Raw genomic sequence first — 127,971 nt, forward strand, 5'->3', positions numbered from 1 at the left:
ACAGTACTGTATACAGGTCTGGAGGCCTCATTTCAAGAAGGATGTAGAGCTGCTGGAACGAGTACAGAGAAGGGCAACAAGATTAGTGAATGGAACAAAGGGGTGTTCTTACGAAGAAAGGCTTAAGTTTTGCAAATTACAGTGTCTGGAGACTAGGCACCAGCGAGGTGATCTGATAGAGGTGTATAAAGCCTTGAATGGTTTAAGCATGCTCAATGCTGATGGGATTCTTCCTCTAGCTCAGAAAAATCACCTGAGAGGGCATAAATTCAAATTGAGGAAAGACAGATGTAGGATAGACGTGCGGAAATTTGCCTTTAGCCAGCGGGTGGTTGGTTGGTGGAACAGACTTCCATCCCTTGTGGTGGAGGTTGATAGCCTAAATAAGTTTAAGGCTCAGCTGGACAGATTTTTTGAACGAACAGAGGGGTGAAGTGGAAGTGGGGTTTTTTTTTTTTTTTGGCTGATGCTGCATAAGCTTGCTTTCTTGCATCAAATGCCTCTACTAATGCTAAAAGAACCTTGCGAACTAGAGAAATGATGAAGGAAACAATACCGATACAACAACGGAAACAAAACGGTACAGAGGGACTTTATTCAAAAATGGCAATATAGCACTGGTTGCCATGATACAGATGCACCACTGCCAAAGATGGAACAAAGGGAAGAGGTGGTCCTCAGTAGGAGATATCGCCACCCCTAATGTCGATGCAGGCTTTGCACTGCCTGTCCATACTTACAAAAATGTTGTTGATAAGTTCTTGCGGTAACATCGTCCATTTCTCTGTCTGTGCCATCTTCAGCTGGTGAACATTTTCTGGTTGGTTTGGATGTGCCGCTAGGCGTCTCTCCAGACCCTCCCATATGTGTTCGATGGGATTTAGATCGCTAGAACGGGCAGGCCAATCCCTACGAACAATGTCCTCACTTTCCAAAAGCACATCAACGGCTGTAGCGCGATGAAGTGTGGGGTTTTCATCCAAAAACACGAACTCGAAGGCAATGGTACCTCGGAACAGACGCGTATGGGAAGGATTAGCTGAGTACAATAGGGTGCACCGGTTGCAGTACCGCCTTCCAGTATCTGGAGTTGTGTACGTCCATCCAAGATAATGCCTCCCCAAACGAGTATAGGTAACAGTATCAAATCTACGTGTTGGACACGTTTTGCAGTTCCCGCAAATGCTAAGTTTTAAATTATATTTAGCCGCTTTATTGACTTAATTGTTAGATAAATTATTTTCTATAAGTAGGTTATAGACCGAGTTAAGTTCCGTGGTTTATATTGAATTTAGATAGCGCGATTTGGGAAGTAAATAATACCTCGTGTCCGAAAACTTACCGTTTGTAACTTGCCGCCATCGTTATACGATACAACGGGTGCACCGAACAAGATAGTGTAAAGTTTAACGGAAAAGTAGATTGCAAGTATAGTAGGATCAATTAATCAGTTAAATTTATTAATTTTTATTAAATTTCATTGTCAATTGAATTGTACTTTTTTAACTAAATAAATATAGCGACCTAGTTTTTACAAACGTAAAATCATAAATTAATACATAATGGGATAATACATAATGGGGCATATATAGTGTTAAAACTGCATTGGGATATAAGTTTAGGGTTATATTTTGTACTGGACTTTTATTGAACTTGAGTAGAAATCATGACTCAGACGAGAGCAGCAAAGCAAAAGGCTCAAACTAATGGAAGTGCTGTGGCTCAGGGGAGTGGGTTTCCTCTGAATCTCAGTCTACTGAAATGCACGGCTTGTTTGATATTTGTGGCACAATCAGGAACGGGACATGATATTGCCAAGGGGAATGGCTTTCTGTGTTCGAGATATAAGAAGTGTGAGGAAATCAGACGCCAATTCAGCATAGTATGGGCTTATATGAGAGCTTGAAGGAAAGAGTGGATGCCTTCGAAGGATTTAAATTGAGGGGCCCATCAAGCTTTCAGCTGCCCACATCAATGCCAGAGCTTGCACTTGAACATCACGCAACACAGCGGCAGTAACCAAGGCAAAATGTGCTGGTCCCAAAGGAACTAGTTGTTGTAGGTGACTGTATTGTCAGGGAAACGGGGAACAGCAAAAAGGATAGGTGGAATAGGACCACGATATGTCTGCCAGGAGAAAAAGGTTGACGACGTTGTAGACCAGATATCATCTTTTAAGGGCAAAAAGGGTGATACTGTTGTACATGTTGGCACTAATGATATTAAGAGTAGGAGACCGGCGGAATTACTTAACAAGTACAAGCAATGCTGAAAAAAATCCGTGAATTAGGGTTGAATATGAAAGTGTCGGCAATTCTGCCCAGACACGACAGGAGGGAGTATATGATAAGAGCCTTGTCGATCAAATCGGCCCTGGAGAGATTGTGCAAGGCTCAAGAGGTAGAATTTTTTTCAGCCTAGTCTGTGCTTGTTAACAGGAGAGACTGCTTCTACAGGGATGGGATACACTTAAATAGAAAGGGTGCAAGAATATTTGTTGATGCTATCGATGCAGAGTTAGGTGGCCGGAAAACTGCTAGCTTGGGGATGGGGGGATATACGGACTATTAACAGTAGCCGCTGGCAGAGGTAAAAGAGATTCTTGCACTACTTCTATTGAAATGCAATTGAGCAGCAGCTTGGTAAGCAAGGCAATGGGAATTTCCAGGACCTGCTGGGAGTCATAGTGGAACAAGTAAATACATGGGCTGTGTTAGAGTAACCAAGAGTAGAAACAGGTGCACGTATTCTTGCATGTACACTAATGCTAGGAGTATAGTTAATAAATTCGATGAGCTTGAAGTGCTAGTCAAGACATCAAAGGCAGATATTATTGGAATATCAGTGATGTGGTGTCACGCAGACATTAGCAGTGCAGAATTGGAATTGGGAGGGGGGGGTACAATGTGTAGAGACAGGACAGGAAGGGAGGAGGGGTTATGCTCTTAGTTAAGAAACACATAAAATCTAAGGAAGTGTATCCAATTGATGTTGGTGGACACTGCAATGTAATATCTTACTACTCTGTGATTGATACTACTGTACTCGCTGTATAGTTTTCCGTTAAACCTTACATTAACTATTTTGGGATACACGTTGTATTGTATAACAAAGGCGGTAGTTACGAACGGCAAATCTACGGCCACGAGGTATTAATTACTTTCAAAATCGCGCTATCTAAATTCAAAATAAACCACGGAGCTTGACTAGGTCTATGAGCTATAAATAGAAAAAAAAATTTAATCTAACAATGAAGTCAATAAACCTGCTGAATATAATTAAAAATTTGGCGTTCGCGGGAGATGAAAAACTTGTCCAACACTTGGACTAGAGACCTTAGCCACAGGGTACTCTGTGGTTTCAATTATGTATAACGCTTCCATTTTGCGTCATGTTGCTGAAGGTTGAATGAATAATTGAAATAAAGAATGAAAAGCCTATTTCTAAAAAATAGAGAAAATTGATGAACTGCTTGTGGTTTCAATTGTTACCGCTTTAAATTATTATTATTAGCCATATGGTGCAAGGAAGCCTGTGGCTTATGCTGCACCAGCCAAAAAAAAATTTCTCAGTAACCCCGAGAGAGAGAGTCAGAAGTAGAAGGGAATCACCAAGAAAGAGAAGAATTTTAGTACTGTTCCGTAGTCCAATTTATCTCAGTAAATGACGAACCGGCGGGTACGCTTGCTATCATACAAATATTTAAGTATAGCTAATGCAATGACCGTGAGGTGTCCTGGAGATGCTAATTTTTTATTTTGTTTGTTAGATTTGTGTGGAAGTGAACGTTGGCGTGTGATAAATGTGTTTTTACACTCGTTTTTGTCACCAGTGTTTTGCTTTCTTTGTAAGTTTATATCCGTGACACAGTGGCAATAATATGTTAAAAATATAAATGGGAAATACGAATTGCCTAATTTTGTTGCAGAATAAAAATCCGAAATTTGTTAATAATATGAAATAGATTGCTACAACTGATCAAATAGCAAATACTGTATTAGTACTTGCACAATGGTAAAAAGATGCAAACTTATATGGTGTTAAAAAAAAAAAAAAAAAACCTTATCCACTTCATTTACCAATTTTTTTCCAATAAGCTGGCCAGTCCTCTACCTTCAAACTACTGTTAATAACACATTAATTGATAAGGTGATGATTTTGAACACAGTGTGACCAGTGCTAGAAACATTGGCATTAGTGGTTCTGAAATTGCAAAACTTCTGGGATTTTTGACATACAGCTATGTATTGGGATTGGCCAAGTGATATCCAACCAGTGGTGATCCTGTGGTTGGAAACAGCTTATTGATAAAAGAGGCAAATGGAGTGTGACAAGACATGCAGAACAGATGACTACAGTCAAATAACCTGTACAACAAAGAAGCATATCCAAATGCACAATTTGTACCTTGTCATGGTTGGGGTATTGTAGCTGAGAGCTGAGCTGGGTTCCACCCCTGTTGGCAGTAAACAAGAAGGTATGGCTATGGTGTACTCTGGAATGCCAACATGACAGTGAGTTGGAAAGGTGTTGCCTAGTCTGACATCATTTACCCCAGGGGCTCACATCTGTGAGTATGGGCTTGGTACACCCAGGGTCCTGAACTGGATATCATCATTCTTCTCTTTCTTGGTGATTCCCTTCCACTTCTGACTCTTGTTTTCTCTCTCTTACACTCAGGGTAGTTCAGAATTTTTTTTTTTTGGCTGGTGCAGCATAAGCCTCAGGCTTCCTTGCACCATATGGCTAATAATAATCATCATCTCATTTCCTACTTGATGGGAATATAATATTGTGAAAAAAGCAAGAGTCTGGTGGTGTAATGATCCCAGGAGCATTTTTGTGGTGCTAAATTGCCCCCCCACTGGTAACAGTGGAGCGCCATTTGGATACCACATGTCTGGAAATTGTTTCTAACCAGGTGCATCCCTTCATGGCTTCAGTGAAACCCTCTGTGAATAGGTTTTGCTACATTACAAGGCATAATTATACAGCTGGTATCACCAGATCTCATTCTAGTTGAGCACCTGTCAATTGAGTTGGAATGAGCTCTTCACAGTAGAGGGCCTCAACCATCCAGTTTGCAACAACTGTGAAAACCAATTAAGTTAACATGGACCAGCATCCTGTGGCATGCTTTGACACTTCACTAAATCTGTGCCATGATTTTTTATTTTTATGAAAACCCCAAACACGAATATCAAAACCTATAGTACTTAGTACCGTGCATGGGTTGAAGGAGAAGTATGGGGGGGATGCCGGAAACTTTGCTCTAGAGACTAAACATGGGTTTCACCACTTCAGGCCTCCAATAAGCAAAGTGGTGGTATTTCACCGGTTGATGAAAGTCATCTACCACCTATGATGAATCCAGGGCTGTTTTGATGGTTACATGGGAACCTGCTCACTAGAGTAGGTCTGCATAATAAAGTGCCCACTCGGTGTATATTAATAAGTGTATAAAGAAAACAGCAAGAGAGGTAATGCAACCTTTAGCTATGATATTGAGAGCATCTTTGAATTTATTTTAAGTTTATAGAGATTAAAGTTTAGATATGCTCACACTCAGTCTTCTGGCCATTACAATTTGGCCTCTGTCAAACTCACTTAAGTCCGCTGCCTTTCCCATCTGAAGAACAAGAGTAACACTGATTAATGGAGCTCAGTATATCAGATGTTTTTATACTGTGCCCTGACCTGCGCCGTAGTTCACCTGCAGTTGCTTCGATTTGCATAACGACTCACTGATCATGGTGTTTTGGCTCATCAGTGTATGTGCTGATTTGTCGGTTCAAATTTAATAAGTGTCCTAATATCCCCAAGCTACACCTCAACTACCCACTCATGATTGTGGTTAGTTTAGAGGAGGATTTGGTTTGAGTCCCATTATAAACTGGAGAAATTTCTAAAGGCATCTTCAATCATGGCTTTAGTTAGCCAGACAAGTGGGGGAAGTAGGTGTTTTATCTCTGTGGGTTATTCAGGACTTTTTGGCGCACACATGCAGATCAGCCTGTGAATGAACACTACCTGTTCGTACAACATAATACACAATTGTGCAACATAGTTTAGGTCACTGATGCACCTAAATAGTAGTAGTAGTAGTGGCATGTGATACAAGAAAGCAAGTGTATGAGCTTATGCAGCTTCAGCCAAAAAAAATCACACCATTCCTTCCAAATGTCTGTTCAATTCCTCCTTAAATTTATTTAACTTATCAACTTCCACAACAACAGATGGAAGTTTGTTCCAGCAATTAACCACCTGCTGGCTAAAGGCAAATTTCTGCACATCTATTCTACATCTGTCTTTTCTTAATTTGAATTTATGATCCCTTAGGTTTGTAATCTGAACAAGTGGAAGAATCCCATCAGAATTCAGCATGCTCAACAAATTCAAGGCCTTATACACCTCAATCAGATCACCATGCAGGTGCCTAGTCTCCAGCCACTGCAGTTTGCAGAACTTAAGCCTCTCTTGGTAAGAGGATCCCTTCATTCCCCTCACCAATCTTGTTGCCCTTCTCTGTACACGCTCAAGCAAATCTACATCCTTCCTAAAATGAGGCCTCCAGACCTGTATGCAGTACTCAAGGCGTGGCCTGACCATTGCCTTATACAGAGGGACAATCACCTCCTTCTCCCTGCTAGCAAAATTCCTATATATCATTGACAAAACCACATGACCTGCCCTGGCAGCCTGTCTGCATTGCTCAGAAAACTTCATATCTGACTGCACAATTACTCCCAGATCTTTTTCATTTTCTACAACATTAAGCGTAGTACCACAGAGTTGGTACGTTTCTCTGGGGTTACTTCTACCCATATGCAGTACTTTGCATTTGTCAAGGTTAAACTTCAGTTGCCACTTCTTAGTCCATCTGCCCAAATTATCTAGATCCTGTTGCAGTAGCACACTGCCATTACTGTCATTAACAACCCTGCCAACCTTTGTATCATCTGCAAACTTCGACATTAAGCCTGATATACCTTCATCAATATCATTGATAAATATACAAAACAACAGTGGACCGAACCCTGTGGGTCTCCACTAATAACATTAGTCCAAGAAGAGCAGCACCCATTGATTACCACCCTCTGTCTTCTCCCACTTAACCATCCTTTTATCCATTGTAGCAACTTACCCTTAATACCATTCTACTCCAATTTGTACAATAGTCTTCCATACGCAACAGTGTCAAAACCTTTCCTGAAATCCAAATATATGATATCAAAATTATTTTTTGCATCCAGTTCCTTTATAATCACATCATAATATCCTATCAAATTTGTCAGACAAGACTATCCCTTAACAAACCCATGCTGTGTCTGAATTATTGCTGCAGTCTTGTCTAGATGATCCTGCAATGCATCTTTAACCAGTGACTCCATTATTTTACCTGGAACAGAAGTTAAACTAACTGATTTGTAATTACTCGTGTCCCCCTTTGTGAATTGGGGATACATTTGCACATCTCCAGTCCGTGGGAACCTTCCCTGAGGCCAAGGATGCTCTCATAATTATGTCTAAGGGTTTGCTTAGTTGCTTTGCCGCCTCCTTTAATATAACTGGATAGATACCATCCACCCCAGGTGCTTTTCTTATCTTTAACTTCAACAATTTCTCCTCCACTTTGCTTTCAGTTATTACAAAATCATTAAGTATCCTGCTACAATTTGATAACCTGCCATTTTCAAACCTTAATAATTCCTCATGCGTGAATGTAGATACAAAATACTCATTCAGTTTGTTTGCTACCTGCGCAGGATCATCAACACTCGAACCATCGATGTCAAGTGGACCAATCGAATTCATCCCCTTTTAGAGTTTATATAAGTAAAGAAATCCTTGCTGTTTTTCTTAGCATCTTTTGCCAAGGATTTCTCGTAATCTGCCTTCGTCTGCCTAACCTCCTTTGTGACCTGATTACAGACTAGCTTATATCTGCCATAGGCTTCTGAGTCGCTTGAAAATTTATATGCATCCCATGCATTTTTCTTCTCCGTTATGAGTCTCATAAGCCGACCGGGCTAGCCGAGTGGGTAAAGTACCTGCCCGGCAACCCAAAGGTCGCGGGTTCGATTCCCGCCTCGGGCTTGGATCAAAGTACTGCAAAAACCTTGGGAGGTGCAATATGGCCACAGAAGCCGATGCGCCAACAACTACCAAATCAAAAAAAAAAAAAAAAAAATGAGTCTCATTAGTTCATTAGATAACCATTTAGGCCTAAACCTTGAACAATATTTCTTAATAGGTATGAAACTTTTAGTAGCATCCACTATTAATTCCTTGAATGCTTCCCACTTAGAATTTACTGTTGGTAACATCATCAGTTGATTCCACTATACTATACGCCGACCGGGCTAGCCGAGTGGGTAAAAGTACCTGCCCGGCAACCCAAAGGTCGCGGGTTCGATTCCCGCCTCGGGCTTGGATCAAAGTACTGCAAAAACCTTGGGAGGTGCAATATGGCCACAGAAGCCGATGCGCCATCAACTACCAAATCAAAAAAAATCAAAATCACGATTCCACTATACAGAATTTAAAAACTGTTGGAGACCACTGTATTCACCTTTACGGAAGCAAAAACACTTTCCTTTACCCCTGATGGTAATTAAATCTTTAAGTAAATCCCACATCAGTACACTGTGATCACTGCCACCTAATGGTTCCTTTATCTGCAAATTCTTAATACACAAATGATCACTGCTGATAACCAGATCAAGAGTATTACTTTCTCTGGTTGCCTCTCGAACATGCTGCTGCAGAAAACAATCATCCAATAAATCCACAAAAGTCTGACTAGTGTGTGAGTGACCAACCCACAAGTTCCAGTCAATATCTGGGAAGTTAAAATCCCCCATTATAAGACATTCCGATTTACTAGCCCACTCTATTTCTCTGTACGATTGTTCATTGTACTCATTCGAGTCATTAGGCCTATAACACACTCCTACTCTTATTTTTGCTTTCGCAGTGCTTATGTCACACCAAACTGACTCAACAGTGCACTGTTCATCTATATCAACTGGATGCACTTCTTTGATTTTATGTTTTTCTTAATCTACAACCAACAACTTAATTATCTACAAAAGCAACTTATTCCACAAATTAACAACAACAGCCCGGTTAAAAAAAAAATCCTGCAATCCAGTCTAAATGGCTTTCCCTGTAATTTGAATTTATGGCTTCTTATTCTGAAATCATTTATAATGAAAAATTTCACCTTCATTTCACTTTACTATTCTCTCTTGGAGGCTTGTATTCCTCAATCAGGGGCCCCCTGTGAGATGCCCGATTTGCATACTCTGTAGCCCAGTATTCAAAGACTTCCTCATATGTGCCCTTTTGCAGAACTCAAGTGGATTGTTCATATTGGGTCTCTTCCAAGAGGAACTTTGTCTTATTTTAGGTATCGTCTCCATACTTGGATACAGTATTTCAAGTGCAGTCTTATAATTGCTTTATACAGATAGGGATTAGATTCCCTTCATCCCTACAAGCGAATATTCGATAAATCATTAATACGGCACCATGGACCCTCCTTACCACCTTGGAGAACTTTTTATCCATCTTTATTAACTCCCAAATCCCGATCCTTCTCTACTGTTTTTAATTTTGCAAAGAAAAACAGCAAAGAGTTCTTTACTTATGTAAACTCTAGATTGAAGGGGATGAATCAGATTGGTCCATTTGATATCGATGGTTCATCTGTTGATGATCCTGCTCAGGTAGCTAACAAACTAAATGAATATTTTGCATCGACATTCACACATGAGGAGGTATTCAGGGAGGGGAATGCCAGAGGTGTATTCAACTCTGGCAGTAAGCTAGGTAGTCTTGTAATAACTGAGAGTAAAGTGGAGGGGAAATTGTTGAAGATAAACACAAGAAAGGCACCTGGGGTGGATGGGATCTATCCAGTTATATTAAAGGAGGCAGCAAAGGAAGTAAGCAAACCCTTAGCCATAATTATGAGAGCTCTGGATTCAGGGGAGGTACACATAGACTGGAGATGTGCAAATGTGACCTCAATTCACAAAGGAGGATCAAAGGCTCACACAAGCAATTATAGACCTTTGAGTTTAACTTCTGTTCCAGGAAAATTAATGGAGGCACTGGTTAAAGAAGCACTGCAGGATCATCTAGACAAGACTTCAGTTATAGCTCGGACACAACATGGTTTTGTTAAGGGAAAGTCTTGCCTGACCAATTTGATTGGATACTATGATGCAGTCACAAAAGAACTGGATGCAGGGAATAACTTTGATATTATATATTTGGATCTTAGAAAGGCTTTTGATACTGTTGCACATGGAAGACTGCTGCACAAATTGGAGCAGTGTGGCATTGGAGGCAAATTGCTGCTATGGATAAAGGGATGGTTGAGTGGCAGAAGACAGAGTGGTAATTAATGGACACTGCTCATCGTGGACTAATGTTATTAGTGGAGGCCCTCAAGGTTCAGTGTTGGGTCCATTATTGTTTTCTGTATTTATAAATGATATTGATGATGGTATATCAAGCTTAATGTCCAAGTTTGCAGACGATATAAAGGTTGGCAGTGTTGTTAAGGACACTACTGACGCTATGCTGCTGCTGCAACAGGATCAGGAAAAGTTGAGCAGATAGGCTGAGTGGTGGCAAATGAAGTTTAACGTTGACAAATGTAAAGTACTACATATGGGAAACAGCAACTCCAGAGCAACGTATCAACTCTGTGGTACTACACTAACAGTGGTAAAGAATGAAAGGACCTGGGGGTTAATTGTGCAGGCAGATATGAAGTTCTCTGAGCAGTGCAGATGGGCTGCAAGAGTAGCTCATGGTGTCTTGTCAATGATATACAGGAATTTTTCTAGCAGGGATAAGGAGGTGATTATTCCCTTGTATAAGGCAATGATCAGGCCACACCTTGAGTACTGTATACAGGTCTGGAGGCCTCATTTCAAGAAGGATGTAGAGCTGCTGGAATGAGTACAGAGAAGGGCAACAAGATTAGTGAATGGAACAAAGGATTGTTCTTACAAAGAAAGGCTTAAGTTTTGCAAATTACAGTGTCTGGAGACTAGGCACCAGCGAGGTGATCTGATAGAGGTGTATAAAGCCTTGAATGGTTTGAGCATGCTCAATGCCAATGGGATTCCTCCTCCTCTTGCTCAGAATAATCACCTGAGAGGGCATTAATTCAGATTGAGGAAAGACAGATGTAGGATAGATGTGTGGAAATTTGCCTTTAGCCAGCGTGTAGTTGGTTGGTGGATCAGACTTCCATCCCTTGTTGTGGAAGTTGATAGCCTAAATAAATTTAAGGCTCAGCTGGACAGGTATTTCGAACGAACGGAAGGGTGAAATGGAAGTGGTTTTTTTTTTTTTTTTTTTTGGCTGATGCTGCATAAGCTAGCTTTCTTGCATCATATGCCTCTACTAATGCTAATATGACTCCACCAAGTGTATAAGTTATTTTGGGGTTGCTGTTACTCAAGTATAAGACTTTGTATTAAAACATGGCTGTCACTTTTTCTGATCATCCATGAAACCTGTTCAAGTCATTCTGAAGTGGTGCTGCTTAGTACCTGATCATTAATCACTCATCCAATCTTCACATCATCTGCAAAATTTGACATCCTGCTCTTTGTCCCTTCTCAATATCTTTTATTAAAATCAGCGACAACAGTGGTCCCAGAACTGTCCCAAACCATCGGAAAATATATGATTAAACATCATATATTACTCATTTATGGGAGGTAATTTTAATTTTAAAATACAGTACAGTAATTTTAATTTTTCACTAGTAATATGCCAAGAATATTGTAAATAAATTAAACAAATACAAGGTTTGATTATGTCAACAATGCTGATATAGTAGGACTAATGGAAATGTGCCATTCAGAGTTTGGGGATGAATTTGTTTATAATAAATATGGACATACCACAAGTATCCACCACTATATCAAACTGATATTGAGAAGAGAAAGAGCGAGTCCACACTGCAGCTTTTAGAATACGGAAAGTTAATATAGCTATGGCATTTTGAATGTATTGGTCAAAAAAGTAACCCATTATACTGGCTGTTTCAAGTTAAAAACAAGACCCATTTTGCTGTAGTTCTACCTTCAGTCATTTAATTGGGGAAGACAAAAAACGTTAAATATGAAGCCTTGAGCAATGATTTTATTAAGAAAATCATTGTTTAGGTTCTTTATTTTTCTTTATTGATCCCACATTTACTCAGATGATTTTTCTTTAACGTATAGATTACAATCCAAGCAGAACTAAATAATACAAACCATGGCAGAACTTCTTAAGTGATCATAGATGCTAATTATCAAGTACAGTCAAAAAGTATATAGGAAGTCTCTGCCAAGAAATATGCTTACAGAGTACAAGCATATATGTATTTGCAAACGCAATACTTTATTGAATATAGGGATGGGATACATTTAAATAGAAGGGGAGAAAGAATATTTGCTAATGCTATCAAGGCAGTGTTAGGAGGGTTAAAAAACTGCAACTTGGGGGATGATGCACAGACTAATAGTTTACTAGAACTGCAGGCAGAGGTGAAAGTTATCTTTGCATTGCTTCTGTTAGAATATGCAGCAGCAGCCTGAAAAGCAAGTTGGAGATTGCAAACCCTGCTGTGGGTTATTATGGAACAATAAATACATGGGCTGTTTTAGGGTGACTAAGAGTAAGAACAGGTGCATGTGTACTTGCATGTACACTAATGCTAGGAGCATAGTTGATGAATTTGAAGTACTGATTAAGTCATCATTGTAGAGATATTGGAGATGTGATGTCATTCAAAAGAGATAAGGGATGCAGAATTTGAATATGGGAAGTACAGTTTGTACAAAAAAGGAGAAACAAGACAGAAGTGAGGGTTATGCTCTTAGTTAAGAAGCACTTAAGATCTAAGACTGTGCATCCAGATGACATGGGTGACCAGTGCAGTGTGGATGAATCTGTTATGACATAAGCACTAGAAAAACAAAAATGAGAAAAAGAGTGTATTATAGACCTAATGACTGTGATGAATATAATGAGTAACTCTACAAACATATAGAGTGGCCCAATAAATCAGAATGTCTTACAATGAGGGATTTTAAATTTCCAGATATTGACTGGAACTTGTAGGTTGGTCTCTCACACACCAGCAAGGCTTTTGTGGATCTATTGGATATCTCTTTTCTACAGTATGTTAGAGAGGCAACAAGAAGCAATACTCTTGATCTGATTATCAGCAGCAATTCTTAATGCATTAAGAATCTGCTGGTAAAAGACCTACTGATGCAGTGATCACAGTGTACTGACGTGGGATTTGCCTAAAGGCATAACTACCGTCAAGGGTGACGCGAAGGGTTTTTACTTTTGTAAGGGTGATTACAATGGTTGCATGCAGTTTTTAAATTCTATGCAGTGAGACCAATTGATGACGTTACCAACAGCAAATTCTAAATAGGAAGCATTCGGGAAAGTAATTGTAGAAGCTAACACCCTTTTGTACCGCTTAAGAAAACCGATCAAGCTTAGACCTAAAAATAGATGTCAGATGAACTAATGGTAGAGAAGAAAAATGCATGGGATGCATATAAATTATAAGAAGATACAGGAGCCTACAGTCAATATAAACTAGTTTGCAATCAAGCCACAAAGGTGGTTAAGTGCTAAGACAGATTATGAGAAGTCTCTGGCAAAGAATGGAAAGAAAAACAGCAAAGACTTCTTTACTTATATTACCAGTAAAAGGAAGGGGGTTGAATAATATTTGTCCACTTGGTGTCGATGATTTACCTGTTTGATGATCGTGCTCAGGTTGCTGACAAACTGAATAGGTATTTTGCATTCATACACAAGGAATTCTTTATAGAAGGGAATGCCAGAAGTTTATCAAACTAACAAGGAGCTAAATGATTTTTTTTATAACTGAATGGAAAGTGGAAGAGAAGTTGTTGGAGTAAAACAAAAAAGGTTCCTGGGGTGGATGAGATCTATCCACTTATATATCCAGTCACTGGTTAAAGAAGTAATGCAGAACATACAGTAGTCATAGAATGGATTTGTTAAGGGACATTCTTTCTGACCAATCTGATTGAATACTACGATGCAGTAACAAAGGAACTGTATGACAGAAATAATTTTGATATCAAATACTTGGATTTCAGGAAAACTTGTTAAATTGTACAATTTGGGGCAGTGTGGCATTAAGGAGAAATTGCTGCTGTAGACAAAGGGATGGTTGAGTGGGAGAAGATAATGGTTATCAGTGGACACTGCTTTTCGGGGACTAATGTTATTTATGGAGTCCCACTGGGTTCCATGCTAGGACCATTGTTGTTTTCTATATTTATTGATATTGATGAAGGTATATTAGATATCTAAGTTTGCAACGATACAAAAGTTGAAAGGTGGTTAATGACAGTAATGAAGGTAAGCAACCTGGGGTAACTGTACAGTCAGATAAGAAGCTTTCTGAGCAATGTGGACAGGACATTATCTTCTTGTGTTGTTTGATCAATGATATACAGGAACTTTGCTAGCAGGAATAAGAAGGTGATTATCCCATTTTACAAGGTAATGATTAGGCCACATCTTGAGTACTGCATACAGGTCCGGAGTCCTCATTTTAGGAAGGAAGTAGATCTGCTGGATCAAGTACAGAGAAGGCCACAGAGATTGGTGAGTGGAACAAAGGGTTGGTGTTACCAAAAAAGGCTTAAGTTCTGCAAATTGCAGCACCTGGAGAGTAGGCACCTGCGAGGCGATCTGATTGAGCTGTTTAAGTTTTTGAATGGTTTGAGCAAGCTCAATGCTAATGCTCCTGCTCAGACTACACACATGAGGGGGCAAAAATTCAAATTGAAGAAGGGTGGATGCAGGATATATATATAGAAGTGTGCCTTCAGCCACACTTCCACATATCAGTGGGTTGTTGATTGTTGGACCATACTTCCATCTTTTGTTGTTGTTGAAGTGGGAAGTTTGAATAAATTCACAGAATCACTAGACAAACTATTGGAGGGGATGGACAGGTGAACTGAAGTTTTTTTTTTTTTGGCTGATGCTTTATAAGTTTGTTTTCTTGCATCTTTTGCCACCACTAATACTAAACTTTTTATATATTTAAAAGTATTTGGTGAAAACTGGTCAAATGTTGTGTAGAATCAATGTTGCCAATACTAATGAGGATGAGGTTACCTCAGAGCAATGCAAATGGGGGGGGGGGTTGATTGTATGCACTGCACCAGGGGCCCCCCAGTCAAGGGAGCTATCAAAGTCTCATAAATAAACAAGGTCCCTTACCCCCAGGGGCTCACATCTGGTGAGTATGGGCTTGGCACACCCAGGGTCCTGAGCTGGATATCACCATTCTTATCTTTCTTGGTGATTCCCTTCTCTCTCTCTCTCTCTCTGGGTAAATTCAAAAATTTTTTTTTTGCCTGGTTCAGCATAAGCCTCAGGCTTCCTTGTACCATATGGCTAATAATAATAATCCTTTTTGCATCCGGCTTGTCAAGTACTTTTGCACAGCTCCATACTTAATTGGTTGATAGTGCCACCCTGGTACTTAAAATATCAATGTATTGTGAATACCAGCTGTTAAATGCATTCACATTCAATATTTAGATTTTTAATTAATTGTCAGTAAACATTAAATAATAGCTGAAAGGTATATTTGAAATCAGTAGATATAAATCCAAGTTATATTGGATTTATATCGTTTTGCAGGGGGTATGTCTTTCCACATTCTCTCCAATGTCAAGGTTTGCTGAAGTATAGCTTCTTAAATGTTTATATCCACTGGTAAGAAGAAAATTAATTAACTTCTACTCTAAAACTCACTGATGTGTTATTTCCTCCAAGAAAAAAAAGTGTTTCTTCCATGCACAACTTTTATAGAAATCAAAATTTAAATGTTTCAGTTTCTAGACAAAATAACTTATCTTTACTGATAATAATCCCCAATTTCTGATTTTTTTTTGGTATGAGCATATCACAAATATTGTATTAATTTTCTTTTCAACAGTTTTTAACAATACAAATCACAAATCTTCCCCTCTGTGAAATATTGATCTCACATTTGAGGATTTTTTCCTAAAATTGGTAGATTGCATTTGTTTTGTAAAGATGGATTTCCTTTCTAGAGAGGAGGTGCAAGGGACTTTTCTGTAGAGGCCTTGAGCAAAATTGCAAACTAGGGAGAGAGAATCATTAGAAAGTTACGGGTTACCTGCACCCTTCTCAAGAATACTTGTGCCGCTGGTGAAAGAATGGGATTTGTTACCACAGAATCTTATAGACACCATTATATCAAGCATGGTTCACCACTGTCAGGCCTGTTTAGCCATTGGAGAGGAATATACACCATACTGATGTCATGTGATCATATTTTCTAGCATCTTGTTTCAACTTCTGTAATGTGACCTTTTTGGTATTTCTGACACGACCTCTATAAATGTCCCTTATATCTGTTGGAAGTTTCTTGCTGTTGCCTCATTTCATTGTTATTCTATGGTACACCACCATACCAAATTTTGTCCCATTTCATCACAAGATACACGAGTTACATCACGTTTTTAATGTGTTCTGTTAATTTTTTTGAGCAGTGTAGATTACTAAAAACACCTATTATGAGATTATAAAGAAAAAAAACTGCAAATGCAAAAATGAGTTTTTAAATTGGAGGCAAGTAATTCTCCACATAACATGTTATAACTTATGAAGTTATCATGTGGCCTTTTAACAACTTGTGCTTTAACACATCATTTACTGAAGTGCTAAAACATCAAAGTCTCTTTCCTCATTTATAAACATGTCATGTTCTACCTAGTATATAAAGTTACTCTGGTTACTGTTTTCCAAATATAGAATCCTATGCAATGCCATACCTAGAATTTTTGAGCCACTATGTAATGACCACCAGAGTTAAGGTCAGTGTATGTACACTTTTGTCGTTTTTGCATAGTCTTCCCCCTGCTCCAGGGACATGCAAAGGGGGATGCATTGGATGTGCCGCACCATGGCCCCCGATCTAGGAGGCCCCAACTTGAGTGAGCCATCAAAGTCTCAACATAAATAAATGAGGCCCCTTAACCTCTTTTGCATCTGGGGCCCCCAAGTACCTTTTCACTGCCCTGCTTCCCTCCCCATAACTGTTTTTATTAACATGAAATGTTAATGCTCATTTGTAAAACATTATTTATAATATAAATTTTAAGTAATATTCAACAAATATAAACTATAGAAAAACAGTTAAAAAGTTGGCACATTAAAAATAAGAAATTTAATACTTACCAGTATGATTTTTACATCCACTAATATGATTGTTTACAGTATGATTGTAAACATTGTTTACCAATATGTTTACAGCCAATTTTTATGTGTAGATTTTGAAAATGATTCTTAAAATTTCGCATCACACCACAATTTCTACACATACAAGTTTTTGTGTTTGCCCATAATATATATATTTATATAACTTAGTACAAGATCAGTGTCATAAGTAGATATGACACCGATCTGTTGTATTACTGGCAAATAATAATGTTTGCATGTGCTCATATATGGCAGTTATGTTGGGGAGAGTTAACATGTTCAACCTTGTCTGTATAACTCCTACCTCTCTTTCAGTAATGGAAAGACAGTTGTGTATGTGTACTTTATCTGTGTATCTATTGCATAGATATTGTGTTTCTTATGTGTTTTCTTAGCTTTTTAAAAAACTATATTTTTATAGAACTCTAAAAATAAACTATAGAAATCAAAATTTAAATGTTTCATTTTCTAGAAAAAATAACTTATCTTTACTGATAATAATCCCCAATTTCTGATTTTTTTTTTTGGTATGAGCATATCACAAATATTGTATTGTACAGTCAGTCAGATAAGAAGTTTTCTGAGCAACGTTGATAAGACACCATCTTCTTGTGTTGTTTGATCAATGATATACAGGAACTTTGCTAGCAGGGATAAGAAGGTGATTATCCCATTTTACAAGGCAATGATAGACCAGATCTTGAGTACTGCATACAGGTACGGAGTCTTCATTGACTCTACATACGTGCTGTATTACTTGCACCACAAATTTGAGGATGTGGCTTAACTGGAAAAATGTAAAATTATGCATTTTGCTGCTCTTATGATGGTGTGGCAAGGACTGCAAAACCAAATTGATGAGTGGTAATGTGGTTGCATATATGATGATGAGTATAATCCAGAAACAAAAAAGAATGAATAGTGGCAGACTGAAAATTCACCATGCCCAAAGAAAATATGAATGAACAAATCATTCATCACCTTAGTAATTAATATTCATTTCAGGGTTTTTTTTTTTTTTTTTTTGATCAGTGGAGTGGTGCAAAGAGAGTTCATGCCCCAAGGTAAAATGTTAACCAAATTTTTTGCCAAGGAATCCTTGAATGGCTGTGGAAAAGGGTTCTGTACATTCTACCTGAAAAGTCAAAAAATTGGATTTTGCATCATGAAAATGCACACTGCCACTGTGTAATGTGTTTTACAGAGTTTTTAGCCTCCAGAAACATTCCACTGCTCCCACACTATTCCCTGGATCTGTTGCCATTTGACTTTTTTTCTTTTTTTCCTAAAGATCAAGAATCACCTGAAAGGACATCACTTTGGGACAGTCGACAACATCTAGAGCAGTGTAATCGATGCACTGAAGGATATCACAGAAGAAGGCTTCCAGCACTGTTTCCAGGAATGGAAGGAGCATTGGTAGTGATGTGTAACTTCCCAAAGAAGCTGCTTTAAAAAAGAGAATCTTCAGTTGTAGAAAACCTCGTATAATATGTTGGTGCAGTATGGTCACGTGGCCTAAGATGCTGATGTGCTGTAAAACCAACATTGGCAACTCTGTAATTGTAAGAAAGATGATACCACTTTCCTATAACATATATCATCACACACACAAGGACTTAGGCCTAATGTGGGTTGAGAGGCTCACATTTCAGTATTACATTACCAGAACCAAGACCTGTGCTGCAATGTATATTGTACATCATCATCATCACTCTCCTAACACCTACTTCTACCTGCACTTCCTGAGCAATAAGCTCATCTGCACTTTATTCCTCTATCCTATCAATTTTAATCTTTTGATTCTTAGTCATATCCTCTGTATGATAAATCAAACAATGAGGATATGTTACTGCCCCTACCTCGAAGAGGCAGATCTCCACTATCTAGACTCAATTAAACTTTAAACTTCAAAGGCAAACTTCTATAAATTGTGATTCTTGTTCCAGCCAAATAATTAAAAATTCTAAACATTAAAATTCATCAATATATTTTTGAAATTTATACTTTTTACAATATTTTCATTTTATACAACTATAAACTCTAAAATAAATGTAAAACTCTAAACAGTAAAATTCATCAATATATTTTTGTATTTAATACTTTTTTCGTTTTCTTTTTATACAACTATAAAATCAATAAATTCCAATTCCAACTAAATCTCAACTCCATAAAACACTATTTACATATATACAAATTTTTACAATTGTCTAATCCTGCTTGCTTCTGTAGCAAACTCAGCAAAAGCTTCATTCCATTCTCTATTCTTAAACAAGTCACTCCAGGGGTATGAGTTGGAGCCAGTCTGCCTAATTAACATATTCCTTGGTATATCATATCTTACACACTGCTGTAAAATATGCTCTGTATCTTTTACCATCCCACAAATACACATTGAATTTTCTTCTACACCAAGCTCTACCAGTCTTTTCTTTAACCCATGTCCAGTTATTAACACTGTTTGGAACATTCCTAGACCAGACCAAGATGAAATCTCTTTCATAGTTTTCATAGGTAACATGCCCCTTAGCAGAACCACTCCATTTTTCCTGCCCTATACAGTCTATACCTTGCTGTAACCTTTTCTTTTCTACCTTTAAATCGTGTCTTCCATACTCTCTTCCCTCTTCTCTACAAGATTTTATTCCCATAAGTTCTATTCTCTTATTATTCTTAATCGCATATTCCATTGTCCTTTTTTAAGTATAATCAGATCCACTGGTTCCTTTTCTTTAATAACTTGCAGAACATCATTTGAAATGGTTCTGCAGGACTGCATCACCCCCCCCACCAGAAGGGTAAATCTCTGTGCTGAAATAAGACTTCTTTTAACGTGGCTATTAGTCACTCTATTTCCCCAAGCCCTACATGCATATGTCACAATCGGTAGAAATATTTATTTATAGAGGAGGTCTAAGGACTTGCCTTTCACTCCCCATTCTACCCTTGTGACTTTCCTAATTTTTAAATAAATCATCTTCACTTTTTCTTTATCTCGTCGATAGCATATGCCCCCCCCCCCAAGGGGGCATATGCTATCGACGTACCAAATATTTTTGCAGTCGGCCTTATTCTTTCACTGAGCTTCCCTTTGAGCAGAACTATGTGAGTTTTATTTCATCGATATCTCCATTTTATGGACTTCAGCCCATTTCTCCACTTGTCCCATAGCCCTCTTAATTCTTTCCTCCAATTTCTAAACTTTCTCACCACCATTATTAACAACTCATCAGCATATTCTACCGGTTCACATCCTGCCCATTCCTTAAACTCATCCAATACAATATTCCAACTATAGTGACCTATGATTGAACCTTGTGGAGCACTTCTTGTTACTTCCTGAGTAACTTTCCCATATTTCATTACAATTGTAACTTTCTTATCTTTAAAATAATCTTTTAAAATTCCATAGAACTGCCCAGTACACTTCATTTTTCTCATTCTTGCTAGAAAGGTCAGCCACCACATATGATCAAATGCCCCCTTAAAGTCAAAAAATACACACTGGACATAATTTTCTGAAGTCTCTTGTACATATGACACCATTTTAACACAGCATCTTTAGTGGATCTGCCCCTCCAAAAGCCAAACTGCCTAGGGCTGCTCATTCCACTACTTTCATAATATCCCTCCAATATATTCATCAACACTCTTTCAAAAACATTTTCAATAACTGGCAGTAATGCCACTGGTCTATATGATCCAGGATCCGGCCTCGCTTTTTCTCTATTCTTTTATAATATTTTAATGTATGCTTCCTTCCAACAACTAGGAAAGATTTGCTCATTTAAGCACACATTATATAACTACCAATTCCTTTCCAAATTTCAAACCAAACTTCTTTCCTATTGTATTGCTACACTTCTGGTAGCAATCCATCTCTGTCTGTTGCTTTCTTTATCTTAACTTTCTCCAATTCTATCTTCACTTCTTCCTCTGTAATTAATCTTTCAATTTCCTTCCCCACATATTCATCATTTAATTTCCTAATTTGTTTTCTACTATCCAAACTTATTTGATTTATAGGAAACAATGAAGAGAGCAAACCCTGCATGGAGGACTCCCAGTCCCTTGTACTCTGATTTATTATTTTAAAAGTACTATAAACTTGATAAACTTTCATTCTGTCAAATAATAATTTTTATGGTAATCCCCATATGTTCTTATTCATTTCCTCTTTTACTTAGTTTCGCCATGTTTCTCTCTTCTCTTTTTGAATTCTACCAACATATTCCCATCTTATTTGTTGGTATTGCCTCTTTAAATCCTCCATTTTTTCACTTATTCCTCTTCTCCGTACCCTCTGGAAATTCCTCCTAGCCCTGTTCACTCCTCATTTCTGCTAATATCCCATTCCACCAAGGAACAACTCTTTTTAAATTTGTGCTCCTCCTCATAGACTTGCAGCAACTTTCATATATAATACTATTTTCTCACCCTTTTCTCCAGCCAGGCTGCTATCTATTTCTTGTCTGTTATCTCTAAGTCTTTTTGTAATCTCTTCTTCAAAACACTGCCAGCTTGCAGAACTCCCTGCAAACCTCATTTCAAACCCTGTATTACATTCTACCTCTCATCTCTTATCTTGAAATTGATACATATATTGATCACTGGTAATCCAGTCCTCCAACACCATATCTTATTCCCTAAGGCTTCTGTAGTTAATGTTAAATCTATATTAGATTCTCCTTGTATAGTACTGAAGGTAGAGGGCTGGCCCAGCTCATTTACAATGTTAAGTCTCTGACTTATCAACATTTCCTCTACTTGATTTCCTCTAGTATCAGTCTCGTGACTTCCCCAAGTTGTTGAACTTGCATTTGAATCAATACCAATTACAATTTTCTTTCCTTGTAATACATCTACCACTTTTTCAATATAGTTTAAATAAGGCTGCAGTTCATGGAACTGGCTGTATACACTTACCATATATACACTACCAATCTCAGGCAAGATCTCAGCACAGACCCCATGAGCAAAACACAACTCATCAATTTGTGTTACCACAGTCTGCATTTTTTACTGACAGCAGCCTGACTGTTTACTCTGAACTGCACAATTTTATCAGTTATTTTATAACCTTTAACAAGGTTTCCAACCCTGTATGGCTCCTGAAGGAGGACATCATAGGCTTTTTCGTCCATTCGATGACAACTGCAATGCAACATTATAGGATCTTTGCCCATTCACTTGTAGTACCTTTTAGCTTTTTCATTTCTATTTCTCTCCTATCCATAATGTAATCTAGTCCTATATCGTTCATAATACTTCTTATATTCACTGCATTCCTTGCTTCTAATTGAATGGCAAAAATCCCTATTTTTTTGCTTACAATTAATACATATAGCACTTTCATTTTTATTTTTACAATCTTTAAAAACATCTCCCTGTTCTCCACAATGTCCACACATGGTCTTCCCCTTACATTGATAAGCCACATGTCCATAAGATAAACATTTAAAACATTTTGGAATGAGAACAATATCCTTCACCCAAAATGAGGTCCACTGGCAATAGACTCTTCCTTTATTTATTAATATATCTCTAAACTTCTTCAAATTACTTGAAGAAATAGACTTTCTTTAAGGGTTAAAAAGAAATTGCTTTCTTTTTAACCCTTTCCAAACTATATCCACGATCAAACAAATTTCTATCCCAAAGTTCTTGCATAAACTGTTCCTTCTGTAATATCCTTATTCACATCATATACTATTATCGTTAGACCAGGTTTCTTTGGAACTTCAACTTTAAGACCAGACCCTTCCAACCTCTTATTATTCTGCAATTCACATAGATCACTCATAGAATCAACATCAGCCAATATTTCTCTATCTCTAATTTTTCTTGTTCTCTTTACTTTAACTTTCTTAATTAAAGGTCTTATATCCTCATTCAGCACTGCTTCAACTTGTTCACTTGTAGTATATTTATCTGTATTTGCCTTAATGAAGGCCACTATAGTTTCACCTCCCTTTTTAACTTCCTTCACCTTTTCTCTTCCCTTCTCTAGTACAGAAGCATAACTTTCAAATTGTTGTTCTTGATCCTGAGTTAATTGTCTACAATCTTTTACTCTAGACATGATTACTCGATTTTCCACAAAGAGTATAATTTCTGTATCTTCCAATGTATCCCACATTGAAAGAATCTTGTTCATGGCAGCTCTAGTTTATTTGCATCACAAAATAGAAATTTTTAGAGCCTAGTCCATACTTGTCTTATTTCCAAAAACTCCTCCCAAATATCTTTTCATATACCCATATGTTCACTATCTCCATTATCTATCTCTTCATCTTCTACTCTTACCCTTTTCTGTGCCCTTCTTTTCTTATTCTCTTCTCCACTTTCCCCTTTTTCTTCACTTTCTATTCCCTATAATCAACCAACTGCTGTCTTTAACTGTTCTTAAAACCTCTTCTCTTCCAATTCTTTGTCATCCATCACCAGCAGATTCTCCTCAGATGAGGACTCCTCACTCCTATGAGCCATAACTCAAACAATAATATTTTAATACTAAGCAATCAAATTTAGCAATCTAAATACTTAACTAGCTGAATTCGCTTTGGGACTGGAAATGCTGCTATCCCAAAAAACAAACACTGATCATTAAATTCCTAAGCACCAGGTGCGTATATAGTAATTATTACTAGACCACACCTACAAAAAATAATACAATAAAACTTCTAAAATTATACCAAAACACTGAAATTCACAACAGTCCAGACAATTGCAACTTGTCTACTATACTCAAAATGTTTATTCACATGCACTTATAGTGTCCACTTATCCTTATAATTCTCACTGTCCAAATCTAGTTCCGACTCCACTTTGCCGACCAGGACTTGCCTGGCTGCCCATCCCAGGCCACATGGAGTTGGGAATCTTGGCAATTGTACCTGACTGCTTCCTTGTAATTTTCTGCGCTAAAAACAGTAAAAAATATACAATAGTCCTTGTATATCTCTCACTAATAGTAGCTCACAAGAATTGCAATCAAATATACACTTTCCCTGGGTCAATGTATATTGTACACCAAGAGCCTCGGCACCTCTGTAGCCGGATGGGAAGGAGCAGCAGTGCGTAGCACACGCTTCTTGATTAGACCCGGGTTCGAGCCAGTTACCACCAAATATGGAGGTTGCGGAAAGGTCAGGGAATGACCACCGCATATTCCCGGAGCAATATGGCCTTAGTTGCTAATGCTCCTAAAAACCAAAGTAACAAACAAACCAAGAGCCCCAGCTGATTATTCAGTATGTGAAACACTGCCATTATCCCATACTATTTGATGCCTCTGGTCCACAGCAGTAGTTAGCTGCGAATATTTTAACAATGGACTTGCAATTTTTTAACAATGGGGTCACAGTTTTAATATTGCAAATAAAAAATAACATGAAATATTCCCCATATCACAAATAACATAAAACCTATCACAAAGCATTCTCTCGAATATAAAAAAACAAATTATTCTAGAAAACGTCCACAAAAATCACAGATTATATGAAAAAAAATATTACACAAATATTCAATGACTTTGGGAAGTGGTGTTGTGCCCACCACTTCCCAGGTAATTTGGTTTCTTTAAAAAAAACAAACAAAAGCATTGGGCTGAAATTCTGTTCTGTAACCGAACTTCCTCAGTTTGAATTTGTATCTCTTCTTGTGTGTAGTTTGAGCAATAGGAAAAATCTCATCAGCATTGAGCTTCTCAATCCATTCATAGCCTTAAATACCTCAATCCTTCAGGTGCCGTTGCGCCGTAAAACCAACAACAACAACAGATCACCTCATAGGTGCCTAGTCTCCAGATGCTGCAATTTGAGAACTGAAGCCTTTTCTTTGTAAGGGCTCCTTTGTTCCCCTCACCAATGAATTTCACTGAATTTGAAGATAAAATCTTTAGATAAAACTGGACATGATTTTCGCTTTAAAAAAAAAAAAAAAAAAAAGAATGAAAGCATATAGAACAAGCTGGAATTCTGAAATTTCAGTGAATTCGTGGATAATTTCATAGTTATTTTATTTTTCTTCAAAAAAAAAAAAAAGCATTGCGCTTAGCAGACTGGAATTCTATAATTTCACTGAATTGGAGATGCTCTGAAAGTTACTGTTGTTTTTAATTTTGTTTTAATTGGTATATATTTTTCACAACATTTTATTTATTTTCTTTTTTTTTTCAGGAGTTAACAAATTTCTTAGCTGTCCAAATACAAAAAACTAGCAGTAATGTTTGTCATATTTCATCATTGAAGAAAGCAACTAGCAAGTATATCCATTTGAATAATTGTTTATTTACTAGAAATTAAATTGTGAATTGTTTATTTTCCACCATATTGTTTTCACTTTTGAATCCTCCCATACCACTCCTACTTTACACATTTATTTGAACTTTTCATAACTAGTCTTATCAAAAATCATGCTGTGGATTCTAAGAAGTGATCATTGTAAAATGAATTAATAATATTAAAAATTTTAATTAAGATGTTTTTTCTTATTTCATTAATGAATTACAAGTCTTATAAATAAAACTGTAGTTAAGAAAGTCAAAGTCCTTCTTTTATGGTAGAAGAAGGGTTTATGGTAGAAGTATACTTCATGAGAATGACTTTCATAATTACTTTTGTTTAAAACTATAGTTATGAAAAATTTTCTTTAGTGTTTCAAATTAAGGACTAAAGAAAGTTTGAAATTCTAAATTAAAAGATTGGCTTTGGTTAATTGTTTTTCCACTAGAGTTAGTATCTACCATAAGTGCCTTAGTATTGTACCCTGAAATGAATACTTCTTGCTTGAGTTGGGGTAGTATCAACCACTTTTGTTTGCAGAAATTTAACTCACATTTGCTTATTTTTATTACTTTTATTTTTTTATGAAAACCCTAAACATGAAAGGTATCAAAACCTATAGTACTTAGTACCGTGCATGGGTTGAAGGAGAAGTATAGCGGGCGGGGGGGGGGGGGGGTGCCGGAAACTTTGCTCTAGAGATTAAACATGGTTTCACCACTTCAAGCCTCCAATAAGCAAAGTGGTGGTATGCCATTGATTTTTAAATTTATGAATGAGATTAAAGTTATCCATTTATAATTTTAAAAATCAGCAAGAAATTAGCATTAATAGGGGCAAATGATGCAAGAAAGCAAGCTTATGCAACATCAGCCAAAAAAAAAAAACTAAAAAAAAAAAAAAAAACAGACACCTCCCATTGCACCTATTCATTCCCTCAATAATTTTTCTAGTTCTTCCTTGAATTTATTTAAGCAATCAACTTCCACAACAGATGGAAGTTTGTTCCACTTTGTTCCAGCAATCCATCACCTGCTAACTAAAAGGCAAACTTCTGCACATCTATCTTTAACTGGCCTTTCTCACTTTGAATTTGTAATCCCCCTTCATGTGTGGGGAGATTACAAATTCTATTCCATTTTCCTCTTAGTTATTACAAAATCATTTGGCTCTCTGTTAGAGTTTGATAAACTTCTGGTTATCTCCTTCCTTAACGAATTCCTCATTTGTGAATATAGAAGGCAAATAGTCATTCCGTTTGTCAGCAACCTGAGCAGGATCATCACCAGTCGAACCATCGATATCAAGTGGACCAATCTGATTCATCCCCTTACTAAGGAGTTCAAGAGTAAGGAGTTCAGCACCGAAACCTGAAGTTCACTACTAATAACATTACTTCATATTACTATTAATATTACTTTCACTACTAATAACATAATATAACTATTACTTTCATTACTAATAACATAATATCACTATTACTTTCATTACTAATAACATTAGTCCAAGAAGAGCAGTGCCCATTGATAACTGCTCACTGCATTTTCCTACTAAATCATCCCTTTATCCATTGCAGTATCTTTTCACTATGCCACACTGCTCAAATTTGTAAAGCTGTCTTTTATGTTTGTTTGTTGTTTGGTTTTTAGGAGCATTAGCAACTAAGGCCATATTGCTCCAGTAATATGCATTTCCTGACCTTTCCGCATCCTTTGTATTTGGTGGTGACGGGCTCGAACCCCAGTCTAATCAAGAATTTGAGATATTGCTCAAAACATCAAAGGCAGATATTGTTGGGATATCAGAGACGTGGTGTCACACCGATATAAGGAATGCAGAACTGGAATTTGGGGAGTACAACGTCTACAGAAAGGACAGACAGGATAGGAAGGGAGGAGGGGTTATGCTATTAGTTAAGAAACACATAAAAACCAAGGAAGTGAAGCCAGTCGACATCGCTGGACAGTGCAGTGTTGAGTCAGTTTGGTGTGACATAAGCATTGGGAGATCAAAATTGAGAGTAGGAGTGTGCTATAGGCCTAATGACTCTCATGAGTATAATAAGAAACTGTACAGGGAAGTAGAGTGGGCCAGTAAATCAGAGAGTCTTATAATGGGAGATTTTAATTTCCCAGATATTGACTGGAATTTGGGGGCTGGGCACTCACACTAGCAAGGGTTTTCTGGATTTATTGGATGATTGTTTTCTACATCAGCATGTTCGGGAGGCAACCAGAGGGAGGAATACTCTTGATTTGATTATCAGCAGTGATTCTTCATGCATTAAGAATCTGCAGATAAATGAACCACTAGGTGGCAGTGATCACAGTGTGCTGAAGTGGGATTTACTAAAAGAGGTAACTACCATTAGGGGTAAAGGGAAGGGTTATTGCTTTCGTAAAGGCGACTACGATGGACTGAGACAGTATTTAAATATTATACAGTGGGACCAACTGATGATGTTACCAACAGCAATTGCAAAATGGGAAGCATCCAAAGAACTTATCTTGGAAGCTACTAGGCTTTACATACCAACTAAGAAATATTGTTTTCAAGGTTTAGGCCTAAATGGATGTCAGATGAACTAATGAGGCATATGGCAGAGAAGAAACATGCATGGGATACATACAAATTAACACATGACACAGAAGCCTATGATAGATACAAGTTGATCTGTAACCAAGTTACAAAGGAGGTTAGGCAGGCGAAGGCAGATTACGAGAAATCCTTGGCAAGGGATGCAAAGAAAAACAGCAAAGAGTTCTTTACTTATGTAAACTCTAGAAGGAAGGGGATGAATCAGATTGGTCCACTTGATATTGATGGGTCAACTGTTGATGATCCTGCTCAGGTAGCTAACAAACTAAATGAATATTTTGCATTGACATTCAACATGAGGAGTTATTTAGCAAGGGGAATGCCAGAGGTGTATTCAACTCTAGCAGTAAGCTAGAGAATCTTGTAATAACTGAGAGTAATGTGGAGGAGAAATTGTTGAAGATAAACACAAGAAAGGCACCTGGGGTGGATGGGATCTATCTAGTTATATTAAAGGAGGCAGCAGAGGAAGTAAGCAAACCCTTAGCCATAATTATGAGAGCTTCCTTGGACTCGGGGGAGGTGCCCACAGACTGGAGATGAGCAAATGTGACCCCAATTCACAAAGGAGGATCAAAGGCTGACACAAGTAATTATAGACCTGTGAGTTTAACTTCTGTTCCCGGAAAATTAATGGAGGCACTAGTTAAAGAAGCACTGCAGGATCATTTAGACAAGACTTCAGTTATAGCTCGGACACAGGATGGTTTTGTTAAGGGGAAGTCTTGCCTGACGAACTTTATTGGATACTATGATGCAGTCACAAAGTAACTGGATGCAGGGAATAACTTTGATATTATATACTTGGATCTTAGAAAGGCTTTTGATACTGTTGCACATGGAAGACTGCTGCTCAAATTGGAGCAGTGTGACATTGGAGGCAAATTGCTGCTGTGGATAAAGGGGTGGCTGAGGGGGAGAAGACAGAGTGGTAATCAATGGACACTGCTCGTGGACTAATGTTATTAGTGGAGTCCCTCAGGGCTCAGTGTTGGGTCCATTATTGTTTTCTGTATTTATAAATGATATTGATGATGGTATATCGAGCTTAATGTCGAAGTTTGCAGATGATACAAAGGTAGGCAGGGTTGTCAAGGACACTACTGACACTATGCTGCTGCAACAGGATCTGGAAAGGTTGAGCAGATGGGCTGAGAGGTGGCAAATAAAGTTTAACATTGACAAATGTAAAGTACTACACATGGGAAACAGCAACCCCAGAGCAACATATCAACTCTGTGGTACTACACTGACAGTGGTAGAGAATGAAAGGGACCTGGGGCTGGTTGTGCAGGCAGATATGAAGTTCTCTGAGCAGTGCAGACGGGCTGCAAGAGTAGCTCATGGTGTATTGTCAATGATATATAGGAATTTTTCTAGCAGGGATAAGGAGGTGATTATTCTCTTGTATAAGGCAATGGTCAGGCCACACCTAGAGTACTGTATACAGGTCTGGAGGCCTCATTTCAAGAAGGATGTAGAGCTGCTGGAACGAGTACAGAGAAGGGCAACAAGATTAGTGAATGGAACAAAGGGGTGCTCTTACGAAGAAAGGCTTAAGTTTTGCAAATAACAGTGTCTGTAGACTAGGCACCAGCGAGATGATCTAATAGAGGTGTATAAAGCCTTGAATGGTTTGGGCATGCTCAATGCTGATGAGATTCTTCCTCTTGCTCAGAATAATCACCTGAGAGGGCATAAATTCAAATTGAGGAAAGACAGATGTAGGATAGACGTGCGGAAATTTGCCTTTAGCCAGCGGGTGGTTGGTTGGTGGAACAGACTTCCATCCCTTGTCGTGGAAGTTGATAGCCTAAATAAGTTTAAGGCTCAGCTGGACAGGTATTTCGAATGAACAGAGGGGTGAAGTGGAAGTGGTTTTTTTTTTTTTTTTGTTTTGGCTGATGCCGCATAAGCTTGCTTTCTTGCATCAAATGCCTCTACTAATGCTAATGCTAAAGAAGCTGTGCTACGCACTGCTGCTCCTTTCCACCTGGCTACAGAGGCGCCAATCTTTTATGTGCAACAGTATTAAAATCTTTCCTGAAATCTAAGTATATGATGTAAAAATTATTTTTTTCATCCATGTTCTGTGTTATTGTGTCACAGTTTCAGTTAGATTGATCAGACAAGATTGTCCCTTAATAAAACCATTCTGTGATTGCTATATTGCTGCATTCCTGTCTTGATTAGCATTTTTCAATGCCAGTCTACAGACTGGGCCAGTGTGGTCCATGGGTCAGTGGAAAGTAGTACTCTTGTCCTTTAAAGCATAACGAAGAAAAGCCTTGTGATTGTTTACTCTTTTCCCATTTCTTGCCATTTGTGCCTTGCAAACTTGTCTTGCTCTATTTGTCTGTAGAACTGTTCATTATACTAATCACAGTCATTTGGTTTATAACACACTTCTACTCTCAATTTTTATTTTTCCAGTGCTTATGTCACACCAGACTGACTCAATTTTGCTTTGGCTAGTCCACTGACTGGTGTACTTCCTTAGATTCTATGTCCTTCTTTCTAAATTAAGAGCATAATTCCTCGACCCCCCCCCCGTCCTATCTGTATGATATAGCAGATTCGTTCGTTGACTGGTTAGTTGACTCGTTCGTTAGCGTCGCAGTCAGCTCTTGGATAATCACATTTTTCTTGTGTTTTTTGGACATCCCCCCCCCTTTCAAAAATGTGTGTTACAGTTCTATGAATATATAATGAGTTTTGGGGTTTGCATGCTGTTCGTTATTTTCTAATTGCCTTTTCTGCCCATTATGTCTACTCGTATAACTGTTGTTATAACAGTAGCCATGATAGTTTTTTTTTTTTTATGAAAACGCCAAACACGAGAGATATTAGAACCTATAGTACTTAGTACCGTGCATGAGTTGGAGGTTGAGAAGACAAAAGAAGATATTTGTTGACATTAGACTTGAACTTCTGTTCAATCTAATGATTACAGTCTAGTGACATTACAGTCTAATGTCACTAGACTGTAATTTTCAGGAAATATGTATGAAGGAAGGTTGTTCCAGAAACAGCAGTGGAATGAATAAACGAGGAAGATGAAAAGTTGGTTCTGTGAGTTTGAAGTTGGACAATAAATGGATGTTGGCTGGTGATGGCAGGTGTTCAGACTGCTTTGAAAGAAAGACCGGGAATTATAGAAGCCAATTCAGAAGAACAGTGCCCATGAAAGTATCTGTAGAAAAGGCATGCAGCAGAAACAGTACATCTATGAGCCAGAGAGAGTGGAGAGACTCTGTTAGAGATAAGTCATTAATTAACCTAACTGCCTTCTTCTGAATGGAAGAAAAGTAATGCCCAGAGCGAAAGAGAAAACCAAGTTTTTTAGATGTAGAGGAAGCAATATTTGTAATGTGCTTGTGCCAAGAGAGATTAGAAGTCAGGGTAATCCCCAAAAGAGATATATCATCTTGCCTAGAAATCGGAGTATCACCAAAGATAAGCATAGGAGCAGAAGAATCCTTTTTGCGAGATATAAGACGGGACTGTGTTTTATTAAGATAGAAATTGGCTAAGTTGTCTTTGCTCCACTGGAGAATTACCTGGAGATCAGCATTTAAGGAATTGGTAGCGAATATTCGAGATGTTGAAGCTGATTGAGCAGGTCAAGGTCCAGTTTTCTCAAACTGGTAAGTGGAATGCAATGTGCTATTATCAGCAAAACTATAGATAAGAATTCCGGTCAATGGAAGAAAGTCATTAACATACAAGAGGAAAAGAGTGAGGGAAAGAACTGAAAATTGGAGGACACTAACATTAGTAGAGAAGTTAAAAGACTGGGAGCCATCTACCATAACCCTCAGTGAGTGATCAGAGAGAAAACTGGATAACCAGTTACAAAAAACAGTTGGTAAACCATAAGATGGAAGCTTGTTTAAAAGATCTTTATGCCAAACACGATCGAAAGACTTTGAGATGTCAAGAGCAACTGCTTGCTTTTCACCAAACTTTTACATCAAATTTGTCTATAAATGGGTAATATAAGCCAGAATATTACCAGTGAATCGACTCTGACGGAATCCATACTGATGATCATTGATCAGATGGAAGGTTCCTAGGTAGTTTAAGAGTTGGCTGTTAATTGATTTCTCGATTACTTTAGAAAGCATAAAAGTCATTGCAATGAAATGATAATTAGACAAGAGGGATTTGTCACTCTTTTTAGAAACTGGCTGGATATGAGCAAGTTTCCAAGCAAAAGGAAAAAATCCTTTGGAATAAGAAAGTGAAAAAAGATGGCAAAGAACACGAGTAAGTTCAGGAGCACAGGTTTTGAGAACAAATGGAGAAATATCATCAGGACCTGGAGCTTTCTTAGCATCAAGGGTCGTCAAAATCCTTCTGACATCCTTTTGACGGAAGACCCCATGAGGCATTGAATGGAGTGTGTTGGGAATGGTGGGAGGTGTTTTAGCAAAATCATTAATACATGAGTTGAAAGAAAAATGGGATGCTAGCAGGTCAGCTTTATCCTTGGCAGAAGTGACAACAAAACCATCTGGTTGTAACAGAGGAGGGAACAGAGATGGGCAAAAGTTGCAGCCAATATCATTTGCCAAGAGACCAGAAAGCTCAGCTACCATTCAGGCAAGAAGCAAGTTTTCTGCTCTTAGCCTGTTCAAATCTAGTTTGGACTGATTATAATAACTTCTTTACAATTTTTTCCAGCTTTGGTGTAGACGGAATATGAAACTGGAGAATTGGAAACAAGCCAATTACGATATGCAACATTCTTCTCTTGAACAACCTTAGAATAATTTCACTGACACAATGTGAGAAAACATTGACATCAGAAGTTTTGAAACAGTAATCCGACCAAGGAAAAGAAGAAAAGAAATCTCACAGGTCATCCCATTTTGCATTATTGTAATGCCAAACAACATGATGTTGGGAATAACCATGAGTTAAGGCTCCATTGGAGAAGAGACAAACACCAAGTTGTGATCTGAGGTGCCTAAAGGACCACTCACTTCGACCGTGTACTTAGAAGGGTTGTTTGTGAGAAAAAGATCAAGCATGTTGGATGCATGGTTAGGATTGTCCGGTATGCTTGTAGGTAAATGAACAATCTGTGCAAGGTCATCGGTAATTGCAAAAGCCTCAGCATCTCGACCAGCTGAGTCTGTGTGACTAGAAAATGGAAGCCAGCTGGAGCTGTGAACATTAAAATCACTAAGGAAAATTACCTCACTGTTAGGAAAGTTGGACTGGAGAGAGTCAAGTTGCAAGGAGAGGAAGTCAAATGAGTTCCAAGTGATTAGTGGAGTTGGGAGAACAGTAGAGACAACAGATGAATTTGCCAGAATGAGATTGAGAGATTTTAAGCCAGAGAAGATCGAAAAGAGGAGAATCCAAATTACCAAGTCTCTGATAGGGAATATTGGAACGGACATATGCACAAGTCCCACCTTTGAGGTGAAAGGAATCATACAGCGAATAATTTGGGCAACTGAGATGAGCAGTGGTTGAATCAACCAGTAACTGAGATTCTGTCAGAAGAAGCATATGAGGTTTGGCAGACTGTAAGTGGAAATGGACATCATTGAAGTTAAAATTATTTATTTCTAATCAACCCCTTCTCATAAGGGGTAGGTGATAGTGGCAGTTGGTATTTGGACATTCGCAAGTAATCAAGGGACTCTTGACTACTTTTTTTATGGTTAATTTGATTTTCTTACTGTTGGCTTATGCGATGCATAATATTATATTTATATTAGCTTGTGCCATCCATTGACCTCTTAACTTCTTCTTTGAAAATACTATTTTAACTGGTATGAAAAAGCTTCAGTTTTGGAGGGAAACTTATTAAGCTGCCAGTTTGTGAACAGAAATTGTGTTAATTCTTATATTTGATTAAAATGGTTTAAATATTTAAATAGTGTGTGTGTATACAGTTAGTCCTCATTTTGCGCCAATCTGATTTGCACTGATTCTCAATAGCACTGGTCACTAACCACAAGGCCATTTTTATTTATTTATTTTTGCAATTTTTTTATAAATTGAAAATTTAAAATTGTCAGGTCAGACAAAATTTATCTGCATCGTACTGTACTATGTATCAAACACTGTTCATGTGATCAAGAACAATCTGAACTAATCAGTAATTAGCGTGTCCGTATCATAGCCAATCAGAGATGGGAAAGGTTCCCGCCCTCAAAGTAGCCACTCATTGATGTGGGTGGTAAAAGTCCATGTGGTAAAACATTCAGTTGGTGGTTGTTTACGCCATTTACGCGTGTTGGAAATTTATTATACTAACATTTTTTATTAATTGTGCTATTCATAAATTAAATAATAATTAATAATAGTGATAGCCGTGTGCAGTTTTTGCCAATTGTGTTATAAATTTTTTAATTTAATAGAATAAAGAGATGCCATGTCTGGTAAAAGAAGTTCAACGAATCCTAGTGCAAATGAAAGTGTGAAAAAGGCTTATTGATTTATCACATTGGAAAATATGATGGAGGTTATTCAAAGGATGGAAGCTGGTGAAAGCCACCCTAATGTATGTAGGCCTATGAATATGCCTCCATTGACTATTACTACAATTATAAAGAATGCTGATAAAATAAAACAATTGATGCAAAGTGCTACACAAGTAGCACTTACTCTGAAAGGGAAAGTCTCGTCTGACAAATTCGATTGGATACTATGATGTGGTTACAAAGAAACTGGATGCAAAAAATAATTTTGATATCATATACTTGGATTTCAGGAAAGCTTTTGACACTGTTGCGTATGGAAGGCTACTGTACAGATTGGAGCAGTCTGGTATTTAAGGTAAGTTGCTACAATAGATAAAAGGGTGGGTTGAATGGGATAAGATAGAGTGGTAATCAATGTACACTGCTCTTTGTGGACTAATGTTATTAGTGGAGTCCCCCAGGTTTGGTGTTGGGCCCACTGTTGTTTTGTATATTTGTCAGTGATACTGATAAAGGTATATCATGCTTAATGTCAAAGTTTGCAGATGATACAAAGGTTGGCAGGGCTGTTAATGACAGTAATGGCAGTGTGCTATGCAACAGGATCTAAAAAATTTGGGCAGATGGGCTGAGAAGTTTAACATTGACAAATGCAAAGTACTGCATATGGGTAAGTAACCCCAGAGAAACATACCAACTGTGTGTTACTACACTTAGGGTGGTAGAAAATGAAAAAGATCTGGGAATAATTGTGCATTCAGATACGAAATTTAATTTACTGAGCAATGCTGAGAGGCTACCAGAGCAGATCATGGGATAGGGAAATGGGTGTGATTATTCCTTTGTATAAGGTGATGGTCAGGCCATGCCTTGAGTACTGTGCACAGGTCTGGAGGCCTCATTTTAGGAAGGATGTAGAGTTGCTTGAGCGAATACAGAGAAGGGCAACAAGATTGGTGAGGGCAACGAAAGGGTGGTCTTACCAAGAATGGTTTTTAAGTTCTGAAAATTGTCAACGTCTGGAGACTAGGCATCTGCCAGGTAATCTGATTGAGGTGTATAAGGCCTTTAATGGGTTGAGCAGGCTTAGTTCTGATGAGATTTTTACTCTTGCTCAGATTACCAACCTGAGCGGGCATAAATTCAAATTGAGGAAAGACAGTTGTAGAATACATGTGCGGAAATTTCCCTTTAGCCAGCAGGTGGTTGATTGCTGGAACAAGCTTCCATCTGTCGTTGTGAAAGTTGATAGCTGAAATAAATTCAAGGAGGAACTGGACAAATGTTTAGAGGTAATGATGGGTGAAAGGACAAATGTTTAGGGGGAATGATGTGTGAAATGTTTTTTTTTTGGCTGATGCTACATAAATTTGCTTTCTTCCATCACAAGCCTCTACTACTACTACTACTACAAGTTAGTTACAGCAAAAGTAAACTTTTAGAAAAAAGGAGAAATTGCTGACACTTCAGGTCAATGATTTGAACCAAAAAACATTCCCTTGACCCAACTGCAATAACTGAAAAGGCTAAGGCAATTTTTGAAGACTTAAAGAAGAAAGGAGGGAGTGCAATGAAATATTTTTGGCTAGCAAGGACTAGTTCATGAGATTTAAAGCAAGAGCCAAATGCAGAAGTTTGAAAATTACCGACAAGGCAGTAGATGCTGAGGTGGCTGCCGCATTCCCTGCAGAGTTTCAGGCCACAGTAGAGGAGGAGGGTGAATATCCTTCAGATCTCATATTCAATGTTGATGAAATGGGCCTTTATTGGAAAAAGTTGCCCTCAAGAACCTTCATTGCCCATGAAGAAAAGTCAGCTCCTGGGTTCAAAGCATCAAAAGACAGGCTGACACTTTTGTTGGGAGCAAATATGTCAGGCAATTTAAAATTGAAGCCATTGGTGTACCACTCAGAAACACCACGTGTTATGAAAGACTTAAAGCCACGTTGCCTGTGTACTGGAAGTCAAACAAGAAGGCTTTGGTGACACAGGATGTCTTCTTGGATTGGTACACCAACTATTTTAGCCCCGCTGTTCTCAAATTCTGCAATGACAAAACTTTACCAACCAAGACTATTCTTCTTTTGGACAATACCCCTGGACATTCTACAAATCTGGGTGAAGTCAGAATGCCTCTTAATGATAAATGTTGTCTACATGGCCCCCTAATACGACATCAGTTTTGCGACCTGTGGACCAGGGAGTAATAGCCATCCTTAAAACTTATTACCTACGGCAAATATTTACAGAAATGGTAAAAGCTTTAGACATGTCTAACGTTACCATAAGAGAATATTGGCAGTCATTTGATGTCTTAAAGGGCATCAATCACATTAATACAGCCTGTCAAGAAGTGACTGTCAATTGTCTAAATGGAGTGTGGCGTAAACTTTTCCCAGATTTCATGCATGACTTCAGAGGATTTAAGCCACAATGAAACGTTGTAGAAGACATCAACAGGCTGGCACAAGAGGCAGGGTTAGAAGAAGTCTGCTAGGACAGCTTGTGGGTTCTGGCAGTGATATATAGAAATTCTACCAGTAGATAAAGAGGTGATTATTCCTTTATATAAAGGAAAGGTTGAATACTGTATGCAAGCTTGACGACTCAATTTTAGGAAAATTATAACCTTGTTGAAGATTGTACACAGAAGAGTGACAAGATTGGCTAAGGGCTGAAAGGGGTATTCTTATCACGAGAGATTCGAGTTCTGTTAGTTATGGTTCACCTCAGTATGGACACCCTGCAGATGCCTGTTTGAAAATCAGGCATCTGCAGGGTGTCCATACTGAGGTGTTGAAGGTATGTGACATACAAAAGTGGACATAAGTTTTAAATTAAGAAGGGATGATCGTAGAATACAAGTCTAAAAATTTTCCTTTAGTTTAAAGAGTGATTGATTGTTGAAATGAAGTGCTAACTACTCCTACTGGACATTTATGTAAATTAAAAGGATTGGTGGACAAATGCTTGAAAGAAATAGGTAAATGAAGGAAGGTCACATTAGTCGCATTTATTTTGTTTTCTTTGGATTATACTGTATCATGTACCATTTTGCCAGTACTAATACTAATATATATATATAAACCCTGGGGGGGCTCACATCCGGTGAGTATGGGCTTGGCACACCAAGGGTCCTGAGCTGGATATCATCATTCTTCTCTTTCTTGGTGATTCCCTTCTACTTCTCTCTCTCTCAGGGTAACTAGGGAATTTTATTTTTTATAAGCCTCAGGCTTCCTTGCACCGTATAGCTAATAATAATAATATCCAAAATTAATATGAAACTTTTTTCTACCTTCATTTTTTGCATCATTCATTACATAAATATTAAATTTTCTTACAGGTTCCGCAATGGCATTGCATACTAAATGTCGAAATGCACCATATCCATATGGCATTAATATCAAGCGTTTGGCAGTGCCGAATGAGTATGTTTCATGGTCAGTGGAATGGCCACAGTATGATCCACCATTATTCACTCTGACATATTCAGATCCAAAACCATGGGTTGATCCAGATATAGGGTAAGTCTTATTATATTTTTCTCCGTTTATATGATATTTAATATGTTTTATGTATAAAATCATTTTATTTTTAAACACAAATATATCTAATTTTGATTTCAGTTGCCATGAGACTCAAGCTTAGTTACAGACCATATTAGCGCTGGTATATGTGTTAACAGTACACAATTCTGGTTTTCTTAAATGACGCTGATGGAGGGCTATTGGTTATTACATCAAAATTTGTAGATGACATGAACATTGAGAGATAATTAATGATGGGTGCTCCTTTAGAATGACTTGGATGATCAGATAGGGCTCACATCTGGTGAGTATGGGCTTGGCACACCCAGGGTCCTAGCTGGATATTATCATTCTTCTCTTTCTTGGTGATTTCCTTCTCTCTCTCTCTCTCTCTCTCTCTCTCTCTCTCTCTCTCTCTCTCTCTCTCTCTCTCTCTCTCTCTCTCTCTCTCTCTGTTTCTCAGGGTAACTTGGGGAATTTTATTTGGCTGCTATGCTGCTAGCATAGGCCTCGGGCTTCCTTGCACCATATGGCTAATAATAATAATAATAAGAGGAAGTTATGTTTTAATGCCACAAAAAATGCCATTTATGCTACTGAAATAAGTTCTGAATAACTTATACACTTGCAGATGTTGGTGGAAGAAAGGGCTTTTGAGTTATAATCCATACTGAAACGAAATTCTTGATACAGTGCAGAAACAGTAGTGAGGAGGACCCATGATGTCCCATCAGTGATTTATTCAACAGCTGCTTGCAGAAATAGGAAAGTTTTAATTCTACTGTATAAAGCAATTTTGAGACAAACCATAGTTGTAATACTGTGCATGGCAGCTATACCTAAAAATAAATTTTAAAAAAAATCTGTACCAGGAGCATAATGTGTCCTGCTGCTAGCATATTTAATGTGTTTTACATTTAAGAGTCATTGGAAGGCATTAAAAATGTTTTAATTTTCAAATATTAATAAATTTCATGCAGAATATAACAATGTTTTTATTTTATTAATAATAATTACATATCAGTTACTGAAAGTATTGGTCTGTGATGACTAAAGTAGGATATATAATTTTTACATTTTTTTTTTTTTTTTTATTTAAACCCCAAACACAAGAGGTATTAGAACCTATAGTACTTAGTACCATGCTTGGGTGGAGGTTGAGAAGACGAAAGAAGATATTTGTTGACAGATTTGAACTTCTGTAGACTGTAATTTTCAGAAAATACGAAGGAAGGTTGTTCCATAAAACGGCAGTTGAATAAATAAATGAGGAAGATGAAAAGTTGGTTCTGTGAGTTTGAAGTTGGACAGTAAATGGATGTTGGCTGGTGGCGGCATGCGTTCGGACTGTTTTGAAAGAGAGAGCGGGAATTACAGAAGCCAATTCAGAAGAACAGTGCCCATGGAAGTATCTGTAGAAGAGGCATGCAGCAGAAACAGTACGTCTATGAGACAGCGAGTGGAGAGATTCTGTTAGAGATGAATCATTAATTAACCTAACTGCTCTCTTCTGAATGGAATCAATGGAACCTCTTCTGAATGGAATCAATGGAACCTCTTCTGAATGGAATCAATGGAACCTCTTCTGAATGGAATCAATGGAACCTCTTCTGAATGGAACCAAAACCTCTCTCAGAAGCCTGAGAGAGGTTTTGGGGGCACCACCCCAGATGTGGGAACAATATTCCATGGCAGGGTGGATTTGCGATTTATACAGAGTGAGCAGCTGTTTGCAAGAAAAGTAACGCCGAGAGCGAAAGCGAAAACCAAGTTTTTTAGATGCAGAGGAAGCAATATTTGTAATGTGCGTGTGCCAAGAGAAATTAGAAGTCGGGGTAATCCCCAAAAGAGATATATCATTTTGCCTAGAAATCGGAGTGTCACTAAAGATAAGCATAGGAGCAGAAGAATCCTTTTTGCGAGATATAAGGCAAGACTGAGTTTTAGAAGGGTTGAAATCAACGAATTTGTCTTTGCCCCACTGGAGAATTACTTGAAGATCGGCGTTTAAGGAATTGGTAGCAGATTTTCGAGAAATTGAAGCTGATTGAGCAGGACAAGTTTTCTCAAAATGGAAAGTGGAATGCAATGTGCTATCATCGGCAAAACTATGGATAGGATTTCCAGTCAATGGAAGAAGGACATTAATATACAAGAGGAAAAGAGTGGGGGAAAGAACTGAACCTTGGAGGACACCTGCATTAGTGGAGAAGTTAGAAGACAGAGAGCTATCTACCATCACCCTCAGTGAGCGATCAGAGAGAAAACTGGATAACCAATTACTAAAAACAGTTGGCAAACCATAAGATGGAAGCTTGTTTAGAAGACCTTTATGCCAAACACAATCGAAAGCCTTTGAGCTGTCAAGAGCAACCACTTGTGTTTCACCAAACCTTTCCATTGAATTAGTCCATAAATGGGTAACATAAGCCAGAATATCACCAGTGGATCGACACTGATGGAATCCATACTGGCGATCATTGATCATACGGAAGGTTTCTAGGTGGTTTAAGAGTTGGCGGTTAATTGATTTCTCCATTACTTTAGAAAGAGTAGAAGTAATTGCAATGGGACGATAATTGGATGGGAGGGATTTGTCACCCATTTTAGGAACTGGCTGGATATGAGCAAATTTCCAAGCAGAAGGAAAAACACCTTTGGAATAAGAAAGTGAAAAAAGGCAGCAAAGAATTGGAGTAAGTTCAGGAGCACAGGTTTTGAGAACAAGTGGAGAAATACCATCGGGACCTGGAGCTTTCTTAGCATCAAGATTCATCAAAATCCTTCTGACATCCTTTTGACGGAAGACCACAGGAAGCATTGCATGGAGCGTGTTGGGAATGGTGGGATGTGTTTTACCAAGATCATTAATACATGAGTTGGAAGAAAAATGGGATGCTAGCAGGTCAGCTTTATCCTTGGCTTAAGTGACAACAGAACCATCTGGTTTGGAAAGAGGTGGGAGCAGAGATGGGCGAAAGCTGTGGCCAATAGCTTTGGCAAGAGACCAGAATGCTCCGCTACCATTAGGGCAAGAAGCACATTTTATACCCTTAGCCTGTTCAAACTCTAGTTTGGACTGATTAATAACTGCTTTACAATTGTTGCGAGCTTTGGTGTAGGCAGAAAATGAAACTGAAGAATTAGAAACAAGCCAATTACGATATGCAGCATTCTTCTCTTGAACAGCCTTAGCACATTTATTGGAAAACCAAGATTTAGATAAAGGACGAGATTTTAAAGTGGAGTGGGGATAAAGGATTCCATTCCTGCAAGAATAATTTCACTGACACGATCTGAGCAAACGTTGACATCAGAAGTTTTTAAACAGTAATCCGACCAAGGAAAAGAAGAAAAGAAGTCTCGCAGGTCATCCCATTTTGGAATCTTGTAATGCCAAACAACATGAGGTTGGGAATAGCCATGAGATAAAGGTTCCATTGGAGAAGAGACAATCACCAAGTTGTGATCTGAAGTGCCTAAAGGACCTCTCACTTTGACCGTGTACTTAGAAGGGTTGTTTGTGAGAAAAAGATCAAGCGTATTGGCTCTATGATTAGGATTGTCCGGTATTCTTGTAGGTAAATGAACAATCTATGCAAGGTCATTAGTAATTGCAAACGCCTCAGCATCTCGACCAGCTGGGTCGGTGTGACTAGAAAACGGAAGCCAGCTGGAGTTGTGAACATTAAAATCACCAAGGAAAATTACCTCACTGTTAGGAAAGTTGGACTGGAGAAAGTCAAGTTGCAAAGAGAGGAAGTCAAAGAGCTCCAAGTGATTAGTGGAGTTGGGAAAACGGTAGAGACAACAGATGAATTTGACACAATGAGATAGAAAGATTTTAAGCCAGAGAAGATCAAAGAGAGGAGATTCCAAATTATCAAGTCTCCGACAGGGAATATCGGAACAGACATATGCACATTTACCACCTTTGAGATGGAAGGAATCATATAGCGAATAATTTGGGCAACTGAGATGAGCAATAGTTGAATCAACCGATAACTGAGTTTCTGTCAGAAAAAGTACATGGGGTTTGGCAGACTGCAAGTGGAAATGGACATCATTGAGATTAGAAATGAGACCACATATATATTTGTGAAATGAACTAGGAAGTGTTTGGGAGGTTTAGATCTTTTCGCAGATAAGCTTACTCTGTTAGTTTGACAATTCGTAGTGTATTCAATAGTGAGAAAAAGTGGGGGGACATGCTGTATGAAGTAATGAAATTTTTGGATACGATGTACACATGGTAAGAATATACCCAGATCCTTGACATAATGTGGCCTCGACAATGCCACCGCATACACACTAGTCGGACTCTCTCCAGTCACTATCTAGCAGGGTAGAGGTAGCAATATTGTACACTAGCTGAACCGGAAGCTTCCTAAAGAGTTACTAATAGGTTCGGTCCGGTGTACTAACTAGCGGCCGGCCTGCGAATACTGTTTTAGAGCTGTACCCTCGAAATGTAACGAAGGTTGGATCTCACCATGTGGTGGTATTGCACCGGTTGATGAGAGTCTTCTGCCACCTAGTATTAGTACATTATGATCCCTGTCACCCGGTGGTTCCTTTATCTGTAGATTCTTAATGCACGAAGAATCACTACTGATAATCAGATCAAGAGTATTACTCCCTGTGGTTGTCTCTCAAACATGTTTCTGTTCAAGAGGCAACCAGAAGTCCACAATCCACAAAAGTCTTGCTAGTGTGCTAGTGACCAACCCACAAGTTCAAGTCAATATCTGGAAAGTTAAAATCTCCCATTATAAGACATTCTGATTTACTGGCCCACCCTATTTCTCTGCACAATTGCTCATTATACTCATCAGATTCATTAGGCCTATGACACACACACACACACACACACACACACACACACACACACACACACACACACACACACACACACACACACACACACACACACACACACACACACACACCTACTCTCATTTTTCCTTTCCCAGTGCTTATTTCACACCAAACAGAGTCAACACTGCATTATCCACCAACATCAATTATTGGATGCACTTCCTTAGATTTTGTGTTTCTTAACTAACAGCATAACCTCCTCCTACCTTCCTATCCTGTCTACCCTTCCTATGCACATTGTACTCCCCAAATTCCAACTCTGCACTGCCTATATCTGTGTGACACCACGTCTTTGATATCCCAACAATATCTGCCTTTGATGTCTTGACTAGCACTTCAAGCTCATCAAATTTATTAACTATACTCCTAGCATTGGTGTACATGCAAGTATACATGCACCTGTTCCTGAGCCGACTGGGCTAGCCGGGTGGGTAAAGTGCCTGCCTGGCAACCCAAAGGTCGCGGTTTCGATTCCTGCCTCGGGCTAGGATCAAAGTACTGCAAAAACCTTGGGAGGTGCATTATGGCCACGGAAGCCTATGCGCCAACAACTACCAAAAAAAAACCTGTTCCTGATCCTAGCCACTATAACACAGCCCATGTATTTACTTGTTCCACTATGACTCCCAGCGGTCCTGGAAATCTCCATTACCTTGCTTTCCAGATTTCTGTCCATTTTAATAGAAGCACTGCAAGAATCACTTTTGCCTCTGCCTGTGACCACTGTTAACTGTTAACCTTTTAGTCTGTGTATCCCCCCCTTGCTAGCAGTTTTCCAACCCACCTAACACTGCCTCGATAGCATCACCAAATATTCTTGCACCCTTTCCATTTAAGTGTATCCCATCCCTGTAGAAGCAGTCTCTCCTGTCAATAAGCACAGACCAGGCTGAAAAAAATTCTACCCCTTGAGCCTTGCACAATCTTTCCACGGCCGAATTGATTGACAAGGCTCTCATCATATACTCCCTCCTATCATATCTGGGCAGAATTGCAGACACTTTCACATTCAATCCTAACTCGTGACTTTTTTTCACATTGACCTGTACTTGTTGAGTAAATCTGCAGATCTCTTACTCTTAATGTCATTAGTTCCAATGCGTACAACAATATCACCTTTTGTGCCCTGAAAAGATGATATCTGCTCTACAAAATCAACAACTTTTGCCCCTGGCAGACATATCGTGGTGCTGTTCCACCTATTCTTCTTACATAGTATATTCCCCGTCTCCCTGACAATAGAGTCACCAACAATAACTAGTACCTTTGGGACCAGCGCATTCTGCCTTGGAGATTGCCTCTGTGTTGCCTGGTGCACAGGAATGAGCTCTGTCCTTGAGCTGGGCAGCTGAGAGCCTGATGGGCCCCTCATATTAATTTCTTCGAGGGCATTTACCCTACACCTCAAGCTCTCATAGATGCCCATCAGAATGCTGAGTTGGCGCCTAATTTCTTGACAGTCCAAACACCTAGCACACACACAAAGCATCCTCCTTGGCTAGATCATGGTGGAAAGGTTGGCAAACATTTCACATTTCACACATTTTTTGAGACTGTGATGCTTTGGAGAATCGCCCCCTTTGTTTCTCCCCCAAACCACAGCACTCTCGCTAGTCTGTGATCTTTGGTTCGCAGCTCTAGTCTGGGTCATGATTTCCGTTTAAATACAATTTAATTAACAATGAAATTTAATAAGATTAATAATATTTTTGATTAATTGATAATACTAAATAAGCTAACAGATTCCTAATACAGTGCTTCGTATTATGCTATCTGGTTTAACTCTATACCTTACACTATCTGGTTTAACTCTATACCTTACACTATCTGTTCGATCTATATATATATATATATACGTCAAGTTATTTCTTATTGACTACAATATGGCGGCTAGTCAAACAATATTGGCGCCAACACCGGGAGTCTTAACTTCCAAAAATTGCTGGTTAAATTCAAAATAAGAAGCTAACGAATGCTACTAAACCTATTTAATATCTCCGTAAAACACAATGTACTATGTTAAATAATGAAGAATACGTTAAAAATTAAAAAAATAAAATCTAAGGAAGTGTATCCAATTGATGTTGGTGGACACTGCAATGTAATATCTTACTACTCTGTGATTGATACTACTGTACTCGCTATATAGTTTTCCGTTAAACCTTACATTAACTATTTTGGGATACACGTTGTATTGTATAACAAAGGCGGTAATTACGAACGGCAAATCTACGGCCACGAGGTATTAATTACTTTCAAAATCGCGCTATCTAAATTCAAAATAAACCACGGAGCTTGACTAGGTCTATAAGCTATAAATAGAAAAAAAAATTTAATCTAACAATGAAGTCAATAAACCTGCTGAATATAATTAAAAATTTGGCGTTCGCGGGAGATGAAAAACTTGTCCAACACTTGGACTAGAGACCTTAGCCACAGGGTACTCTGTGGTTTCAATTATGTATAACGCTTCCATTTTGCGTCATGTTGCTGAAGGTTGAATGAATAATTGAAATAAAGAATGAAAAGCCTATTTCTAAAAAATAGAGAAAATTGATGAACTGCTTGTGGTTTCAATTGTTACCGCTTTAAATTATTATTATTAGCCATATGATGCAAGGAAGCCTGAGGCTTATGCTGCACCAGCCAAAAAAAAATTTCTGAATTACCCCAAAAGAGAGAGAGAGAGGGAGAAAGAGAAATAGAAAGGAATCACCAAGAAAGAGAAGAATGATGATATCCACCTCAAGACCCTGGGTGTGCCAAGACCATACTCACCAGATGTGAGTCCCTGGGGTTATTAGTGGTAGTAGAGACATCCTTCTTCCCATAGTGAATGTGGGAGAAAGGAATGAAGCAGAATGGATCTTTGAAACAATTTAAGCAATGAGGAGGATATGACAATAGGCTGCCAGTCTTTTAATAATTTAGGATATTTATGTCAAGATGGAGGAACAATGTTTTTAGTAAGACATCTGTTAAATTGGAAGATTAATAATTCTAAAATGTAAGTGCTGGAAAGTTTAATAACAAAGTTAGGAATGTTATCAGACCCTGTGGAATTAGAGAGGGGAAATTATTAATGGTGGTTTTGAGGTTGGAAGTATTAAAGGAGAAATGAGATAATAGATTCTCACAGAAGGGTTAGAGGGTAAAACAGAAAAATTAGGAAGAGATGAAGGGTCATCAAACCTGACTACGTGTTCAAGCCATGCAAAGAGGTCAGGAGGAGAGGCATAATCAGTCCTAGAGGAAAAAATCTTTTTACTGGAGGAGAGGCAGGATGCCAAGAATTTAGAAATTTTTGCTTTTTTGAGAGAGACAAAAATTGCACGAGCCTCAGTATAGAGATAATAGTTAAGGCAGTAGGGGATTTTTTATTTTGCCATTAAGCATTTTTGCTTAAAAGAAAAGGCAGCACTCAGTTATGTATAACAAGTGAATATAGACATATTTATTATATGTAATGCCCATGAAATACTAGAGGAGGCTTTGTTAAGCTTTTATCAGATCCAGACACTGCTGCAGTGGGGGGACAATTTTAATTGCATAATTTGGCTTTTATTTATACGTTTCTCCTAAAATTTTAAGCAAATAAAACATTCTCTGCCTAAATGATATTTATCAAATATAGCAAAATTATTGATATTTTTTCTCTTTGGCAGGGAGGAGAGTGAATTGAAAGATTTGTTGTTATTCACACATTGCATCACATGATAATTACATGCAATGATATGCTGATAACATGTATTTCATTTCCTTGGCCATCACTTCCTTGTGACGTCACATTCTTCCAAAGTTCCGTTGTGTGTCCCAATTTTGAGATTTAAAAATAATACTGAAAATAAGCACAAGTGAGAATTATAATACATCCTCTAATTATTAATTATAATACATCCTTATTTTTGTAAACTTTAATTAAAGTGGGATCATATTTTACAGATATTGTGGAAAAACCTAAGAATCTTTATGACATATCTATTTTGGCAAAGACATGCAAGTGTTCTTCATGTGATTTCCTTCTCACATAACTATTTCATTGGCATTTTACAAAGCATAAATCCATACTATATAATAGTAAGTGTTATAGTTAAAATATTATCAAATATTTGTGCCAAAATTGAATTCGAATAAATTAATATGAGGTAACCTTAAATCAGTTTACCTGAATTCATTATACCAAACATAAATACTGAGAGAGAGAGGTTACTGTAGATTATTTAAGAATTAAAGTGATGATACATTAGTGAGTTACTATATGTAACTAACCATAAAAAGACAGCATTCATCATGAATTTATCCTGTAACTCACAGATGGAATAATTTTTGGAAAGCATAGTGAGTTAAAGGGAGACCAATCAGATTGCTGAGTGTTTGTTACTTCACCCATGCATGCTTATAGGTGATAGAGGTTGTTAGAAGGAAGGTTTTCCAATGTTTATGTACACTCAAACCATATGTTGTGGTTTTTGGCCTTTACAGTGCAGATCAGTACTAAATTGACAAAAAGGATTGACAAATATAATTCATTATAATTCCAGAAAGCTCTTTGTCTTTCTCAGGGGAAAGACAGGTTTTAATGTTTTGATATGGAAACTGTTTTTAATACACTTATAGTAGGAGAGGTTTGGATAGGAGCACTAGTGATGAAGAAAAAGATTATTGTGTGCATTCTTAACCTCTCTCTCCTGCAAATTCAAGAAGTACACCATGCGAATAACTCATTAACCTTTGAAATAGTTTTTTTTTTGCCAAGGTGAGCTGTAACTTCCACTGGTATTAAAATGCCAGTCATATCAATTCAATTCAATTCCACTGGTATTGAATTGATATGCTAAGCGAACTTGGCATTCATATGTAAGAAATTACAGTGTAATACAAGTTAGACTTTATAACTAGAATTTTTAATTGGATTTAATATGTTCATTTAGGGATGTTGGATTTAATCCCAAGTGGAATAGTGTAGATGGAAATATCAACAGATGCAGTCATATAGGAGAATATGTAATAATGGATTGCTATCCTTTGAATCCTGAAGGAAGGACAGGATTAAAAGGTCGTGGTCGACTAGGACGCTGGGGACCCAATCATGCAGCTGATCCAATAGTCACCAGGTATGTTTTAATATTCTGTTGGATTGGTATTCTGAGTCTGTAGTGCATAAACTTTACAGAATAGGGGTGAATGCAAAAAATATTAATATGAACTTGTGTCCAAGGGAAAATAAATTTTTCATGTCTAGAAAATGCTGCAGACTGTAAAATTCCAAGTATGTCATTAGTAGTACAGGCATCCCTCAATAAATTTGTCTTTGATTAGTTCTGTGGAGGGTACATGTTAAGTTAAAAGAAAAATATCAAGGATTATTTTCCCACCAACACTATGTTATAAATAGGTAATTTGTTCCTGAACATCCAGAATGACCATATTTTTATATTACTATATTTAAATTTTCCTGCAGTTTTAGGATTTAGCCCTGAATATTTATTAAGTATTACTCTATTTTAAGCAGTTATGGCACTATAAATGTTAAAATTAGAATTATTAAATGTATTAAATGAAATAACTAAAATGCAAGGTTACTTTCAGTTGAAGTTTTTTGTTATGTGAAAAATTTTTCAGATGAACCCTTTGGACTCGTTTCTGGAGTTTTCAGCATCTTTTTAAAGGTCTGTGGGGCTACATCTTTCTTGGGAAAATTTGTCCATCAGGAATTGATTGGAATCCTTTCTTTGTTTTTACAGTTTACAGCTTCTTACTATTTTTTTTAATGAAAATCTCAAACAGGAAATGTGTTAGACCTATAGTTCATAGTACTTCATGAATTGAAAGCTGAGAGGACAGAAAGTACTTGTTGACATTAGATGTGAATGGTTTTTTAGAAAACAAGTAGAATAGATAACTGAGGAAGCAGAAAATTTAGTTCTGTGAGATTGTAGTTGGACAGTGAATGGATTGAGGCATGCCTTAGACTGGTTTGGAAGAAAGTAGAGGAATTCCAGATTCAAGTTCAGAAGTTTCTAGAGATACTTCCAAGTACCCTTGGAAGTATCTCTAGAAAGGCTTGAAGCAAAAACTGCAACTATGAGACAGAGAGTGGAGAAACTTTGAAAGAGATGGGTCATTAATTAACCTGACTTTTCTCTTTTGAATGAAATGAAGAAGTTTGAGGGGTTTTGGGGGCACCACCCCGGATGTGGTAACAATATTCCATGGTAGGGCATATTTGAAATTTCTGCGAAGTAATTGGTTATTTAAAAGAAAAAGGTGAGAACAAAAGAGAAAACCCAGTTTTTATTGCAGAGGAAGATATATTTGCAATGTGCTTATGCCAGGAGAGAGAGATTAGAATTCAAGGTAACCCTGGTAGTGATATGTGATCTTGTTTAGAAATCTGAGTGTCACTGAAGATGAACATAGGAGCAGGAGGCTCTTTTTTTGCAAGAAATAAGACTGGACTGAGTCTTAGAGAGATTGAAGTTAACTAAGTTTTCTTTGCCCCATTGGAGAATTACCTGAAAGTCTGCATATTCTACAAGTAGAGGCTGTTTATACAGGGCAAGGTTTCTCAAACTGCAGGTGGAATGAAGTTTGTTTCCAGACCTGTGTGCAGTACTCAAGATATGGTCTAACCATTGCATTATACAACAGGATACTCACCTCCTTATCCCTGCTGGAAAATTCCTGTATATCTTTGACAAAACCTCATGAGGTTGAACTGAAATGCTAGGAGTTTAGTAAATAAATTTGATGAATTTGAGGTATTGCTCAAAACATCAAAGGCAGATATTGTTGGGATATCAGAGACGTGGTGTCACACAGATATAAGGAATGCAGAACTGGAATTTGGGGAGTATAACATATACAGAAAGGATAGACAGGATGGGAAGGGAGGAGGGGTTATGCTATTAGTTAAGAAACACATAAAATCCAAGGAAGTGAAGCCAGTCGACATCGATGGACAGAGCAGTGTCGAGTCAGTGTGGTGTGACATAAGCATAGGTAAATCAAAATTGAGAGTAGGAGTGTGCTCTAGGCTTAATGACTCTGATGAGTATAATAAGATACTGTACAGGGAAATAGAATGGGCCAGTAAATCAGAGAGTCTTATAATGGGGGATTTTAATTTCCCAGATATTGACTGGAATTTGTGGGTTGGTCACTCACACACTAGCAAGGCTTTTGTGGATTTATTGGATGATTATTTTCTACACCAGCATGTTCGGGAGGCAACTAGAGGGAGTAATACTCTTGATCTGATTATCAGTAGTGATCCTTCATGCATTAAGAATCTGCAGATAAAGGAACCACTAGGTGGCAGTGATCACAGCGTGCTGAAGTGGGATTTACTCAAGGAGGTAACTACAATCAGAGGTAAAGGGAACGGTTTTTGCTTTCGTAAAGGCGACTATGATGGTCTGAGACAGTATTTAAATTCTATACAGTGGGACCAACTGATGATGTTACCAACAGCAAATTCAAAATGGGAAGCATTCAAGGAACTAATCTTGGAAGCTACCAGGCTTTACATACCAACCAAGAAATATTGTTCAAGGTTCAGGCCTAAATGGTTGTCAGATGAACTAATGAGACATATGGCAGAGAAGAAAAATGCATGGGATACATACAAATTAATGGGTGACACGGAAGCCTATGATAGATATAAGTTGATCTGTAACCAAGTCACAAAGGAGATTAGGCAGGCAAAGGCAGATTATGAGAAATCCTTGGCAAAGGATGCAAAGAAAAACAGAAAAGAGTTCTTTACCTATTTAAACTCAAGAAGGAAAGGGATGAATCAGATTGGTCCACTGGATATTGATAGTTCAACAGTTGAGGATCCTGCTCAGGTGGCTAACAATCTAAACAAGTATTTTGCATCTACATTCACACATGAGGAGTTATTCAGGAAGGGGAATGTCGTAGGTGAAGTAAACATTGGCAATGAGCTAGATGATTTTCTAATAACTGAGAGGAAAGTGGAGGAGAAATTGTTGAGGATAAACATAAAAAAGGAACCCGGAGTGGATGGGATCTATCCAGTTATATTAAAGGAGGCAGCAAAGGAAGTAAGCAAACCCCTAGCCATAATTATGAGAGCTTCTTTGGACTCAGGGGAGGTACCCATAGACTGGAGATGTGCAAATGTAACCCCAATTCACAAAGGAGGATCAAAGGCTGACACAAGTAATTATAGACCTGTTAGTTTAACTTCGGTTCCAGGAAAATTAATGGAGGCACTGGTTAAAGAAGCACTGCAGGATCATCTAGACAAGAATTCAGTTATAGCTCAGACACAGCATGGTTTTGTTAAGGGCAGGTCTTGTCTGACCAATTTGATTGGATACTATGATGTAGTCATAAAAGAACTGGATGCAGGGAATAACTTTGATATTATATATTTGGATCTTAGAAAGGCTTTTGATACTGTTGCGCATGGAAGACTGCTGCACAAATTGGAGCAGTGTGGCATTGGAGGCAAATTGCTGCTATGGATAAAGGGATGGTTGAGTGGCAGAAGATAGAGAGTGGTACTCAATGGACACTGCTCAACGTGGACTAATGTTATTAGTGGAGTTCCTCAGGGTTCAGTGTTGGGTCCATTGTTGTTTTCTGTATTTATAAACGATAAAGATGATGGTATATCAAGCTTAATGTCCAAGTTTGCAGACGATACAAAGGTTGGCAGGGTTGTTAAGGACACTACTGACACTATGCTGCTGCAACAGGATCTGGAAAGGTTGAGCAGATGGGCTGAGAGGTGGCAAATGAAGTTTAACATTGACAAATGTAAAGTACTACATATGGGAAACAGTAACCCCAGATCAACGTATCAACTCTGTGGTACTATGCTGACAGTGGTAGAGAATGAAAAGGACCTGGGGGTAATTGTGCAGGCAGATATGAAGTTCTCTGAGCAGTGCAGATGAGCTGCAAGAATAGCTCATGGTGTCTTGTCAATGATATACAGGAATTTTTCTAGCAGGGATAGGGATGTGATTATTCCCTTGTATAAGGCATTAGTCAGGCCACACCTTGAGTACTGTATACAGGTCTGGAGGCCTCATTTCAAGAAGGATGTAGAGCTGCTGGAACGAGTACAGAGAAGGGCAACAAGATTAGTGAATGGAACAAAGGGTTGCTCTTACGAAGAAAGGCTTAAGTTTTGCAAATTACATAGTCTGGAGACTAGGCATCGGCGAGGTGATCTGATAGAGGCATATAAGGCTTTGAACGGCTTGAGCATGCTCAATGCCGATGGGATTCTTCCTCTTGCTCAGAATAATCACCTGAGAGGGCATAAATTCAAATTGAGGAAGGACGGATGTCGGATAGATGTGCGGAAATTTGCCTTTAGCCAGCGGGCAGTTGGTTTGTGGAATAGACTTCCATCACTTGCTGTTGAAGCTGATAGCCTAAACAAATTTAAGGCTCAGCTGGACAGGTATTTCGAACGAACGGAGGGGTGAAATGGGAGTAGTGGTTGTGTTTGTTTTTTTTTTGGCTGATGCTGAATAAGCTTGCTTTCTTGCATCATATGCCTCTACTAATGCTAATGCTAATTGCAGATTCAAGTTCAGAAGTACCTTTGGAAGTATCTCTAAAAAGGCTTGAAGCAAAAACTGATCAACTATGAGACAGAGAGTGGAGAAACTTTGAAAGAGATGGGTCATTAATTAACCTGACTTTTCTCTTTTGAATGAAATGAAGAAGCTTGAGGGGTTTTGGGGGCATCACCCTGGATGTGGTAACAATATTCCATGGTAGGGCATATTTGAAATTTCTGTGAAGTGATTGGTTATTTAAAAGAAAAAGGTGAGAACAAAAGAGAAAACCCAGTTTTTATTGCAGAGGAAGATATATTTGCAATGTGCTTATGCCAGGAGAGGGAGATTAGAATTCAAGGTAATCCTGGTAGTGATATGTGATCTTGTTTAGAAATCTGAGTGTCACTGAAGATGAACATAGGAGCAGGAGGCTCTTTTTTTGCAAGAAATAAGACTGGACTGAGTCTTAGAGAGATTGAAGTTAACTAAGTTTTCTTTGCCCCATTGGAGAATTACCTGAAAGTCTGCATATTCTACAAGTGGAGGCTGTTTATACAGGGCAAGGTTTCTCAAACTAGCAGGTGGAATGAAGTTTGTTTCCAGACCTGTGTGCGGTACTCAAGATATGGTCTAACCATTGCATTATACAACAGGATACTCACCTCCTTATCCCTGCTGGAAAATTCCTGTATATCTTTGACAAAACCTCATGAGGTTGCACTTATAAGAGAACTACACATCTGACTGCACAGTTACTTCCAGGTCTTTTTCATTATCCATTACCTGAATGGAATACCACACTGGTGTTACATTAATCTGGAATTACTACTACTACTACCTATATGAATTATCTTGCATTTGCAGTGTTAAACTTCAATTGCCCCATCTGCCTAATTTATCAAGATCTTATTGCAGTAGCATACCCTGATTACTCATAAATCACCCAGCCAACCTCTGTATCAACTTAGACTTTAGGCATGATATACCTTCATCGGTATTATTAATAAATATTGAAAACAACAACAGACCCAGCTGAACCCTAGGGGACTACACTAGTAATATTTGTCTAAGAAGAGTTATGCCTCTTGATAGCAATGCTATGTTTTCTCCCACTCAACTATCCCTTTATCCATAGCAGCAACTTATCCTTAATGTCTTACTGCTCCTGTTTATACAGTAGCTTTTTATGTGCAACAATATCAAAAGCTTTTCTGAAATTCGGTGTTGGGCCCAATGTTGTTTTCTGTATTTATTAATGATATTGATGAAGGCATATCAGGCTTAATGTCCAAGTTTGCAGATGATACAAAGGTTGGAAGGGTGGTTAATAACAGTAATGATGGTATTCTACTTGAACAGGACCTAGACAAATTAGGCAGATGAGCTAAGAAATGGCAATTGAAGTTTAACATTGGCAAATGCAAGGTCATTTGGGTAGCAATAATCTCAGAGTAACATACCAACTATGTGGTGCTACACTCAGGGTAATGGAAAATAAAGAGACCTGGGGGTAATTATGTAGTCAGATATGAAGCTCTCTGAGCAGTTCAGATAGGCTGCCAGGTCAGCCCATGGGGTTTTGTCAATGAGATACAGAAATTTTGCTAGCCTGGATAAGGTGGTGATTGTTCCATTGTATAATGGCACTTGTCAGGCCTCATCTTGAGTACTGCATACCAGTCTAGGAGCCTCATTTAGGAATGATGTAGAACTGCTGGAACGAGTACAGAGAAGGGCAACGAGATTGGTGAGGGGAACAAATGGGATGCTCTTATGAATAAAGTCTTCAGTTCTGTAAATTGCAGTATCTGAGACTAGACACCTGTGAGATGATGAATCTGATTGAGTTGTTTAAGGCTTTGAATGGATTGAGGAAGGATGGTTACAGAATAGATGTGTGGAAGTTTGCCTTTAGCCAGTGGGAAGTTGCTTGCAGGAACATCCTGCCATCTGTTGCTGTGGAAGTGGATAGTTTAAATTCAAGGAAACACTATGCAAATTATTGGGGGTGGGGAAGGAATAGATAAGTGAAATATGAATGGTTTTTTTTTTTTTTTTTTGGCTGATGCTGTATAAGCTTGCTATCTTGCATCATTTGCCACTACCAATACTAAAATATTTTTTGCATCCAGTTCATTTGTCACTGAGTCATTGTATCTAATCAGATTGGTCAGACAAGACCAGTCCTTAACAAATCCTAGCTTGACTGCAGTACAAATAAATACATTACTCTCTAGATGGTCTTATCGGAGCCAGAACTAGGTAATCCTACACCTGGGGCAAAAGTGTTATAAGCACACCCCATTATATGCAGGTAGGCAATCTCTCAGTAACGTAGCTAGGGTCGTCGACGCCCGGGGGCAACATGTCTTCCTGGTGCCCCTGATTGTAGTAGTAGTGGCATGTGATACAAGAAAGCAAGTGTATGAGCTTATGCAGCTTCAGCCAAAAAAAAAAAAAATCACACCATTCCCTCCAAATGTCTGTTCAATTCCTCCTTAAATTTATTTAACTTATCAACTTCCACAACAACAGATGGAAGTTTGTTCCAGCAATTAACCACCCGCTGGCTAAAGGCAAATTTCTGCACATCTATTCTACATCTGTCTTTTTTTAATTTGAATTTATGCCCCCTTAGGATCCAACAAGTGGAAGGATCCCATCAGAATTCAGCATGCTCAACCCATTCAAGGCCTTATACACCTCAATGAGATAACCACGCAGGTACCTAGTCTCCAGCCACTGCAATTTGCAGAACTTAAGCCTCTCTTGGTAAGAAGATCCCTTCATTCCCCTCACCAATCTTGTTGCCCTTCTCTGTACACACTCAAGCAAATCTATATCCTTCCTAAAATGAGGCCTCCAGACCTGTACACAGTACTCAAGGCGTGGCCTGACCATTGCCTTATACAGAGGGACAATCACCTCCTTTTTGATAGATAATCCCTTCAGTTTGCACCCCTGAAGCTCTGTGGGTGCAGAGGGGGGGACCCCACTGAAACCCCTTGCTTTGCCTCTGCAACCTTTATGAATCTATAAAAATTACTATTGCAACGGTCTACAATTTGCATATACAGTAAGACCCCCCCCCCATATATAAGGTGATGTTCTTATACATACATATGTATAATAAAGTTTAATTGATAAATTAAACACACAGTAAGTCATTACCAACATTAAATACAGTAATAATAAAGTATAGCAGACTCTCGATTTACCGGGATTGGATTAACCGGGACACTTCAAGACTCCATATTAAAGAAAAAAAAAAAAAAAAAAAATCAACCAGAAATCATGAAATTCAAGTAATAACTAGAATAGGTATAAACATTTATTTTGCAAGTCATAAATAACGACAAGAATCACTGTTATAAGTCGTCATTAGAAGATTAGTGTACCTATTATCTTGTAACCCCTGCTGTTTTCACACCTACCGCTCAAAAAAAAAAAAAAAAAAGACCAAATGTTTAGTTTGATATAGTGCGCTGCATTGATTGTTCCCTCGCACCGCAGAAGGACAAATTTTGTTTCATTATTTATGTCAGGGATTTCGGATTTTTTTTTTTTTTTATAGTAACTTTATTTATTTTTTATTTTATTTTATTTTATTTTATTTTTTGTTTAGAAATAGCAAAAATAATGGGCAAATACAAGAGTTGTGCTTTCAAATTAAACAAAAACTTGAAATTATTCAAAAGTTTTAAAACGGTGCATCCATTAAATCTCTAAAGAACCATTATAATGTTGGTGACCAAACCATATGCGACATTGTAAAAAACAAAGGGAAGCTATTCAATTTAAAATCGACATCGTAAAAAATAAAGGGAAACATCGTGTTGGACACGGGAGTAGTACGTATTAAGTTTTTTTGTTTTTTTTCCATGGTTAACTGTGGGTAACTGAATCAGTGGAAACCGAATCAGCAGATACGGGGGCACAACTGTATTTATTAATAAAATAATTTAAATAATACAATGAATATAACAAAACAAAAATATCAAAGAAAAAGAAACGTACAAATATTTGTTTATATCTATACAGAATTTAATTCTATATAAACTACAAAGAAATTATAAAACCAGATAGTTTATGTTTATATATCTAGTATAAAATCCTAGAAACCAAATATGGTGAAATATATTACTATTAACATTATAACATAAACTAAAAATATGCAATGAAGATGTATTATTTTAATTGAATTTTTCTCACTTTGAAGAAGCTACTGTTGCAGGCAGGGTAAAAAAAATTCATAGCACTATTTCTATGTTTAGATAAGATTCTATTAGGCAATACTCATGAACGAATTGGAGAAGTTGTAAAGGGGTTACAGATTTTATATCCTGAATTTTCAAATATCTGTTGAAATATCAACAGCTATTTGAAAAATGTTGTTTTTCCTCCAGTGCTAACCACTGGAGGACATAGGTGGCCGCATACACCTTACGTTCAACTTACATTGTGGAACGGTAATCCCTTTAATCCTTAATTTGTGCTTTATTGCTTAAGTTTCCTAAAAGCCAGAGGTGGAAACAAAGCATACAAAGTTAAGTCTCTCGTAATCTGTTCGTTATATGGAAATTTTCATCATTCTACAGAAACTTCTAAATGTAATTACCAAAAAGAATTCAAAAAATTCGTTATAAAGAAGTTCGTTAAACACAGGTCTGACTAATTAAATCAAAAATGAAGCAATTTTAAAATACAGTAATACTCCGACTTACGCGAACTCGGAGTTACGCGGTTCTTGATTTTTTCGTTTGGCAACGCTGCCGCCCACTATCTTCAAGGTCGTTTTTCATATGTTATCGATATACGGTGCGACGGCGGAGAATGAGAGCGAAAGATGAACAAAATTCAACTTTGCTGCTTTTATGTTTTTTATATCAGTGAAGGGGAAACACATTTCACCATAATAACATAAAAACCAACACAATTCCAGCTATCGGTATAATCGCAAATGCAATTAGATCGAGTTTACTACTAGTTTATAACAGATTTCACTAGCAGAAACGCAACTGGATTTTTATTGTTTTATGGTAGTAACCCCTAGAAATGTGAGGTGTTAATAGTGTATGTTAATAGTGCCTTTATGGTGTTGTTTATTCAGTTGCTACATGCGCGCAGCTTTGTTTATGCGTATCAAGCGTGCCTCCTCGTTTTGTAATTGTGCTTTATTCCCTAAAAATGAGTAAAATACTTAATTAAAAGGTGTGAAAAGGAAGCGTCCTGGTGAAGACACTGCAGATTCAGAGAGAAAAAGAAAAGCAATTATCGATAAACAGAGGCGGACTGGGTCAAAAATTCTTACCCGGGAAAATTTATAGTGGCCTCATACTATGGTTTATGGCCAAAATCACACCGGCCCACCAGGGTTTCCCCGGTAAGGCTTATGGCCAGTCTGCCTCTGTCGATAGAGAAAAAATATGAAATTGTGAAACGCTTTGAGCGAAATGAAAGACCATGTGATATTGCACGTGCTACAGGCCTAAATGAAGCAACGGCGAAAAGCACATGACAATTGCAAACTTGACAGGTTGAAAATTGAAAAGGGCTCAATTGTAAAGGGCTTAAAAATTTTAGAAAACATAGACTCCAACGAAGAACGCATTATAGCTACAAAGCAAGGAATAAAAAAATTATTAGCTTGCTACGAAGAAATTCTGCGTGAAAAAAAGAAGGCGCTGTGTCGTCAGACGAATTTGTTAGATTTTATGAAGCCATCGACATCGAAATAACTTTTTAACGTAAGTCATTTGTTTTTTTAATACATATTTTGTATTAATATGTATAAAGAACTGCAATTTTATTAATATTTTTCTTCTAAACTAGTGTTTTTGTTAGTCCTTGGTCCCAATTAAGTAAAAATTTATATATTTATATATGCAAAGTTGTACCCCGACTTACGCGAATTCGACTTACGCGATTTTCGTCGGACCCACCTATCGCGTAACTTCGGGGTATTACTGTATATAACTGGTTGGATACATCCTTAAAATGCTGCAACTGGGGCTGGTGCCCTGCTTGCTCCACCCTAGTTCTGGCTCTGGGTTTTATATCTTGTACTTCTTTAATCAGTGACTCCATTATGTTCCCTGTAACAGAAATCAATATAACAGGTCTGTAATTACTCATATCACCCTGTGTGAATTGGGTATACATTCAAACATCTTCAGTCCATAGGGACTAAAGATTCCTGAATCAAGAATGCTCTCATATGTATGGTTAAAAGTTTGCATAAGTCTTTTGCTGCCTCTCTCAATATGATTGAATAGATCCTGTGCACTCCTGTTGCTTTTTTATGTTTAGCTTCAACAATATTTCTTCCACTTTCATCTTGGTTATTACAAAATCATATAGCTCCCTGTGAGAATCCCTAAAAAAATGCCTGTGTGAATATAAATGCAAAAACCCATTCAGTCTATCAGGCAACCAGGAGGATCATCAGCAGTTAAACTATTCACATCTAGTGAACCAAAGTGATTCATTTCTTTCTAGTGTTTAAAATCATATAGCTCCCTGTGAGAATCCCTAAAAAATGCCTGTGTGAATATAAATGCAAAAACCTATTCAGTCTATTGGGCAACCTGGTGGATCAGCAGTTAAACCATTCACATCTAGTGAACCAAAGTGATTCATTTCCTTCTAATGTTTACATAAGTAAAGAAGTCTTTGCTACTTTTCTTTGCATTCTTTGCCAGAGAGTGTGCCTTCTCAGATATAAACTAGTCATTGCAGACTAGTTTATATCTGCTGTAGGCGTTATTAAAACCTTATAATTTGTATGTATACCATGCATTTTTCTTCAGCTGCAAGTCTCATCAGTATATCTGACACCCATTTAGGTCTAAGCCTTAAACATTATCTCATACTTTATATAAAAAGGTTAATAGCTTCTGCAATTACTTCACTGAATGTTTGCCGTTGGTAACTTTCACAGTTGGTTCCACCGCATAGAATTTAAAAACTCTCTAAGAACACAGTCACTTTTACAAAATCAAATGCCCTTTCCTTTGCTGTTGGCAGTATGTTATGTCTTTAAGTAAATCCCACATTAGTACATTCTGGTTTTCTTGTTTTCAAGGCGACTAAACTTCGGTGAGTATTTTGAGTGCTGAGGTATCCATCATCAAGTCAAACTAGTGAAAATGTTGAAAAAGTTCATGAAGTCATCCATAAGGACAGATGGCATGCAATTAACAATATTTGCGACATTCTAGGCCTATCATATGGTACATGCCAACACATTTTAACTGAAAATTAATTTAAATATGTAGATTTTATGCAAAATTGTCTCCCATTTGCTGAGTGATAAACAGAAACCAAATCCCGCTTTCAGTGTGCAGGGAACTGTGAACAAAAGCCAGAAACTTCCTTTCTGAGGTCATAATGGAGGATGAAAGCTGGGCTTATTGTTATGCCCCAGAAACAAAGCAGCAATTCTCTCACTAGAAAAGTCCACCACCTTCACATCCAAAAAAAGCAAGGCAAATCAGATCAAACATCAAGAGCATGCTGATTGTTTTCTTGGACAGTGAAGGAATTGTTCATCAGGAGTTCATTCCACTAGTCAAAACTACAGATCACCAGTTCTACTTCAGGGTCCTAAGGCATTTGAGGGAGGATATCAGGAGAAAATGCCCATATAAATGATTGCACTCAAAATTGGCTTCTTCAACATGACAATGCACCAGTCCACACTGTTTTGTCACTTTGCCAGTTTTTCACCAAGGACAAACTGGAATGGTCTCACCCCTCCCTATTCTTTTGATCTGATCCCTCCACCATTCTTCCTGTTCTCCGAAATGAAAATCCAAATAAAAAGATAAAAATTCGCAGACAGCATTAGCATTAGTTCAGATATATGATGGAAGAAGGCAAGCTTATACAGCACCAGCCAAAAAAAAAAAAAAAAAAACCCCCTTCCCATTTCACCCATTCAGTCACTACAAATGTTTGTCTAGTTCAGCCTTAAATTTATTTAAGCTTTCAACTTCCACAACAACAGATGGAAGTCTGTTCCAGCAATCAACTACCCGCTGGCTAAAAGCAAACTTCCACACATCTATTCTACAACTGTCTTTCCTCAAATTGAATCTATGCCCTCTCAGGTTCATAATCTGAGCAAGCAGAAGAATCCCATCATCATTGAGCCTGCTAAAATAATTTAAGGCCTCATACACTTCAATCAGATCACCTCGCAGATTCCTAGTCTCCAGGTGCTGCAACTTGCAGGACTTAAGCCTTTCTTGGTAAGAGCACCCCTTTGTTCTTCCCACCAATCTTGTGATGGTGGTTGCCCTTGTCTGTACTTGTTCCAGCAGCTCTACATCCTTCTTAAAATGAAGCCTCCAGACCTGTATGCAGTACTCAAAGTGTGGCCTGACCATTGCCTTATACAAAGGAATAATAACCTCCTTGTCTCTGCTAGTAAAATTCCTATATATCATTGACAGGACTCCATGACCTACTCTGGCAGCCCATCTCCACTTCTCAGAGAACTTCATATCTGACTGCACAATTACCCAAGGTCTTTTTCATTCTCTACTTCCCTGAGTGTAGCACCACACAGTTGGGATGTTTCTCTTGGGTTACTACTACCCATATGCAGTGCTTTGCATTTTTCAGTGTTAAATTTTAGTTGCCACTTCTCAGCCCATCTGCCTAACTTTTCTAGATCCTGTTGCAGTAGCATACTGTCTTTACTGTCATTAACAACCCGGCCAAACTTTGTATCATCTGCAAACTTTGACATTATACCTTCATCATCGATATCATTGATAAATACACAAAATAACAATGAGCCCAGCACCAAACCCTTGGGGGACTCCACTAATAATTTAGTCCATGAAGAGCAGTTTCCATTGATTACCACTCTCTGTCGTCTCCCACTCACCCATCCTTTTATCCATTGTAGTAACTTTCCCCTAATGCCATACCGCTCCAGTTTGTACAGCGGTCTTCCATGTGCAACAGTATCAAAAGCTTTTCCTGAAATCCAAGTATATGATATCAAAATTATTTTTTGCATCCAGTTCCTTTGTGACCATATCATAGTATCCAATCAAATTGGTCAGACAAAGACCTCCCCTTAACAAACCCATGCTGTGTCACTATTACTGCAGACTTGTATAGATGATTCTGCAATTCTTCTTTAACCAGTGACTCCATAATTTTCCTCGGAGCAGATATTAAATCAACAGGTAATTATTTGTTACCCTTTGAACCCCAGCACCTCCGCAGCCAAGTGGGCAGGAGCAGCAGTGCGTAGCACATGCTTCTTGATTAGACCGGGGGTTCGAGCCCGTGACCACCAAATACAGAGGATGCGGAAAGGTCAGGGAATTACCACCGCATATCTCCAGAGGCTTCTGTGTTGCCTGATAATTTGTATGCATCCTATGCATTTTTCTTCTCTGCATGAGCCTCATCAGTTCATTTGACATCCATTTAGGTCTAAATCTTAAACAATATTTATTAGTTGGAATGAAAAGCCTAAGCTTCCAAGATTAATTCCTTGAAGACCTACCCATCTACCCATTTAGAATTCGCTGTTGTTAATGTCATCAGTTGATTCCCCTGTATAGAATTTAAAAACTGTCTGAGACCACTGTAGTCACCTTAACAAAAAAAAAACTGTTCCCTTTACCCTTGATGGTGGTTGCATCTTTAAGTAAATCCCACATCAGTACACTGTGATCACTGTCACCTAGTGGTTCCTTTATCTTCATATTCTTAATGCATGAATAATCACTGCTGATAATTAGATCAAGAGTGTTAATCCTGCTAGTTGCCCCTTGAACATGTTGTGGTAGAACATAATCATCCAATAAATCCACAAAAGTCTTGATAGTGTGCGAGTTACCAATCCCAAAGTTCTAGTCAATATCTGGAAAGTTAATATCCACCATTACAAGACATTCTTATTTACTGGCCCACTCTATTTCTCTGCACAATTGTTTGTTATACTCATCAGAGTCATTAGGCTTATACTCTCATACTCCCTGTCATCGCGCTCCTACTCTCATTTTCTCTGTCCCAGTGCTTATGTCATACCAAACTTACTCAACATTGTACTGTTCACCAATGTCAACTGGATCCACTTCACAAGATTTTATGTGTTTCTTTACTAACAGCAAAACCCCTTCCTATCCTGGCGCCTCCATAGCCAGGTGGGCAGGAGCAGCAGTGCATAGCACACACGCTTCTTGATTAGACCGTGGTTCGAGCCCGTGACCACCAAATACAGAGGATGTGGAAAGGTCAGGGAATGACCACCGCATATCCCTGAGCAATATGACCTTAGTTGCTAATGCTCCTAAAAACCAAAAAAACAAATAACAACAACCTTCCTATCCTGTCTATCCTTTCTGTACACAATGTACTCCCCAAATTCCAATTCTGCACTGCTTATATCTGTGTGGCATGATGTCTCTGATATCCCAAAAGTATCTGCCTTTGATGTCTTGACCAGCACTTCGAAATCATTAAATTTATTTACTATAGTTCTAGCATTGGTGTACATGCACCTGTTCTTACTCCTAGTTACCCTAATCCAGCTCGTGCATTTACTTGTTCCATGATGAATCCCAGCAGTCTTAGAAATCTCCCATCACCTTTCCAGGCTGCTTCTCATTCTAATAGAAGCAGTGGAAGAATCACTTTCGCCTCTGCCTGCGGCTACAGGGATTCAAGTTAAATAGTAGAAAGTTTTAGTAAATCATGCAAAAGAGTTTCAGAGATGCTTCAACATGTAACTAACTGAAGTCTAAATTAATTTTATTACCCCATTCTAGAAACTTTTGGTTTGCTCTTTGTAATAAAAAGTGATTGAATTTGCCAATTATTAGTTCCGCAAATTGAAAATGTGTGTAACGCACATTGCATTGATAGGTACATTGGATTTTTTATACTTTTACTATTATTTTTATTGGTATCATTACTGTGTCTCATTAACTAAATGGTTTCTTTCACTTTATATGGAACATTCCTTTTCTTTTCATCTATCATAATATTACACTGTGTTCTGGCATTTGATTAGTTATATATATAATTGCTCTATAATTTATAACTACTTTATACATTTACACTGGTGTTCAAAGAAAGTGCATCACCCCTTAAAATTGTAATTGTCATCCAAATAACGTAAGTATATAGCAATATTTCTTACAGATTGCATCAGATAAGATTGACACGTGTAGGTGATGATATAATATTGCATCAGCTGTTACTTTCAGCTATATAAGCATCTGCTCTGCAAGAGTTACAGTCTTTCCTTGCTTGTGACAGGATGGCAAGTTACATGCAGTTGACGCCACGAAGAAAGAGTGCTATTGTTGCTTTACGTGAGGAAGGATGTTTTTCCCGTCATATTGCTTATAGAGTGTCTTGTAATCAGTCAACAGTGAGTAGATTTCTTTCCAAACTCAAGAATACTGGTTCTGCTGATAGGAAAAAAGGAACTGGACGCAAACGAGTCTCTACACCAAAACAAGACCGCGTTTTGAAGCCCTTTTGCCTTAAAAACCATAAAGCTTCTTCATCTGAGCTGTAAAGAGAATGAGAAGAACATACTGAGTGTTACCAAGTGCAGTAACAGTCAGAAGACGCCTCTTCAAAAATGAACTTGTAGCCCACCATCCTAAGAAGAAGTCTCTCCTCAAAAAACAAATGAAAAACGCCCGATTAATTTGGTGTAAGGAGCATGCCAAATGGGCCCCTGAGCAGTGGAAGTCAATTATTTTCTTGGATGAGAAGAAATTCAACGTGCATGGCTCTGAAGGGAGACAAACGATTCACCACAGATGTGGTGAAGAATACCATTCAGACTGTATGGTGTCTACAGTGAAATTCCCTACCAGCCAAATGATATCTGGGTGCATTTCGTATTGTGGAGTAGGTCACCTGCAGTTTATAAAAGGTTCCGTAAATGCCAATGGATACCTTGGCTATATTGGAAGGCAAATTGCTGCCAAACATTAGAGACCATTTCAACCTGCCAATAGCCGACTGGGCTAGCCAGGTGGGCAAAGTGCTTGCCTGGCAACCCAAAGTCGCGAGTTCAAATCCCATCTCGGGCTTGGATCACAGTAAAATGCAAAAACTTTGGAGGTGCATTATGGCCACAGAAGCTGATGTGCCAACAATTAACAAAAAAAAAAAAAAAAAAAAACCTGCCAATTAACTGCATCTTTCAGGATGACTCTGCTCCTTGTCATCTGGCGAAGAGTGTAAGTAAGCATTTCTGTAGTCACTTTAGCTTCATTTCTGCATTGGAGGTTCAACAGTAATGTGTTTACATTTGTTACAGGTGAAAAAATGGTTGGAAGAACGGTCCATTACAACTCTTAGCTGGCCAGGAAACAGCCCGGACCTGAATCCTGTAGAGAACTGTTGGCATCATGTGGAATCTGCAGTTGCCAGAAAGAAACCAAAACCCTTTGTGAACTTCAGGAAGCCATAATTCATGTTTGGAACCACAAACTGTCAGTTGATTATCTTCAGAAATTGATCTTGTCAATGCCTTGACGGTGTGCTGCTGTCATCAGGGCCAGAGGTTGTTCAACTAAATATTAGTTTGCAGCTGGTGAACTTTTCATTTTGTTTTCCATTTAAAATGATAAACTGAAGCAAATTGAGGGCTTCTGATAACTCAACCATAATTATCGTGTTTACCAAAACTGTTGAATAAAGGTTGCAAATGCTCATTTTGGAATATTTTGAGAGCACCTGTCAAATATTACTTAGCTTTGCCTTAACTATTAATAAATATCTTTTGTTTATATTTCTATTTGTGATGCTAGTCATTAATGTAACATACCATCGCGATGCACTTTCTTTGAACACCAAAGTGTATATACAGTGTATATATATTAAATATTTCATCTTAATTTATATTAATACCGTTATTATTTTCATTTTATAAACTGAAATATGTTTTGTTTTGTAAGTGATAACTTCAATTGTTAATTTATCTTAGAGGTTAGAGTGTAGAACTTTTTTTTTTTACTGACGACCCCAAATGAATGGTATTAGAACCTAGTAGAACTTGGTACTTAGTACCATGCTGTTGAAGGCTGAGATCAAAGAAGATACTGGTTGACATTAGACTTGAATTTTTGTAGATTGTAATTTTTATAAAATATGTGCGAACGGATGTTGTTCCAGAAAACGGAAGTTGATGGAATAAATGAGGAAGAAGAAAAGTTAGTTCTGTGAGTTTGATGTTGGATAGTAAAAGGATGCTGACTGGTTTGAAGGAGATAGGGGGAATTTAAAAGCCAATTCAGAAGAACAGTGCCCATGGAAGTAACAATAGAAAAAGCATGCAGCAGAAACAGGACATATGTGAGACAGAGAGTGGAGTGACTTTGTAAGATGTGGTTTATTAATTAACCCAAATGCACTCTTTTGAATGGAGTAGAAGCCTGAGAGAGAGAGAGAGAGAGAGAGAGAGAGAGAGAGAGAGAGAGAGAGAGAGAGAGGTTATGGGGTGACACCTCAAGATGTGGCGCCTCCATAGCTAGGTGGGCAGGAGTGGCAGTGCGTAGCACATGCTTCTTGATTATACCGGGGTTCGAGCCCGTGACCACCAAATATGGAGGATGCGGAAAGGTGAGGGAATGACTGCCGCATATCCCCGGAGCAATATGGCCTTAGTTGCTAATGCTCCTAAAAACCAAATAACAAACAAACAAACCTCAAGATGTGGGAACAGTATTCTATGGTAGATTTGCTACTTTTCTTTGCATTCTTTCAGAGTGAATAGCTGTTTAGAAGAAAAGTAATGCTGACAGCAAAAGAGAAAACCTAGTTTTTTAGATGCAGAGGAAGCAATTATTTGTGATGTGCTTATGCCAAGAGAGATTAGAAGTCAGGGTAATTCCTAATAGAGATATGTGATCTAGAAATCTGAGTGTTATCGAAGATAAGCATAGAAGCAAGATATAAGACAGAACTGAATTTTATGCTAGAATGTCTGTGATAAGCCTTGTGGGCAAATGAATAAATAAATATATAAATGGACAGGTTAGTGCCATTGCATCATGTTTGTATGTAGTGAACTACTGAAGTAGATAAATTGGCATCATTTTAATTATATCTCTTATTGTGAAAACCTTCACAATGAGTTGCCCTGATATTGCACTACCTCGAATAAGTAACACTTCACCAATGGAGAAGACTAATGTTACTTATTCTCAGTGGACACCACCATCCAGACTGCACCATCTCATTGGCCTCCCTTCAGTGGGCGGGTGTTGCAATAGTAACAACCAGTTATGAAGAATGTCTCCACGATATGAGAGATGCCAGATGGTGTGCAGTAGTATAGACTATGTCAATTTTCAGGCTAGAGAATAAAAGTACGGGGAGGTTCAATGAACAGACAGGTTATTCTATTGCATCATGTTTGTACATAGTATAATTAAGTATGTACTTTATTTGCTTTGGTAGTTTATTATGTACAAACATGATGCAATGGCACTAACCTGTCCATTAAGTGAACCTCCCCATAGTTTGAGGCTCTAGCCCAAAAATTGATTTAATAAATATATAAATTAAAAACTTAATATAAGTAAAATTAAATAAATAAATAATAACAATAAAGTAACAACTGATCCAAAGGCTGCGGAAACATTTCTAGCACATTATGCTAGAAATGTTAGATGTCTTCAGCCCCTTCACTATTCCATTAGTAATTTATTATTTATGTATTCATATGTTTATTTTTGAAACATATTGATTCCATGCAAACTTATTTAGTTTACCCAGAAATTGTTTTAATCAGTTAAAACAATATTATATTATAATGACACCAGGTAATTGTAGTCAGAAAATAATTTTGAAAAGCAGAAGGAAAGCTCTGTTTGAAGTTCACTTTTAGAGAATACTTTACAGCGATATCTCGTAGTCTTGAAATCCAAATCCAGGAAAGATAGACACATATTTACCCTGAAGTCTTGTGTTCATTTCAGGAAAAGTTTCAAGGCATGTTCAAAAAAGTAGTTTTCTCCTCGTATATTTTTAAAATTCATTTATTCTTTTGTCTTTTCCTTGTGAATCTTTATTGTTCAAGTGATATTAATGACTAGAACAGGTGTCTGTTAATAACCACCCTACCTTCTCTCTCAACCATCCCTTTATTCAGAGCAGTAAGAATATCACCATATTTAGTAGTCATGCAGACTTGAACCACAACCACTCCAAGTGTAGGCATGTCTGTACCCTCCCACTTGACCATGGGAACTGTGAAATTGGTATTCAGATAACTAGAGCTTCAGTTGTCTGGTTTAGGCTCATAAAAAGTGAAATTGAATAAATTCTCTGGATTTCTGATCTAGAATATAATGCTAGATCAGAAATCCATAAATTGATGCTGAAATTGAATCAGTCAAAAGAATATTAACAAAGTTTTTTTTTTTTTTTTTTATTTGATTTTTGACAATAATTTCACTCTAATGTTCAGGCAGTTAAGTCAAAATAAAATCCCATTAATATTTAAAAGCATTCAAAGCATTTTAAAAGCATTTTGGAAAGCATTCATTTTTACAAAGAAACAAACAAAACAAACATATTTTACATCAAAATTTTACAAAGAAACTCACTCCACAGAGCCTGCCACCATCAGAAACTCACCATTGTGAGCCTTTATGCATTCAGAAAACTCACTGCTGCAAGCTCACTTACATGTACATTCTGTTAACTGAATTGACACAAGCCCATCCATTTCCCAGAACACACACACACACACACACACACACACACACACACACACACACACACACACACACACACACACACACACACACAAAGAGTTAAATGTACTGTTCAAAGTAATAATATAAAAATTGAGTGTTACAAAGCAAAATTTAACATTGTGTTTGGTATTTAATACTTAATTTTATAAATTCTTTAGCAGCATACAGGTTATTGGAAAGTGATCTTCTAAAACCATCAGCAGCATTGGGATCAGTTCAGTTTTTTTATATATATATTTATTTACTTTTATTTATATATAGTTTTTTTTTTTAATTTATATATTCATATATTCATTTTTTCATTAGGTTTGTCACAAACATTCTAGACATGAGAGGTTAGTACCTATGGAAACTGATATTCAGGTCTCATTAATAAGCCAAGCAGGCTGAATTTAGTCTAGTCATTCTGCAGCAACCAGATTCTCTGCTTGCATGCTCACCATTTGAAGGAATGATGGGGTTCATTCCTCTGTGTAATGGATTTTACCACATCACAAAGAAGAATACCACCTCTCTAATAAACAGTACAACCACTATGCTTGTTGAAAGCTTGAAGTGGTGAAACCCATGTTTAGTCTTCAGAGAAAAGCTGCCAACCGGGCTAGCCAGGTGGGTAAGGTGCCTGCCTGGCAATCCAAAGGTCGCGGGTTCACATCCCGCCTCGGGTTTGGATCAGAGTAAAATGCAAAAACTTTGGGAGGTGCATTATGGTCACAGAAGCTGATGCGCCAACAACTAACACAAAAAAACAAAATAAAAACAGAGAAAAGGTCTGGCAGCCTTATCTTTTGATCACTTTGATGTGTGATGACTTTGAGGATGTGATGAACATCATATCATAGTGCAATCCAGTATTCCTTACATTTTGAGGGATATAGCTCTAAAATGGTTTTTGAAGACAAGCCACCAGATATTCCACTGGACCAAAACCAATTGTGACTCAGTTCGAGGAATCTGAATTTGCTATTGTATAACCTTGCTGGGGCCTGAATGGTGTTTGTGTGTATTTATAGCAGGTTATGAGGACTCATTATGTCAACGAGCCTGATATATTCTTGTTGTGTGTGTGTGTGTGTATGCCATATCCAAAAATTTCATTAATTAATACCATGTTTCCCCTTCCGCTTTTAACTTATATACTGAATGCACCAAAAATAGTCAGACTAATAGAACAAACTTATCTACAAAAATATCTAAACCTCTCGGGAACATCCTCATTCATTTCACAAATATATGTAGTCTCAGTTCCAATTTCAGTATTGTTCATATCTAACTGCAATCTGCAAGGCTTCAATTATTTTTTCTCATAAAGTTCCAATTATTGATTGCTTCAAACACTTCTCCTCTCACTTATCCTAATTATTTGCTCTATGATTTCTTTTACTAGGAAAGTCCTATTTGTGCATATGTCCACTCTTATATTTCTACTCAGAGATTTCCTAATTTGAAATCCTTTTTTTTAATCTCCTCTGACTTAGCATTAGCATTAGTAGAGGCATATGATGCAAGAAAGCTTATGCAGCATCAGCCAAAAAAAAAAAAAAAAAAAAAATCCTCCATTTGTTCCAAATGCCTGTCCAGCTCAGCCTTAAATTTATTTAGACTATTAAATTCCACAACAAAACATGAAAGAAATTGGTGGAACATGTTTTCATGTTCTACCAATCAACCACCCGCTGACTAAAGGCAAACTTCCGCCGCACATCCATTCTACAACTGTCTTTCCTCAATTTGAATCTATGCCCCCTCAGGTTTAATCTGAGCAAGAGGAAGAATCCCATCAGTATTCAGCTTGCTCAACCCATTCAAGGCTTTAATAAGATCAGCCTTAATATACACCTCAATCAGATCACCTCACAGGTGCCTACTCTCCAGGCACTGCAATTTGCAGATCTTAAGCCTTTCTTGGTAAGCGATCCCCCCCTTTGTTCCCCTCACCAATCTTGTTGTCCTTCTTTGAACTCGTTCTAGCAACTCTACATCCTTCCTAAAATGAGACCTCCAGACCTGTACACAGTACTCCAGTTGTGGCTTGACCATTGCCTTGTACAGTGGGATAATCACCTCTTGATCATTGCTAGCAAAATTCCTGTATATCATTGACAAGACTCCATGACCTGCCCTAGCAACCCACCTGCACTGCTTAGCAAATTTCATATTTGATTGCACAATTACACCCAAGTCTTTTTCCCTTTCCACTTTCCTAAATGTAGTACCACACAGTTGGTACGTTTCTCTTGGATTATTGCTACCCATATGCAGTACTTTACATTTGTCAATATTAAAATTCAGTTGCCACTTCTCAGCCCATTTTCCCAACTTATCTAGATCCAGTTGGAGTAGCATACTGTCTTTGACAACCCTTCCAACCTTCATATCGTCTGCAAACTTAGACATTAACCCTGATATACTTTCATCAATATCATTGATAAATACTGAAAACAACAATGGGCCCAACACTGAATAATAGTCTACAAAGAGCAGCATCAATTGATAACCACTCTTTCTGTCTTTTCCCACTCAACCATCCTTTAATCCATTATAGCAACTTGCCCTTAATGCCATAATGCTCCAATTTGTATAGCAGTCTTCTATGTGCCAGATTGTCGAAAGATTTGCTAAAATCCAAGAATATGATATCAAAATTATTTCATGCATCCAGTTCCATTGTGACCACATCATAGTATTCAATCAAATTGGTCAGACAAGACTTCCCTTTAACAAACCCATGCTGTGTCTTAACTCTTACTGCAGTCTTGTCTAGATGATCCTGCAATGCTTCTTTAACCAGTGAATCCATTATTTTCCACGAAACACAAGATAAACTAACAGGTCTATAGTTACTTGTGTTAACTCTTGAACACTGTTTGTGAATTGGTGATACATTTGCACACCTCCAATCCATGGAGACTTCGCCTGAGTCGAAGGAAGCTCTCATAATTATGGCTAAGGGTTTGCTTACTTCCTTTGCTGCCTCCTTTAACATAACTGGATAGATCCTGTCCACCCCAGGTGCCTTACTTATATTTAACTTAAGCAATTTCACTTCCACTTTGCTCTCAGTTATTAGAAAAACACTTAGCTCCCTGTTAGAGTTTGATAAACTTCTGGCATCATCATCATCATCATCATCATCATCAGCCATTTTCAATCCACTGCAGGATGAAGGCCTCTCCAGCAACTTTCCAGTTCCTTCTGTTTTGAGCACTGGCCATCCATTTACTACTCAAAAACTCACGAATTTCATCTATCCATCTCCGCCTTTGTCTTCCAGGTTTTCTTCTAGCTCCTCTTGGGTACCATTCTGTTATTTTCTTAGTCCATCTGTCATCATGTCTTCGAGCTATGTGTCCTGCCCAAGACCATTTTAGTTCTTTAGTTTTGATAAGAATGTCCTTTACTTGAGTTTGCTGCCTAATCCATGTGTTTCTCTTCTTATCTAACAGTCTGATTCCCAGTATAATTCGTTCCATTCTTCGCTGTGTAGTTCTTAGCTTCTCTTCCATTCTTTTGGTGAGTGCCCAAGTTTCACTTCCATAAGTCATGGTGGGGAGTATACATTGATTCATTATTTTACGTTTCAGACAAACTGGGATATTGCTCTTCAGCAACTTCTGGCATTCCCCTCATTGAATAACAGCATGTGTGAATGTAGATGAAAAATGCTCATTCAGTTTATCAGCTACCTCACCATGATCATCAATAGTCAACCCATCTATGTTAAGTGGTCCAATCTGATTCATCCCTTTCCTTATAGAGTTTACATAAGTAAAGAACCCTTTGCTGTTTTTCTTTGCATCGTTTGCCAAAGATTTCTCATAATCTGTCTTTGCCTGCCTAACCTCGTTTGTGACTTGATTACAGACTAGCTTATATTTGCCATAGGCTTCTGTGTCACCTGATAATTTATATGCATCCCATACATTTTTCTTCTCTACCATGAGCCTCATTAATTCATCTGACATCCATTTAGGCCTGCACCTTGATCAGTATTTCTTTGTTGGAATGAAAAGCCTAGTAGCCTCCAAAATTAAGTCCCTGAAGGCTTCCCATTTAGAATTCAATGTTGGTAACATTAACAGTTGATCCCACTGCACAGAATTTAAAAACTGTCTAAGACCCCTGTAGTCACCTTTACGAAAGCAAAAGCCCTTCCCTTTAGCCTTGATGGTAGTTACATCTTTAAGTAATTCCCATATCAGTACATTGTGATCACTGTCACCCAGTGGTTCCTTTATCTGGAAATTCTTAATGCATGAATAATGACTGCTGATAATCAGATCAAGAGTATTACTCCCTCTGGTTGCTTCTCAAACATCCTGCTGCTGTAGAAAACAGTCATCCGGTAAATCCAAAAAAGTCTTGCTGGTGCGCGAGTGACCAATCCACAAGTTCCAGTCAACATCTGGAAAGTTAAAATTCCCTATTATAAGACATTCTGATTTACTGGTCCCCTCTATTTCTCTGCACAATTGCTCATTATACTCATCTGAGCACACACACCTACTCCCATTTTTCCTTTCCCAGTGCTTCTCTCACACCAAACAGACTCAACATTGCATTGTTCACCAACATCAATTGGATGCACTTCCTTAGATTTTATGTGTTTCTTAACTAACAGCATAACCCTTCCTCCCTTCCTGTCCTGTCTATCTGTCTGTACTTCCCAAATTCCAATTCTGCACTGCTTATATCTGTGTAACACCATGTCTCTGATATCCCAACAATATCTGCCTTTAATGTCTTGGCTAGCAATTCAAGCTCATCAAATTTATTAACTATACTCCTAGCATTGGTGTACATGCAAGTATACATGCACCTGTTTCTACTCTTAGTTACCATAACACAACCCATGTATTTATTTGTTTCACTGTGATTCCCAACACTCCTGGAAATCTCCATTGCCTTGCTTTCCATGGTGCTGCTCATTCCAATAGAAGCAATGCTAGAATCACTTTTGCCTCTGCCTGCGGCCACTGTTAATCTTTTAGTCTGTGCATCCCCCTATGCTAGCAGTTTTCCAACCCTTACACTGCCTCCATGGCATCAGCAAATATTCTTGCACCCTTTCTATTTAAGTTTACCCCATCCCTGAAGAAGCAATCTCTCCTGTCACAAGACAGACCAGGCTGACAAAAATTCTACCCCTTGAGCCTTGCACAGTCTCTCCAGTGCTGAATTGATCGACAAGGTCTCATCATATACTCCCTCCTATTGTGTCTGAGCAGAATTGCAGACACTGAATTAATCACAGAAATGTGATTAATTTCACATTCAGCCCTAACTCGTGACTTTTTTTCAACATTGCACTGTACTTGTTGAGTAAATCTGCAGATCTCTTACTCTTAATGTCATTAGTTCTAACGTGTATAACAATATCACCTTTTGTGTCCTTAAAAGATAATATCTGTTCTACAACATCATCATCTTTTGCCCCTGGCAGACATACCCTCGTCCTTTTCCACCCATCTTTCTTGCATAATATATTCCCCATCTCCCTGACAATAGCATCACCAACAATAACTAGTTCATTTGGGACCAGTGCATTCTGCCTTGGAGATTGCCTCTGTGTTGCCTGATGCACAGGAGTCAGCTCTGCCATTAAGCTGGGCAGCTTGATGGGGCCCCTCATATTAATTTCTTCGAGGGCATTTTCCCTACACCTCAAGCTCTCATAGATGCCCATCAGGCTGAGTTGGCACATAATTTTTTGACACTCCAGGCATCTAGCACACACACAAAACATCCTCCTTGGCTAGATCATGTTCTGTTTTAGAAAGTTCAAGAAACATTTCACACATTTTTTGAGACTGTGATGCGTTGGAGCATCCCCTCTTTTGTTTCTCCCCCAAGTCACAGCACTCTCGCTAGTCTGTGATCTTTGCTTCGCAGCTCTAGTCTGGGTCATGATTTCCATTTAAATAGTTTAATTAACACTGGAATTTAATAAGATTAATAAATATTTTTGATTAATTGATAATACTCTACTAAGCTAACAGATTCCTAATACACTGCTTCATATTATGTTATCTAGTTTTACATTATACCCTACCCTATCAGTTCGAGATATATATGTTACGCTGTTTCTTATCAATTACAATATCGTGGCTAGTTCAACAATATTGGGCCCAACACCGGAAGTTGTAACTTCCAAAAATCACTAGTTAAATTCAAAATAAGAAGCTAACGAACGCTACTAAAGCTATTTAATATCTTTATAAAACACAATATAATATGTTAATTAACAAAGAATACAGTAAAACTCATAGGGTAAGACTTAAAATATCTGTTCCCTGTACAGATTCATCCTTTTCTCTGTCATTCTCCGAACTCCACTAATCATTTGAAACTGTGTGATTTTCTTGCTTTGAAACTTTGACTTTCTTCAGCGTAACCTTTCTGATAGTATGTTAATTGACCACTGCATCTAACTTTCCTGGCCACAAACAGCACATGCCTAAGTAGGAAGAAAGGAATACTAAATATATAATGAAATTAAAGGAATAAACTGTTTTTACACATTAATTAGCACATTACACAAAAGGTTAAATAAATTGGGATCAGTGCATAAAAAAAGAGGAAATGCAGTGCATTCCTCAGTGGAGGTGATTAGTCCTCAGCCAATGAGGAGCAGCATATGTTGTTACCTATATGCTTGAAGCAGAAAATACTATAGGTGTTGGTCCAAGTTTTCCTTCTTCTTACTTAGGTGTACTTTTTCCTCTTACATTATTATATGTGCTGAATCCAGTTTGTAATGTGAAAGTTTCCTTAATGTGTAAGAAAAGTGTATCAATTAAAATCAAAATGTAATTAGTATTCCCTGCTTGATCACATATTTTATTGTAATATAATATTAATTCTAAATTATTGTAATAGTAATTTACCCTTTAGTAAATTTTGTTTCCCTTTCTTAACCTATAGTATTATGTCTATAACATACCCATTAAAAACACTTTTCCTCTTGTATCACGTTCTTTTTTTTTCTCCAAGGTTCCAAGATGGAATAAATCCAGATATAATCCTCCTCCTTCTGGAGTTTTGGTTTTGGGAAGTGGATAAAAGAGACTTAAGTCTAAGGATAATTTATTGTGAAGTTTGTCTACTTCATAGAAATCATTTCCTGTGCAGACCACATTTGTTCTTTTTATATTTAAGTCATAGCCATTGAAGGAGAAAGGCCTCTCTTTACAACTCACTGTCTTCTCATTTTTTGAAGTTTTCTTATGCTTTTTTTTTTTTAAATTCACTATTGTTTGTCCACATTTCTCATTGATATCATGTATGTATGTGTGTGTTCAACGTATACAAATTTAATAAATTAATAAATATACAGTAAATTTAATTAATGACAGTATTGTTATTATCATGTTAATACTACATTTATACCATTAATACTCAAGATACATTAGTTTAATTTAATAGAATGTTTTAAAAAATTTTCATTCTTTTTAAGAGCATGCTAAGAAAGGTCGAAGATGTTAAAAAACACAAGTAGCGCAATAAGTGTGAAGGTTTTCAACTTAGATATAAGCCCACTGCAAAACATCTAAAAAATCAATGTTATTTACTAAAATATTGATAAAAAATGAAAAATAGCCACCAAAAAAGGGAGGCGGGGGGTTCTCACATATAACGCTTTCCCACTTATAATGCCATTTGGAGGCCAGTTCCTTCAAAAGCACTATAATGGGAGTTTACTGTATTCATCTTAATGAATATTACTCTTTTGACTGTGCCTTTTATATAACTTCAGAATTTTTTCTAACAGTATGATTTTGAAAAGTCTTAGACAGTGCTTTGTGTATGTCTTGAACTGAAATATATAGATATTTTGTGTATTTATTAATGGTATCGATGAAGGTATATCAGGCTTAATGCCCAAGTTTGCAGATGATACAAAGGATGGCAGGGTTGTTAATGATGGTACAGACAGTATGCTACTGCAGTGGGATCTAGAAAAGTTAGGCAGATTGGCTGAGAAGTGGAAACTAAAGTTTAACATTGACAAATGCAAAGTACTGCATATGGGTAGCAGTAACCCAAGAGAAATGTACCAACTGTGTGGTACTACACTCGGGGAGGTGGAGAATGAAAAAGACCTGGGGGTAATTGTGCAGCAGATATGAAGTTCTCTAAGCAGTGCAGACGGGCTGCCAGAGCAGGTCATGGAGTTTTGTCAATGATATATAGGAATTTTGCTAGCAGAGACAAGTTAGTGATTATCCCTTTGTATAAGGCAATGGTCAGGCCACACTTTAAGTACTGCGTACAAGTCTGGAGGTCTCATTTTAGGAAAGATATAGAATTGCTGGAACGAGTATAGAGAAAGGCAACAAGGATTGGTGAGGGGAACAAAGGGGTGCTCTTACCAAGAAAGGCAGGTGCCTCTGTAGCCAGGTGGGAAGGAGCAGCAGTGCGTAGCACACGCTTCTTGATTAGACCGGGGTTCGAGCCCGTCGCCACCAAATACGGAGGATGCGGAAAGGTCAGAGAATGACCACCGCATATCCCGGAACAATGTGGCCTTAGTTGCTAATGCTCCTAAAAACCAAATAACAAATAACAAAACCAAGAAAGGCTTAAGTTCTGCAAGTTGCAGAATCTGGAGACTAGGCACCTGCAAGGTGATCTGATTGAGGTGTATAAGGCATTGAATGGTTTGAGCAGGCTCAATACTGATGGGATACTTCCGCTTGCTCAGATTAAGAACCTGAGGGGGCATAGATTCAAATTGAGGGAAGACAGTTGTAGAATAGATGAGCTGAAGTTTGCCTTTAGCCAGCATGTAGCTGAATGCTGGAACAGACTTCCATCTGTTGTTGTGGAAGTTGATAGCTTAAATAAATTTAAGGCTGAACTAGACAAACATTTGGAGTGACTGGATGGGTGAAATGGGAAGGGTTTTTTTTTTTTTTGGCTGATGCTGTACTCTGCTAAGGCTAATATATTTTGATATATTCCTATATAAATGAATCTCAGTTCTTCATTAATTTATAAATTCTTATACAGTACAAATAAGTAAAGTTATGGTTATAACATATATTGTTGAACTGTTGAAATTAATTGGTTGTTGTCTTCTGAATTACTTGTCTAATAAACATAATGTCAGAAGAAGACGGAGATATTACTTGGTCCCAGGAATTTGAAGCATATTCTTCTTCTGTTGATTTTGCAACAAAGCAGGTGTCTCCTAACAAAGAATCTTTTCAGACACCAGTAAAGCATAAAGATAAAAGGAAATCAAAGATCCCTAAAATTGTTATAAAAGGGGTAAAAGACAAAACTAAACTTAAAACAACATTGGATAAAAATAAGACTTTGAATGATGAAGAAGATAAGAACAGCAAGTCTCTCATTAAAGAAGTTCGAGCTAGCACAGCTGAGAACAGTGAGGGCTATGCAGTTCTTGATTCCCCAAGTGGTACAGGGGATAAAATAGTTAATGTTTGTAGTAGGGAGGACCAAGAGATTTTTTTTATTGATGGTTTGAACCTCGGAGGATCATTACATGCCTCGGAGGTGTATGTGACATTGGCTAAGATAAGAAGGGCTTTAGGAGAAATAATGTCTAAAGATTCAAGTAAAATAACAAAACCAGCGTCTAATAGAATTTATGGTCTTTGGGCTGACATGGAGGTGGTGACCACAGCTTTGGTTGTGGACAATGAGCGCCTTAAGGTACATGATATTGATCTGGGGGAGAGTGCTTCTCAGATAAAAGAAATGTTAGATTGCCAGATTGAACTTCATAAGAAGTCTTATGCAGAGGTCTTATGCGGCAGGATCTCAAGTTGGTTGATCCTGTTGCCAGAATAAACCAAGATCCAAACAGAGGACTGACAGTGCAAGTCAGGATAGATCCTTATCGGTTCCTAGAGGTGTGCCTGATCCTCAGAATCTGATTATTTTTAGGCTTATTGAGGACTCTTCCTTGAGTTCGAGTCAGGATATAAAGCAGAAGGTGACTCAAGTCATTAAGCGTGACCACAAGGAGATGAAAGTAAAAGGTATCCATCTCCTTAGGAATAGGGGAATCCTTGTGGAGACCACAAATTCAGTGGATGCTAATAGGATCTATTCTGCTTTGAAAGAGAGATAGGTCTTACAATGGAGAAACCTCGGTTATCTGATCCAACAGTGTTAATATATGGTGTCCCTCATGAATATGCTAAGGAGGAAATACTTTATGATCTTTTCATTAAAAACTTAAATGACTGGTTTCTCGCAGGATGAAGTTAAAGACAAGGTGACTTTCAGATTTAGTTCTGGATCGGGTGCAAAGGTGGTTAATTGGGTGGTTGGATTTAGTCCTCGCATGATGCGGTATATTAGCATTAGCATTAGTAGAGGCATATGATGCAAGAAAGCAAGCTTATTCAGCATCAGCCAAAAAAAAAAAAAAAAAAACAACCATTACTCCCATTTCACCCCTCCGTTCGTTCGAAATACCTGTCCAGCTGAGCCTTAAATTTGTTTAGGCTATCAGCTTCAACAGCAAGTGATGGAAGTCTATTCCACAAACCAACTGCCCGCTGGCTAAAGGCAAATTTCCACACATCTATCCGACATCCGTCCTTCCTCAATTTGAATTTATGCCCTCTCAGGTGATTATTCTGAGCAAGAGGAAGAATTCCATCGGCATTGAGCATGCTCAAGCCATTCAAAGCCTTATACACCTCTATCAGATCACCTCGCCGATGCCTAGTCTCCAGGCTCTGTAATTTGCAAAACTTAAGCCTTTCTTCGTAAGAGCAACCCTTTGTTCCATTCACTAATCTTGTTTCCCTTCTCTGTACTCGTTCCAGCAGCTCTACATCCTTCTTGAAATGAGGCCTCCAGATCTGTATACAGTACTCAAGGTGTGGCCTGACCAATGCCTTATACAAGGGAATAATCACATCCCTGTCCCTGCTAGAAAAATTCCTGTATATCATTGACAAAACACCATGAGCTTCTCTTGCAGCTCGTCTGCACTGCTCAGAGAACTTCATATCTGCCTGCACAATTACCCCCAGGTCCTTTTCATTCTCTACCACTGTCAGCGTAGTACCACAGAGTTGATACGTTGATCTGGGGTTACTGTTTCCCATATATAGTACTTTACATTTGTCAATGTTAAACTTCATTTGCCACCTCTCAGCCCATCTGCTCAACCTTTCCAGATCCTGTTGCAGCAGCATAGTATCAGTAGTGTCCTTAACGACCCTGCCAATCTTTGTATCGTCTGCAAACTTGGACATTAAGCCTGATACACCATCATCAATATCATTTATAAATACAGAAAACAACAATGGACCCAACACTGAACCCTGAGGAACTCCACTAATAACATTCGTCCGCGTTGAGCAGTGTCCATTGATTACTACTCTCTGTCTTCTGCCACTCAACCATCCCTTTATCCATAGCAGTAATTTGCCTCCAATGCCACACTTCTCCAATTTGTGCAGCAGTCTTCCATGCGCAACAGTATCAAAAGCCTTTCTAAGATCCAAATATATAATATCAAAGTTATTCCCTGCATCCAGTTCTTTTGTGACTACATCATAGTATGCAATCAAATTGGTCAGACAAGACCTGCCCTTAACAAACCCATGCTGTGTCTGAGCTATAACTGAATTCTTGTCCAGATGATCCTGCAGTGCTTCTTTAACCAGTGCCTCCATTAATTTTCCTGGAACCGAAGTTAAACTAACAGGTCTATAATTACTTGTGTCAGCCTTTGATCCTCCTTTGTGAATTTGGGTTACATTTGCACATCTCCAGTCCATGGGTACCTCCCCTGAGTCCAAAGAAGCTCTCATAATTATGGCTAGGGGTTTGCTTACTTCCTTTGCTGCCTCCTTTAATATAACTGGATAGATCCCATCCACCCCGGGTGCCTTTTTTATGTTTATCCTCAACAATTTCTCCTCCACTTTCCTCTCAGTTATTAGAAAATCATCTAGCTCATTGCCAATGTTTATTCACCTACGACATTCCCCTTCCTGAATAACTCCTCATGTGTGAATGTAGATGCAAAATACCCGTTTAGATTGTTAGCCACCTGAGCTGGATCCTATTTTAGATAGCGATAGAATCTATCTAGGATTTACATCACACAGGTTCCGTAAGTTTATGATTGTAAGCAAGTGTTTCTGTTATTTGGAGTATGGCCACTCGGCACAATTTTGTTCGCGTAAGGCAGTTTCTTGTGGACACTGTGCAGAGGGTGGTCATGTCTATGGAGATTGTCCCCATAAAGAAGATTCTCCAAAATGTATCAACTGCAAGAGACGTGGTAGAGATTACAATCATTCTGTAAGGGATGCCAAGTGTCCAGAATACTTAAAAGCAGTACAACTTATGGACAGCAGAACCAAACATGAGTGATAATGGTTCAAATTCAGCAAGTGTTGGCCGATAAAAATCCAATTTTAGCTAATATTATATATGAGGGGATAAAAGTTCTTCAGATAAATGGTCAGTGCTGCAGAGTGGCAATGGATGAGATTAGAATAACAGCATTTGAAAATAATTTTGATATTATTTGCATACAGGAACCCTTTCATTCTTTGCAGGTAGGGGGTGGAGCCGAGAAAGGTTTGGGTTTTCCCACCTCAGCAAGAATTATTCATTCGCTTGACAAACCTCCAAAAAGTGCCATAGTTGTTATAAATAATGATCTGGTTGTTACCAACATTACAGGTCTGTGCACGGACACTGACCTGTTTAATGATTTCTACACTTTTCATAAATTTTTATATTGCATCTGTTTACTGTCTGCCAAGTAAAGACATACTGTCTTTACTTACTCTATCGTTTAGACAATATATGTACTAATTTCGCTTCTAAAAATCTTATAATAACAGCAGATCTAAATGCCAAATCCAGCTTCTGGCACAGCGGTTTTACCAACCATAGAGGATTAGCTCTGGAGGATTTAATTTCATCCTACAACTTAAGTGCGTAAAACTTGCCTGACAAGCCATTCACGTTCTCTACTGTGAATGGAAAATCAAGCATAGATGTCACTCTTACCACGGTTAAAATAGATGAAATTCTAACTGAGTGGGATGTTATTCCAAGCCTTGTGAATAGCGACCACCATACTGTTATATTTGGTTTGAAGCCTCAAAAGCAATATAATGATTCACAGCCACATGATCTTAAACGTTTCTCAATGAATACCATTAAATGGAACAAATTCAGAGATTACCTTCTCACTATTTTCTCTGCAGATGTTGTAGATAGTTTAAATGCTATGATGGCAATGCAATTTACAAATTTTGTCCAGACCCACCTGTATTTGGCATTGGAGTTTTTTTTTTTTTTATGTAAACCCCAAACACGAGAGGTATTAGAACCTATAGTACTTAGTACCGTGCTTGGGTACTCAGGCAAAAGAAAGCAGACAAGAAGAATTCTGTTCCTTGGTGGTCTTCAGACTTAAGTAACCTGCAAAAGCAAGTTCAACAGACTAGAAAAGAATTTCAGCGACGTAAGCATCTTTCTGCTGAGGATGTTCGGACCTTCAGGGAAGCTTACAGTACTCTAAGGAAAAACTGTCAAAAGGCAATTCCAACTCACAAGAGCGCCTCCGTAGCCAGGTACGGAGTGCATACCAAGTAGTGCGTAGCACATCCTTCTTGATTAGACCGGGATTCGAGCCCGTGACCACCAAATACGGAGGATGCGGAAAGGTCAGGGAATGACCACCGCATATCCCCGGAGCAATATGGCCTTAGTTGCTAATGCTCCTAAAAAACCAAATAACAAACAACAAACCAACTCAAAAGAAAGTTGTTGGAAAAATTTTGTAATGGATATAGGAAATAAAGACCTGTGGGACTTGGTTTACCGGATATCAAGGAACAAAATGGCTTGTGGAGATGTTTATAACACAGTTAAAGTAGATGGTCAAGAGACTCAAGACTGGATGTCTACGGTAGATTCCATAATTAACAATCTATTCCCTAAAGATATATCCGATCTAGATTCACCTGAACAAATGCAAATACATCATGATAATGAAAAGTATGAAGGACCATCAGACATTGAACCCTTTTCACTCCTGGATTTGGGCTCTGCCATGGCAAAGCTCAATGGTAAGAAATGCCCCGGTATTGACCTGATTGGGAATACAGTCATAGTTAAATTTTTTGAATTTTTTCCACACATTCTTTTAAATTTGATGAATAAGTGTTTACTAATGGAAAATAGCTCTACTAAAGATACTGCACAAGCCTGAGAAATTAATATCAGATCCACATGCCTACAGACCTATTTCACTTTTAGTAAACCTAGGGAAATTGTTTGAGCGAATGTTGCCCCAAGAATCCAAAAAAATGCTAGAAGATCATCAGTTATATTCAGAAGCACAATATGGCTTCAAAAAAGGATGGTCGACTGAAGGCTCTATAAATCTTCTGACCAACTATGTGTCTAACTTACCTGCTAAATACGTACTCGCTGTGTTTATGGACTTTCAGAGTGGGTTTGACACTTTATGGTGGGAAAGTGCCCTTAGGAGCTTGAGATCTGCAGAGTGTGATGCGTATATCTACAGTGTTATGCGATCGTACTTTAGCGACAGATATATTAAGGTGGTGGCAAAACATCTTACATACTGGGCTCAGATTTCAAGAGGATGCATCCATGGATCAGTGTTGGGACCCCTCCTCTGGAACGCTGTGCTGGATCAGTGGTTAATGAGGGAAGACAATGGTATCAGTAAGATAGCATATGCGGATGACTTGGTGATCGTTGCTGATAACTGAAGAGAAAATACAGCCTATTTTGGATGACTTGATGTTATGGACTAGTCAACAAACTGAAAATATCCCCGTAAAACTAGTTTTATGACTTTTAAGAACCATTTTAGCCACAACAGACCGCCCAGAATCTGTCTAAATAATACCCAAATCCCCTGTGTATCCCAAACTAAGTATTTGGGTATCACCTTAGATGATAAACTCAGTTTTCTGCCTCATGTGTCAAAACTCAGTGACAAAATCTGTTTTTTCACAGCCTCAGTTATCAGAGTTTCAAGGAAACAGTGGGGATTATCAAAGAAAACCTTGAACCTTTACTATAAAACCATATTTTTGCCTATTATATTATACATAGCAAGTGTTTGGTACCAAAAAGTATCAAAGGTAAAAGTGAAACAGAAACTTATTTCCACACAAAGATCAGTTCTTCTGACGATCAATAATATTCCAAGGACTGTTTCAAACAACGCACTCCAAATACTTGGCGGTTCGATTCTTGTAGATTTATATATTGCTTTTCAGGGTTTGATTTACTACCTAAAAAAAGGACAGTTTAAGACAATGCTTGGAATTACGACTGATCCATCCAGCGACTTTAAAAGGGAGAAGAAAAGGCTTTGGAAAGAATTTACTGTTGTCTGGAAAAAAAGATGGGATGAGAGTGAATTTGGGCTTGTAACAAGAAAGTATATTGTGCAAGTGGAATTCTCAACAACCCCTGGAGTTATTTCGTGGTTTAGACCTTCTATGACAACTTCTTATCTGCTGACAGGGCATGGGTCCCTCCGGGCTAAGTTATTTGAGCGTGGCCTGGAGCCTGATCCATACTGCACATGTGGGGAATATAAAACGCAGATTCATGTACTTCTGAACTGTCCATTGTACTCTCAACCTAGAGCTGATTTAATGTCTGCGGTTCCAAACTTATTGAAGAACAGTGTAAATATCTTAGTTGAAGACCATAATAACTTTACTGCTCTGCAAACCTTCTCAAGATCAGTTTTCATATTGAGGACTCAGCTAAGAACTTCATCTTCTTCTAGGAATTGACTTCACAAATGACAAAAGGTTAATGTGCAAACAGAAGATTTAAGTTAATTGTTATTGTGTTGACTTATGTGGATTGTTATTGTGTTGATTTATGTTAATTAATGTTGCATTAATTACCATAAAAATGATTTTGGCCAATTGTTATTGACAAGATTTATGTCAATTGTTATTGACAAGATTTATATCAATTGTTATTGTAAAGATTGGTTTCTGTGAAACACAAGGTTTATGAGAATCATTAAGTAGCTATCTCATTGTGCTTGTCGATAGGTTTGAAAGTTCAAGTGGACAGAGTAGACAGGGTTGTTAATTGTCCATTGTATGTTATATATTGTTTTCTTGGTTCTCAGTAATTCAGACTCTGAGCATATTTAAAAAAAGTATTGTATATATCTGTTTAATATAATAATTAGTGGGTGTGAGTGAGGATAATTTGTGGAAGTTCTCCACTAGTAATTCATTTGTCGACACCACTGGTATTGGACTACATCTGGTGGGTGCGGGACTTGTGCATTCGGCACAAATACATAATGTAAACCCGGGCCTAGAGAAGGGTACCGGGCAGCAGCTGTCTTATATTGGCGGTGGTAAAATACCTCGCACATGTTTTTAGGCTAGATTTGTTGAGGTTCTACACCAAAACAGATGAACTAGGTGATGGGCTTTTGCCTAGGAGCCACCCTTAACTCTGGGATACACGTACGAAGTGCACAAAGAGGTATAATATAATGTCTTATATATGTGTAATGAGAATGTTAATGTATATAAAATTGTGTGTATATATATATATGTGTGTGTGTATGCAAATAAATGAAAAGAAAAAATTAAATGGTTATAAATCATTGTGTGCAAAAAATACATATTTGCAATTATGAAAATCATTTGAGAAAGGTGAAAGATGGCAAAACTGCAAGAAAAATATTCTTAAAAATATCTCTGATCTTATTTTCAAATATTTCATAGAAAAAAAGTATATTTTATATAACTATTATATTTTAGATGGAAGTATGACAAAAATGGAGAAATTTTGTACAGTGAAGAATCAGATAACCCCATTTTACAGTTTGTTGCCATTCAGCGCAAAGATTCAGGAGAATGGGCAATACCTGGGGTGAGCTTAGTTTTTTTAATTTCTATTTGAATATTCTTCTTTATTTTAAACATTTTACCTCTTTAATATAATATCAGTTAATGTGAAGAAATAATTAACTCACAGTTGTCATTCCCCTTCCACAAAAATATATCTATGTAGGTGCTGAGAAAAAAAATAATTTCAAACAAAATTCTGTATTGTACATAGGAAACATATTCATTAAAGTTTTATTTTATTAATTACTACAAGTGTTAAACATTTGCAGTAGGATATCGAGGGCTTAGTGTCAGACAATGTTAACTACAAAATTGCATTTTTGTTTTGAGACAACTTTATACAAATAACAATAAATATCATGTCATAGAAATGTATTTCTCTAGTAGTTTACAGGTTAGCTTGGGCTATAAGCACATTTCTGGTAAACAGAAAATGTCAAATGGCTTTTTCTTTGTTAATTACAAAAACATTTACTACAAAATGATTTTGTAGTTAACACTGTCTGACACTAAACCCTTGATATGATTCTTTATATTTAATTTGATATTGTCTGAATACAAAAAGTAATTCAGTTTCTATTTATTCAGTGGTAATGAAATGAGCTCAATGTATTCAGTTCTACTCTCAATAGCAAAAATCATAATGAAGGTTGTTGTTTGTTGTTGACATCAAACAGCTATTACCTACTAGTTCATTGTTTTATAGTTTGTGTTGCATTATAGAATTGGATGTATATCGTCATTCTTCCCATTTTTAAAATTCCCTTCATATACTTCTACCAAGTAGAGATTGATTAGTTATCATTATGAAGACTGATTGCTTAGATAGTCACTTTTCACAGTTATGATGTCCAGAGAAGTCAGGGAGGTTCAGAGATATGATCAGGTTGTAGTTTAGCATGTGAAATACTTGTGATTCATTCCAATTTGTTATAAGAATATAACTGGAAGAAGTGACCTAGGGCTTTACAGGCCCAGTTGAAAAATATCCATGAATATTGATTGGCAGTTTAGATTAGTGGCTCTTCCTCTGTCTAGGTTATAAATTTATGCAAAATTTTATTTGGATAGTTTTTAAAGTGATATATTAATTTTTAATAAATAAATTTGACAAATTATTGTATAATGCAAGCAGAAAAAACCAACTACTTTTTTTTTTATTTCTGAAAAAATAAAAATAAAAAATAGGTTGGCCTGTCAGGTCCTACAACACTGCTACCAACACTCCTACCTACTACTACCAGATTATTAGAAATTTTCCACAGTCAGGAGAATCTATTACCTGTCAAGAAGCAGTTATATTCATGCTTGTTGAATCTGTTATTCATTTTCTGTAATGTTGCTTATCTCCTCACAACACAACTGTTATTAAAATTTATGTATGATTTATTCCTATCTCATTTTCTTCAGTTTGAAAGATTATTCTTTGGCACACAAGCCAATGGTGAAGTTTTACTACTTCATGCAACACTTAATTATTGAATTATTGGAGCATAAGTTATGTCAAGTTTGGCAGTTATAAGTGTTAGACCAACATCATAATATATTGTGACAATTTCATATAAAAGGAAATGTGGTTACAGTAATACTTCAACAATAGTAACAGGATTATTTATATTCAGAAAGTCTCTTTCAGTAAGAAGAATTCTGCAATTAAAAATGCCATTCAAGAAAAGAATAAGTTTATAACCATAACCCATCTGGTCCTAATCGTTGAGAAACTACAAATTCATTTCCCCTCCACTCAAATTTTACATCATTATTGTATGAATGCCTCATATCTGCTAGTCATAGTTTTTGCTGAAAAAATTCGACAGAGAATTCTCCTGTCAAAGATTGCTTAAAACTCTTTTGTGGTTATAAGAGGACCATGTCATAATATGTCATGAAGGTTCCATATAGAAGGAATGCAGTTACATTAATGCTTCAAAACCAGCAATTGAAAATAAAAAAAATTCCTTATTCATTTTCATTTCTAGGTATAGTTACAGCAAAAGCATAAAGATATTGAAGTACAAATATTGACAGAGTGCATATACTAATACTGTTTCACTATTAAATTAAAAAATCACATTACATCACTATTAAATTTAAAAAAATTCAGCACCTTTCATTTTGGGAAACTGAATTTTGATATATTTATATTTAAAGGAATGAATTTAGTTCTGTTGTGCAAAAGAAGAGAATTTCATTTAATTTAATGAAATTGGAAGGAACAATCATTTGCTGCATAGAAGAGATTTTCTTTATATTTATATTAAATGATAAAATTGATGTTGTTGTTGTTATTTGGTTTTGAGGAGCATTAGCAACTAAGGCCATATTGCTCCAGGAATATGCGGTGGTCATTCCCTGACCTTTCCACATCCTTCGTATTTGGTGGTGACGGGCTCGAACCCCGGTCTAATCAAGAAGCGTGTGCTACGCACTGCTGCTCCTTCCCACCTGGCTACGGAGGCGCCTAAAATTGATGTAATTAATACTATGATTGAAAGGACTAAAAGTAGAGAGAGAGAGAGAGAGAGAGAGAGAGAGAGAGAGAGAGAGAGAGAGAGAGAGAGTGTGTGTGTGTGTGTGTGTGTGTGTGTGTGTGTGTGTGTGTGTGTGTGTGTGTGTGTGTGTGTGTGTGTGTGTGTGTGTGTGTGTGTGATAAGATTATGCATAGAGTACTTATGATCAGGGTCTGTAATAGTTTACAAATTAGCATATAAGACTAAAGAATAAACTTTTTTTTTTTCAAAATTTTTCTCTTTTTTTAAGTTTGCACAGAGTACTAGATGATCAAGTGAAAACTCTTGTGGAAGCTGTATTAGTTAATGCATATAAGAACTAAGGAATTTTTGCATTATTCTTTATTTGAGTGTGGATTACTCATGGAAATTTTGTTTTGTGTATTTTATGGGCTAAAGCCTTAGAAAATTTTGATCCTACTTCCATGATCCAAGACATGGAATGCATGGAGACTGTGGTGTGTTTTAAGCTTAAGGAAAAATTGCAGCATAGTGTTCTAATGAATCTTATCTTGAAGACTGATATTTTTTTTTTTTTTTTTTTTTTTTTTTGTAATTTGCTCTTAACTTGTGAGATCTTCTTGCAACATTACATCAAACTTGTTTAAGAACAGTAAAGTTAATTTTTTGTAATCTTTTGTTTATCTCAACATTAAATTTTTAAATGCATTTATGTATCAAAAATAATTTAATGAAAGGGTCTATATTTTTATACACCCTTTCATTAAATATACACCCTAAGTTAGGATATATTTAAAAATATACACTTAGGGTGTATATTTTTAAAATATCACTCACTGAAGTGATATTTTTCTTCTTTCATTTTCTATCTGCTTGTGGTTCTTAAAGAAAACTTTATACGTAATTCCTGAAAATTACAATCTTCAGATATTCTTCAGATTCAGTTCAATGTAAAAAAAAATTTGTTTACCTCCTCATCCCATCCACTATACAGGAACTCCCCGACTTACGTAATACTCGACTTACTCAAATTCGATTTAACGTAAGTTTTTGCCGGCCGGCCGGTGAAAACTTAAAAAAATCGTGGAAACGAATTTTGCATCCCATAGGAATAATGGAGGTATCGTAAAATATCATAATGTGAACCCAATAACACTGGTTTTTTTTTTTGGTAATTCATTCCAATGCCTTGGAAGTTGAAATTTTTGCTATATAACTAGTTTTTATCTCTCTAAAAGATCATTTTTATAATTGAAATTGTGCTACATTATCATATGTTCCGTTATAAGAATAAATTTTTGAACGCCTTTGTGATATTTTTCTAAAACACATTTCTGGAGGTCACTACCATAAAACAAAAAAAACAATTTGAACTTTCCGGCTTATTGGGCTTTTCTGTTAGCGCAATCTATTATAAACAGGTAGTAAATTCAGTCTTTGCAATAATCCCAATAACTGGAACTGTGTGGGTTTTTACATTATTGTGGTAAAATGTGTTCCCCCCCTTCACTGAAATCTTCAATCATATAAAAAACAAATAAATTTTAAGAATTTTATCTTCATTCCCATTTACTTATTACAATAATGAAGGGAAAGCGATCAATGGAAAGTGCACATGCTAGAAAACGAAAAGAAACAAAATAGATTTAGAAATGAAGATGATTAATTAAGAAGTATAAAGCAGAACAAAGTTTGTCATCTATTTCATGGAATTAGGTCTTGCTGCTTCAACAGTGAATACTATTTTGAGGGACAGTGCACATATAAAAGAACATGTTCAAGGATCAATGCATTTCACACCAGGACCAGTCTGCCCCAACAGTGATCACAAAACAGCATTCAGGTGCTATATCAAAGATGGAAAAGCTATTAATAATACAGATGGAAAATCAGATTCAGAAGGATTCTTGAAATGCCTATGGCCATTCAAGCAAAAGCAAGAAGTACTTATGAAGTTATTAAGGATAAATACGGCGCGCCCCAAGCCAAGTTCGTGGCAGGCACTGGGTGGTTTAATCGGCTCAAGCATCATGCTGGTTTCCAAAAAATTAAAGTATGCAGTGAAGTCGCCAGTGCTGATTCTGCAACTGCAGAGAAATTTTGTGATGTGTTGGAAAAAACCCCTTCTAAATCTCCACAGCCCTCAACTTCCACAACGGTGTGCTTATCAGCTGGAGAGTTAATTCTGGCAATGATGTTCAAAAGGTGAAACTTCTGATGTTATGATTATCTCCTCTCTCTTTTTGTAATTTTGTACAGTGAAGTCGCCAGTGCTGATTCTGCAACTGCAGAGAAATTTTGTGATGTGTTGGAAAAAACCCCTTCTAAATCTCCACAGCCCTCAACTTCCACAACGGTGTGCTTATCAGCTGGAGAGTTAATTCTGGCAATGATGTTCAAAAGGTGAAACTTCTGATGTTATGCCTATCTCCTCTCTCTTTTTGTAATTTTGTACACTTCTGTAATTTTTCCTGTGCATGAAATAAAAAAAATTGAATAATTCTATTTACATGTTTGTTGAACATTTCTTTTTTGCTTCTATCAAATTCACGCATAGTTGCAAGTCCTGAATTTCCCTAAATTCTTATTTAGGGAAATTCCGGCTTGTGTAGCATTCCGCGGAACACAACCCTTACGTAAGTCGGAGAGTACCTGTACTAGAATACTATTTATAATAGGTTTAATACCCTTTCGTGAGCTAGGAGGATGAGGAGAGGATTGTTAAGCCAGAATCTTATGTTTTAAAATAGCTAGCTAGATATTTTAAAAAAGTTAGTCATAAGTTAAATTAGAGCTAGATATATTAGTTAATATTATTGGCTTTACATAACTTTCCCATCATTTTCTTTCACCTTAGGGAATGGTTGATCCAGGAGAAACTGTAAGCAAAACATTATTGAGAGAGTTTCTGGAAGAAGCTCTGAATAGTCTTGTTCTTTCCAATCTTGATAGAGAAAAACTGGAAACTGCTCTGACAGAATTTTTTAGCAAAGGAAAAGAGGTAATATTCAGTTGAATCAGTTAATCAGTTACCATGATTGTTAAACTTGTTTACTATGGTTTAATAATTTATTAATGTAAAATTATAAATGCACTTTGAGAAGAGAATTTATACAACTTCAAGATATATAATTCCACTAAGTGAGATAATCCTGCATGGGTTTAAGAAATTAGCATTAGCATTAGTAGAGGCATTTGATGCAAGAAAGCAAGCTTATGCAGCATCAGCCAAAAAAAAAAAGTACATAAATAAATAAAAAAAAATAAAAACATTGTTAAAAATGTATATCTACAATTGCATTTCAAATAATGTGTCTGCTAATGTATGAATTTTATTTAATTCGTACACTATTTTCTACCTTCTCTTATCTATGTTTCTAACTAATAGCAGGCACAAATTATTATAGATGACAGCATGAAAATAGCTTTGAAAATCTGAGGAGATAAGGAGATCATAAATAATAACCTCAGTTGCCCTATTTGCTGATGGGATACTTCCTCTTGCTTTTAAGGCTGAGCTAGACAGGCATTTGGATTGAATGGATGGGTTGAAATGGGAGGTTTTTTTTTTTTTTTTTTTTGGCTGATGTTGCATAAGCTTGGTTTCTTGCATCGTATGCCTCAGCTAATGCTAATTTGGGCCCAAAACCGAAGAAATTATCTTGAATTCAGATCCAGAAACTGATGAAATTGAAGCAGCAATAAATAGATTTTGAGGATATTATTGCATAAAAAAAGATGTACCATGTTTTTTTTTATGATTTTTTTTTACAATTTATTAAGGGGCAAAGGTCAAGATAGCCAACATGAGAAACTTTAGGCAACTTATCAGACAAACTGGTTTCCACTACCGCAGTTTTTTCCTGCATTCTTGGTAAACAGACAGTGTATGTTTATCAGTAGTGCAGTAGAAGTCAATAATGATGTACAGGTAGTTCTCGACTTTACGAGTTAATTCGTTCCTAATGCATGCTCATAAAGCGGGAATTTATTTCCCATAATATTAAAAATAATATTAAAAATAGGGGTTGTGTTATTAATATTGAAATTAGTTAGCTAATTAGTTTATGTTTAACCAATGATTGATTTATCCAAAGAAATTAAAACATAGCCCGTAAAATCAAGCATATTATAATAATAAAGAAATTATTTATGACTTTAATTTTAAAGAATGTTTATTCTTCATCATCGACTAAATGCACACTCACTGATCACTTATTATTGGCTCGGCACTCATTGGTTTGTTGCACAAGGAGTCGTCTTCTTCAGAAATGCTTTAAGAGGCATTTGTTTCCAACATAATCTTCTGTTTTCTTTATAAATTTCAATAGCATGCATAAGCATTTTTTAACAAAATGCACAAATTGCAACTAACACGATTTTTGCAGCGTAACAAGTTTACAAAGCTTAAAAAAAAAAAAGAATGAAGAGAAGATTCTGAAAATTTATTTATGTTTTTTTATACAATTGAAGATTTCAGTAAAGGAGAAACACATTTCACCATAATAACCTAAAAATCCACACAATTCCAGCTATCGATATTTTCGCAAATGCAATAACACGGAGTTTACTACCTGTTTATAATTGCTTTCAGTAACAGGAAAGCCTAATAAACCGGAATGTGCAAATTGTTTTTATTGTTTTATGGTTGTGACCTTCAGAAATGTGCTTTAGAAAAATATCACAAAGCCGTTCAAAATTGGCTCTTATAACAGAACACGTGATAACGATGAAAGTGTGAATTGGTAACCAATACAATTTTCACCATAAAAACGACCTTTTTCGAGAGTTATATAGTGAAATTTCAACTTCCAAGATCGTGGAACGAATTACCAATAAACAATGTGTTATTGGGTTCACATTACGATATTTTTACGATACGATGGTGTCTCTGGATTGGATTAATATCGTAAAGCTGGGTACACTGTATTGTATAGCTATGCACATGGTTTGAAATGCGGTATTTATGAATGTTTAACATTCATTTTTGCAATTAATGTTCATATTTTCGATTTTGTTGATACTTGATACTTTGAAAAAAAAAAAAAAATGATTAGTATTTTGATTAGTTTTTCTCATTATTAAAAGCAGATTATTGGAGTTCATGAGTGTAATACCTTCCCGGCTGAAATTTACTTACGGGTACACCCTCCAGACTGCCTCAGCCTTAGGGTGTTTATCCCCCTTCCTGCTTTTTTAAAATAGGAAAATGACTTCTATTCATAGTGCATTTTATCGGTAGTGGCATTAGAAGTCGTTTTGCTATTTTAAAACAATAGGAAGGGGTGGGATAAACATCCTAAGACTGAGGCAGTCTGGAGGGTGTACCTGTAAGTAAGGGCAGAAGCACACTATTATCACGTCACGTGAATCTCGTCATATCCCTGTCACAGAGTAGTTTGTTTGTTTGTTTGTTTGGTTTTTATTGGCGCATTAGCTACTAAGGCTATAATGCGCCAGTCACAGAGTAGTACTCTGTGGTTCCTGTTTAGTGTAAACTGCGAAGTCGGTGGGAGAAGAAGCCTCGTCACTGTAACATACAGTGTCCACATTAAAAATTTGATCTTGAGGTATTCATGCTTATGTTTGGGGTATCCATTCCTCGTTTAGGGGTGCTCACATTATATCTTAAGAAAACCGAACAATTTTAATAACAACCATTTTATTTCTATATTTTGTTGATTTTTACAAGTTCGTGGAATGCAAAATTAGTCAAATTTAAATAAAATTAACCAAATTATAGCCCGTGCTTTAATTTGTTTAATTCGGAAGTTTTCATTGAAAAAGTTATAAACACTAAAGAAAACTTTTATAAATATTAACATCAAATATTTTACATAATCGTTTACAACACACATTCAATAAACCTGATTTATTTTTATCAAAAAGAAAATATTTACCTAGCAATACTTTTTTCATTTGAGCGAATTTTCTTTAACAGTTTTTCATTTGTTAGAACATAATGAGTAAAATTCTTTGCATGACATATTGTGATTGGTTTTCTGCAACAGTTCTCCTTCAACATTCTTTAGGGCTAATTTATTTCTATCCTTTTTCCATGCGTTAAACATTGAGCTAAATACTCGCTCACTCATTGCATTTGAGTGAGGCAAAGCAAAAACAAAATTATTTTTTTCTGTATTACGTACTTCGTATTCATTTAAAATTTTTATCCAAACATCTGTGGTATTTTTGAGGTCTTTTGTCTCAATATTTCTACGGAATGATTTCAACAGAACATATTCTTCATACTGCAAATCGATATTGATATTGGGAATTTTAACTAGCATTAGCATTAGTAGAGACATATGATGCAAGAAAGCAAGCTTATGCAGCATCAGCCAAGAAAAAAAAAAAAAAACCCACTCCCATTTCATCCCTCCATTCGTTCGAAATACCTGTCCACCTGAGCTTTAAATTTATTTAGGCTATCAACTTCCACAACAAGGGATGGAAGTCTGTTCCACCAACCAACTACCCGCTGGCTAAAGGCAAATTTCTGCACATCTATCCTACATCTGTCTTTCCTCAATTTGAATTTATGCCCTCTCAGGTGATTATTCAGAGCAATAGGAAGAATCCCATCAGCATTGAGCATGCTCAAACCAGTCAAAGCTTTATACACCTCTATCAGATCACCCTGCCGGTACCTAGTCTCCAGACAGTGTAATTTGCAAAACTTAGGCCTTTCTTCGTAAGAGCAATCCTTTTTTCTGTTCACTAATCTTATTACTTGTTCCAGCAGCTCTGCATCCTTCTTGAAATGAGGCCTCCAGACCTGTATACAGTACTCAAGGTGTGGCCTGACCATTGCCTTATAAAGCGAATAATCACCTCCTTATCCCTGCTTGAAAAATTCCTGTGTATCATTGACAAGACACCATGAGCTACTCTTGCAGCCATCCACACTGCTCAGAAAACTTCATATCCGCCTGCACAATTACTCCCAGGTCCTTTTCACTCTCTACCACTGTCAGTGTAGTACCACAGAGTTGATATATTGCTCTGGGGTTACTGTTCCCCCTATGTAGTACTTTACATTTGTCAATGTTAAACTTCATTTGCCACCTCTCAGCCCATCTGCTCAACCTTTCCAGATCCTGTTGCAGCAGCAGCGTAGCATCCTTAACAACCCTGCCAACCTTTGTATCATCTGCTAACTTGGACATTAAGCTTGATATACCATCATCAGTATCATTTATAAATACAGAAAACAACAATGGACACAAAACCGAACCCTGAGGGACTCCACTAATAACATTAGTCCACGATGAGCAGTGTCCATTGATTACCACTCTGTCTTCTCCCCCTCAACCATCCCTTTATCCATAGCAGCAATTTGCCTCCAATGCCACGCTGCTCCAATTTGTGCAGCAGTCTTCCATGTGCAACAATATCAAAAGCCTTTCTAAGATCCAAATATATAATATCAAAGTTATTCCCTGCATCCAGTTCTTTTGGACTACATCATAGTATCCAATAAAGTTGGTCAGGCAAGACTTTCCCTTAAAAAAACCATGCTGTGTCCTAGCTATAACTGAAGTCTTGTCTAGATGATCCTGCAGTGCTTCTTTAACCAGTGCCTCCATTAATTTTCCTGGAACAGAAGTTAAACTCACAGGTCTATAATTACTTGTGTCAGCCTTTGATCTTCCTTTGTAAATTGGGGTCACATTTGCACATCTCCAGTCTACATGCCCCAGTGTCCAGCCCTAGAAATGGATTAACAGTGCAGAATGCATTGGTTCCACAGGAGATAGTTTTAACCGGGAACTCGATTGTTAGGAAGACCACATTTGGAATACTGTGTTCAGATACGGAGCCCTCATCTGAAAAAAGACATTGGGATTCTTGAAAGGGTCCAGAGATGGGCAACTGGAATGGTGAGAATGGCAGAAGGCCTGTATGGGGAAAGAAGCTCTCATAATTATGGCTAAGGGTTTGCTTACTTCCTTTGCTGCCTCCTTTAATATAACTGGATAGATCCCATCCACCCTGGGTTCCTTTTTTATGTTTAGCATTCCCCTTCCTGAATAACTCCTCATGTGAATGTAGATGCGAAATACTCGTTTAGTTTGTTAGCCACCTGAGCAGGATTATCAACAGTTGAACCATCAATATCCAGTGGACCAATATGATTCATCCCTTTCCTTCTAGCGTTTACATCGGTAAAGAACTCTTTGTTGTTTTTCTTTGCATCCTTTGCCAAGGATTTCTCATAATCTGCCTTTGCCTGCCTAATCTCCTTTGTGACTTGGTTACAGACCAGCTTATATCTATCATAGGCTTCCATGTCACCCATTAATTTATATGTATCCCATGCATTTTTCTTCTCTGCCATCTGTCTCATTAGTTCATCTGACATCCATTTAGGTGTAATCCTTGAACAATATTTCTTAGTTGGTATGTAAAGCCCAGTAGCTTCCAAGATAAATTCTTTGAATGCTTCTCATTTTGAATTTGCTATTGGTAACATAATCAGTTGGTCCCACTGTATAGAATTTAAATACTGTCTCAGACCATCGTAGTCGCCTTTACGAAAGCAAAAAACCTTCTCTTTATCCCTGATGGTAGTTACCTCTTTGAGTAAATCCCACTTCAGCACACTGTGTTCACTGCCACCTAGTGGTTCCTTTATCTGCAGATTCTTAATGCATGAAGAATCACTACTGATAATCAGATCAAGAGTATTACTCCCTCTAGTTGCCTCCCGAACATGCTGATGTAGAAAACAATCATCCAATACATCCAATCATCCAACAAATAAAAAAAGGTTGTTGTCTGAGCCTTAAACCATTACAACGAAATAAAAAAGAAGTCAAGTAGAATGTAAAAGGTTACAAAGTAAGCATAATATGAATATTCTACAACCCTCTTTGTAAATAGGATAGAATGTCGTATTTGAGTCTTTAATTAAGGGTGCATTTCAACAACTTTATCATAAGTTAATTCTTTCTTCCTAAATAATCATCTCAACAGGGTGTTTTATGATTTCTGCTTTTTTTCAAATGTTAAAAAAGGGGTATCTTGAAAATTTTATTATACTTCCAAAAGGGGTGTCTGGCAACCTGTAACGATATGTGTCATTCTCTTTGAGGAAAGCTGAAGCAAAATGAATTGCCACAGTTCATCCTTCTCATCATATTTTGAAGAAGATTTAGAAAATGCATGTGCTTTTCTTATGTACTCTTTTGTTTTCTCGGCTATAAGAAAATGCATGTGCTTTTCTTATAGCCGAGAAAACAAAAGAGTACACAATGGATACATGACATCAACTGGAAGAGAACAGAAAAAGGCAAATTCCACCATTTACTGCAGGACTTAGAAGAAGATGAAAATCGTTTCACGATGCACTTGCGGATGAATAAAGATGAATTTAATTTCCTATATAATCCAATTAAGGATGACATTCAAAGGCAAAATACACAATTTCGAAATTCAATCAGCGCTAAGGAAAAATTAGTTATATGTTAAAGGAAAGTTAAAATACTGCAAGTTTAATTTTGAATAAGGACTTATTCGGTCAAAATATGAAACAAAAATTTTTAATGAAATTTAATAACAACAAAAAACTACTTCTCAACCCTAAAAATTGAACTTGTAACAAATTGTTATGAGTTGAGCAAATTGAAATGATCGACTTGTTCGTCCTCTCAATTTGTAATTCTTTTGATGTATTTTCCTCCTTTGGCCATTTTTGAGCGTCGCTGTGACTGGACATTTGTGGTGAGTATGCTGAGTAGCTGGTCAAAGTGGAGGTTGCTTCGGAATAGGCACAGGAGCAATGTCCTTGATGTTGTTATTATTTGTTTTCAGATATTCTTATTTGTGCGCTCAAAACAGATTATTTACTTCTAATTTAATTTTCTATTAGCATTTCCTCCAGTTTCCTCTTGTCACACCTAACGAAATTTCTGTTCGAACAGAAAAATCTGACTTCCTGACAATGCCATTCAGCCCTGAAACCCGACATGTTATCTTGTGAATACAGCCAATGAAAACAGTGCTCTTCGAGCAATAAAATAATGCTCCCCCACATTTGATGTTAGATATGTATATGAGTGAAGTCTCGTGAAGTGATAATTGTGTGTTTCCGCCCTAAATTTCAGCCATGAAAACACTCATGAACTTCAATAATCTGCTTTTATAATGAGAAAAAAACTAATCAATACATCATTATTGACTTCTACTGCCACTACTGATAACATGCACCGTCAGTTTACCAAGAATGCAGGGAGAAACTGTGGTAGTGGGAAACCAGTTTGTCCGGTAAGTTTCCTAAAGTTTGCCCTGGTTCTCGTGTTGGCTTTCTGTACCGTAACCTATTAAGGATTTTTTTTTATTGCAATTTGATTTTCAACATTATTTTTACTCTGATGTTGGGCAATCAAGTTAATATAAGAACAGATAAATATTTTAAAATGTTTATGTATACAAATCAAATGTAATCCTGCAACACACCTATTATTTATGTACAAGGTTTTCATTTTTCCCAATATTCAAAATTCTATAAACAAACTTACTCCATAGAACCCCCCCCCCCCCATCCTCTAGTGGAAAACTCACTGCCCTGAGCAAACATATTCAGCAAACTTGTTATTAAAAGAGTTAACCCTTTCAACAGTACATATGTAAATCTACATTTCTCATATGTGAGTTTGTGGAATACTTATGTAGCTCTAAGTTTTGAAGGTCACTTTAAACATGTTATAATTATTATTGTAATGGCTAAATGATGCAAGGAAGTGGACTTTTTCTGTCTTTGAAAAAAAAAAAAAAAAAATTTCTATCATTTATACCATTCCCATCAACAAAAGTCACTGTCCAGTTCCCATTCTCTCTTTGAACTTTACTAAGCTATCTGCCTTAACCACTGTGGTATGCATTTCATTCCAATGATCTTAAACATGCTGCCCAGAAATAAACTTCATAAATCTAACCTTCTGTTATTCCCCAAAACTTTGTATTTGTACCCTCTGCTTCTTCTCCCTTCTACTAATTAAAATATACCTCCCTTCTTCATTTTAATGATTCCCTTCAGCACTTATAAATTTCTATCAAGTTCCCCCCCCCCAAATGTCTAGTTCCCAACCTTTGTAGTCTGTGCTTTCTAAGCCATCTTCACATGGACATCAATTATAACCCATTACCATTCCGGTTTTTCTTCTTTGAAGACCTAGAATTTCCATGTCTTTCTTCAACTTGGCCTCCAGATCTGCACACAATATTCTAAATGTGGTCTTACCATTATCTTATATAAAAGAACAGTGACAACCTTTTTTCTACTTGCAAAGGTCCTGTATATCATAGACAAGATACCACATGCCTTCCTAGCCACCTGTTTGCATCATCTTCAAAATTTCATGTCTGACTGAATCATAACCCCTAAGTCTTTTTGTCCTGAACTTCTTTTAAGCTTCACTCCAACTAGCTTGTAAGTAACTCCTGGATTTCTGTTCCCTATGTGCAAAATCATATATTTAGAAACATTAAAATGTGTTGCTAATTTTCAGGATATTTGTGTAACTGACCTAAGTCATTTTGAAGCAAAATGGCCTGGTTCTGGTCATTAACCACCCTTCCACCTTTAAATCTTTAGCAAATGACAACTTCCCCTACACATGCTATCATCAATGTCATCAAGGAAGACAAGAAAACTGAAGTGGGTAAACACTGATTCCTGTGGCATGTTCATTTGTGAGTGCTCTCAGTCTCCTTTGTTTTAGCCAGTGCTTTGTATAAACTGGTGAAAAAAGTAAGTAATGAGAATTTGAATGAAGCAAATATGATAAAGAAAATATTTTCTTACTTGTCTCTCTCAGAATAGTCTCCAAGTGACCAAATACCTTTATTACAGCTTTCATACAACCTTTAGAAAGACTTGGAAAATTTGTCTGCTGTCACATTCTTCTGAATGTCATAAACACTTCTGTTTTAGTCTCAGAATCATACTAGAATCACCAACTTTTGTCCCCAGTAATAATGCTGTTTAGGAAACCAGGTTTAGGCGCCTCCATAGCCAGGTGGGCAGGAGCAGCAGTGCGTAGCACACGCTTCTTGATTAGACCGGGGTTCGAGCCCGTGCCCACCAAATACGGAGGATGCAAAAAGGTCAGGGAATGACCACCGCATATCCCCAGAGCAATATGGCCTTAGTTGCTAATGCTCCTAAAAACCAAATAACAAACAAACAAACAAACAAACAAAACCAGGTTTACTATCAGATGTTTGAACAAAATCTTTGTGGACATCCAATTGTCTTGAGTTTTGCTTCTCAGCAAACAGTGTGGAACAAACTTTGTGCAAATTTTTCTTTTTCCCAAGTGTATGGTATTTATGGACCTTATCAATTCCTTGTTCACATTTAACTCACTTGCTACCATTCTCAGTGTTAATCAGTAGTCACTTGCTAATAAATTGCACACTTCTTTGTCCAACAGTTCAGGGCTGTAGGTCATTTTCAATCATCCACTCCAAGGATCATCTTGTCCTCTGTGCCCTCTTTAAAATGCTTAAAACCATTGAAATGTTTGTGCCCAGTACAGAGCCTCATCCTCAAACTGTTTTTAACATTTTCTTTTTTTTGGCTGATGCTGCATAAGCTCATACATTTGCTTTCTTGCATCACATGCCACTACTACTACTATTTAGTGTGTTTGAGTGGGACTTTTTCACAGGTTTATGCAAAACTTTATGTCGATCTGTTCCACAGATTTTACATTTGCTGCATGTACATTCTATACATTCCAAAAATGTTTTCTTTATTTATATGGGAAAATGCTTCACAAGTTTGAAGAGATGATTTTAACAAACTTTTGACACATCCCTTCTTAGGTTGGGAACTTGGTATATATTTTATTTTCGCTCAATAACAGTTTCACATGATGAATTTTTCACACTTATTTAATTAGTGAACAACTTACATAATTAGAGAACAATGCAGAAATCCCCATTGCTGCCATTTTCTAGATGTACAACTTCCCTAATCTATTTTCAAAAAAAGTATATAACATCAATGTGTTGTTTTAAAATCATGTTTAATTAAAATAAAATTGTAGTATGATGGGATACTGGATCAGTAGATCTGTCAATTTGTCAACAAGGGGCTCGCTCAAGAATAATATCATCTAAGCATCATCCTTGGTTAAAACGGTCTGAATTGTTATCAAACAGATTTTTTAACAAGGGGTTAACATGATCCCCTTCCAATGCACCCCTGAGTACATCTAAAATGATTTGTCAGATTTCTTTTTAATGCAGCAGAGGTGTTATACCTAGGGTTGTCAGGTGACCTCCTCAGAAAAAGTGGCCAGCCATCAATTTTGTGCATTCATATCAATTATTTCCAAGTATTTAAATTTGCCAGATAGTTTCACAAAAAAAAAAAAAAAAAAAGGAAGCAAATACCAAAAACCACAAGAAAAATTTGATGCAAAAAAAAAAAATAAATAATAATAATCTCATTGAAAGGGTTAGATATTACTAAGCTAAAATAAAATTAAACTAAATTAAAATTTTTTCCAAAATAATCCACAACTTATAATTTAATGTAATATGTGAAATGATGCAGGACCCTAAATTTTGTGCACACAGTTATAGAACATCTTGCAAATGTTGCAAATTGCCTTAAAGAGTACAGAACAGACTTTTGAAAATATTATCAGTTCTGTTAAAAAATTTACATATTTTAGTAATTGATCCAATTTCAGTTTTTAAGAACTTGCTGCTCTCTATGATCATCAGTAAGGATGTGGCTGAAATACATCACATTCTAAAATTCTGTTAAAATTGATAGATAAACATAGATTACTTGTGATCAGATCAAATACACGAGTGTTTGAATAATTGGTTTCAGTTGGAGGCATCCAAAGCAATAATCAAGCAGCCCTCCTTAAACTTTGTGAACTGCTGCAGTCTTCAAACAATGCGTGGCATCTTTTCCAAAAGCAAAACTGTTTTAGCATTTTATGGATTTCTGTTGCATTTTCCCTAATTTGAAACAAAATTGATGCAAATTCAATTTTGCATCAATAAAATCTGCTCGGTAAAATCACTCATTTTAAAATGTGGTGAAACACAAAATGTCTTCTATTCAACATGGACTAATTCAGACTGATTGCAGATAAACAGGTGATTCATGCATTACTATGTATAGATGAGGAACTGAACATGTTACAAGTTGCAACGTTCTATGATGCCACAATTTCAGAATACAAAGTCAGTCAATGAACTTTTTTGATTACCTCTCACATGGTAGTGAATGATAAACACAATCTTAAAGCATCACGGAATGTTGCTAGTACTTAGTTTTCTTCTATCTTGTGTTATCCTATAAAAAATACACATTAAAAAGGAAAATAACTAAAAGATTTTGAGTGTTTGAAACTTTGGGCCTTTGTGTCTGTCATGTGTTTCCTCTTTTATATGTGTATTTTTTTAGCTCCCACTGATGATGGAGAAATGAGCATCTTGAAAATATATGAAATGTTTAATTTAAGTATATCAGATAATTTTTTATTACCATTAGTCATCCATTGTTCAGTCTGTATATGCATTTGCATTCACATATCTTCTTCCTAGCACAAGTATTATTGTTGCTATCTGTAGAATAACTTACCAGTGTTGTGAATTTCATGCATCACATAAACTTAAAAATGCTTATATGATTCAAATTTTATGTATTTTAGATTTATAGAGGCTATGTGGATGATCCCCGTAACACAGATAACTCCTGGATTGAAACAGTTGTTTATAATTTTCATGATAATGACAGAAGTGTCATAGGAAAGTATATGTTACATGCTGGTGATGATGCTGCAGCAGTAAAGTGGATTGACATTGATAAAGAACTTCAATTATATGCCAGTCATCTGAAATTTGTCTCTGCAGTAGTGGATTCTCTCAATGCTCACTGGTAGCCTTTTTTTATATATATATGTCCCATTTAGAGATTTATTATTTTTAGTGTTAATGTGCATTATGCTTTGTTGCCTAATATATGTTATTAATGCTGTTTAATTATATGTTGTCTTGTCACTAAATGACTATTAGTAATTCTTGTTGCTTATAAAATGAAGAGAGGCAAACTATTTAAATATTGCAATATAAGAAATCTAACCGTCATGACTTTGTGGCATGATGTGAATATAGTGAAACTCTTCATTTAATGTAAAAGGCATCCAAACAATAAAACAGCTCTTGTTAATGTAAAAGTAAAATTATCTTGTCATAAAAAAAGTAATTGCTGTAATAAAGTATAGATTTTTAGTTGAAACTTTTTCAGTAGACGAAAAATAACTTAATAACTAAAGTTGTACAAAGGATAGAACCATTTAGTAAATATTTTATGAAAGTTCAAGTCTTAAAGTTTTATTCTTAATGCAGTTTTTAATTATCACATTTCAACATGGCCATCATCATTCTGACTGATTTGGGGTCTCCCAGATTGGTTTGTCATTAACTGATCCAGTTTCTTTAAAATTATTCATCCACCTACTTATTGACTTTTTATGGGGTGCATCTTTTTTTATAATGAGTTGTGGACTTTCTTTTCACAGCTGTTATTGATTTAAACTCTGCAAGCCAAAGCATGCAGTTAACTTTTTCTTCAATTGTTGCCATTTGGAATTATTCAATATCTGCAAATAAAAGAGAAACTGATAAAATATAAAACATAAATACAACAAAATAAAAATCAGATTTACATGGATTAAATTATTATAAAAAAAATTTTAAGACTTGAATTTTCATATAATTTTTACTAAATGGTTCTATCATTTGTATAACTTTAGTTATCAAAATTTAAAACTGGTACAGGACTTTATGACTACCCTGTATGTTACAGTCATCTTTTATGTTTATAGAAGCCATTTACATTTTCTGTCCTTTCCCTAAGCATTAAGAAGAAAGAATTGCATATAGGATATCATATTTACACAGTATGGTAGATAAAGCCACATTCATATGACATATCCCATTGGTTATATAAAAAAAAGACTTCAGTTCACAGTGAACTGAAGCAGGGGGAGTGGATCCAGCCTGTTTCTATGGTGGGAATACATACTACAGCAACAATATATTTTTTGCGGGGGAATACAATATTGATGATAAATGTGAGTTACATTAACTGCATGTTCAAGCTTAATTTATGTAGAAATTTTAACCAGCCTTAATATAATAAATGCAGCACAAGGAGTTTACCATATAACATCTTAATATCATTAAACTTACATTATTTGTTCCAATTTACTCAGGCTCTAGGAAAGGCAATCATTGCCTCCTGAATCTGCCACTGAACTGATGCAGTGTTCTTGAAACATTTTAAATGCACCATATATTTTAGTATAGAAGTTGACTTCTTTTTTTTTTGCCTTTAAAATTCATGTATAATCATAAGTTCACCACATAAGTCAATTCTCTTTTTTACGGTCATATTTTATATCTTGTGCACTGGTGTACAGGAACTCCCCGACTTACGCAAATTTGACTTTACATAAATATTTGCCGGCTGGTGCAAACTTAAAAAAAAAAAAACGAATTTTGCATCACTTAAGAATAAATGGAGGTATTGTGAAAATATCACAATGTGAACCCAGTAACACATTGTTTTTTTTTAGTAATTTGTTCCAAGACCTTGGAAATGGAAATTTTCACTATATAACTAAACTATTTATCTCTCTAAAAGGTCATTTTTATAATGGAAATTGCACTACACTTTCATATGTTCCATATGAAAATGTTTCATATTTTCATATGTTATCATATGTTCCATTATAAGAATCAATTTTTAAATCCTTTGTGATATTTTTCTAAAACACTTTCTGGAGGTCACTACCATAAAACAATAAAAACAATTTGCACTTTCCAGTTTATTGGGCTTTTTTGTTATTATAAACAGGTAGTAAACTTGATCTTATTGCATTTGCAATAATCCCGATAACTGGAATTGTGTGGGTTTTATGTTATTATGGTGAAATGTGTTCCCCCTTCACTGAAATCTTCAATCATATAAAAAGCATGAATAAATTTTCAGAATCTTCTCTTCATTCCTATTTACTTCTTAAAATTATGAAGGGAAAGTGACTAACAGAAAGTGCAAGTGCTGGCAGTGCTAGGAAATGAAATGAAACAAAATTGATTTAGAAATGAAGATGATTAATTAAGAAGTACGAAGCAGGACAAAGTTTGTCATCTATTGCATGGAATTAGGTCTAACTGCTTAAACAGTGAATACTATTTTAAGGGACAGTGTATGTATAAAAGAACATGTTCGAGGATTAACGTATTTCACACCGGGGCCAGTCCGCCCCAACAAAGATCACGAAACAGCATTAAGGTGCTAATATCGAAGATGGAAAAGCTATTAATAATATGGATGGAAAATCAGATTCAGAAGTGAGTCCAATGGCCATTCAAGCAAGAGCAAGAAGTATTTATGAAGATATTAAGGATAAGTACCCTGAACCCCAAGCCAAGTTCGTGGCAAGCAATGGGTGGTTTAATAGGTTCAAGCATTGCACTGGTTTCCAAAACATTAACCTATGCGGTGAAGTCGCCAGTGCTGATTCTGCAGCTGCAGAGAAATTTTGTGATGTGTTGGAAAAAACTCCTTCTAAATCTCTACAGCCCTCAACTTCCGCAGAAGTGTGCTTATCAGCTGGAGAGTTAATTCTGGCAACGATTCTCGAAAGGTGAACCTTGCCGATGTTATGCCTGTCTCCTCTCCCTTTTTGTAATTTTGTACACTTTCGTAATTTTTCCTGCACGCGAGATAAAAAAATTGAATAATTCTCGTTACATGTTCATTGAACATTTCTTTTTTGCTTCTATCAAATTCAGCATGCATAGTTGCAAGTGCAGAATTTCCCTAAATGCCTATTTAGGGAAATTTCAACTTACGTAGCATTCTGGGAATGCAACCTGTACATAAGTTGGAGAGTTCCTGTATTGCTGTAATTTGTGTTAGGAATCGCTCTTACTTTTTCAATAAATTTTTTTTTTTCTTTCTTTTAAAAGAAACATCAGAAATGATTTACATTGCAAAATTTTATTACACTACTTAGCAAACTGCAAAGAAAACAGTAAGCAAGCATATACAGTAAGGTCTTAAAGTACATGAACTCAGTTACAACCCTGCTCATGTGTAACTGGAAGTGGAAGGTTGCATCATACCAGATATTGGTTTGTCTGGACAAGAGAATTCTGTAGTTGAACTAGATGATACCATGTGGATTAATAAGGATGATAATGTGTCTTTAGCATTAGCATTAGTAGAGGCATTTGATGCAAGAAAGCAAGCTTATGCAGCATCAGCCAAAAAAAAAAAACCCCACTTCCACTTCACCCCTCTGTTTGTTCAAAATACCTGTCCAGCTGAGCCTTAAACTTATTTAGGCTATCAACCTCCACCACAAGGGATGGAAGTCTGTTCCACCAACCAACCACCCGCTGGCTAAAGGCAAATTTCCGCACGTCTATCCTACATCTGTCTTTCCTCAATTTGAATTTATGCCCTCTCAGGTGATTTTTCTGAGCTAGAGGAAGAATCCCATCAGCATTGAGCATGCTTAAACCATTCAAGGCTTTATACACCTCTATCAGATCACCTTGCTGGTGCCTAGTCTCCAGACACTGTAATTTGCAAAACTTAAGCCTTTCTTCGTAAGAGCACCCCTTTGTTCCATTCACTAATCTTGTTGCCCTTCTCTGTACTCGTTCCAGCAGCTCTACATCCTTCTTGAAATGAGGCCTCCAGACCTGTATACAGTACTCTAGGTGTGGCCTGACCATTGCCTTATACAAGGGAATAATCACCTCCTTATTACTGCTGGAAAAATTCCTGTATATCATTAACAATACTCCATGAGCTACTCTTGCAGCCCGTCTGCACTGCTCAGAGAACTTCATATCTGCCTGCACAACCACCCCCAAGTCCCTTTCATTCTCTACCACTGTCAGTATAGTACCACAGAGTTGATACATTGCTCTGGGGTTGCTGTTTCCCATGTGCAGTACTTTACATTTGTCAATGTTAAACTTCATTTGCCACCTCTCAGCCCATCTGCTCAACCTTTCCAGATCCTGTTGCAGCAGCATAGTGTCCGTAGTGTCCTTGACAACCCTGCCAACCTTTGTATCGTCTGCAAACTTGGACATTAAGCTTGATATACCATCATCAATATCATTTATAAATACAGAAAACAATAATGGACCCAACACTGAGCCCTGAGTGATTCCACTAATAACATTAGTCCACGAGCAGTGTCCATTGATTACCACTCTGTCTTCTCCCCCTCAGCCACCCCTTTATCCACAGCAGCAATTTGCCTCCAATGTCACACTGCTCCAATTTGAGCAGCAGTCTTCCATGTGCAACAGTATCAAAAGCCTTTCTAAGATCCAAGTATATAATATCAAAGTTATTCCCTGCATCCAGTTACTTTGTGACTGCATCATAGTATCCAATAAAGTTCGTCAGGCAAGACTTCCCCTTAACAAAACCATCCTGTGTCCGAGCTATAACTGAAGTCTTGTCTAAATGATCCTGCAGTGCTTCTTTAACTAGTGCCTCCATTAATTTTCCGGGAACAGAAGTTAAACTCACAGGTCTATAATTACTTGTGTCAGCCTTTGATCCTCCTTTGTGAATTGGGGTCACATTTGCTCATCTCCAGTCTGTGGGCACCTCCCCCGAGTCCAAGGAAGCTCTCATAATTATGGCTAAGGGTTTGCTTACTTCCTCTGCTGCCTCCTTTAATATAACTAGATAGATCCCATCCACCCCAGGTGCCTTTCTTGTGTTTATCTTCAACAATTTCTCCTCCACATTACTCTCAGTTATTACAAGATTCTCTAGCTTACTGCTAGAGTTGAATACACCTCTGGCATTCCCCTTGCTAAATAACTCCTCATGTTGAATGTCAATGCAAAATATTCATTTAGTTTGTTAGCTACCTGAGCAGGATCATCAACAGTTGACCCATCAATATCAAGTGGACCAATCTGATTCATCCCCTTCCTTCTAGAGTTTACATAAGTAAAGAACTCTTTGCTGTTTTTCTTTGCATCCCTTGCCAAGGATTTCTCGTAATCTGCCTTCGCCTGCCTAACCTCCTTTGTAACTTGGTTACAGATCAACTTGTATCTATCATAGGCTTCTGTGTCATGTGTTAATTTGTATGTATCCCATGCATGTTTCTTCTCTGCCATATGCCTCATTAGTTCATCTGACATCCATTTTTGGCCTAAACCTTGAACAATATTTCTTAGTTGGTATGTAAAGCCTAGTAGCTTCCAAGATAAGTTCTTTGAATGCTTCCCATTTTGAATTTGCTGTTGGTAACATCATCAGTTGGTCCCACTGTATAGAATTTAAATACTGTCTCAGTCCATCGTAGTCGCCTTTACGGAAGCAATAACCCTTCCCTTTACCCCTAATGGTAGTTACCTCTTTGAGTAAATCCCACTTCAGCACACTGTGACCACTGCCACCTAGTGGTTCATTTATCTGCAGATTCTTAATGCATGAAGAATCACTGCTGATAATCAAATCAAGAGTATTACTCCCTCTAGTTGCCTCCCGAACATGCTGATGTAGAAAACAATCATCCAATAAATCCACAAAAGCCCTTCTAGTGTGTGAGTAACCAGCCCCCAAATTCCAGTCAATATCTGGGAAATTAAAATCTCCCATTATAAGACACTCTGATTTACTGGCCCACTCTATTTCCCTGTACAGTTCCTTATTATACTCATCAGAGTCATTAGGCCTATAGCACACTCCTACTCTCAATTTTGATCTCCCAATGTTTATGTCACACCAAACTGACTCTACACTGCACTGTCCAGCGATGTCGACTGGCTTCACTTCCTTGGTTTTTATGTGTTTCTTAACTAATAGCATAACCCCTCCCCCCTTCCTATCCTGTCTATCCTTTCTGTAGACGTTGTACTCCCCAAATTGCAGTTCTGCATCCCTTATATCTGTGTGACACCACGTCTCTGATATCCCAACAATATCTGCCTTCGATGTTTTGAGCAATACCTTAAATTCATCAAATTTATTTACTAAACTCCTAGCATTGGTGTACACGCAAGTATACCTGCACCTGTTTCTATTCTTAGCTACCCTAACACAACCCATGTGTTTACTTGTACCGCAATGGCTCCCAGCAGTCTCTGAAATACCATGCATCTTGTTTTTCAGGCTTCTGCTCATTCTAATAGAAGCAGTGCAAGAATCTCTTTCACCTCTGCCAGTGGCTACTGTCAATCTATTGGTCTTTGTCTCCCCCCAAGCTAGCAGTTTTCCGACCCACCTAACACTGCCTCGATAGCATCAGCAAATATTCTTGCACCCTTTCTATTTAAGTGTATCCCATCCCTGTAGAAGCAATCTCTCCTGTTAACAAGTACAGTCCAGGCTGAAAAAAATTCTACCCTTTGAGCCTTGCACAATCTTTCCAGGACCGAATTGATCGACAAGGCTCTCATCATATACTCCCTCCTATCGTGTCTGGGCAGAATTGCAGACACTTTCAAATTCAAAATTTAACCAAAACATGCCCCTCCCCCTTCAAAAGGTGCATCCTTTGTGAGGAGAAGCTCATCCTGATTGTACTTTAAAATATATGTACATTCAGTTTACACAAATAAAGTTTATATAGGAGTTGCTTAGTTTACCTTAGTACAATAGTTTTCTCTGGGCGATGGGGCCAACTTATGTGAATTGCTACATATGCAGAAGTAAGAGGAACTTAACCCTTGTGTATTTTGCAAAAGCCAGATAAACCAAAGTAACTGAAATTTGGTTTATTTGGCATGATATCACTCTTATTGAATCTCTTATGGAAGGCTTTAATTATGTAACCGAGCCATATCTTCTTGCTTGTTTAATGCTGTAATGCAGGGTTCTCAAGCTTGCTGTACCAGACTAGAGCAGCAAAGCAATGGGCACAAAGTGGTAGGAGTGCTGTGACTCAGGGGAGAACTGAGGGGGGGGATTCTCCAACGCATCACAGCCTAAAAAAATGTGCAACTTGTGAAATGTTTGCCGAACTCTCTGGAACAGAACACGATATTGCCATGGGGGATGTCTTTGTGTATGCGCGGTGTAAGGAAATCAGGCAACAACTCAGCGTTGTTATGGACCTATATGAGAGCTTGAAGGACAGGGTGGATGCCCTCGAAGGATCTAAATTGATTGGCCCATCAAGCTCTCAGCTGCCCACATCAACACCAGAGCTTGCACTTGGTCATCAAGCAACACAGCAGCAACCCCCAAAGCAGAATGCCCTGGTCCCACAGGAACTAGTAGTTGTTGGTGACTCTATTGTCAGGGAAACGGGGAACATGCTTTGTAAAAAGGATTGGTGGAACAGGACCAGGGTATGTCTGCCAGGGGCAAAGGTTGATGACGTAGAGCGGATATCATCTTTTAAGGGCACAAAAGGTGATATAGTTGTACACGTTGGCACTAATGATAGTAGGAGACCGGCAGAATTACTTAACAAGTACAGGTCACTGTTGAACAAAAACCATGAATTAGGGTTGAATTTGAAAGTGTCTGCATTTCTGCCCAGACACGATAGGAGGGAGTATATGATGAGGGCCTTGTCGATCAATTCGGCCCTGCAAAGATTGTGCAAGGCTCAAGGGATAGAATTTTTTTCAGCCTGGTCTGTACTTGTTAACAGGAGACACTGCTTCTACTGGGATGGGATACGCTTAAATAGAAAGGGTGCAAGAATATTTGCTGATGCTATTGAGGCAGTGTTAGGTGGTTCGGGAAACTGCTAGCTTGGGGGCGGATACAAGGACTAATAGTTTAGCAGTAGCTGTAGGCAGAGGTGAAGGTGATTCTTGCACAACTTCTATTAGAATAAGTAGCGACCTGGAGCGAGGGGTGTTGGGGGTTTCAGGGACGGATGGCAGTCATCGTGAAATAGTGGGTATATGGGATGTGTTAGGGTAACTAGGAATAGGTGAATACGTTTCTTGTTGCATCATGTGGACGGTGAGGTACTTGTGCGTCGTTTACCTGGGGAAGCGATGGCACCTGGATGCATGGTGTTACGAAAACAAGCCAGTGGCTGCGGGGTCATGCTTTGGGCGATGTTCTGCTGGGATATGCTGGGTCCAATCATCCATGTGCCAGGAATGCTTTTTTTTTTCTTTTTTACAATAGGCCCTTGCCACTGAAATATTTGGAAACTAGATGGCAGGGCCTGCCAAAGTATGAAATATAATCTACTGGGTACCTGACCTGCCTCCTCATGGCAAAATGTTGGCAACGGTGGGTCCCATTAGGGGCCCAATGGCTAAATGGTCAGAAGGTACAAAGCACCATGACATTACACTACAGAACAATACCCATATACTTTTTAAATCTCTGGCCTCCACAGAGTACTGTGTTTCACAAACAATGCATACAAGGTGGAGATGGGGAAATCCCTGGTGCTATTATACCCTAAATATTTTACACTTTACCTAAACATCATTGCTGACCAGGTACACCCTTTCATGCCAGTGTTCTTCCTCTCTGGCAGTGCCGTCTTTCAGCAGGATAATGCGCCATGCCGCACCGCCCAGATTGTTCAAGACTGGTTTGCCGAATATGAGGAAGACTTCCAGGTATTGCCCTGACCTCTAAATTCCCCAGACATCAATCACATTGAGCATCTGTGATTTGTGTTGGAACAACAACTCCGATCTGCAACGTCTCAACCACAGACCTTACAGGAGTTAAAGGATCTCCTGGTTACGTGTTGGTACCAGATACGAAAAGACACATTTAGGAATCTCTTAGCGTCCATGCCTTGCCGGGTAGGAGCTGTTTTGGCTGCACGTGGGGTACCAACATTATTTTAGGTCATAATGTTTTGTACATCGGTGTATGCTCAGTACAGCAGCCATCTACATCAAAAGAGCCACCATTTTGTCTAAACCTTTACCCTTCTGGACCACATACTCTAAGATCACAGAAAGTTAACTTAATGACTTCATCAGGGAACTGCCAAAGAATAAAGCAGAGCTTTTGGCCTCGAGGCTAGAAAAATGGAATCTTTTAGATCACAATTTTCACAACATTTCAGACTCGAAATAAAGACTGATAAATTCTATCAAACGGAAGGTGAACTCACTGTTTGTAAAGATGTTGGTCTATTAATGTTAACTAAGGATGTTAATGGCAGCAATGAACATGAGGCACGTTCCCAAAGAACGGCGACTACAGATGCTTCTAAGGTTAGCCTTAAGGGGTGTTATTACACAATGGAAATGTGCTGCCTTCAATTCCTCTTGTGTATGCCTTCCACAGAAAAGATACACGTAAACATGGAGAACATCCTCTTAGGTGTTCACTCTGAGAAGTATGAGTAGCAGATATGTGGTGATTTAAAGGTAATCATTTTATTAGGACTACAAAAGGGTTACGCTAAGTATTGTTGCTTTCTCTGTGAGTGGGACAGTTGTGCCAAGAATATGCACTACGAGAAGAGGAGTTTGCCTCAACTAATATCATTAACACTTGGCACGTTCGCAATAAAATTTTGCTTCCACCACCCCACATCAAACTTGGGCTCGTGAAAAATTTCGTGAAGGCTTTGGAAGTGAACTGTCCAGCATTTACATACTTGCAAGAGAAATTCCTAAGATTTAATACAGAGAAGATTAAGGCAGGCTTTTTATTCTTCCACAAATAAGGCAACTTTTCAAAGACGAACAGTTTGAATGTGTCCTTAGTGATAGGGATAAATCAGCATGGCATTTTGAAATGTTTCGACTTGTTTTCTAGGAAATGTTAAAGCCCGCAACTATAGGCAAATTGTGGAATATCTCATTACTACTTTCTTTCGAAAAAACTGGGCTGCAACATGCCATTGAAGATGCATTTCTTGAACACACACCTGGATTTCTTCCCAGCAAACTTTTTTTATTTTAATTTTAAGCCACCCGAATATTTAAATTCAGCTGCCGTGCTGTGTGTCTTATGTATGTTAATTGTGTGTGTTCCATGGTCGATTTGCTTGTTTTGCCGGACGAAAAACCCCAGTTTCTGGTGGGGAAATCTTGCTATCTACGCATTAAACTGACTAACTCAGTCATGGAGTGAGAAAAGCCCATTAAGTTCATCGCATCATCCACAGAATTCAAACCCTTACCTTTTCCATTCGGTGTGGGGAGGACGGTGATGATACCACTGTGCTACTTGTGCAGACTGCCACCAAACTCTAGTGCCCACAGCAATGGTGAGTGCTGCCATCAAGACCACAGCAATGGAAGAAAGATACAAAAGCAAATTGAGTGCCGTCATGTTAGCCTTTTATTGTTGGATGGTGAAAAGGGATGCTCCCGAAGTTGATTGAAGTGAAAGGCGAATAGGTCCCGTGTTTGACACTATGTTTCAAGATACATCATACTGCCATATAAATAAAAAAATAATGTGTATAAATATTAAAAAACTAATGTTTTCGAAAACAACATCCAATCTGACAAATTAAGCACTATTTCTGTGTTTAGCACCCAAAATCTATAAAGTAAATTTACTTTCATGCCTGTAACAAGATATGACGCAAAACTTGTTGTTCAGTGTAATCGAACGGGAAACCATCCTGTACGGCATGCAGAGTCTGATGAGTGATTGGCTGATGAATATTAAGTTACCTTAGCTCAATTATTCCTCATTCCCTCTTTCTTTTCTTTCGTTCACCTGGTATAGTGTTCAATGCGCATAGTGTTGAGGTCACTTATTATTATTATTGTTAGTCATATAGTTGAAGGAAGCCTGAGGCAACACCAACCAAAAAAAAAAAAAAAAAAAATTTCCGAGTTACCCTGGGGAAGGGAGAGAGAGAGAGAGGAATCGCCAAATAAGAAAGACGAATGATGATATCCAGCTTTGGACCTTGGCTGTGCCAAGCCCATACTCACCAGATGTCAGTATGGGCTTGGCACAGCTAATGGGTTAAACTTGTTAGAGAAACATTGCAGGATCATATTAGCATTAGCATTAGTAGAGGCATTTGATGCAAGAAAGCAAGCTTATGCAGCATCAGCCAAAAAAAAAAAAAAAAGTAACATAAATAAATAAAAATAACCACTTCCACTTCACCCCTCTGTTCGTTCGAAATACCTGTCCAGCTGAGCCTTAAACTTATTTAGGCTATCAACTTCCACGACAAGGGATGGAAGTCTGTTCCACCCACCAACCACCCGCTGGCTAAAGGCAAATTTCCGCACATCTATCCTACATCTGTCTTTCCTCAATTTGAATTTATGCCCTCTCAGGTGATTTTTCTGAGCTAGAGGAAGAATCCCATCAGCATTGAGCATGCTCAAACCATTCAAGGCTTTGTACACCTCTATCAGATCACCCCACTGGTGCCTAGTTTCCAGACACTGTAATTTGCAAAACTTAAGCCTTTCTTCGTAAGAGAACCCCTTTGTCCCATTCACCAATCTAGTTGCCCTTCTCTGTACTCGTTCCAGCAGCTCTACATCCTTCCTGAAATGAGGCCTCCAGGCCTGTATACAGTACTCTAGGTGTGGCCTGACCATTGCCTTATACAAGGGAATAATCACCTCCTTATCCCTGCTAGAAAAATTCCTATATATCATTGACAATACACCATGAGCTACTCTTGCAGCTCGTCTGCACTGCTCAGAGAACTTCATATCTGCCTGCACCACCACCACCCCCAGGTCCCTTTCATTCTCTACCACTGTCAGTGTAGTACCACAGAGTTGCTGTTTCCCATATGTGGTACTTTACATTTGTCAATGTTAAACTTCATTTGCCACCTCGAAGCCCATCTGCTCAACCTTTCCAAATCCTGTTGCAGCAGCATAGTGTCAGTAGTGTCCTTGACAACCCTGCCAACCTTCGTATCGTCTGCAAACTTGGACATTAAGCCTGATATACCATCATCAATATCATTTATAAATACAGAAAACAATAAAGGCCCCAATACTGAACCCTGAGGGACTCCACTAATAACATTAGTCCACGATGAGCAGTGTCCATTGATTACCACTCTCTGTCTTCTCCCCCTCAACCACCCCTTTATCCATAGCAGCAACTTGCCTCCAATGCCACACTGCTCCAATTTGTGCAGCAGTCTTCCATGTGCAACAGTATCAAAAGCCTTTCTAAGATCCAAGTATATAATATCAAAGTTATTACCTGCATCCAGTTCTTTTGTGACTGCATCATAGTATCCAATCAAATTGGTCAGGCAAGACTTCCCCTTAACAAAACCATGCTGTGTCCTAGCTATAACTGAAGTCTTGTCTAGATGATCCTGCAGTGCTTCTTTCACCAGTGCCTCCATTAATTTTCCGGGAACAGAAGTTAAACTCACAGGTCTATAATTACTTGTGTCAGCCTTTGATCCCCCTTTGTGAATTGGGGTCACATTTGCACATCTCCAGTCAATGGGTACCTCCCCTGAGTCCAAGGAAGCTCTCATAATTATGGCTAAGGGTTTGCTTACCTCCTTTGCTGCCTCCTTTAATATAACTGGATAGATCCCATCCACCCCAGGTGCCTTTCTTGTGTTTATCTTCAACAATTTCTCCTCCACTTTGCTCTCAGTTATTACAAGATTCTCTAGCTTACTGCTAGAGTTGAATACACCTCTGGCATTCCCCTCGCTGAATAACTCCTCATGTGTGAATGTCGATGCAAAATATTCATTTAGTTTGTTAGCTACCCGAGCAGGGTCATCAACAGTTGACCCATTGATCTCAAGTGGACCAATCTGATTCATCCCCTTCCTTCTAGAGTTTACATAAGTAAAGAACTCTTTGCTGTTTTTCTTCGCATCCCTTGCCAAGGATCTCTCGTAATCTGCCTTCGCCTGCCTAACCTCCTTTGTAACTTGGTTACAGATCAACTTGTATCTATCATAGGCGTCCGTGTCACGTGTTAATTTGTATGTATCCCATGCATTTTTCTTCTCTGCCATATGCCTCATTAGTTCATCTGACAACCATTTAGGCCTAAACCTTGAACAATATTTCTTAGTTGGTATGTAAAGCCTAGTAGCTTCCACGATAAGTTCTTTGAATGCTTCCCATTTTGAAATTGTTGTTGGCAATATCATCAGTTGATCCCACTGTATAGAATTTAAATACTGTCTCAGTCCATTGTAGTCGCCTTTACGAAAGCAATACCCCTTCCCTTTACCCCTAATGGTAGTTACCTCTTTGAGTAACTCCCACTTCAGCACACTGTGATCACTGCCACCAAGTGGTTCATTTATCTGCAGATTCTTAATGCATGAAGAATCACTACTGATAATCAAATCAAGAGTATTACTCCCTCTAGTTGCCTCCCGAACATGCTGATGTAGAAAACAATCATCCAATAAATCCACAAAAGCCTTGCTACTGTGTGAGTGACCAGCCCCCAAATTCCAGTCAATATCTGGGAAATTAAAATCCCCCATTATAAGACTCTCTGATTTACTGGCCCACTCTATTTCTCCGAACAGTTTCTTATTATACTCATCAGAGTCATTAGGCCTATAGCACACTCCTACTCTCAATTTTGATCTCCCAATGCTTATGTCACACCAAACTGACTCGACACTGCACTGTCCAGCGATGTCGACTGGCTTCACTTCCTTGGATTTTATGTGTTTTTTAACTAATAGCATAACCCCTCCTCCCTTCCTATCCTGTCTATCCTTTCTGTAGACATTGTACTCCCCAAATTCCAGTTCTGCATTTCTTATATCTGTGTGACACCACGTCTCTGAAATCCCCACAATATCTGCCTTTGATGTTTTGAGCGATACCTCAAATTCATCAAATTTATTTACTAAACTCCTAGCATTGGTGTACACATAAGTATACATGCACCTGTTCTTTTTCTTAGCTACCCTAACACAACCCATGTGTTTACTTGTACCCCAATGATTCCCAGCAGTCTCTGAAATATCCTGCATCTTATTTTCCAGGCTGCGGCTCATTCCAATAGAAGCAGTGCAAGAATCACTTTCACCTCTGCCAGTGGCTACTGTTAATCTATTAGTCCTTGTATCCCCCCAATCTAGCAGTTTTCCGACCCACCTAACATTGCCTCGATAGCATCAGCAAACATTTTTGCACCCTTTCTATTTAAGTGTATCCCATCCCTGTAGAAGCAGTCTCTCCTGTTAACAAGTACAGACCAGGCTGAAAAAAATTCTACCCCTTGAGCCCTGCACAATCTTTCCAGGGCCGAATTGATTGACAGGGCTCTCATCATATACTCCCTCCTATCGTGTCTGGGCAGAATTGCAGACACTTTCAATTTCAACCCTAATTCACGGCTTTTTTTCATCAGTGACCTGTACTTGTCAAGTAATTCCGCCGGTCTCCTACTCTTAATGTCATTAGTGCCAACGTGTACAACTATATCACCTTTTGTGCCCTTAAAAGATGATATCCGCTCTACAACGTCATCAACTTTTGCCCCTGGCAGACATACCCTGGTCCTATTCCACCTATCCTTTTTACAAAGCATGTTTCCCGTTTCCCTGACAATAGAGTCACCAACAACTACTAGTTCCTTTGGGACCAGTGCATTCTGCCTTGGGGGTTGCCGCTGTGTTCCGCGATGACCAAGTGCAAGCTCTGGCATTGGTGTGGGCAGCTGAGAGCTTGATGGGCCCCTCACTTGTAATCCTTCGAGGGCATCCACCCTATCCTTCAAGCTCTCATATAGGCCCATAACAACGCTGAGTTGTCGCCTTATCTCCTTACACTCCTTGCATCGCACACACACACAAAGACATCCCCCATGGCAGTATCATGTCCCATACTTGACTGCTCCGCAAACATCAAGCAAATAGTGCATCTTACAAGGCTGTGATTCAGAGGACAACTGCCCCCCTCAGTTCTCCCCTGGGCCACAGCATTCCCATTAGCTTGAGCCCTTTGCTTTGCTGCTCTGGTTTGAGTCATGATTTAGATTTACTTTTAATAAAATTTCAATTTCTGTAGATCTGCAGAATATAGACAAGACTGTAGATATAGTTCAGACACAGTATAAGTTTGTAAATGAGATGTCTTCTCTGACTAGTTTGATTGGATAGTACGATGTGGTCACAAAGGAACTGGATGTAAAAATAATTCTGCTATATACTCGGATTTCATTTATTTAAAGTATGAAAAAACATTTTCATTTCTTGCCTTTTCCCTTCCCCATAAGAAGTATTCTATGCCTCAAGACACCCTATACTTTTGCCACGGCCTTTATATTTAGGACTTTGTCACTCCCTTGGAGATAGCTGCGTTCGCTTTAGTTTTTCCCCCATGCAATAAACATCGCCCCAGGGGATGTGGCCGCTGAAACATTATACACCGTTAATCAATGACGTCAGTTTCCTCATCCGACGGCAACGGGCAAGCATCGAACGTATAATATCTCAAGTGACAGTGAGGGAAAAAGGTGACTATTGTCAGCAGTAGGAAAATTAGCAGATCAAGAGACATGATATCTTATGCAATCGAATTAGATACACATTCACTGTCATTTTGATATTCCATGTATGGTATTGAATCAATTATATCAGACAACCCCCCCTGAAAACGACAGATACTGCCCTATACAGATATCGGATTGTCTTTCTCCACATAACATATTTTTTGTAGTGTCTAGTCGCAATAGGCGACAGGTCCCGAGGTTTGTTCATTTGCCCCACGTGGTTAACCCGTGAGACCAGAACAGGTCATGGGAAACACTGGAAGGGGGCGCAAAGGTATATATATGAAAAGGGGAAAGCAAGAAGATACATACTTTTGGGTGAGACCGAATAGTAAGGGCAGACCAGTGAGAGATTTGGAAGATTTTTGTGGTTTTGTGAGCCAAGAACAGAAGAAAGGAATCAATCGGTAGGAAGAAGACAGCAAAGAGAAAAAATGAACTTCTGGACAAGAAATATGGCCCCCAAGGCGGCACGCAGTTTTTCGGGTGAGTCAACCTTTGTTGCTTAAGAACAAACTGTACGAAATTGCCCAGAGTCAAACCTACCCTACTCTTATTCTATTCGCGTTTATAAGACATCTCTCCTCATGGACTATCAGATGATTGTTGTATCACTTTCTAATACTCAGTTTTAACAGATAATGTGACTTATCAACCTAATTGCCAAAACACTAATTATAACTATTAAATTGACACATTTTGCTACACTTCCGTCTTATCAACGATCGTTAGTATGGATTCCGTCAGTGTCGATCCACTGGTGATATTCTGGCTTATGTTACCCATTTATGGACTAATTCAATGGAAAGGTTCGGTGAAACGCAAGTAGTTGCTCTTGACATCTCAAAGGCTTTTGATCGTGTTTGGCATAAAGGTCTTCTAAACAAGCTTCCATCTTATGGTTTGCCAACTGTTTTTAGTAATTGGTTATCCAGCTTTCTCTCTGATCGTTCACTGAGGGTGATGGTAGATCTCCGTCTTCTAACTTCTCCACTAATGCCGGCATCCCGCAAGGTTCAGTTCTTTCCCCCACTCTTTTCCTCTTGTATATTAATGACCTTCTTCCATTGACTGGAAATCTTATCCATAGTTTTGCCGATGATAGCACATTGCATTCCACTTTCCATTTTGAGAAACCTTGTCCTGCTCAATCAGCTTCAACTTCTCGAAATTCTGCTACCAATTCCTTAAATGCCGATCTTCAGGTAATTCTCCAGTGGGGCAAAGACAACTTAGTTGATTTCAACCCTTCTATAACTCAGTCTTGTCTTATATCTCGCAAAAAGGATTCTTCTGATCCTATGCTTATGTTTAGTGACACTCCGATTTCTAGGCAAAATGATATATCTCTTTTGGGGATTACCCTGACTTCTAATCTCTCTTGGCACAAGCACATTACAAATGTTGCTTCCTCTGCATCTAAAAAACTTGGTTTTCTCTTTCTCTCTCGGCGTTACTTTTCTTCCAAACAGCTGCTCACTCTGTATAAATCGCAAATCCGCCCTGCCATGGAATATTATTCCCACATCTGGGGTGGTGCCCCCAAAACCTCTCTCAGGCTTCTTGATTCCATTCAGAAAAGGGCAGTTAGGTTAATTAACAATTCATCTCTAACAGAGTCTCTCCACTTGCTTTCTCATAGACATACTGTTTCTGTTGCATACCTCTTCTACAGATACTTCCATGGGCACTGTTCTTCTGAATTGGCTTCTATAATTCCCGCTCTCTCTTTCAAAACAGTCCGAACACGTGCTGCCACCAGCCAACATCCATTTACTGTTGAACTTCAAACCCACAGAACCAACTTTTCATCTTTCTCATTTATTCATTCAACTGCCGTTTTCTGGAACAACTTTCCTTCATACGTATTTCCTGAAAATTACAATCTACAGAAGTTCAAGTCCAATGTCAACAAATATCTTCTTTCGTCTTCTCAACCTCCAACCCAAGCATGGTACTAAGTACTATAGGTTCTAATACCTCTCGTGTTTGGGGTTCACATAAAAAAAAACACTACCATTAGAATAGTAGTATGTTATTACAGGCACCAATCATTTTGATACTTGTGAGAGTGACAAGCAAAAAGCTGACATGAAGATTATTACCCAGTTATACCAACAGCAGTAATGTTTTAACCTGCTATCTAGTTGTATCTAATCTGCCTCATACAAGTGTCACATGAATCATAATATATTTTGTCTAATAATCTGCTGTACAATTTAGTATTTTAATAAACCTTGTTTTGTTTGTTTACCCTCTTGCGTCTTGACCAATCTTTCTAGTTACACAGAATTCACTAAATAAGTTATTGTAAATGAACCATAGTTATTCAGGCTCAAAGGTCGAATTAAGAAGAAATTTTGAGTTTGATCACAATGCAAATCTTGATGCTGCGAGCTTGCTCTTAGTTAAATTTGAGTGAGACTTGAGCGTGCAAGATTTTTTGTCCTAATCCAAACTACTGGATGATCATATGAAAACCAGTTTTTCTGGACACACATGGTAGCATGCGGTCTTGCCGGAAGCCGAGTGATCCACGAGTACATTGACTGACAAGCATCCACTACAACAGAAATACCTGTGGAACAAAAGACTAAATATAAATTGTGCTGCCACTTTATTAGGTACACCCCACTGTGCAAACAAATGGTTTGTCCCACAACGTTGCAAGTCACATGACCACAGTTGTGGATATAAATGCAGCAGAATAACCTTTCTAGTATCAGTTAAGCATACAAACCATAGCAAGAATGGGAAAAAGGAGTGATCTAACGGACTTCGAACGTTGCATGGTAATAGATGCAAGATGCGCTGGAAAAAGCATCTCTGAAATGGCAGTTCTCCTGAACTTTTCACACCCCACAGTTTCAAGGGTATATGAGAATGGTGCAACGAACAGAAAACATCCTCTCAACGACACTCCTCTGGAAGAAAATCGCTTGTTGATGAGAGAGATCACAAGAGGATGCCTAATTGTGCAAGCAAACAGATGGGCCACAATGTCACACATCACGTCAGAATACAACCTTGGTGCGCAGAACAAAATATCGCAACGGACCATTAGTCGCACTTTGTCGCGAATGGGCTATAACAGCCGACGCCCACATCGCGTACCTTTGTAACCAATGAAGAACAAGAGAGCACGCCTCCTGTAGGCACAGCAACACCAGTGCTGGACTATCGAGGATTGGAAAACAGTTGCTTGGTCTGACGAGTCGAAGTTCCTGGTGCATCATGTTGATGGAAGGCTCAGAATTTGGCGAAAACAAGATGTATCCATGGACCTGTCATGTCTGACGACTACTGAGCAAGGTGGTGGGGGCAGTGTTATGGTGTGGCGAATGTTTTCGTGACACACCTTTGGTCCATTGATACCCATAGATTCACGTCTGAATGCCACGTCGTATCTAAACATTGTTGCCGACCAAGTGCACCCGTTCATATTGATAGTTTATCCTCAGTCAGATGGTTACTTCCAGCAGGATAATGCGCCAGTGCACAAAGCTTGAATCACTATGGAATGGTTCCAGGAACATGACAATGACTTTTCTTTGCTGCAGTGGCCCGCTCAGTCCCTGGATCTCAATCCTATTGAACATCTTTGGGATGAGCTGGAAAGGGCTGTTTGCTGCAGGCCTATACCTCCGTCAAATCTCAAGAAACTGCGTGACACTCATTTCTGCATGGTACTCCATTCCTGCACAACGTTTTCAGCATCTTGTTCAATCCATGCCTTGGCTAATTCAGACTGTTTGAAGGTTAAAGGAGACTCAACACGCTATTAGGTAGGTGTACCTAATAATGTGGCAGCGCAGTGTATTATTAAGGAATGGAGTTCCATAAAATGAAATTTAAAGAGATAAAGGAGGAAGAATAAGAAAAGTTCTGTGAGTGTGAAACTGCATAGTAAATGGATGCTGACTAGCTGAGTCAAGTGTTCTTACTAGTTGGGAAGACAAAGAGGAATTACAGAGGGTAATTAAAAAGACAAAGGCCCAAGTTAGTATCTATAGAAAGACATGCAGCAGAAAACAACAGTCTATGAGACAGCTAGTGAAGCGACTTTGTAAGAGACGAGTCATTATTTAATCTGATTTCCCTCTTTTTAGTAGAGTCGGAAATCTTGAGAGAAGTTTTGGGAGCCTACCATGAATATCATTCCCGCCCCGATGTGGGAACAATATTCATGCTAGGGTGGATTTCAAATGTGTATAGTGTGAGTAATTTTTTAGTCGAAACCTAACGTCGAGAGCGAAAGAGAAAAATCCAGTTTTTTTTTTTTTTTTAATGCAGATGGAGATATGCTTACACCAAGAGAGATTAGAAATGAGGGTAATCTATAATCAGAGGTGTATTGCTAAAAAAAAAATAGTACCGGAACGCTCGTCGTTAAAAAAATAGTAACGGAACCATCCTTCTCTGGATGACTATATGATAACGCCACATCGATTTTGCAGTAACTGAATCAGACTCACGGTTCATAGAACAACTAGTTCTAGTGTTCAGCTCATGGCGAATCAAAATGCAGCGTTCGCACACATCACAATGTATCTCATTCGTTGGATCTCTTTATCTAACACATTGTCCTTTAGTAAGAAACGTTCGTCTCATTGCGAAATTTATATTTTTGTTTTTAAATAAAATTTTAAAGATTACAATTGAGATATATTTTTAGTAGCAATGGGTAAAATGGATATTTAATAAATAAATTTTCTGTTTATACTCCTGGACGACCAAACGGTCAGAGGAGTTCACAAGACAGACAGAATACAAGAAACAGCACCGTATTCAGTAGTCACGGTGCTTGAACCCTGGTCACTCAAGGCACGTGTACTTATGCACCCGTGCGCGTGACCACTAGGCTATTCTCTCTCCTCTTTGAATATGCCACTGTTTCATGATATTAGATTTATAAATTTAATGATTTTCTTTTGTGACATCTAGAAAAAAGTATAGGAACGTCGTTCCGGCCCGAATACACCACTGTCTATAATAGAGACATGTGTATTTGTCTAGAAATCTGAGTTGTCCATATAGGATTTTATATGCATCAGCCACTTAGACCATATTGCGGTACGTTGTGTCTGGAAGTAGCAGGCGTTCTTTGGTTGATTTGCCTGTTTGCTAAACGAAAGCCAGTTTTCCAGACAAAAAAAAATATATATATATAAATAAAATAAAATAATAAAATAAAACAAAACATTCTGCTCTAGCATAACACGAATTAACTCATTCACGTTGTGGAAAAGGGCCATAAAAATTCTTCCGTCATTGACGGGATTCCAAATGTGGTGTTTTTCAAGGTTGTGGGGATAAAAAAGAAACAACCTAACTATTTATTAGGGCAACCCCGGAAAGTTACTTCCACGTGTCTTGTGTCTGTAAATTGCGTGTGTTCTGTGGTCGCTTTATTATTATTAGCCATATAGTGCAAGGAAGCTTGAGGCTTATCCTGTACCAGCCAAAAAAAAATTTCCGAGCTACCCTGAGAGAGAGAGAGAGAGAGAGAGAGAGAGAGAGAGAGGGGGGGGGGAGGAATCACCAAAAAAGAGGAATGATGATATCCGGTGTTCCAAGCCCAGGGTCCTGATGCAAGCCCCTAGGGTTAAAAATTTGCCTCATTTGCTGGAATAAGCTTATGTCTCTTCAAAAAGAATCATACTGCTGTCTATCCTAAGGTCATGCAAAACGGTATCAATTGCAACATTACAAGTTTAGAGTGAGCGCTCCCACTTGACTTATTTGTTGCTTATCGAGGTTTTTGTTATCGTATTAAGAAGAAAATTGCTGTTGACATACCCTGGAATAGAAGTAAGCTTGAATCACTTTGTGAAAAAAGAGAGGAATAAATGCTGGAACGAGTTAATTAGTTTGTAGCCGACCAGATGGAATTGAATCCAAACTGGTCTGGTGAATAGAAACTTCTTTCCCAGGTTTAGTTTCTTCTAAATAACAAGAACAATTTGTGGTTTACAATGAGCATGCACTGTTCCTTCGTATCCTGAAAGAGGCCTCTGAGGTCGGGAAAATTCATGTCTAGGAAATAAGTGAACTCACGCACCAACCATTAAATGAATTTTACTGTAACTAAAATTTACAAATAACAAAAATATTATATAATTTACTATAATTTGCAATAAACTGAAGGCTGTATATTACGGAATGCTAAAACTATAATAAAATCATTTACTATAAAATATGCTAAAATATAAAGATTAAAAGCGCTAAAAAACCTGAAGCTTTCGAGAGCGTCAGCTCTCTTTCTCAACAGTGATAAGGCTTCCTGCAACATCTCCTATATAACAGGCTCACGGTACCTCCACACGTGGTATTCCTTCACGTGGTTCCCTTGGCGCATGGGTAGAACCGGAAGCGGAAATGGCTCAGGTGCGTGGCAAACAAAATCGTTCTTCCGTACTGCGGACAACTGCTTCAAAAATAGGATGTATGCGTATGCCTCTGTCTCTATTCATGGTATTCTTACTGGATGAGCCAATCCGTAAACCCTCTAGCCACTTACTGTCCCAATACCCATGCGCGTGGTCCACGATGATAGCGTCCTCTAGGGAGATCTGATGCTGCTTCTCCCAAAAATGTTCGGCCACAGCAGACATAAATGGCGGTTCTTATAGCATTTAAATGCTCCCCCAGACGATCCCTGAGCCGTCGTTTTGTTACCCCCACATAACACTCCCCCAATCCGGGTATTCTATTCTGTATACAACTCCACTTCTGAGATCTTTTGGTATCAAATTACTATATTAGGGTTACCCGTAAATGATTACATTAACCCGTATTCGTGTCTGTAAATTGCGTGTGTTCTCCGGTCGATTTGCCTGTTTTGCTGGACGAAAAAACCTCAGTTTCTGAGGGGAAAAAACATTGCTATCTACGCCTGAGACCGAATAACTCAGCCACGGAGTGAAAAAAGCCCACTAAAGTTCCTCGCGTCATCGACGGGATTCGAACTCGGGCCTTTTCTACCCGGTGTGGGGAGAACGGTGACGATACCACTGTGCTACCCACGCAGACTGAGATCTTTTGGTATATGGTCTTTCACCTGGGACACAGCTGTGCACAACCTCCGCCCAGGAAGCTGTACACAGCGTTTCTTATGTCCCCGTAAAATTCTCGCTAAATGCTCAGTAAGGCCCGGATAGTAGGGGATGTATGCGGTGGCTACCGGAACGAACGGCTCCCTACGTTCAGACACTCTTCTACTATATCTGTCCAGGATCCTCTGGGGTATCCGCATTTTCTAAGGTCTGCCGTGACAAGATTAATTTCCTTTTCGTTATCCTCAGAGGTGGTGCAGTGTGATCCTGCTCCATCAAATAAAGCCTTCACTACACTGTTCTTATATCGTCCAGCTTGTGCTGAGTTGTAGTGGGTGTATTGGCCTCTACACATGAGTTTCTTAAACACTGACGTCTTAAGTCTGAAACCCATCCTAGAGACCAATACATCCAAAAATGGCAGGGTACCGCCTTTCTCCACCTCTAAGGTAAATTGTATAAATTGGGAGAAGCCATTAAGCCAGCAAACTGCATCATCCTCCCTCCCCTTCTGGACCAGGGCAAAAGTATCATCAACATATCTCTTGCAATTTCTAATAGGAAACGAAAACCCACTAAAAACCCTACTTTGCAACTCCTCCTTGGCCAAATTGGCCACGATGGCACTAATGGGCGAACCCATGGCCGAACCGTGAACCTGTTTGTACATAGTTCCTTGAAATAACATGGTAGTACTAGCCAGACATAATTCCACCCAGTAACAAATATCTTCTATACCAAGCAGTGATCTGTTATCAAGTGAGACATCCTTGGTCAATGCCATTTTTACACAATTACAAGTAGTTACAAGTAATAACTGCAGGAAGTGTGATTGTGCCGTCATACTATTAAAAAATTCTAAAAAGTTAGAACTCGAGATATCGTACTGCTCACGAAAAATGCGTCACGCGCTCTAATCAGATTTACTTGGTATCCCCTCCCCACCAAAGAATGTCTCACATCAAAAAGTCGGCAAAAGTGCGAGCTCAATGTTAAAATTTTTACAGCTCACCACTGCTCCTAACCAAATAGACACCATTACGTCCCATCTCGACGCAGGACTATACGACCAATAATGGTCAGGGAATCTCTGCATTTCGAACATTAGAAAAATTCATGTACTGTATATACAGCGTGATTCACTACCAGTGTGACAAACTTGCAGGAAGTGTAGGGGGCACAAAGACGAATCGGAATCACATAGCATTGCAGGGTCCGAAATGCCTTCGTCATGCCGTAGAGGACGTTGAACGGGAGGTCGCGTGAACAGCGATCCCGCTGGAAGTCAGCATTTGCGAACCCTTTCTGTTGAAGAAACCAAGTAGCAAAAGTCCTCCAGAGTGGATAATCCGCAGGCTCCAATGATTGGACGTGTTGCAGATGGTATGAACTCATTTGGTTTGTTGACAGTATCCTCCATACAGTGGATTGGGAAATATCCAATCGTTGGCCTATCGCTCGAGTACTCATACTCGGATTGCCTTCTGCAAGACGTAGGACATTCTCCTCATTGTCTGGGGTCCTCGTCGTTCGCTCTCGATTCATGGTACCTCTCGTGAAACAACCAGTCTCACATAACCTTCTGTGCACACGTGCGAAAATCGTGTGATGAGGAGCACGCCTGTGCGGGATACGTTCCTGGTACAAGCGCAGGGCGGCGCGCCCGTTACAGTCCGCAGCTGCATACGTGAGGTGCATGTCGGCCAGTTCAACGTTTGAATACTCGTCCATCCTACTGCCTCGGGAACCGGTTCGCAAATGCTGACTTCCAGCGGGATCGCTGTTCACGCGATCTCCCGTTTAACCGCGGGGGCTCAAATCTGGTGAGTATGAGCTTGGCACACCCAGGGTGCTGAGCTGGATATCATCATTCTTCTCTTTCTTGGTGATTCCATTCTAATTTTGACACACACACACACACACACACACACACACACTCTCTCTCTCTCTCTCTCTCTCTCTCTCTCTCACTCTCTCTCTCTCTCAGGGTTACTCGGGAACTGTTTTTTTTTTTTTTTTTTTTTTTCCCGGTGCAGCATAAGCCTCAGGCTTCCTTGTATCATATGGATATTAATAATAATAATAACGTCCTCCACCGCATGACGAAGGCATTTCGGACCCTGCAATGCTATGTGATTCCGATTCATCTTTGTGCCCCCTACACCTCCTGCAAGTTTGTAGCACTGGTAGTGAATCACCCTGTATAAAAAAAAGAAGTTAGTAGTCGTGAAGGGTTATGTGCTAACGTTACTGGAATGGTAACGCTGGTTATGCTTAGTGCTGTTTGTCTTGTGATTTCGGCGCCTTTTGCTAGTGCCAGCCGCCGAAATCAAAGGAGGAAACGACAATAAATGGGTATAGCCTCCGTGTTTTTTTAACATGAAATACAGCCCCACGTGGCATACTAGATAAGGTTAGTTAAAATAATTTGTATAAATAAATGGTTTAGGTCAGTTAAAATAATTTGTTTAAATAAATGGTTTAGGTCAGTTAAATATATATAAAAACCTTATATTACTTTACATATTACGAGCACAGTACTACACATTGTAATTACGGTTTACATCGGTTTTCGCACTTCCTTATATCAGTAGTTTTGGCTTATTAGCCCATATTTCCTGCTTCATATCGGTATATTCGCTTTATTGGCTTATATTTCTCCGTCTGGAAAACAATTTGTGACACCACTTTATATTGGCAGCATTGCCAAAACCTAGTTTTC

General features: G+C 37.9%; 1 protein-coding gene across 4 annotated transcripts; it reads left to right on the forward strand.

Moving 5' to 3' along the window:
* Positions 1-3,688: 3,688 nt before the first annotated feature.
* Positions 3,689-102,897, forward strand: LOC150075992 (ADP-ribose pyrophosphatase). 4 transcript variants are annotated; one of them, XM_090388118.1, is made up of 7 exons: positions 3,689-3,847; positions 25,500-25,585; positions 37,992-38,172; positions 47,985-48,167; positions 85,162-85,273; positions 90,580-90,723; positions 102,410-102,897. In XM_090388118.1, the coding sequence occupies exons 3-7, from the start codon at positions 38,000-38,002 to the stop codon at positions 102,638-102,640; spliced, it is 843 nt and encodes a 280-aa protein (XP_090244244.1). In that variant the 5' UTR covers positions 3,689-3,847; positions 25,500-25,585; positions 37,992-37,999; the 3' UTR covers positions 102,641-102,897. The 4 variants fall into 4 exon arrangements, with proteins under 4 accessions (XP_090244244.1, XP_090244245.1, XP_090244247.1 ...); XM_090388119.1 differs by lacking the exon at positions 3,689-3,847 and adding an exon at positions 4,352-4,632; XM_090388121.1 differs by lacking the exon at positions 3,689-3,847 and adding an exon at positions 4,355-4,477.
* Positions 102,898-127,971: the final 25,074 nt, after the last annotated feature.

This window comes from Mastigoproctus giganteus, chromosome 13, assembly GCF_048544385.1.
Source record: "Mastigoproctus giganteus isolate SK-2022 chromosome 13, ASM4854438v1, whole genome shotgun sequence".
Taxonomy (NCBI): domain Eukaryota; kingdom Metazoa; phylum Arthropoda; class Arachnida; order Uropygi; family Thelyphonidae; genus Mastigoproctus; species Mastigoproctus giganteus.

What these genes read in the sequence shown, in the direction of transcription:
- LOC150075992 (XM_090388118.1), top strand. Translation starts at nt 38,000, where the DNA reads ATGGCATTGCATACTAAATGTCGAAATGCACCATATCCATATGGCATT. An exon ending in GCTGATCCAATAGTCACCAG is followed by an intron (nt 48,168 to 85,161) that starts GTATGTTTTAAT and finishes ATTATATTTTAG; the next exon opens with ATGGAAGTATGACAAAAATG. An exon ending in GAGAATGGGCAATACCTGGG is followed by an intron (nt 85,274 to 90,579) that starts GTGAGCTTAGTT and finishes CTTTCACCTTAG; the next exon opens with GGAATGGTTGATCCAGGAGA.